This window comes from Pseudophryne corroboree, chromosome 4 (genome assembly GCF_028390025.1).
Source record: "Pseudophryne corroboree isolate aPseCor3 chromosome 4, aPseCor3.hap2, whole genome shotgun sequence".
NCBI lineage: Eukaryota > Metazoa > Chordata > Amphibia > Anura > Myobatrachidae > Pseudophryne > Pseudophryne corroboree.
In genome coordinates this window covers 351,283,258-351,427,436 of record NC_086447.1, presented here as the reverse complement: position 1 = coordinate 351,427,436, position 144,179 = coordinate 351,283,258, and the positions used below count along the sequence as shown (strand labels likewise).

At 45.0% G+C, this 144,179-nt stretch overlaps 1 long non-coding RNA gene across 2 annotated transcripts; it reads right to left on the bottom strand.

The window, feature by feature from the left end:
• Positions 1 to 36,213: 36,213 nt before the first annotated feature.
• On the bottom strand, positions 36,214 to 137,152 carry LOC134911420 (uncharacterized). 2 transcript variants are annotated; one of them, XR_010176553.1, is made up of 3 exons: positions 137,071 to 137,152; positions 63,138 to 63,306; positions 36,214 to 37,633 (listed from the first exon to the last, which is right to left on the bottom strand). It is a non-coding gene; the product is annotated as an uncharacterized LOC134911420 (long non-coding RNA). The 2 variants fall into 2 exon arrangements; XR_010176552.1 differs by lacking the exon at positions 137,071 to 137,152 and adding an exon at positions 65,772 to 65,913.
• Positions 137,153 to 144,179: the final 7,027 nt, after the last annotated feature.

Sequence of the window (144,179 nt, the reverse complement as noted above, 5' to 3'; positions counted from 1 at the left end):
TCTAGAACAACACAGAGTATCCCAGAATTTTCCTCGAACACCACGGGACAGAAATATAAAATCAGGGAAGAACTATCATGTCACACAAAAGGTGTTATATACCTCATCACATGCCCGTGTGGACTCCAATATGTTGGACGCACCATTAGAACACTAAAAATCAGGATTTCTGAACACATACAGAACATAAAGAAAGGATACGAGAAACACAGTGTATCACAGCATTTTAAGGAGAAACACATGCAGGACCCGTCCAAAATGCAATTTATGGCCATACAACAGGTAACCAGCAGTTGGCGAGGGGGAAACTACATGAAAAAAATTAACAGAGAAGAACTTAGATGGATCTTCAATTTGAAGACCCTCACACCAAGAGGACTCAATATAGATTACAATATTGTTGCAGCCATGTAATCAGATGCATCGCACAGAAATATGACACAATTTAAGGCATAACAGAAGGCAAACACCAATGTGTACATCTCAAGTAATGTTATTAATTAATTAATTAGACCTACATAGGTAATGTAGAACCTATATATGAACTGGAGAATCTGAATAGATAAGGGGGAATCCCATAATAGTTACGCTTTATCTGGAATCTCAGGTATCCTGAACACCTACAGATCACGGCATAGGGCAGGGCTGTTATCCCTAAGCATTTTAACAGATTTTCCCCTCCATTTTCCACCCTCTCCCTTACATGTTTTCCCCCCCTTTTTTTCTTGTTTGTCCCCCCCACCTCTCTTATGGTGAGGAACATTCATTACAATAGAGGCTCATGTGAACCGGAATTAAGCAGCAGACAATATATACAACCTACATGGGTTATTAACAACCATAAATTTATTATCTGCCTGATTTTCATTTTCACTCAGAAATTGCCCACTAGACTGCTGAATGATGGCATATGTAGCTGAGCTCATTTATCACTTTAGATATTCATACACCATTATCACATAATATCTAAAGTGGAATCTTTATTGCTGAGAACAGGATCACAATCCAATTAAAATGAGAGAACGAGAAAACTGAGCTTTGTAGCACAATCAAAAAAGAAAGCAACACATTTAAAGTGGACATGATTGACAAGTGAGTACTGATTATCCTCCAATCACACTGGAGAATAGTAACTAAGGACAATTAGGATTGACCAATCACCACAGCCATTAAAGCTTATAATGGGTGTAGGACATCAGGCATGTAATCCTTGACAAAGGCATCCGTGCTGAAACGTGTTGGGAACTTGCTAATTAACACCGCATTCATTCACAGATCCCCCTCCCCAGCCGGAGAAGGGGACGCAGCAGCATTCACTACAGACAGTCCGCTCACGTGATACCGCACGTGACGCGTGAACCAGGAAGTGGCAGACGGGACCCGTGGACGGAGGAGACCGGCGGCTGCTGGGGCCGTGCACAGACCAAAGGAGACGGAGGACACTGACGAAGAGGACCAAAGCCTGAGGTTGTGGAAGGAAGAGACGCGGTCACCGGCGGCAGGCAGAGACCTGCCCCCGGCGGTAAGTGTGAGACACACAGCCCACGACCCCACACCTCAGCGCTGCACATGAGAGGGGACTGACAGGCGGGATGCCGCACTGGTCATACCCCCCAAACATACAAGTAGGACACAGCTTCAGAGGGCACATAGGCACCCACCACACCTATGGCAAAGGTGACCCGCAGGGTACACCCGACATTTACCTGAGCTGGGGTTCCTTTTTTGGTATACCATTAGGAAGGTATACCTTGCAAAGGGTAGTCTGCAGGACACACCTGACAGTGGTGAAGGGACGGTGTGATAAGGAACCATTAATTCATTATAAGGAGGTTGCTGACAGAAGGGCAGCCGGCAAGATAAATCCAATTACTCAATACTATAATAAAGTGAATGATTAGAAACCATCATTAGATTGATCATTGTCGTAAACCAACATCCACACACAAACAGACTAACATATCTATATACCTATAGCTATATCCCATCCCTGCAACACCTTCTTTCCCCTCTCTCAATTTCCACTAATGAGCGCGCTGACCACTCCATGTTATAAGTTCTACATCTTTAGCAGTTTATGTGGGTTTTCACTAGAGATGTGCGCCAACCCCCATGTTTTGGTTTTGGATCTGTATTAACTTTGTGTTTTGGATTCTGTTTTGGTTTTTACAAAACCACTCCCTAGTGTTTTGGTTTTGAATCTGTTTTTTTTTTTTTTTATTGATAAAGACTACTAAAATCACGTAATTTGGGCCGTTTTTGTTCCTACAGTATCATTAACCTCAAAACATTAATTTCCAGTAATTTCCAGTCGAGTTTGACCACCTCACAGCTCACAATATTGTCTTCATCCAGTTTAAGCCAAAGTCTGCAGCTAGCTGGCTGGTTACTAAGAACTGAGCAGCAGCACAAACACACGGCAGGTTATAGCTCATCTATGAAACACTGCCACACAGCAGTGGCAGAAAAGAAAAGTGGTGCAAGATGGAATTGTTCCTGGGCCCTCCCACCCTTATGTTGGATATTTAACATTCACAGTTTAACAAACCAAGCACTTCAGCAACAGGGACTGCCACTTCTGTGGCTGAAGTGATAGTTTTGTTTGGGCCCCCACAAAACAAGCTACCAGTTGGCTTAATGCAGCTAACAGTGCTGTCAATGATCTCTCCCTAAAGTGGCAAGATGTCCTCGTTATCCTCATCCTTACCCTTATCAGTGTTTACATCCTCCTCACACGTTATTAATCCATCCCCACTGGAATCTACCATTACAGAAGTCTCAGTACTTTGATGCAATGTCCAATAAATGTCTTCCTTGTAGAATTTCCAGTTCATTTCGATAAATATAATCTTTTCCATATTTTGAGGAAGTAGCCTCCCAAGCCGATCGCTGACAAGGCTCTCGGCTGTGCTGAAAACTCTGAGTACTCACTGGAGGATAGGCAGCTTAAGTAATGCAAAGCAAGTTTGTACAAGGACCTCCAAGTTGCCTTTTTTCCCTCCAGGACTCAAAGGTACTCTATTTCTACGCTGTCATTTAAATAACCCTTCACCATTTTTTGGAAGGTGACTGTATTAGATGCAGTTACAGTAGAGGTGTCACAAATTTTAAACAATTATTCTAGACCCAACCAGATGTCAAAATGTTGTGTTGACTCTTCTTCATCACAACTGAGTCTCTTGGGACAGCTGAGTTTTTTCCTTGCAACAACAGTTGAAGGAGGAGACATCATCGTGTCATGTGCCACTTGAGCTGACAACTTGATCACCAGGAGCTCTTTGCATAGATTAAGATCTGGGGCAGTTGGAAAGTAAAATGATGTCCAAAAATTTTCAGGGCCACAGACAGCATCTCTTGCACACGCCTGTCATTTCTTAAAAAATTCTGTACCACCAGGATGATTATGTTAGCAAAACATGGGATGTGTTGCAATTCACCCAGCTGTAATGCTTTCACAATATTTGACCAAGCATGCTAAGCTATTTTGCTATGACATCCCTTAGTATTTCTAACAGGTTGTCACACTTGCGGCGCTGCGGCTGCCGCGCTTACCGCTCCGGGTGCGCTGGGTCTCTCGGTGGTCGCCGACCCCGGTGGGCACCGGGTTGTTGCGTCGTGCTGGCGCTGCCTCCGGCGGGTTCCCGGGGTGTGGGCGCCGCCATTGCGCCTGGCGTTCACGGGAGCGTGGTGGGCGAATGACGTCATCGGCCCCTTCCGCCAATTGGGAGAGAGTGGGAAGTTCAAAGGAAGACGCCGTACAGAGCTCCGGCGCCTGAGTATCGTCTCTTCTATGATCACCAGTGCTAGCAGCGTTCAGTGAGTTCTCTAACTGAACGTCTCCTGTGTACCAGCGTTTGCAGAGTATCACTCAGTGGAACATTACTTGTGCTTCCAGCATTTGCAGAGTATCACTCAGTGGAACATTCCTTGTGCTACCAGCGTTTGCAGAGTATCACTCAGTGGAACAATCACTGTGCTACCAGCGTTACAGTGTATCACCTAGTGGAACAATCACTGTGCTACCAGCGTTACAGTGTATGACCTAGTGGAACATTCACTATGCTACCAGCGTTACAGTGTATCACTCAGTGGAACAATCACTGTGCTACCTGCGTTACAGTGTATCACTCAGTGGAACATTCACTGTGCTACCAGCGTTACAGTGTATCACTCAGTGGAACATTCAATGTGCTACCAGCGTTACAGTGTATCACTCAGTGGGACATTCTCTGAGTTACAGTGTTTCTCTTAAGGGGACACCTCCTGTGTTTCCTGTATTACATGATATCTCCAAGTAGAACGCCTTCCATACTTCCAGAGTTACACTGAATCTTAAATCCTCATTCATTTCTTCAACATCGCTATCAAGCTTCTCATTTCTTCAACATCGCTCACAAGCTTCTCATTCTTCAAACATCGCTCACAAATTCTTCATTCTTCAGTGTGCTTCACCATCGTTCTCAAATCCTCATTCATTTCTTCAGCAACGCTCACAAGTTCTTCATTCTTCTGTGTGCTTCACCATCATTCTCAAATCCTCATTCATTTCTTCAGCAACGCTCACAAGTTCTTCAATCTGCTGTGTGCTTCACCATCGTTCTCAAATCCTCATTCATCTCTTCAGCATCACTCACAAGTTCTTCATTCTTCTGTGTGCTTCACCATCGTTCTCAAATCATCATTTAATTCTTCAGCATTATACGCCAGTTACTACGGCTAATTCTGCATGAGGAAAACCTACATCCGGCCATCCCTGCTCCGGCCCAGCTGTGGTTCCTCCTTCCGATCATCGGAAGAACCCCCGAGTTCTCAACACTCCGAACCCAGGTCAGTGACAGTATACTCAGGCCTCATGGACCCGAGGGATCGGAACCCAGAATCAAGTGCCATCCAAAACTTAGTTTCCCGAGTTCAGAGTCAGGAGGCGGCACAGGGCCAGGTGATGCACTATTTCCAGGAATTATCCGGCCGGCTGGATCAAATTCAGGCTTCCCTGGCTTCTGTAGTTCTGGCTCCAGTTCCAGTACCCGCTCCAGTGGTTGCCACCAGTAATGTTCAATCCTTGTCCGGAACCAGGTCATGCCTTCAGCTTACCACTCCCTCTCGCTATAATGGGAATCCAAAGAATTGCGGTGGTTTTCTCAATCAATGCGAGGTGCATTTTGAACTTCTCTCACACAACTTCCCCACGGATCGGGCCAAAGTGGCATACATTATTTCCTTGCTTGAAGGTTCAGCATTGGATTGGGTGTCTCCGTTGTGGAAGCGATCTGACCCTTTGGTTTCCAGTTACACCAATTTCATTGCGTCATTCCGAAGGATTTTTGACGAGCCCGGCAGAATGACCGCTGCTTCCTCGGACCTGCTCCGAGTCCATCAAGGCTCCCGTTCAGTGGGACAGTATGTGATTCACTTCCAGACCATAGCCTCGGAACTACGCTGGAATAATGATGCTCTCCGGGCCGCTTTCTGGAACGGGCTCTCCGACCGTCTAAAAGACGAGCTGATCACTAGGGATCTGCCAGATTCCTTAGAACAGTTGATCTCACTCTGCGTTAAGGTGGATCTCCGCATGCAGGAACGAGGTGGCAAACGTAGTCGGTCGGAACGATCCAGATTCCGGTCTCTCCCGTCTAAGCAAACAGTTACCCCAAGTTCGGATGAACTCATGCAAATCAATCGATCCCGGCTGTCCCCGGAAGAACGACAGAGCCGTCGTGAGGGTAAACTCTGCCTCTACTGTGGAGCCGCGGATCACTTTATCAAATACTGAAAGTCCAGTCCGGGAAACGGGCAGTCCTAGCTTGTTCTGGAGAAGTCGAGTTAGGGTTTACATCTAAATCTTCTCCGACAGTGGATTCTTTACTCTCCGTGTCCTTGTTTTCTGAGTCTATAGCTAAACCTGTTAAAGCCCTGCTGGACTCTGGGGTTGCAGGGAACTTTGTTTCTCTTTCTTGTGTTCAGAGTCTGGGTTTACAGTTACAGTCTGTCAATGACCTATTACGTTGACCGCCATCAATGGTACCAAAATATCTAATGGTCTTATTACAAGTCGCACAGAGCCAATCAAGCTGCAGGTCAGAGCTCTGCATCAAGAACATCTGGAGCTCCTAGTAATTCCGTGGATGCCTCACGATCTTGTTCTTGGTCTACCTTGGCTTAGAATTCACAATCCTTACGTCGACTGGAAGTCGTCACAAATAGTGTCCTGGAGTTCGTTTTGTCACTCTAATAGTCTCATTCCTGTTTACCCGCTTCGTGCATCTTCCAAGTCGGATGAGGAGCTTATTCCAGAGGCCTATCGGGAGTTCACAGACGTATTTTCAGAACAGGCGGACAATCAGTTACCACCGCATAGACCCTGGGACTGTCCCATTGAGCTTATCCCAGGGAGAATGCCACCTCGGGGACGCACATATCCCTTATCATTACCCGAGACCCAAGCTATGTTGGACTACATCAAGTCTAATCTGCTGAAAGGATTCATTCGCCCCTCTACCTCCCCGGCTGGAGCAGGTTTCTTTTTCGTGAAGAAGAAGGACGGAGGGTTAAGACCATGTATTGATTATCGTGTCTTAAACGATATCACCGTTAAGAACAAATACCCTCTACCGCTAATCACGGAGCTATTTGATAGGGTTCGTGGAGCCCACATTTTCACTAAGCTCGACTTAAGAGGAGCCTATAATTTGATACGTATCCGACAGGGGGACGAATGGAAGACGGCCTTTAATACCAGGGACGGGCATTACGAGTATCTGGTAATGCCGCTTGGCCTCAGCAATGCCCCTGCCGTTTTTCAGGGATTTGTAAATGAAATCTTCCGAGATATGTTATATCAAAGCGTAGTGGTCTACTTGGATGACATTCTGATATTTTCTTAGAATCTTGCAGAGCACAGAGTACAGGTCAAAGAAGTACTTCTTCGCCTACGAAGGAATCGTCTCTACGGCAAGATTTCCAAATGTGTCTTCAAGGTCCCTTCAATTCCATTCCTCGGATATGTCATCTCAGGTACGGAGCTTCGCATGGATCCGGAGAAACTCACTGCCATTCGGAACTGGACTCAGCCTCTCTCCTTGAAAGCGGTACAAAGATTTCTGGGCTTTGCATATTACTACCGGAAATTTATAAAGGGATTTTCTACCATTGTTGCACCTATTACTGCCCTAACCAAAAAGGGGTCTGACCCAAGTCACTGGTCTTCAGAAGCTGAAGTAGCGTTTGCCCGGTTGAAATTAGCCTTCATGTCTGCTCCGGTACTCCAACAACCAAATTTTTCTAAACCATTCTTCTTTGAAGTCAATGCTTCCTCAGTAGGCATCGGTGCCGTTCTTTCACAGTACTCCTCTGATGGGAAGTTCCATCCATGTGGTTTCCATTCTCATAAGTTCTCTCCTGCTGAACGAAACTACACCATTGGAAATCAGGAGCTTTTAGCAATAAAATCTGCCCTAGAAGAATGGAGGTACTTATTGGTAGGTGCTAAACATCTAATTACGATCTATACCGACCACAAGAACTTGTTGTATATCAAGACGGCCCAGTGCTTGAATTCCCGTCAAGCTAGATGGGCGCTCTTTTTCACTCGATTCTCGTTTGTTATTAAGTACCGGGCCGGGACTCTCAACGCTAAGGCTGATGCTCTGTCTCATTCTTTAACGGCCTCGGATGAGGAGAATTCCTTTGAAAAGAGTTTGATTCTCAGTCCAGACTCTATTTCAGCAGCTCCCACTACTCTGGGTCCTCCTCCTGGGAGAATGTCTGTACCAGTTGAATTTCGTCCAAAGTTGCTGCAGTGGGCTCATATCTCCAAGTTTTCCGGTCATCCTAGTGTTCAAAAAATGTGTGAATTTCTACGAAGGTCATATTGGTGGGACACCATGAAGAAGGATATAGAAGATTATGTCAACTCATGTCCTCAATGTGCTCAGCACAAAACTTTTCGTCTGCCTCCTGCGGGGTTGCTTTGTCCACTGTCCATTCCTAAGAAACCCTGGACCCATATTTCCATGGACTTTGTTACTGAATTACCCCTCTACCTTCTGGGTGATTATTGACCGCTTTTCTAAAATGGCACATTTTGTTCCGTTAGTCGGGTTACCAACGGCTCCCAAGTTGGCTTTACTATTTATTCGTGAACACTTCCGCCTGCACAGGTTACCTCGGGAGATAGTCTCTGATCGAGGGGTACAGTTCACTGCTAGATTCTGGAGGGCTTTCTGTTCAGCTTTATAAATAAAACTCAAGTTCTCATCTGCTTACCATCCACAAACCAATGGGCAGACTGAACGCGTCAATCAAGATTTAGAGACTTTTCTCCGTGTTTATCTTTCTCCTTCGCAGGACGATTGGGTGGAACTGTTACCCTGGGCCGAGTTTGCCCATAACCATCTGTATCACTCTTCCACTGGTGAGTCTCCATTCTTCATTAATTATGGATTCCATCCACGAGTTCCAGAATTACCCATCTCTCCTTCGGAGGATGTTCCTGCTGCAGCGTCTACTCTCCAGCACTTCAGTCAAATCTGGAGTAAGGTTCATGCTAATCTCAAAAAAATCTCTGGCCGCTACAAATTCTTTGCGGATAGGGGTGGTCATTCCGAGTTGATCGCTCGCAAGCTGCTTTTAGCAGCTTTGCACATGCTAAGCCGCCGCCTACTGGGAGTGAATCATAGCATAGTAGATTTGCGAACGAAAGATTAGCAGATTTGCGAATAGACAGTTCTTAGCAGTTTCTGAGTAGCTCGAGACTTACTCTGCCACTGCGATCAGTTCAGTCAGTTTCGTTCCTGGTTTGACGTCACAAACACACCCAGCGTTCGCCCAGACACTCCCCCATTTCTCCAGACACTCCCGTGTTTTTCCCAGAAACGGCAGCGTTTTTTCGCACACACCCATAAAACGGCCAGTTTCCGCCCAGAAACACCCACTTCCTGTCAATCACACTACGATCACCAGAACGAAGAAAAAACCTTGTAATGCCGTGAGTAAAATACCTAACTTAATAGCAAATTTACTTGGCGCAGTTGCACTGCGGCCATTGCGCATGCGCATTAGCGACTAATCGCTCCGTTACGAAAAAAAAATACAGAGCGATCAACTCGGAATGACCACCAGAAAACGGCGAGCAGCTCCTCAATACAAAGTTGGTGACAGGGTATGGCTCTCTACCCGCAATCTTCGTTTAAGAGTTCCCGCTATGAAGTTTGCTCAGAGGTTCATCGGTCCTTACCCTGTTTTGCAAGTCCTGAACCCAGTTGTCTGCAAATTGGGGTTGCCTTCCCACTTTCGGGTACCAAATTCGTTCCATGTTTCTCTACTTCATCCCCTCATCTTAAATCGGTTCCATTCAGAGTCTCCTAGGCCGACCTCGGTAGAGACTGAAGCTGGAACAGAATTTTAAATCAAAGCTATTCTTGACTCTCGTTATCTTCACAAGAATTTACAGTATCTGGTAGAATGGAAAGGTTATGGTCCTGAGGAGAGGAGCTGGGTCAAAGCTTCTGAAGTCACTGCTCCCCGACTAGTCCGGATCTTTCATTCTAAGCATCCCACGAAACCAGGAAAGTGTCCAGGGGCCACTCATAGAGAAGGGGGTACTGTCACACTCGCGGCGCTGCGGCTGCCGCGCTTACCGCTCTGGGTGCGCTGGGTCTCTCGGCGGTCGCCGCCCCCCGGTGGGCACCGGGTTGTTGCGTCTTGCTGGCGCTGCCTCCGGCGGGTTCCCGGGGTGTGGGTGCCGCCATTGCACCTGACGTTCACGGGAGCGTGGTGGGCGAATGAGGTCATCGGCCCCTTCCGCCAATTGGGAGAGAGCGGGAAGTTCAAAGGAAGACGCCGTGCAGAGCTCCGGCGCCTGAGTATCGTCTCTTCTATGATCACCAGTGCTAGCAGCGTTCAGTGAGTTCTCTAACTGAACGTCTCCTGTGTACCAGCGTTTGCAGAGTATCACTCAGTGGAACATTCCTTGTGCTTCCAGCGTTTGCAGAGTATCACTCAGTGGAACATTCCTTGTGCTACCAGCGTTTGCAGAGTATCACTCAGTGGAACAATCACTGTGCTACCAGCGTTACAGTGTATCACCTAGTGGAACAATCACTGTGCTACCAGCGTTACAGTGTATCACCTAGTGGAATATTCACTGTGCTACCAGCGATACAGTGTATCACTCAGTGGAACAATCACTGTGCTACCAGCGTTACAGTGTATCACTCAGTGGAACATTCACTGTGCTACCAGCGTTACAGTGTATCACTCAGTGGGACATTCTCTGAGTTACAGTGTTTCTCTTAAGGGGACACCTCCTGTGTTTCCTGTATTACATGATATCTCCAAGTAGAACGCCTTCCATACTTCCAGAGTTACACTGAATCTTAAATCCTCATTCATTTCTTCAACATCGCTCACAAGCTTCTTATTTCTTCAACATCGCTCACAAGCTTCTCATTCTTCAAACATCGCTCACAAATTCTTCATTCTTCAGTGTGCTTCACCATCGTTCTCAAATCCTCATTCATTTCTTCAGCAATGCTCACAAGTTCTTCAATCTGCTGTGTGCTTCACCATTGTTCTCAAATCCTCATTCATCTCTTCAGCATCGCTCACAAGTTCTTCATTCTTCTGTGTGCTTCACCATCGTTCTCAAATCATCATTTAATTCTTCAGCATTATACGCCAGTTACTACGGCTAGTTCTGCATGAGGAAAACCTACATCCGGCCATCCCTGCTCCGGCCCAGCTGTGGTTCCTCCTTCCGATCATTGGAAGAACCCCCGAGTTCTCAACACTCCGAACCCAGGTCAGTGACACAGGTAGTCAGCAGTATCCCTCTTATACCCCTTTCACACCAGATATGCTGGGGTCTTACCCGGGAATACGGTCCCTGGATCATGCAGGGACATTCCCGGGTAAGACCCCTTGCATACCGCAGTCAGTAGCCCTGCATATTGAAGGGTTGCTGACATCAGCGGTGACGCGGCGGGGGCGGCGCAAGAGATCACATGATCTCCAAGCGCCGCCTGCTACATAGAAAGTGAACAGGAGCCAGGGCGCATTGACCCAGCTCCCGTTCACACAGACCAGGTTCCCGGGAGGATCCCGGGACCAACCCTGGTCGATTGCAGGGTTGAAATGCCTGGGCAGGAATCCCGGGATTTTGACCCTGTACCCTTTCACACCGAGAAATTTCCTGGGTTGGTGCGCGTTCATGTGCAATAACCCGGGAAATTTTGGGCTCTGTGAAAGGGGTATCAGTGATGCCGGTGATACAGAGAGTTGCCTGTCAGTGAATGAGCTGGCATTGTTTGTTAGATGCTGCACCTGTTGCTGAAGGCAATTCACCCACTCAGTGGGTTGTCAGAGTCATGTAATCTTTAGTTTGCCCAGTTTAATTTGACCACATATTAGTGGTTAAGTGGACAGTGGGTACAATGGCATTTTGCAGGCCAATAATTAGTTGTTGTTTTTTTTAACATCCTAGTACAGCCGAGGAATTGCTTGTCTAGTAAAGTGGAAGAAAGATGGAATTTAGTAGCGGGGACACAAGGCTTCAATTAAATGTCTAAACCCCACACTTAACGAGTTCCTACCAATGCCAATATTGCCAGCGGTGGGGACCTGGTGGGGTGCTGGCATCAGCAAGTGCATACACCCTTGCCGATGCCAGCGGGTGGGGGGCCTAACGACGCCTATGCTGCATCTGCAGCATGGCTGTCGTTCTTGAGGACTTCCCTCATCTGTACATGTTCAGATGAGGTAGGGGTCATTAATGACATTGTGTGTCCACACTGGACAAGATTGTAAAAGTTCTCGCTCAGATTGGCCCTTCTGAGGGAGATCTTTTACTTTCTCGTCTAGTGTGTATTGGGCTTTAGACCCACTGCATTAATGGTGGATATTGGACACAGATCTAATACTAACATAGCCATCATAGCATTAGTGATCCACTGTGCAACTGGATGACAGCTGTCATACTTGCTTCCTCTCACAAAACATTGTTTAACAGTCAATTGTTGTTTGAAACTATTAGTAGTCTTCTTTGTCCTCTTCTGTGATGCCATTCCCCTCAATAGCAGCAGAGGTAGGCCTAGCACTGGAGGATTCTTCTGAGGAATCCTGGATAGCGGAGAAGTCATTTAGCCTTATCCTGGATGCAGGACTACCTCCGATAATTAATGAGGATATTGATGATGAAGGTGTTGGAGATGGAGACTGCAGGTGCTGTGATCAAGCTGAGAAAAGGGAGATAACTGATGCTGGACGGTTTTTTTTTTTTTTTTGCATAAGTATTTTATTTTCCCAAAAAGATTCCATGAAGTCGCTATAAATGACACCACAGGGAGGAAGTTCCTAGATGTGTGAGGACCCTACCTCTACTTACTGTGGTTTTACAAACACAATAGTTGGCTAGACAAGTGCTGTCAAGATTTGGATACAAATAATTCCACACAGATGTAGCCAAGCTATTTGGCTATAGTTGGCTCATATCGCAGCAATGATGAGTCTGGCTACATCTGTAAGAGGTGGATTTTTGTCTTATGCCCAGGCATAACAATGGCCTTCTTCATATCATGGGCAAGAACTGCTTCCACTAGTGCTTGAATTAAACATCATCCTCATCAACATCCTCATTAGTTCCAGAGTCAGTACCCAAATATCCCCTCATCCTCTTGCACTTCCATGGTAGTATCCTCAATTTGTATGTCAGTATGTGGATTTGTACTGCTCATCAACACAGAAAGAACAGAAATGGTGGAAGGAGGCTTCTCTGTGGGTACAGTATGAGACAGGTCAGGCTCACACATAGCACCTGTGGGTACACTTAGACTTGCACAGGAAGTTGTGACATTTATGAACACACAGTTTGTTCTACTGCCTTAGGGATGGTCATTTTCTTGACACCTCCTCTAGACTCTGAGGGGTATATTTACAAAGATTCGTGTTTTTGCCATTTTGAAGGGTGTTTGATCTCGAATGGTATCGGGTGCATTTTACTGCAACTTTTTGAATCCTGATACGGTCATTCACTAAGCTGCCGACTTTTCACAATTCGTATTTTCCGATGTCGATGTGATTCGTAATGTCAGGCAGTGTTTTACGGGAGTGATGAGTAAAACACTGTATGACAAAACACAAGGAATCCTGGCCGGATCTGTGAGATCCGTGCAGGGCTTCATTGTGTACCTTAAAAAGGTGTTTAAAGTCTTTAAAATTCTGAAAAAAAATTGCGTGGGGTCCCCCCTCCTAAGCACAACCAGCCTCGGGCTCTTTGAGCCGGTCCTGGTTGACAAAATATGGGGGAAAAAATGACAGGGGTTCCCCCATATTTCATCAACCAGCACCGGACTCTGCGCCTGGTCCTGGTTCCAAAACTACGGGGGACAAAAAGCGTAGGGGTCCCCCGTATTTTTAAAACCAGCACCGGGCTCCACTAGCCAGGTACATAATGCCACAGCCGGGGGACACTTTTATAGTGGTCCCTGCGGCCCAGGCATTACATACCCAACTAGTCACCCCTGGCCGGGGTACCCTGGAGGAGTGGGAACCCCTTAAATCAAGGGGTCCCCCCCCCTCCAGCCACCCAAGGGTCAGGGGTGAAGCCCAAGGCTGTCCCCCCCATCCAAGGGTGGCGGATGGGGGGCTGATAGCCAAGTGTAAAAAATGTGAATATTGTTTTTAGTAGCAGTACTACAAGTCCCAGCAAGCCTCCCCTGCAAGATGGTACTTGGAGAACCACAAGTACCAGCATGCGGTGGAAAACCTGGGCCGCTGGTACCTTAAGTACTACTACTAAATAAATACCCCCAAAAAAACAGGACACACACACCGTGAAAGTATAAGTTTATTACATACATGCACACCTCCATACATACATACTTACCTATGTTCCCACGAGGCTCTGTCCTCTTCTCCATGTAGAATCCTTGGGTGACCTGTGAAAAAAATTATACTCACATAATCCAGTGTAGATTCTGTCCTTTGTATAATCCACGTACTTGGCAAAACAAAAAAACGGAAACCCGACCACGCACTGTAAGGGCTCCCATGTTTACACATGGGACCCCTTTCCCCGACTGCCATGACCCCCCCTGACTCCTGTCAAAGAGGGTCCCTTCAGCCAATCAGGGAGCGCCACGTCGTGGCACTCTCCTGATTGGCTGTGTGCTCCTGTAGTGTCTGTGAGGCAGCACACGGCAGAGATACAATGTAGCGCCTATGCGCTCCATTGTATCCAATGGTGGGAACTTTGCGGTCAGCGGTGAGGCGCGTGAAAAATATATAGGGACGTGGATTCATGGGGAAGGGGCGTGGCCACAAAATAATAGCAATTCATACAACCGTGCACAGTAGTCTCCATTATTAAAATTACGCTGCACAGTAGCACCTCTACACCAGGTAGATTCCCTTTTATACATTACAGCAGACAGTCCCCTTTTTTACACATTACAGCAGACAGTCCCCTTTTTTACACATTACGGCAGACAGCATCCCCTTTTTACACATTACATCAGACAGCGTCCTCTTGTTTTTACACATTACGGCAGACAGCGTCCCCTTTTTTACACATTACGGCAGACAGCATCCCCCTTTTTACACATTACAGCAGACAGTCCCCCTTTTTACACATTACGGCAGACAGCATCCCCCTTTTTTACACATTACAGCAGATAGCGTCCCCTTTTTACACATTACGGCAGACAACGTCCCCTTTTTTACACATTACAGCAGACAGTGCCCCCTTTTTACACATTACAGCAGACAGCGTCCCCTTTTTACACATTACGGCAGACAGCGTCACCTTTTTTACACATTACAGCAGACAGCGTCCCCTTGTTTTTACACATTACGGCAGACAGTGTCCCCTTTTTTACACATTACGCAGACAGCATCCCCCTTTTTACAAATTACAGCAGACAGTCCCCCTTTTTACACATTACGGCAGACAGCATCCCCCTTTTTTACACATTACAGCAGATAGCGTCCCCTTTTTACACATTACGGCAGACAGCGTCCCCTTTTTTACACATTACAGCAGACAGTGCCCCCTTTTTACACATTACAGCAGACAGCGTCCCCTTTTTACACATTACAGCAGACAGCATCCCCTTTTTACACATTACGGCAGACAGCGTCCCCTTGTTTTTACACATTACGGCAGACAGCGTCCTCTTTTTTACACATTACAGCAGACAGCGTCCCCTTTTTTACACATTACAGCAGACAGCGTCCCCTTGTTTTTACACATTACGGCAGACAGTGTCCCCTTTTTTACACATTACGCAGACAGCATCCCCCTTTTTACAAATTACAGCAGACAGCGTCCCCTTTTTACACATTACGGCAGACAGCGTCCCCTTTTTTACACATTACAGCAGACAGCGTCCCCTTGTTTTTACACATTACGGCAGACAGCGTCCCCTTTTTTAAACATTACGCAGACAGCATCCCCCTTTTTATATATTACAGCAGACAGTCCCCCTTTTTACACATTACGGCAGACAGCATCCCCCTTTTTTACACATTACAGCAGATAGCGTCCCCTTTTTACACATTACGGCAGACAGCGTCCCCTTTTTTACACATTACAGCAGACAGTACCCCCTTTTTACACATTACAGCAGACAGCGTCCCCTTTTTACACATTACAGCAGACAGCATCCCCTTTTTACACATTACGGCAGACAGCGTCCCCTTGTTTTTACACATTACGGCAGACAGCGTCCCCTTTTTTACACATTACGGCAGACAGCATCCCCCTTTTTACACATTACAGCAGACAGTCCCCCTTTTTACACATTACGGCAGACAGTATCCCCCTTTTTTACACATTACAGCAGGTAGCGTCCCCTTTTTACACATTACGGCAGTGTCCACTTTTTTTCACATTACAGCAGACAGTGCCCCCTTTTTACACATTACAGCAGACAGCGCCCCCTTTTTACACATTACAGCAGACAGCGTCCCCTTTTTACACATTACGGCAGACAGCGTCCCTTTTTTACACATTACAGCAGACAGCGCCCCCTTTTTTTACACATTACGGCAGGCAGTGTCCCCTTTTTTACACTTTACGGCAGACAGCATATGCCCCAGTTTTCACAAACCGTTATACAGTATCTGGATCTCAATGAACCGGCCATTCCTGTGGGCAGCAAGGATCTGCACTGTGGGCCTGATCAGTGCTTAAAGTGGTCCTGGAGAGGTGGTGGAACTCACTCCCCCCCCCCCCCCCCGGTCTAAAGGCATTGTGTATGCCGTAGGCGCACGCTGCAAGAAAGGGGCGTGGTCTCAAAACAGTAAGGGGCATGGTCACCCAACATGACCACAACACTAGCACCCCTTATACAATGCCCTCAGTAGTAGTGCCCCTTATGCAATGTCCGCTGTAGTGGTAGTGCCCACAGTTGTAGTGACCCTTATGTAAAGCCCATAGTATTGGTGCCCCTTATACAGTGCCACCAGTAGTAGTGCCCCTTATGTCCCCAGGAGTGATGCACCTTAAGTGCCCCCTATGCAATGCCCTCATTAGTAGTGCCCCCAGTAGATATGCCCCCAGTGTTAATGCTCCCTGTAGTTATGTCCCAGTACAGATGCCCCCAGTAGAGATGCCCCACAGTAGAGATCAGTGCCATAACTAGGCATTTTAGCGCTTTGTGCAAGAAACAGCATTGGCGACCCCCGCCATGCAAGACAGGGGCTATATATAGGGGCGTGGCTTCATGGGGGCGTGGCTTCATATGAAAAATATATAGGGGCGTGGCTTCATGGGGAAGGGGCGTGGCCACAAAATAATAGCAATTCATACTACGGTGCACAGTAGTCTCCGTTATTAAAATTACGCTGCACAGTAGTGCCACTACACCAGGTAGATTCCCTTTTATACATTACAGCAGACAGTCCCCATTTTTACACATTACAGCAGACAGTCCCCCTTTTTACACATTACAGAAGAGAGTCCCCCTTTTTACACATTACGGCAGACAGCATCCCCTTTTCTCTGACGTCCTAGTGGATGCTGGGAACTCCGTAAGGACCATGGGGAATAGACGGGCTCCGCAGGAGACTGGGCACTCTAAAAGAAAGATTAGGTACTATCTGGTGTGCACTGGCTCCTCCCTCTATGCCCCTCCTCCAGACCTCAGTTAGAATCTGTGCCCGGCCAGAGCTGGGTGCTCCTAGTGGGCTTTCCTGAGCTTGCTAGAAAGAAAGTATTTGTTAGGTTTTTTATTTTCAGTGAGATCTGCTGGCAACAGACTCACTGCTACGTGGGACTGAGGGGAGAGAAGCAAACCTACCTGCTTGCAGCTAGCTTGTGCTTCTTAGGCTGCTGGACACCATTAGCTCCAGAGGGTTCGAACACAGGGCCTGACCTCGATCGTCCGTTCCCGGAGCCGCGCCGCTGTCCCCCTTGCAGAGCCAGAAGACAGAAGAGAAGCGATGAAATCGGCGGCAGAAGACTCCTGTCTTCATTAAGGTAGCGCACAGCACCACAGCTGTGCGCCATTGCTCCCACAGCACACCACACACTCCGGTCACTGTAGGGTGCAGGGCGCTGGGGGGGGGGGGGCGCCCTGGGCAGCAATAAAAATACCTTTGGCATAAAAATACACATAATACAGTCTGTGACTGTATATGTGTAAAACCCCCGCCATTTTTAGTCAGAAACAGGACAGAAGCCCGCCGCTAAGGGGGCGGGGCCTTCTTCCTCAGCACACCAGCGCCATTTTCTCTTCACAGCTCCGCTGGAAGGAAGCTTTCCCAGGATCTCCCCTGCAGTATCCTGGTACACAAAGGGTGAAAAGAGAGGGGGGGGGGGGGGGGGGGCACATAAATTTAGGCGCAAAATTTGTATATACAGCAGCTACTGGGTAAACACTGAGTTGTAGTGTAATCCCTGGGTTATATAGCGCTGGGGTGTGTGCTGGCATACTCTCTCTCTGTCTCTCCAAAGGGCCTTGTGGGGGAACTGTCCTCAAATAGAGCATCCCCTGTGTGTGTGGTGTGTCGGTACGCGTGTGTCGACATGTCTGAGGTAAAAGGCTCCTCTAAGGAGGTGATAGAGCGGATATGTGTGTGAGAGGGTGTCTCCGTCGACAATGCCGACACCTGTTTGGATATGTGTAAGTGCTAAGGTGAATTGATTGCACAAATGGTTAGGGAACAGACAGGAAATCTACCCATGTCTGTCCCTATGTCACAGAGACTTTCAGAGTCCCTCAATGCTCACTATCCAAAATAACAAACACTGGTATCGACATGGAGTTTAACTCCACTGTCGACTACGATAATGCAAAGTTACAGCCAAGATGGCTAGAAGGTATTCAATATATGATTATTGAAATAATAGATGATTTGCATATCACTGATGACTCATCTGTCCCTGACACGAGAGTACACATGTTTAAGGGGAAGAATGCGGAGGTAAATTTCCCTCCTCTCATGAGGAAAAAGAGCGGGAATCTCCAGACAAGAGACGGCAGCTTCCCACAAGAGAATTCTCAGACTGTATCCTTTCCCCACTAGGGCCAGGATATGTTGAGAATCTTCCCCTGGGGTGTCCTGTTTGCACAGACGGTAGCACTTGCTATTCTCAGGGATCCTGCAGATAGCGTGCACATTCTAGTATACTACCCAGACCGGCGATTGTGTCGGCATGGGTATATAGCGCTGTGGCAGCGTGGACAGGTACCTTATCAGCAGAGATGAGACCCTAGTATGCAATATAAATATATTAAAGATGCTGTCTTAAGTGATAGATATATAGTTATAATGCATGCCCAAAGAGACATGAGTATACTGGGTCCTAGAGTCAAAGCTATGTCGATCTCTGCTTGACGTGTCCTGTAGAATATGCATTGGACAGATGATGCCGACTTAAGAGGCATATGGAAGGCTGAGGATTGTGTGGAGAAGGGTTCTCGAGCCTGGTCTCCACAGCTATAGCTGGTAATTCTGCTAGTTTGCCTTATATTCCTGCACAGCCTAAGAAAGCACGACATTATTAAATGCAGCTTTTCGAATAAAGAAACAAGAAAGTCTGAGGTGCGTCCTTTTTTGTCAGAGCCGGGCAGCTAGTTCCCAGGAACAGAAGTCCTCCCCGGCCTCTACAAAAATCCACCAATGTCGCTGGGGCTCCACAGGCGGAGCTAGGCCCGGTGGGACACGCCTTCGTAAGTTCAGCCACAAGTGGGTTCACTCCCTGTTCGATCCCTGGGCAATAGATATTGTGTCTCAGGGATACAAGCTGGACTGTGAGAAGATGCCCCCTCACCGACGGCCCTGCGGGCTTCCCCCCAAGAGAGGGAGCCAGTGTTAACTGCAATTCACAAATTGTATCTTTAACAGGTGGTGGTCAAGGGTCAACAAGAGGGTGTTATTATTCAACCATGTTGTAATCCCGAAACCAGACGGTTCGGTCAGACCCATATTGAATTAAAAATCCCTGAACATATACCTGAGAAGGTTCAAGTTCAAGATGGAATCGCTAAGAGCGGTCAGTGCAAGCCTAAAAAGGGGGAGACTGTATTCTGAATCGGGACATAAGGGATGCATACCTTCATGTCCCCATTTATCCACCTCATTAGGCGTACTTCAGAATTGCGGTACGGGATTGTCATTACCAATTTCAGATGTTGCCGTTTGGTCTCTCCACGGCCCCGAGAATATTCACCATGGTAATGGCGGATATGATTGTGCTCCTGTGGAAGCAAGGTGTCACTATTATCACGTACTTGGACAATCTCCTCATAAAAGCGAGATCAAGAGAGCAGTTGCTGAACAGCGTATCACTTTCTCTGGAAGTGTAATGGCAACACGGCTGGATTCTATATATTCCAAAGTCGCAGTTGGTTCCTACAGCTCATCTGCCTCTCCTAGGCACGATCCTAGACACAGACCAGAAAAGGGTTTATCTCCCGATAGAGAGAGCTCAGGAGCTCATGACACTGGTCAGAATCTATTAAAACCAAAACAGGTGTCAGTGCATCACTGCACTCGAGTCCTGGGAAGGATGGTGGCATCATACGAGGCCATCCCCTTAGGCAGGTTCCATGCGAGGACCTTCCAATGGGACTTACTGGACAAGTGGTCCGGATCACCTCTTCAGATGCATCGGTTAATCACCCAATCCCCCAGGGCCAGGGTGTCTCTCCTGTGGTGGCTGCAGAGTGCTCACCTTCTCGAGGGCCGCAGATTCGGCATTCAGGACTTGATCCTGGTGACCACGGATGCAAACCTCCGAGGGTGGGGGGCAGTTACACAGGAAAGAAATTTCCAAGGTCTGTGGTCAAGTCAACAGACTTGCCTTCACATCAATATCCTGGAACTAAGGGCCATATACAACGCCCTAAGTCAAGCGGAGATCCTGCTTCGCGACCAACCGGTTCTGATCCAGTCAGACCGCAGGGGTTCATGTAAACCGCCAAGGCGGCACAAGGAGCAGGGTGGCGAGGGTAGAAGCCACCAAAATTCTTCGCTGGGCGGAGAATCAAGTAAGCGCACTGTCAGCAGTGTTCATTCCGGGAGTGGACAACTGGGAAGCAGACTTCCTCAGCAGGCACGACCTCCACCCGGAAAATGGGTACTTCATCAGGAAGTCTTCACGCAGTTTGCAAATTGATGGGAACTGCCTCAGGTGGACTAGATGGCGTCCCACCTCAATAAAAAGCTAAAAAAGGTTTTACGCCGGGTCAAGGGACCCTCAGGTGATAGCTGTGGTTGCACTAGTAACACAGTGGGTGTTCCAGTCGGTCTATGTATTCCCTCCTCTTCCTCTCATACCCAAGGGCTGAGAATTGTAATAAAAGGAGGAGTGAGAATAATATTCTTTGCTCCAAATTGGCCAAGAAGGACTCGGTACCCGGAGCTGCTCGATATGCTCTCAGAGGACCCATGGCTTCTGCCTCTCAGACAGGACATGTTGCAACAGGGGCCCTGTCTGTTCCAAGACTTACCGCGGCTGCATTTGACGGCATGGCGGTTGAACGCCGGATCCTAGCGGAAAAGGGCATTCCGGAGGCAGTTATTCCTACGCTGATAAAGGCTAGGAAAGACGTGACAGCAAGACTTTTTCACTATATATGGCGAAAATAGGTTGCTTGGTGTGAGGCCGGGAAGGCCCTACAGAGGAATTCCAGCGGGGTCGATTCCTGCACTTCCTACAGTCAGGAGTGACTATGGGCCTAAAATTAGGATCCATAAAGGTCAAGATTTCGTCCCTATACATTTTCTCTCAAAAAGTACTGGCTTCACTGCCTGAAGTTCAGACGTTGTTCCGGGGGTGCTGCATATTCAGCCTCCTTTTGTGCCACCGGTGGCACCTTGGGATCTTAATGTTGTGTTGGATTTCCTGAAATCCCACTGGTTTGAGCCACTTAAGACCGTGGAGCTAAAGTATCTCACGTGGAAAGTGGTCATGCTATTGGCCTTAGCTTCGGCTAGGCGTGTGTCAGAATTGGCGGTTTTGTCATGTAAAAACCCTTATTTGATCTTCCATATGGACAGGGCAGAATTGAGGACTCGTCCCCAATTTCTTCCTAGGGTGGTATCATCGTTTCATTTGAACCAGCCTATTGTGGTGCCTGCGGCTACTAGGGACTTGGAGGATTCCAAGTTGCTGGATGTAGTCCGGGCTTTGAAAATTTATGTTTCCAGAACGGCGGGAGTCAGAAAGTCTGACTCGGTGTTTATTCTGTATGCAGCCAACAAGGTTGGCGCGCCTACTTCAAAGCAGACTATTGTTCGCTGGATCTATAGCACGATTCAGCTGGTTCACTCTGCGGCTGGATTGCCGCATCAAAAATCGGTGAAAGCCCATTCCACAAGGAAGGTGGGCTCTTCTTGGGCGGCTGCCCGAGGGGTCTCGGCTTTACAGCTTTGCCGAGCTGCTACTTGGTCGGGGTCAAACACGTTTGCTAAGTTCTACAAGTTTGATACCCTGGCTGAGGAGGACCTTGAGTTTGCTCATGCGGTGCTGCAGAGTCATCCGCACTCTCCCACCCGTTTGGGAGCTTTGGTATAATCCCCATGGTCCTTACGGAGTTCCCAGCATCCACTAGGACGTCAGAGAAAATAAGAATTTACTCACCGGTAATTCTATTTCTCGTAGTCCGTAGTGGATGCTGGGCGCCCGTCCCAAGTGCGGATTCTCTGCAATACATGTATATAGTTATTGCTTAACTAAAGGGTTATTGTTATGAGCCATCCGTTGAATGAGGCTCAGTTTTTGTTCATACTGTTAACTGGGTATGGTTATCACAAGTTGTACAGTGTGATTGGTGTGGCTGGTATGAGTCTTACCCTGGATTCCAAATCCTTTCCTTGTTGTGTCAGCTCTTCCGGGCACAGTTTCCTTAACTGAGGTCTGGAGGAGGGGCATAGAGGGAGGAGCCAGTGCACACCAGATAGTACCTAATCTTTCTTTTAGAGTGCCCAGTCTCCTGCGGAGCCCGTCTATTCCCCATGGTCCTTACGGAGTTCCCAGCATCCACTACGGACTACGAGAAATAGAATTACCGGTGAGTAAATTCTTATTTTTACACATTACGGCAGACAGCGTCCCCTTGTTTTTACACATTACGGCAGACAGCGTCCCCTTTTTTAAACATTACGGCAGACAGCGTCCCTCTTTTTACACATTACAGCAGACAGTCCTCCTTTTTACACATTACGGCAGACAGTGTCCCCCTTTTTTACACATTACAGCAGACAGGGTCCCCTTTTTACACATTACGGCAGACAGCGTCCCCTTTTTTACACATTACAGCAGACAGCGTCCCTTTTTTTTACACATTACGGCAGACAGCATCCCCCTTTTTTACACATTACGGCAGACAGCGTCCCTTTTTTTTACACATTACGGCAGACAGCATCCCCCTTTTTTACACATTACGGCAGACAGCGTCCCCTTTTTTACACATTACGTGTATCCCAGCATTCACAGCAGCGCCGGGCAGCCTATATGGAAAGAGAAGGGACTGCTGCAGCGGTGCTTACTACCAATGACATAGCGCTGCTGCGGCTCCAGTCCCCCTCCCTCCTCCTCCGCTGCCTGGCGCAGCTGCTGCTCTCCTACACAGTGCGGCGCACGGCACACAGCAGAGGCGGCATGTAATGAGTCAATTTGACACACCTGGCACACACGTAGTTATGGCCCTGGTAGAGATGCCCCCTGTAGTTATGCCCCAGTACAGATGCCCCCAGTAGAGCTGCCCCTTGTAGAGCTGCCCTCAGTACAGATGCCTCCTGTAGTTATGCACCCAGTACAGTTGTCCCCTTTAGTTATGCCCCCAGTACAGATGCCCCATGTAGTTATGCCCCCAGTACAGATGCCCCCAGTACAGATGCCTCCTGTAGTTATGGCCCTTGTAGAGATAACCCCTGTAGTTATGCCCCCTGTAGAGCTGCCCCTGGTAGAGCTGCCCTCAGTACAGATGCCCCTGTAGTTATGCCCTTTATACAGATGCCCCCTGTAGTTATGTCCCCAATACAGATGCCCCCAGTAGAAGCTGCCCCAGTAGAAGCTGCCCCCTGTAGTTATGCCACCAGTAGTTATGCCCCAGTAGAGCTGCCCCCAGTACAGATGCCCCCTGTAGTTATGCCCCAGTACAGATGCCCCCAGTAGAAGCTGCCCCCAGTACAGTTGCCCCCAGTAGAAGCTGCGCCCAGTAGAAGCTGCCCCCAGTACAGTTGCCCTCAGTAGTTATGCCCCAGTATAGATGCCCCCGGTAGAAGCTGCCCCCTAGTAGCGCCACTTCACACAGAAAAAAACACACAAAACACAATACTCACCAGCCCTGCTCCTGCTTCTGGACTGCTGATCTCCGCCTGGTGCCCGCTCCTCGGTTCTATGGGAGAGACGTCATGATGTCTCTCCCATAGCGCCGCCCAGCCTCTCACAGCCAGAAGCTGAGGGGAAGGTGCTGGTGCCCGCTGGTAACAGAACCTCAGCGGGCGCCCCGGCATCCCCATGTGGCTCCGGGTTCACATTCTGGGTTAGGTGAGCCGGAGGAGGCGGAACTGCGTTCCGTCTCCAATTGGTACTGACGGAACGCAGTTCTGCCATGTTCTGGTTCACTTTAACTTCTGGACCTGATTCAGATGAGGTTGCAACTTGATGGTGTCACAACCAAGCAATTAGACTGCTGGTGCCCGCTGGTAACAGAACCTCAGCGGGCGCCCCGGCATCCCCATGTGGCTCCGGGTTCACATTCTGGGTTAGGTGAGCCGGAGGAGGCGGAACTGCGTTCCGTCTCCAATTGGTACTGACGGAACGCAGTTCTGCCATGTTCTGGTTCACTTTAACTTCTGGACCTGATTCAGATGAGGTTGCAACTTGATGGTGTCACAACCAAGCAATTAGACTGAGCATACGTCATGGCCACAGTGTGCGTGTGCCACGGAACCTTTGTGATGCCACTCACAGTGAGGAATCAGTTGCACAGTGCACAACAGGAAGAGACTGTTTGCGTGAGGTAACGGGGAGTGTGTATAAAAACATAGGCATATCATGACCATTTTTGGGGTGTGTCTTGGCGTATGACTGTGACCTCGTATACATAAAACATGGCACCAGTGTGACAGCTTCCAATCTGCATAGCCGTGGAGGCACTCAGGGAGTTGCACAGTTGCTGAGCATGTTGCGATTGCTCCGGTGGGCACTTCTGTTCACTTGTGGGCAGCTGCTACACTTGCCATGCCTCGCAGTCCCATAACTGAAAAGGATCACTGCTGCATCAGCACTGCGATCGCATCTGAATCAGATTAAAACACTGTTTTTCCAGTGTGGTACAATAATACAAATATACAGCGTCAGTACAAACACTATATAATTGGTAGCTTTCCCTCATGTACAGCTTAGATAAAGAACAAAAAGGAAACTAATTATGTTGAGGTTGTACACTCTCAGGGAAGCTGCCGCAGCAGCGACAGCCAATCAGGAGTGACTGCTGCGGCCGCTTCCCTGATTGGCTGCCGGTCCGCCAGCTCTGGTTGGCTGGCGGCCGGCGCTTCATTTGAAATGCCGCCGCGTACAGTGTGTCCATGGCTGCCACCCACCTAATAGTAAGTAGTGCTCTCTAACAGCCTCCCTCCCTGCGCAGCTACCAACCCTCTCTCCCACGCCGCTACCTACACCCTCCCTCCTGCATCACGACCTACACCCTCCCTCCCTCCCGCACCGCTACCTACACCCTCCCTCCGTGCAGTGCTCTCTAACAGCCTCCCTCCTGCACCGCTACCTACACCCTCCCGCACCGCTACCTACACCCTCCCTACCGAGTCCGCACCGCTACCTACACCCTCCCTCCCGCACTGCTACCTACACCCTCCCCCCAGCGCTGCTCCCTACATCCTTCACTGATCCCTACTGCAATCCCGGGATCCCGGGAATCCCGGGATTGAGCATTTTTCAATCTCGAATCCCGGGATTGAAAAAACGGCCCGGGATTGGCCTTCCTAACCGGGCTCCACTAGTCAAGGAGATAATGCCACAGCTGGGGGACATTACCAACTCAGGTAGTCACCCTGTGGGTGTGGGGACCCCCCCAAAAAGGGGCCTCTCCCCCTACCGGTCATCCAAGGGCCAGGGATGAATCCTGTGGCTGTCTTCACCATCCGTAAGCTGTGGATGGTGGGCTGATAGCCATTAAGTGTAAAAAGTAGTAAAAATATTGTATTTTGCTGTGAAACTACAGGTCCCAGCAAGCTTCCCCTGCATGCTGGTACTTGGAGAACCACAAGTACCAGCATGCAGGCAGGGCATTAAATGGTCTGCTGGTACTTGTAGTTCCAGAGCGAAATAAGTTTTTCCAATAAAGACAAGACACACACACAGTATAGCTTTAATAAAACATACATGCACACTCACACTCACTCATACTTACCTAAATCCCACATAAGGAATTGGTCCCCTTGTCCACATAGAATCCATAGGTGATCTGTAAGAAAAATATATCTATATCTATATATATATATATATATATATATATATTGTGGCAGGAGAGGTACTTTGCCAACCTGTAAGCTACACACAGGTTCCTGGGGGTGGATGGGAAGTGTTGATGGACCGGGTTCCCATCCATTTGGCCCAGACCAGGTCTTATAGGCTTCTTAGCCCAAGAAGCTGATTCATCAGCCAGCACCTGGGTGCTGGGTTTAAAGCAGAGTCTCTCCCATGAGTCAGGGCTCCTGAAGGCAGGTGATAGGCCTGTTAGGGACAGTGGGATGCGGAGGGCTGGGCACTAGCGTCAGGATGCCAGGACTTGGAGGGTTCCTTATTAAGTAAGTGGGAGTGAGGCAGGGCCTAACCTCCCTGTTAGTTTATACTAAAGACAGTGATCTTTGTTTTATGTATATCTTTGCTTTTGAACTACCTGAATAAAAGGTATTTGTTATTTTTGCACAAGCCTGGAGTCGGTCGTTCGTGGATTTTTGTAGCAGAGCACATTCTAGCAAGTCTTCTGTTACAATATATATATACTCACCTATATCCAGTATAGATCGGTCCTCTTCGTTCCATGTAGGTATCCCAGTGGTTAAAAATAACAAACCGAAGATAACCCGGACCAGATTGGACATGTAGAAGTGTATGTTTAGACCTACACTTCTACTTTGGTGTAACCTTGTAAACAAGATAATTAATTACTTCACAGAAAGGGTAGTGGACAAATGGAATACCCAGCCATCAGAAGTGGTAGAGGCTATAGGGGGTACACACAGAGAGATCCGTGCTTAAATTCTAAGCAATCTGACTAGATTGCTTAGAATTTAAGCACTGATCTCTCTGTGTGTATGCCTCACAGCGATAGCATTGCGTGACCCCAGGTGTTGCTATCGCAGATGCTAGATTGGCCGGTATGCAGGCTCAATCTAGCACATCGCTCACTTCACCGTTAAGTGAAATGAGCGCGCCCCCCCACCCCCGTCCCCTCCCCCCTCGCTCAGCACACATCATGCTCTGCTGAGCATGGGGGCGGGAGATGTTTGCTGAGCGGTCTGTGCTAGATCGCTCAGCACACATCTCCCCCCCACATCTCCCCCGTGTGTACGGCCCCAGTAAGACAGTAGAGCAATTTAAACATGAATGGGATAGACAAAAGGATATCCTTACAAAGAAATAAGGATCAAAGAGGGTTTGAGACAACAATATGGTTAAAAAAGAGAGAGACTAGATGGGTCAAGTGGTTCTTATCTGCCTTCAAATTCTATGTTTCTATGTTTAAATGAAGAGGATTGACTTTCTTTGAAACCTATGAGATGTTTGTAGACACTACCCTGGCACAGCCAATAACTGGCTAAGCATACAGTTCATTTTCAACAATGCATTCTATGAAGTGATGACATTAAACAAGCTACCAGCATAGTAACTGATGTGTTTTTAGTTACCAAGTGCAGGAAAAAAGCCAAATAATAATTACTGGATCACAGTAGCATGCTTTAATAGACAAATAGGAGAAGGAAAAGCTTCAAGCAACACAGATGGTCCCAGATCCCATAAATTTTGAATATGGAAAAAGTCCACTCATGGCACCAGGCATTGTTCTTTCCACAAAGTCTGTGCTTTTAATTATTATTATTTCTTTTTCTTTCTTTTTTTTCTTTTTTTTTTCCAGGTGCCACACAGATTTCACAACCCCATACAGGCAATTTACAGAACAGTGAAAACAGACATATCAATAGTACAGTAAATGTAAACTGACATAAGAACACAGAGTAGTTGACAGACAAACTAGGTAGGACAAGAGGGTGTGGTGACAATTCAGAAATTCATAATAAACCAATAGGCATGAGATGGATTCAAAGGGCATGGAAGTCAGTTCCATCAATGAGACTGTACCAAATGAAGGGCAAGCACACAGAGTCAGTCACTGAGGGAGACAAGAAGCACTGATAACTAGGATAGTTTGGGGGATGAACAAGGGGGGAACAGCCTGCCCATGAGAGCTTACATGATAAGGCAATTAACAAGTTTATATCTTGCACTGGGGAGAAGAACGGGTCAGGATATGATAGAAGCGTTCAGATTTAGGAGGGATGGCAGGCTTTGGTGAAAAGATACAGTATGTTTGGAGTGAACATTTGTAGTTGGGGACACTGACAGAAAGTCTCACATGGCATGGATATGATATCCAGGCATGAGAGGAGGTGACCATCAGGTGGTTGAGGTGACACTCAGAGGAAGAGTGAAGTTGACGGGTGAGAGTGTTGACAGATGAGGTTGGATATGTAGAAGGGTTCAAAGTTATTAAGAGCTTTGTATGTGAGGGTTAAGAGTTTGAACTGGATTCAGAGGGAGATGGGGAGCCAGTGAAGGAGGTTGAAGAAGGGGGAGTCCAACTCTGAAGGTTTAGAAAAGAAAATGAAATGCTCAGCAGTGTCTATGATGGATTGTAGTGGGGAAAAAGGAGTGAGAGGGAAACCAGAGAGAAGGAAGTTACAGTTGAGGCAGAAGATGATAAATTCATGGATTAGAGGTTTAATGGTATCATGGGTGAGAAAGGGCCTGATCTTAAGTGGAAGCGGTAATTGTGAAATATATGTTGAATGAATGTGCGGGATGATGGACAGGGAGGAGTCAAAAATAACACCTAGTCAGAAAACTTGGGGGACAACCAAGAGGGAGATGTTATAAACAGAAATAAAGAAAGAGAGGTAGAGGAGGTGACCTTAGTAGGAGGAAAGTGATAAATTAAGTTATGAACATGTTTAACTTGAGAAAGTGCAGAAACATCCAGGATCGGATAGTGGAGAGTCAAGAACATAACGAGCAATAACTTGGGGAGAGAGGTTGGGGAAAGATAGGCAAATTTGAGTATCATTAGCATAAAAATCATATTGGAGACCAAACAAAACTGATGAGATTACCAAGGAAGGTGATGTAAATTAAAAAGAGGATAGGACCAAAGACATAGGGGGTCATTCTGAGTTGATCGTAGCTGTGCTAAATGTAGCACAGCTACGCGGATGCCCAGCACAGGGCTATCCTGCCCCGCATGTCAGTGCCGGCCCCCGCAGAAGTGCAAAGGCATCGCACAGCAGCGATGCCTTTGCACTTCAAGAGCAGCTCCCGACCAGCTCAGCTTTAGTGTGCTGGCCGGGAGCTACTCATCGCTTCCTGGCCCACAGAGGCTGCGTGTGACGTCACGCTGCTGCCGCGGCCCGCCCCACCATCAGTCCGGCCAATCCTGTGTTGGCCGGACCGCTCCTCCTAAACGGTGGCTTAACGCCGCCATTCTGCCCCCTCCCGCACAGCGACCGACTCTACCTCAGAGGTGATCGCTAGGCAACGACGGCTTCCATGCGCCCGCTCACTGCGGCACTGGCGCATGCGCAGTTCCGACCCAATCGCTGCACTGTGACAAACTGCAGTGAGCGATCGCGTCGGAATGACCCCCATAGTCCAGGGGAATGCCAATAAGTAGTGAAAGTGGGTGACAGCTGGTGCTAGAGGTAGACTGAGCAAGATAGGATGTGAACCATGAAAGAACAGATTCACAGAGACCAATATAGTTAAGAGTTTGAAGGAGAAGTGGATGATAGTGTCAAAGGCAGCAGATAGATCAAGAAGAATGAGAAAAGAGATGTAACCATTCACTTTGTCAGTAAGGAGGTCATTGTTGACCTTAGTTAGGATAATTTGTGTACAGTTAGTGGGGTGGAAACCAGATAGAAGAGGGTCAAGAAGGGAATTGGAAGAGAGAACGCAGGTGAGTCTGAGATAAACAATTCTCTCCAGATGTTTGGAGTCAAAAGAGAGAGTTTGTTAAGAATGTGTGTGACAAGTGCATGTTTGTGGGAATACGTATGTGTTCCCAATGGACGAGATGCCGGCTGTCAAGATCCCAACAGCGGCATCCTGCCCACCAGAATGCCGACAGCAAGGCGAGCGCAAAGAGTCCCCTTGTGGACTTGCTGGCCCTGCCACACTGCGGGCTCGGTGGCTCGCTGCATTTGCCACAGGTTCTATTCCCACTCTATGGTTGTTGTGGACACCCACGAGTGGGAATAACCCTTGGGCGCTGGGATCCCTGCTGTCAGCATTGTTGGCTGTCGGGATTCAGACATCGGCCTCCTGACCGACGGGATCCTGAAAGCCAGCAAATTAACTGCATCCTTGTTTGAGGAAGGATGGGACAGAACCAGTTGAGAAAGACAAGTTGAAAAAATAGGAAAGGTTGGAGAAGGCAATAGAAGAGAGGGAGCAAATGATGTGAGAGGGAATAGAGTCCATAGGTCATGTGGATGTCATGATGTGAGAAAGATCACAACCTCCTCCCCAGTAATGGGCAAGAAGGAAGAAAAGATAAGAGGTGAGGAAAGGGACGGGAGTTGTAGGAGAAGAACCAAGAGATGAAATATATTTGCAGATAGTACCAATTTTGGCCTTGAAAAAGGTGGCAAAGTCAAGGGCTGAGAAGGCTTTAAACAGTTAAAACAGTTACAGGATGTAAAAAGATAATTATCTTAATAAAATATATTAGGAAAATAAAAGTTCACTGACACATAGAAGCATCTGTACTTTAAAATAAAATCTAGGTACAAGGAAAAGGCTTGTTCCTCAGCTTCCCCCAACACTTACAGCAGGACAGCTTGGAATTCTCCCACAGGGATGCTAGCTGTACAGTACTCCAGAGATCTTACTAGTTGCAGGAGGGGAGGAGGGGTGGGGTGTGCCTGGAGAGCATCATTTTAAAATAATATTATGCCTGGGATTCTCTCTTAACATTGCATTATACAGTATATCTAAAACTAAATGAATAACAAAAGCAAGCATAAACCGTAATGCCAGAGTCACATAGTGGAGTTGAAAAACACTGTATACAGAAGTTTACATTTCAAAATATGTTGTTGATCCACAAATAAAAATAAAACAAGTTAGCTCGCTAATAGAGATGAAAAGGGACTTTTTCATGATCACAAATGTAAATCATATTTACTTTCTTGACCTAAATTCTTTTTCTAGCGGTACTAAAGGGTATACAATACAGCCATTTGTTATGTCATTTTTAATTCTTAGAACTATTTCTAGAAACAGGAAGAATCAGAAAAAAAATAAGTGTATGAAGGCTTGTCCAGGGTATGGAATTTTATTAATCTATAAATCTTTTAACTATTAGGTCAGTTCCTACTGTACACCTTTTTTAGGAGCAAAGTTACCTTTTTTCTCTCTCTCTCTGTTTTTTTTTTTTAAAGAAATAAGCACTGCTGAATCCTAATGAATGTTACACCATACTTTATTGGAACATAACTTTTTTTATTACGTCAAATGCGTGCCATACAGTACATCTACGCCACAAATACCAGTTCTGCCAATCCAATTAGCGATCCAAACGACAAAGTCCATTGATCATCAATCAATGCTAATCCTGCATGTTAAAAATCCCAGACTTGCTGATTCAGATAGTTTTTGTAAAACAGAAAGACATTTACTATGACAGCTAACAATAATAGGATACGGTCAGGAGGGTTAGGGTTAGGCTCCCGGGTGGTTGGGTTAGGTTTAAACTGCGGGGAGGGGGATTAAGTTTAGGCACCCCCAGGGAGGGTTAGGGTTGGGCTGAGGGGAGGGTTAGGCTGTGGAATGGGTAGGGTTAGGTTTAGACTGTTACAAGGGAGGGTAAGGGCGCCATTGGGGTAAGGTGAGTATACTAACCTTTCCCCTATTGGGATTCTCAATAGCGGGATGCCGCTGTCAGCATTCTGACCGCCGGCATCCACCTGCTGGCATTTCAATCGCAATCCCCACTAATACACTGCAAATATATCTGTACCGTATGTAGCAAATAAAACAGGGGATCAGTCATATTTTGATCAAAACAGTTAAAGCTTGCAGATCATCGTCAAGGAACCGCATAGATCATTTTTGTGTCAGAATTGTCAAATCGAGGATTCTCAACATGTTGGATTTTGCCGATCCCCTGACCCAGGCCCGGCAGAGCAGAACAGAGATACTACCCTGATGTATGGGCCCCTTAAACCTTGCAAGGGTAACTTGTATATACTGTAATTTATAGCCAAACTGCCCTCAGTACAGATTAAATTGAGGATGAATCCTCATGAAAAGATGTTTATCTGGCTCTTTTATCTAGTACTTTCAGAACGTCCTTTCACTTTACAATATACCTAAAATTTATCCAGCTTTTAATACTTAGCAAATAACGAGCTGATAATACTTACTAGACTCAAGAATCTATTCTAGTATTTATGCAAATTTATTTTATTTTTTGTATAAATCAATCTGTTTAGAAAAGGATTTAAGTGACCATTCTACAATGCAGAGCCCTTTCTGATGTTTAGTATGCAAAGTATTTGATGAGCTGTTTCTGTCATCAGTGTGCAAGGCCACTGAGACATATGGTGGTACTGGGTTCCGTGGTACTGGGTGATATTGGGGAGCATGGCAAAATCCGCTGAGGCACATTGCAACAAAGAGGAGCATTGTCTCTCTCAACAGATGGCCCTGGCACCTTGAACACACCCAGGCCTGCATAACTGGTACCTGGCCCCACTCTCAGCACCCCTGCCACTGTGCATAGAACAGTGACATAGAGTCATTAGAAAAGCCAAAAATTGTGGCTGTATGTACAACATAAAACCTTACTGACAGCTAGGTGATACATCAGATTTCATTTCTGGTCCCTAGTGTACACTGCAGAGACTTGTACTAAAGGTAAGTATACACAAGCTATTTATGGTAAATTGCTCCAAAATGAAATTCTAATCGCTGGTTAAAAAGTGTTACACTATATGTTTAATTTATGTTGTATATGTTCCTAAATATGTTGGTTTTAGCTTAGTATAAATTTGCAACATCAAATGTGAAACTAATAAGCAGGTAGTTATTTTGGGAAGTGTGTTGACCTTATTAAAACTCTGATGTACTGTATCTTGCTGACACTTTGTTACAAAGCAACAACGATTGTCTAGAGAAATGATCAGGCAATTAAAAAACACAACAGATAATTCACTTACTCATTATCTCTAAAATAATACCTGATTGTGCCAAGACCTGTTTTGGAGGACCTCAGCACTTATGTTATGTATTCCTGCTCCTAAATACTGTATGTTATGAAAAGGCACAACCGTCATTTCCCTACTAAGTGGGAGCTGCCTGTATTTCTAAATCATTTATAGGTTTTCTTAATTTACTCAATATTCATAAATTTTCATCAATAAAGTAAAACTGATAAAATGTATAGAATAATATATATTGTACATCTTGTCAATGACTTACGGTCGTCCTAAGGGTATGGTCATGACACAGTGCAAAAGAGGACAGCTCACTGTGGAAAAGTTTCCAGTTTAAGAAATCATTTCAGCAACAACAAGCAAGGCAGGTTAGATTAACCGTAGCTGTCCCTGCAGATTTACATTGGAGGTTTGATATAGCTGAGATACGGAAAGTTTTCTTCTCTGCTTGCATCACATATAGCTGTTTGTCTCCACAACATCACAGTCCCAAATTTCTTATGGGAAATAACTATACTCGTCTTGTACACTTGTTTCATGCCTTAAGATGGATCAGGAGTAGTGTTTAGTGGCAGAACTATATTATCTCAGTAATACAAAACGTGTACATTTACTATACAGGACTCTCACAAGCAAGTACAGCACTAAAGTTTTGTCTTGAATAATGGACTACAGCAGGATCTGCTATGTATGATGTTACATTTCCATTTGATGTGTATTTTTGTATCATATTAGAAAAGGTGTACCAAAATGTACCACATTTTTATGATTGTTAACTATTGCAGCTACCGAGGAATATGCGTAGTAGAGTATTGGGAGATTGTTTGGGTCCTTACTCAATGCCAACCCATCCAGATTTCACTTTTATTTATTAAAGTGTGCACTAACGTTAATAACATTTGGCATCAACCTAGTGCTAAGTTAAATGAATGGTGAGAGAGAAAGTGACAGAGGAAGAGGCAGTAATCTTCTTGCTCTCACATATAAGTCCCCATACTCTACTAATGTTATGTACTACCTAGTGCAGGCATGTCCAAACTGCGGCCCTCCAGCTGTTGTGAAACTACATATCCCAGCATGCCCTGACACAGTTTTGCTGTCAGAGAATGCTAAAGCTGTGTCAAGGCATGCTGGGATGTGTAGTTTCTCAACAGCTGGAGGGCCGCAGTTTGGACATACCTGACCTAGTGGATCGGACCTTGCTAATTTAGTTGAAAGAGTACCGCTGTTTGTTGGTATCTGTCTCCTAGTTATTCAAGTTTTGTGTCATTTATTTGAGATGTTTGGTTTATGTGCATTCAATGCTGGAAGAGGTTCTTATAAGTGCTAAATCTAAGAGTCATTTGACACCCTTATCCAACTTGACCTATCAACTGCATTTAACACCTCTTCATTCAAACCTGACACTCCCTTGAGATACAAGACTCTGGGGGTTATTCGGAGTTGTTAGCAAACCAAAAAAGTTAGCAATTGGGCAAAACCATGTGCACTGCAGGTGGGGCATATGTAACATGTGCAGAGAGAGTTAGATTTGGGTGGAGTATGTTCAAACTGAAATCTAAATTGAAGTGTAAAAATTAAGCAGCCAGTAGTTACCCTGCACAGAGACAATATAACCCACCCAAATCTAAATCTCTCTTCACATGTTACATCTGCCCCACCTGCAGTGCAACATGGATTTGCCCAATTGCTAACTTTTTTTGGTTGCTAACAACTGTGCCCACTCTTGTATGTCCTGTATCTTTCTAACTATTCCTTTTCTGTCTCTTCTTCCAATTTTACCTCCCCCTCTCTTCCTCCTCCTGTTGGTGCCCCCAAGGTCATGCTCTATGATTACTTCCTCTCATTCAGTTTCATAGAGATCACAGTGGATGTGTTTGCCCTATACTGCTGTGTCTGTATGAACATATTTTATTATTATTTGTGTGTTCTACTGTAATTTTCCAATATGGCTATATGGCTTTTCCACCTTTAGATACCCTCTAAGTTGTTGTCTGGATTCCTCCAGAAAGTCCAAGGGAGGGGAAGGGGGGTAGCAAATCCTAGTGACTACTGTATTCCTATTTTGGCATTGTCACACCAGAAGCTGTTAAATATATGGGTACACTGTGTACAAGTAATGGCTGTAAGCTCTGGGCCTATACAATTCCAGACTGTGCTAGTAGCTGCATACTTTTACAAGCCTTTTAAACTACATTATGTAAATTCCAAGTAACATTTGGCTATATTTAAATGAAAAATCCTTTCATGCTCAGTCAGTCCTGTCCGAATTGGGACAGTCAGATATTATTTTGTTTATTTATTGACCCTTTTGGATGTGCAAAGAACAGCATGAATTCTGGCTTCCATGCTACAGCAATATAACAGATAACTAGTCAAAAGCTAAAAGCAAATTTGTATTGAACTGGATTCTACGGGACGATCATAAGCTGTTTTTAAAAGATTTTGGAAAAGAAACAGGACGCTATTTATTGCAAAGCAGAACTGTGCTAGCTGTGGAGTTGAGTCAGGTACGGTGAACACTGATCTATCTGTGCTGAGCTCACTGGATATATCTGGCATTTAGGAAGCAGTTTTTTGGGCCTTATTAGTTCCACCGGATCTGCGCATGACTCAGCAATGCCAGTACAGGAAATGTAACATTTTAACAATAACCACAAATTAAAGATATTTCTTCTTGTTTCTTATTGTAACCATGTACCCAACTGTTGTCATTTCCAGAAAACTAGGCATCTACAGTGACATCAAAGAGATTTCTGCCAGCTCTGCGTTATTTGAAAAAGAAAGCAATACATTAGAAAAGAGTAGAATTTATGATCAACATTACTGAACTGTGTATACGTATGTACAATATATTGGCATATATCACACAAAATCAGAAAAAAAAGTATTTAATGCAAACGGGGCTAAATGAAAATGAAAAACCAGGTACAGCATTATCATTTAGGGGCAGATCTAATTAGCCTTAAATCTTTAATGAGCCTTGAAGCAGTGCTCGCACCTATTCATTTGTAGCCCATGATAATCCTGCAGGCTGTACTTAATTCAGATTTTTTTCACCCCCTTCTGAGGCTCGAACGGAAATCCTCGGAAAGTAGGGCTTTCTGCACTTATTGTGACCACCTACGGGTTAACACATGTTAGCCATTGCTTTACCGCCTGAGAAAAAGAGCTTATTATTATTGAATAGGCCTGGGCATAAAAGTCAGAGGCTACAAGCCCTTTCCTTGCACAGTAAGTATCAAGCATAATTGAATATGACCCTGTTTCTAAGTACATACTTTGCCAGTGGATCCGCTGTCATAGCAGCCGATTTGGTACGCATACAGTTACCAGTCAGCCGGTCAATGTGCCTACCCCAACATCACAACTGGGGGAGCATTTAAATTTACCCACTCAGCTGTGATGTCAGGCCCTACAGTCAGCATGCGGGTGGTGAGCGGGTTGCCCATACACAGAGCCAGACATAACGATATACAGTATCTGCAAGGTATATCGGCACAGGCTGTGCTGTAGGGCTGAATTAATATATCTGTGAACGGCATTCAGACATATTGGGTGTACATTCCAGCAAATGTACTACAGAAATATATCCCCTGTTCAATGTAACGGGCAATATATTTATTAGTGTGTACCCAACTGAAGGCAACCACCTGAGGATCCAGTGGTTAAGGGTTACCTACTCAATGAAGAACATAATGTAACATTTTTAACATCCTGGCAGCATATGCACCTGGAGACCCTGCCACTGACAAGAAGAGAGGAAACATGTGAAGCTCTCATCTGCTGCTCCTCATTCTCATTACTTGTTATGTTGGGAGTGTGGTGCTAAGCTACGATGACATAGTCCTGCCCAATATTCCCGACGTGTAGGCTGGAGACCCTATCTGCTCGCTGCTAAGGAAAGAGGCAGCAGGTTGGGGGTGCAACACCTGTAGTAGGGATATGGGGGAGGGGGTGTGGGTACATGGGCATTAGCAGAGCTTTATTTATTTATTTATTTATTTATTTATTTTTATTGATTGATTTTTACATTTCCAACTTTTTTATATTAATTTTTCTTCATTTCAATAAAAACATCACATTCCATATAGAGACATCTTGTATGAAATTTACATAACAGTAGTTCACAAATAAAAGGAACTTTATAATGCAAAAGCCCCTTCATTTAACCACTTAACTGGCTTGGTCAGATCTCATGGGACCGCACAGCCCCAATGTGTCGCCCAGTTTTTGATGAGAAGATCCATTCTGCAGATGTGAATAATATAATATTTAAATATTTTTAAAAAATACCTTTTAATCTATATTAAATTAATAAAAAATAAATAAAAAAAACAATCTTATGAACTGTTTTGAAGGGAAAAATCATCAGTTAAGTGGTTTTAAAGCACAGCTCCAGATGGAACAGTGGAGTTTGTCTTATCTTGATGATAGTACAAATGCATTTCACTAAAGGCTCGAGACAAAACATCCTCCACTGATTAACCTTTTTATGGACATTCAGAACGATCATAGAGTACTGAAAAGTACAGTGGTGCGTTCACAGTTCATGTGCAGTAGTGAAGGTCCAGAAAATGTATGCCTTGGGCACTTCGTGTTTTTCATTGACCCTCTCTATCCTCTGGTGCTGGAATCCCCACAACGGAAGTCATGGCGGCACTTTCTGAAAAGTAAAACATAAAGTAGAAAGAATCATCTTCCACAATATAGTGCTCTCTGATTAAATAAAAATAAAGCAGATTTTAACAATGGCTAGTTAACTTTCAGGTATTTATTTGTATGATGCTATATTTACATGTTTAATCTTATATTTTTCAGATAGGTTATAAAGTGTAAAGCTGGGTACACACCGAGCAAAATGTCAGACCAATCCACCAGATCAGACAACATATTGCTCAATTTGGCACATATTGGGCAGTGTGTATGCCCGTTATGCTGGTGCCCGCGGACGCTAGCAATATCATTGGGCTTAATGTTCTGGCCACAGGATTGGCTCTAAAGCATTAAAATTGTTTTTCTATTTTCTCTGAAAATGTTGCAATTTTTATACTTTTCAGTATTTAGGGAGACATTGGGGCTGATAGTGCAGGGGGTGTACACACCCACATGGGATTGGCCACACCCACACAGGACTGGTCACAGCTTCTAAAATAGGCCCTAGAACATTTTTAGTCCCAGGCCCTTATGGTACTTCATTCACCCCTGACCCCTGGACTCTGGGTCCCATATGCACAGCACAGCCTCCACCCTTTATAGATGTGCCAAGGATTCAGCTGCATTTCATCTAAAAATTTGCAAAATTGCAATTTTTATTTTTGCTTGCATTTTTTAATTCACTTGTACGGTATTTGCTACAATTCTCCCAAGCCCAACCGCAAATTTCTTCCCTCACTTCCTATCCACCATATACATTGTTATTATTATACAACCTCTGCGCAAACAGGTTTTAATTATTTGTATATATATATTGGGTGCAGATATATTAGACTTCGTTCAATTTTCAAAATTATGCAGATTCAATAAACTGGAATTGTATCATTTATAAAGCTTTTCTTTTTCTTAGTGGAGAATGTATATTTTAAACTATTGATAACTCCACCCAAGTGCTTTTTAATTGCTGCAGCTGTGCCTCTCATACGAAGGTCAACTTTACGCTTCACCAATTTAGGTAAAATGCATGAAGAAAGTTTATACAGCACTGCAATTTGTGTACAAAATTCACTATAGCAAATCTCCAAATCAAAAAATTTCCGCCTTCACTGCTAATGCAATGGTCGGTTACTACAGTTCTGGGAATCCTATCTGATAAATCATCATTTCAGCTTGCTGCCCCTGGGGTAACGAGGCATCCAACCCTTTACACAGCTAAACCTGATTACTATGGGTGCAATATGTGCGATAATGAGGATCATTTTAGAAAGGAGATTGGGCGTGATATGTCATTTGAATACCGCCCACTGTTTCTCATAGGGAAATGTATCAAAAACCTAATTTGCAAAAATGTATCAAAAACTGCAATGCATAAAAGTAACTTTAAAATTACACTTCTCAGTAAGAATAGTCTCATCCATAGGCACTGATAAATGCCATCAAAAACTTTCAACTTGCAAGAAGTCAGTGGTGTTACTAGGGGTCCGCAGCCACTGCGCTCGCTGAGGGGCGCCCTAGCCGCCACTGATCTCTGCTGTGGAGGAGAGACACGGAGGGCACAGCGCGCGCCTCTCCTGCGTCCCTCCTGCGTCTCCGGCGTGTCTATTAAATGAAGTGCCCATTCGTGAGCTCTGATTTGCTCACGAACCGGCACTTCATTTAACAGACACGCCGGAGACGCAGGAGGGACACAGGAGAGGCGCGCGCTGTGCCCTCCGTGTCCCTCCTTCACAAAACAGCGGGGGAGAGGGGGTGAGTTGTACCTGGCACTGGGGGAGCATATTTGGCACTGGGGGAAGGGGAGCATATTTAGCACTTGGGGGGTATATGTGGCACTGAATGGGCATATGTGGCACTGGGGGAGCTTATTTGGCACTGGGGGGTATATGGGGTATATGTGTACCTGGCACTGTGGGGAGGGGCATATTTGGCATTGGGGGCATGTTTGTACCTGGCACTGTGGGCGAATATCTGGCACTGGGGACATATGTGGCATTGGGAGCACAGCCCTAGCAACAAGCATTACCCCCTAGCAACGAGCATGACACCCAGTGCATGAAACCCCTGGCAACGAGCATGACACCCTGAGCATGAAAACCTCTGGCACCGTGCATGGAACCAAGAGCATGAAACCCCTGGCAACGAGCAGGTAATTTAAAAGTAATTAGAAGCCTTACTGTAGGACTTAATGTGTAATGGGCATTGCGGTGTGTGGCATAATGTATCACGGACATTGCGGTGTGTGTCCTAATGTGTCACAGGCATTACGGTGTGCGGCATACTATATCACGGGCATTGTGGTATGTGGTATAATGTCTCAGGGGCATTGCAGTGTGGAATAATGTATAACGGGCATTGCGGTGTGTGGCATAGGGTATAACGGGCATTGTGGTATGTGTCACAGGCATTAAGGTGTATGGCATACTATATCACGGGCATTGTGGTATGTGGGACAATGTCTCAGGGTCATTGCAGTGTGTGGCATAATGTATCACGGACATTGCGGTGTGTGTCATAATGTGTCAGGCATTACGTGTGTGGCATACTATATCACGGGCATTTGTGGTATGTGGTATAATGTCTCAGGGGCATTGCAGTGTGTGGCATAATGTATAATGGGCATTGCGGTGTGTGGCATAGGGTATAACGGGCATTTCGGTATGTGTCACCGGCATTACGGTGTGTTGTATACTATATCACGGGCATTGTGGTATGTGGTATAATGTCTCAGGGTCATTGCGGTGTGTGTCATAATATATCACAGGCATTGTATGTGCTATAATGTATCAGGGGCATTGCAGTGTGTAGCATAATGTATAACGGGCATTGCGATTCCTGTCATAATGTGTCACAGGCATTACGGTGTGTGGCATAATGTGTCGGGGCATTATGGTGTGTGCATATTGTGTCATGTGCATTATTGTGTGTGGCATAATGTCTAAGGGCCATTGCAGTATGTGGCATAATGTATACTGGGCATTACTATAAGGAGGAAAAATGACAAATAATGTAAGGGGCATGAATCAGGATTATTTTTCTTTGCTGTGGTGGCCAACGTCTGGGCGTGCAGGTTGCAAAACTGGGGTATAAAGTAGTCTTTTCCTGCAATGCCACGTCCCTTTATAAAAAAAAAAACACGCCCATTCCAACAAAGCCACACCCCTTTTTGCAATGCGCACCTTTGGCGCGCGCAGATTCATCACTTTACTAGTGCCAATTATGGGGGAGGGGGGGCGCCAGAGAATTTTTTAGCTTGGGGGAGAAAAATTTCTAGTTACGCCATTGCAAGAAGTATATAAAAAAACACATAAAAGTCTCCACTAAAAGTGTATCAATTATTTCTTTATTAGCAGTTTTTATATCGCGCAGCATATTCCATCAATTACATCAATTACAGGGCGCACTTTTTTTGAGCCAGTGATTACAAGCCAACAGCTCTTCAAGGGGGAGCTCACCGGACCTGTGGAAGCCATATATTTGTGGTAATTCTCAGCTCTGCAGGAAGTTATAACACCAGGGACCCAGGGCCGGATTAACAATGGGGCGGATGAAGCTGCAGCTCCAGGCCACCCCATTAAAATAGGCCCACAAGAACTGCTGTGTGCTACTGCTGTACACAGGAAAACATTTTTTCCTGCTACAGCAGCACAGCCTGCCACATGACCAAGACCCCGCCAGCCGCCTCAGCCCTTGCTGTGACCCCGACCCCCGCTATGACCCCGACCCGTATGCGACTTCCTTTCACTGCACCGGCGGATCAGACTCTGCTGCGGCGCCGCCGCCACTGTGAACTTATTGCCGCACAATCAAAGGCTTCACTAGCCCTGGCCACGCTGCACCGCATATGCAGGCAAGGCAGCATGAGACATCACTGAGCCCTAAGAAGCACCAGCATAACAACTAGAGATGTGCAGTTGAAATTTTTCGGGTTTTGTGTTTTGGTTTTGGGTTCGGTTCCGCGGCCGTGTTTTGGGTTCGACCGCGTTTTGGCAAAACCTCACAGAATTTTTTTTGTCGGATTCGGGTGTGTTTTGGATTCGGGTGTTTTTTTCAAAAAACACTAAAAAACAGCTTAAATCATAGAATTTGGGGGTCATTTTGATCCCAAAGTATTATTAACCTCAAAAACCATAATTTCCACTCATTTTCAGTCTATTCTGAATACCTCACACCTCACAATATTATTTTTAGTCCTAAAATTTGCACCGAGGTCGCTGGATGACTAAGCTAAGCGGCCCTAGTGGCCGACACAAACACCGGGCCCATCTAGGAGTGGCACTGCAGTGTCACGCAGGATGGCCCTTCCAAAAAACACTCCCCAAACAGCACATGACGCAAAGAAAAAAAGAGGCGCAATGAGGTAGCTGTGTGAGTAAGATAAGCGACCCTAGTGGCCGACACAAACACCGGGCCCATCTAGGAGTGGCACTGCAGTGTCACGCAGGATGGCCCTTCCAAAAAACACTCCCCAAACAGCACATGACGCAAAGAAAAAAAGAGGCGCAATGAGGTAGCTGTGTGAGTAAGCTAAGCGACCCTAGTGGCCGACACAAACACCTGGCCCATCTAGGAGTGGCACTGCAGTGTCACGCAGGATGGCCCTTCCAAAAAACACTCCCCAAACAGCACATGACGCAAAGAAAAAAAGAGGCGCAATGAGGTAGCTGTGTGAGTAAGATAAGCGACCCTAGTGGCCGACACAAACACCGGGCCCATCTAGGAGTGGCACTGCAGTGTCACGCAGGATGGCCCTTCCAAAGAACACTCCCCAAACAGCACATGACGCAAAGAAAAAAAGAGGCGCAATGAGGTAGCTGTGTGAGTAAGATAAGCGACCCTAGTGGCCGACACAAACACCTGGCCCATCTAGGAGTGGCACTGCAGTGTCACGCAGGATGGCCCTTCCAAAAAACACTCCCCAAACAGCACATGACGCAAAGAAAAAAAGAGGCGCAATGAGGTAGCTGTGTGAGTAAGATAAGCGACCCTAGTGGCCGACACAAACACCGGGCCCATCTAGGAGTGGCACTGCAGTGTCACGCAGGATGGCCCTTCCAAAAAACACTCCCCAAACAGCACATGACGCAAAGAAAAAAAGAGGCGCAATGAGGTAGCTGTGTGAGTAAGATAAGCGACCCTAGTGGCCGACACAAACACCGGGCCCATCTAGGAGTGGCACTGCAGTGTCACGCAGGATGGCACTTCCAAAAAACACTCCCCAAACAGCACATGACGCAAAGAAAAAAAGAGGCGCAATAAGGTAGCTGTGTGAGTAAGATAAGCGACCCTAGTGGCCGACACAAACACCTGGCCCATCTAGGAGTGGCACTGCAGTGTCACGCAGGATGGCCCTTCCAAAAGACACTCCCCAAACAGCACATGACGCAAAGAAAAATTAAAGAAAAAAGAGGTGCAAGATGGAATTGTCCCTGGGCCCTCCCACCCACCCTTATGTTGTATAAACAGGACATGCACACTTTAACCAACCCATCATTTCAGTGACAGGGTCTGCCACACGACTGTGACTGAAATGACGGGTTGGTTTGGACCCCCACCAAAAAAGAAGCAATTAATCTCTCCTTGCACAAACTGGCTCTACGGAGGCAAGATGTCCACCTCATCATCATCCTCCGATATATCACCGTGTACATCCCCCTCCTCACAGATTATCAATTCGTCCCCACTGGAATCCACCATCTCAGCTCCCTGTGTACTTTGTGGAGGCAATTGCTGCTGGTCAATGTCTCCACAGAGGAATTGATTATAATTCATTTTAATGAACATCATCTTCTCCACATTTTCTGGAAGTAACCTCGTACGCCGATTGCTGACAAGGTGAGCGGCGGCACTAAACACTCTTTCGGAGTACACACTTGTGGGAGGGCAACTTAGGTAGAATAAAGCCAGTTTGTGCAAGGGCCTCCAAATTGCCTCTTTTTCCTGCCAGTATAAGTACGGACTATGTGACGTGCCTACTTGGATGCGGTCACTCATATAATCCTCCACCATTCTTTTAATGGGGAGAGAATCATATGCAGTGACAGTAGACGACATGTCCGTAATCGTTGACAGGTCCTTCAGTCCGGACCAGATGTCAGCATCAGCAGTCGCTCTAGACTGCCCTGCATCACCGCCAGCGGGTGGGCTCGGAATTCTGAGCCTTTTCCTCGCACCCCCAGTTGCGGGAGAATGTGAAGGAGGAGATGTTGACAGGTCGCGTTCCGCTTGACTTGACAATTTTCTCACCAGCAGGTCTTTGAATCCCAGCAGACTTGTGCCTGCCGGAAAGAGAGATCCAAGGTAGGTTTTAAATCTAGGATCGAGCACGGTGGCCAAAATGTAGTGCTCTGATTTCAACAGATTGACCACCCGTGAATCCTTGTTAAGCGAATTAAGGGCTCCATCCACAAGTCCCACATGCCTAGCGGAATCGCTCCGTGTTAGCTCCTCCTTCAATGTCTCCAGCTTCTTCTGCAAAAGCCTGATGAGGGGAATGACCTGACTCAGGCTGGCAGTGTCTGAACTGACTTCACGTGTGGCAAGTTCAAAGGGCAGCAGAACCTTGCACAACGTTGAAATCATTCTCCACTGCGCTTGAGACAGGTGCATTCCACCTCCTATATCGTGCTGAATTGTATAGGCTTGAATGGCCTTTTGCTGCTCCTCCAACCTCTGAAGCATATATAGGGTTGAATTCCACCTCGTTACCACTTCTTGCTTCAGATGATGGCAGGGCAGGTTCAGGCGTTTTTGGTGTTGCTCCAGTCTTCTGTACGTGGTGCCTGTACGCCGAAAGTGTCCCGCAATTCTTCTGGCCACCGACAGCATCTCTTGCACGCCCCTGTCGTTTTTTAAAAAAATTCTGCACCACCAAATTCAAGGTATGTGCAAAACATGGGACGTGCTGGAATTTGCCCAGATTTAATGCACACACAATATTGCTGGCGTTGTCCGATGCCACAAATCCACAGGAGAGTCCAATTGGGGTAAGCCATTCCGCGATGATCTTCCTCAGTTGCCGTAAGAGGTTTTCAGCTGTGTGCGTATTCTGGAAACCGGTGATACAAAGCGTAGCCTGCCTAGGAAAGAGTTGGCGTTTGCGAGATGCTGCTACTGGTGCCGCCGCTGCTGTTCTTGCGGCGGGAGTCCATACATCTACCCAGTGGGCTGTCACAGTCATATAGTCCTGACACTGCCCTGCTCCACTTGTCCACATGTCCGTGGTTAAGTGGACATTGGGTACAGCTGCATTTTTTAGGACACTGGTGACTCTTTTTCTGAGGTCTGTGTACATTTTCGGTATCGCCTGCCTAGAGAACTGGAACCTAGATGGTATTTGGTACCGGGGACACAGTACCTCCAACAAGTCTCTAGTTGGCTCTGCAGTAATGATGGATACCGGAACCACGTTTCTCACCACCCAGGATGCCAAGGCCTCAGTTATCCGCTTTGCAGCAGGATGACTGCTGTGATATTTCTTCTTCCTCGCAAAGGACTGTTGGACAGTCAATTGCTTGGTGGAAGTAGTAAAAGTGGTCTTACGATTTCCCCTCTGGGATGACCATCGACTCCCAGCAGCAACAACAGCAGCGCCAGCAGCAGTAGGCGTTACACGCAAGGATGCATCGGAGGAATCCCAGGCAGGAGAGGAATCGTCAGAATTGCCAGTGACATGGCCTGCAGGACTATTGGCATTCCTGGGGAAGGAGGAAATTGACACTGAGGGAGTTGGTGGGGTGGTTTGCGTGAGCTTGGTTACAAGAGGAAGGGATTTACTGGTCAGTGGACTGCTTCCGCTGTCGCCCAAAGTTTTTGAACTTGTCACTGACTTATTATGAATGCGCTGCAGGTGACGTATAAGGGAGGATGTTCCGAGGTGGTTAACGTCCTTACCCCTACTTATTACAGCTTGACAAAGGCAACACACGGCTTGACAAATGTTGTCCGCATTTCTGTTGAAATACTTCCACACCGAAGAGCTGATTTTTTTGGTATTTTCACCAGGTATGTCAACGGCCATATTCCTCCCACGGACAACAGGTGTCTCCCCGGGTGCCTGACTTAAACAAACCACCTCACCATCAGAATCCTCCTTGTCAATTTCCTCCCCAGCGCCAGGAACACCCATATCCTCCTCATCCTGGTGTACTTCAACACTGACATCTTCAATCTGACTATCAGGAACTGGACTGCGGGTGCTCCTTCCAGCACTTGCAGGGGGCGTGCAAATGGTGGAAGGCACATGCTCTTCACGTCCAGTGTTGGGAAGGTCAGGCATCGCAACCGACACAATTGGACTCTCCTTGTGGATTTGGGATTTCGAAGAACGCACAGTTCTTTGCGGTGCTTTTGCCAGCTTGAGTATTTTCATTTTTCTAGCGAGAGGCTGAGTGCTTCCATCCTCATGTGAAGATGAACCACTAGCCATGAACATAGGCCAGGGCCTCAGCCGTTCCTTGCCACTCCGTGTGGTAAATGGCATATTGGCAAGTTTACGCTTCTCTTCCGACAATTTTATTTTAGATTTTGGAGTCCTTTTTTTACTGATATTTGGTGTTTTGGATTTTACATGCTCTGTACTATGACATTGGGCATCGGCCTTGGCAGACGACGTTGCTGGCATTTTATCTTCTCAGCCATGACTAGTGGCAGCAGCTTCAGCACGAGGTGGAAGTGGATCTTGATCTTTCCCTAATTTTGGAACCTCAACATTTTTGTTCTCCATATTTTAATAGGCACAACTAAAAGGCACCTCAGGTAAACAATGGAGATGAATGAATACTAGTATACTTATGGATGGACGAGCGACTGCCGACACAGAGGTAGCTACAGCCGTGGACTACCGTACTGTGTCTGCTGCTAATATAGACTGGATGATAATGAGATGAAATCAATATATATATATATATAATATCACTAGTACTGCAGCCGGACAGGTATATATATTTATTATGTAATGACTGATGACGGACCTGCTGGACACTGTCAGCTCAGCAGCACCGCAGACTGCTACAGTAAGCTACTATAGTAGTATGTATAAAGAAGAAAGAAAAAAAAAAACCACGGGTAGGTGGTATACAATTATGGATGGACGAGCGACTGCCGACACAGAGGTAGCTACAGCCGTGGACTACCGTACTGTGTCTGCTGCTAATATAGACTGGATGATAATGAGATGAAATCAATATATATATATATAATATCACACTAGTACTGCAGCCGGACAGGTAGATATATTTATTATGTAATGACTGATGACGGACCTGCTGGACACTGTCAGCTCAGCAGCACCGCAGACTGCTACAGTAAGCTACTATAGTAGTATGTATAAAGAAGAAAGAAAAAAAAACCACGGGTAGGTGGTATACAATTATGGATGGACGAGCGACTGCCGACACAGAGGTAGCTACAGCCGTGGACTACCGTACTGTGTCTGCTGCTAATATAGACTGGATGATAATGAGATGAAATCAATATATATATATATATATATAATATCACACTAGTACTGCAGCCGGACAGGTAGATATATTTATTATGTAATGACTGATGACGGACCTGCTGGACACTGTCAGCTCAGCAGCACCGCAGACTGCTACAGTAAGCTACTATAGTAGTATGTATAAAGAAGAAAGAAAAAAAAAACCACGGGTAGGTGGTATACAATTATGGATGGACGAGCGACTGCCGACACAGAGGTAGCTACAGCCGTGGACTACCGTACTGTGTCTGCTGCTAATATAGACTGGATGATAATGAGATGAAATCAATATATATATATATAATATCACACTAGTACTGCAGCCGGACAGGTAGATATATTTATTATGTAATGACTGATGACGGACCTGCTGGACACTGTCAGCTCAGCAGCACCGCAGACTGCTACAGTAAGCTACTATAGTAGTATGTATAAAGAAGAAAGAAAAGAAAAAAACCACGGGTAGGTGGTATACAATTATGGATGGACGAGCGACTGCAGACATAGAGGTAGCTACAGCCGTGGACTACCGTACTGTGTCTGCTGCTAATATAGACTGGATGATAATGAGATGAAAACAATATATATATATATATAATATCACACTAGTACTGCAGCCGGACAGGTAGATATATTTATTATGTAATGACTGATGACGGACCTGCTGGACACTGTCAGCTCAGCAGCACCGCAGACTGCTACAGTAAGCTACTATAGTAGTATGTATAAAGAAGAAAGAAAAAGAAAAAAACACGGGTAGGTGGTATACAATTATGGATGGACGAGCGACTGCCGACACAGAGGTAGCTACAGCCGTGGACTACCGTACTGTGTCTGCTGCTAATATAGACTGGATGATAATGAGATGAAATCAATATATATATATATAATATCACTAGTACTGCAGCCGGACAGGTATATATATTTATTATATAATGACTGATGACGGACCTGCTGGACACTGTCAGCTCAGCAGCACCGCAGACTGCTACAGTAAGCTACTATAGTAGTATGTATAAAGAAGAAGAAAGAAAAGAAAAAACGGGTAGGTGGTATACAATATTATATATATATTATATACAATTATATATATATATATATATTAAACTGGTGGTGATTATTAAACTGGTGGTCAGGTCACTGGTCACACTATCAGCAACTTGCAAGTAGTACTCCTAAGCAGACAATCACAATATATATTATACTGGTGGTCAGTGTGGTCACAATGGCAGTGTGGCACTCTGGCAGCAAAAGTGTGCACTGTACGTTATATATACTCCTGAGTCCTGCTCTCAGACTCTAACTGCTCCCCACTGTCAGTGTCTCCCCCACAAGTCAGATATACATTATACAGTCACACTATCTATCTATCTATCACTTCAGCAAGTAGTAGTACTCCTCCTAATGCTCCCCAAAATTACTACTGTGTCTCTCTCTACTCTAGTCTCACTCTCTTCTCTATAAACGGAGAGGACGCCAGCCACGTCCTCTCCCTATGAATCTCAATGCACGTGTGAAAATGGCGGCGACGCGCGGCTCCTTATATAGAATCCGAGTCTCGCGATAGAATCCGAGCCTCGTGAGAATCCGACAGCGGGATGATGACGTTCGGGCGCGCTCGGGTTAACCAAGCAAGGCGGGAAGATCCGAGTCGCTCGGACCCGTGTAAAAAAACATGAAGTTCGGGCGGGTTCGGATTCAGAGGAACCGAACCCGCTCATCTCTAATAACAACTGAGAATGCAGCTCCCTGAAGGTGGCCTGAGCTCGGCAGAGTGAGTGATCTTCATGTGGTAAGGTGTCACTCCTGCTGACAGGCAGCCCGTAGCTGCTGATATAAAAAGCACTAACTAACATATGACTATACAAATTATATATATATATATATATATATATATGTTTGTATATATATGTATATATTTATATATATATATACATACATATATATCTCCTTACTGATAATGGCTCTCCTGGTTCATATAATCTTTCAGCAGCCACCGGGGTGTATACAACAGCAGGGATAAACATAAAAGGACGAGGCGGCAATCTTCCAGGCTTTAAATAATTATATATATATATATATATATATATATATACACACACATGTTAATACTAGTATCTATATCTATGTATGTGTGCACTGTAAACAATAAATTATATATATATATATATATATATATATATTTATGGGGCATACTGTAGGTGCGGCACAGTGTTTAAGAAAGCACTAAGACAGCATAATTGTGTCAACATTTCAGTGCCCGTTTATTAAGTCATTTTCATCATGATGAAAAGGTGGACTCTGCCATAATGTGTAAAAAGGGGGACGCTGTCTGCCATAATGTGTAAAAAGAGGACTCTGTCTGCCGTTATGTGTATAAAGGGGACTCTGTCTGCCGTAATATGTATAAAGGGGACTCTGTCTACCGTAATGTGTATAAAGGGGACTCTGTCTGCCGTAATGTGTATAAAGGGGACTCTGCCGTAATGTGTATAAAGGGGACTCTGTCTGCCGTAATATGTAAAAAGGGGACTCTGTCTGCCGTAATGTGTATAAAGGGGACTCTGTCTGCCGTAATGTGTATAAAGGGGACTCTGTCTGCCGTAATGTGTAAAAGGTTAACTCTGTCTGCCGTAATGTGTATAAAGGGGACTCTGTCTGACGTAAAGTGTAATAAGGGGACGCTGTCTGCCGTAATGTGTATAAAGGGGACTCTGTCTGTCGTAATGTGTATAAAGGGGACTCTGCCGTAATGTGTATAAAGGGGACTTTGTCTGCCGTAATGTGTAAAAGGTTAACTCTGTCTGCCGTAATGTGTATAAAGGGGACTCTGTCTGACGTAAAGTGTAAAAAGGGGACTATACCTGCCATAATGTGTAAAAAAGGGGACGCTGTCTGCCGTAATGTGTAAAAAGGTGACTCTGTCTGCCGTAATGTGTAAAAAGGTGACTCTGTCTGCCGTAATGTGTAAAAAGGGTACTTTGTCTGCTGTAATGTGTAAAAAGGGGAATCTGTCCGCTGTAATGTGTAAAAGGTGCTCTACCTAGTGTAATGGCACTACTGTGCGGCATAATTTGAATAATGGAGACTACTGTGCACCGTAATATGAATTGCTATTATTTTGTGGCCACACACCTTCCCCATGAAGCCATGCCTCTATGTTTTTGATGCACGCCTACGGCGCGCATTACCCCTGTTTTATATAAGCGGGGTGGGGGGCACCGATGCCGTTGCTTGCACACAGCGCTAAAATGTCTAGTTACGACACTGCTGATATAATGGTATAAGATGTAATTTACTAAAAACTGGTACAGCACGTGTATTACGCTGTTGTGGTTGACATGCACAGTATCAGAAATGACTTGGAAAAGTGATGGGCATTTCTGTGCAGTGATTGGGAGGTGGCTATTAATGCACAGAACAATGGTATCTTTCATGGGCATGTTATGGGCGTGTAGCGGGCGTGTTGATAAAGTGTTTTCCTACACAGGCACTTAATCATTTACATTGGAGGCCATACTCAGATGGGAAATCTGCACCTGCCATAGGGCTAGTGCATGTTTCAATGGTGTGACCAATGGTGGCTCTAAGTACTGTGTCTATAGATGATGAAAGTTGGCATCTCAGTCCTTGCATATCTGGACGTACACTTGTACACATGGGAAGGGCTTTGGAGCAGCATTTGCATAAAGCCGCAGATGCGTAACTGCCAAAAGAAGCAGACGTGACTACTTATGAATCAGCCCCTATGTGTGTTCTCCTGTTCTTTTTGTTGTACCAAGGAAATAAACACACACATATATAAAACAAAATATATAAAACAAAAGTGGACTACTATGTAAGAATGTACACAATATTTCAGTTATATACTGTACTTCACTATTTGGCATATTGTCCTCATTTGTTTTTTCTATATTTATATTCTGGACTATTAAGGATGACAGCCAACCTTTTTAAAGAAGGGAGTGTGTTCACATTTGTTTTATCCGATTTAAATTTTTGGAATTTTTATGTTATCTGTGTATGTCTTGTTTCAGTAATTGATTTGGTAGAGATATAATTGGGCATTTAAATGCCAAAGTATTTCTATTATTAAAACACACAAAAACACACACATAGACACATATATAAAATATATCAGTAGCCACAGCCCACCATTCTGGTCACACACCCTGCGGCGGCACACAATAGGCCCTACAGACATTTCAGCTCCAGGCTCATGAGGACCTTAATCTGTCACTGCAGGGACCTCAGCCACACCAAGCCCCTAACTTTTCTTTTTAATCTGGATCTCCCAGTGCAGCGCCTCTGGCTATTCTCACATCCACCTAGCGCTGAGCTGTGCTGCCGACTTCCCTCACTTTTCTCATAGGACTAAAAAGGCTCACTTTGCTCCTGTTGACCGCTACCACCATCTACCGACGTGTTTCAACCCTGACAAATGGTCTTTGGGGTCTATTCATGAAGCAGTGAAAAGAGTGGAGAAGTGAATTGCTCCGTATAATTGTATAGTATGCAAATTATAAATGTTACTTCAATGCTGATTGGTTGCCATAGGCAATTTCTCCACTGGCTCACTTCTCCACACGTTTCACTGCTTCATTAATAGACCCCTTAGTCAAGTCACAGGTGGATGCGATAAGATTACAAATATATACGGCTGCAAGGTTTCCGGTATGCTCGTCCCCAGCAATAATATATGTTACACAATATACACAGTCCATGGTACTGATAAATTATACAATGTAATCCTCAATGTATATAAAAAAAAAAATACGTAAAATATAAAAACATAAAAACGTACAAACTGGCAAGATATAGACATAAATATATAATTCAAATAAACCATTTTAATTTAAATTCACCATTTAAACCTTTCAACTGTAGGGTATTTATTTCATGTATCCAGCACATCTCAGCATGAGCTAATGTTGAATTGGTATCGTTCTGTCTCCAATTCCGCTCAATTTGATCAATAATTGTGCCAACATACAATTATTATCTACTCCATTCCGGATATTTTGCAAGTGCTCCCCCATGCACACTTTAAAGGGCCGGCTTGTCATTCCTACATACTGTTTCATACATTTACATTGTATTAAATACAAAACATTAAATCTATTGCATGTCATGAACTGATTTATCTTACACTCTTTTCTGTAGAAGTAGATAGACATTTTTTAATTTTATTCCATTCTAAATTCTTACAATTTCTACAACCAATACATAAACAACATCTGAAAAAACCCTTAGCTTTTACATTATGCGTGTTCATATGGATTGTGTTGGGGAAGCTGCACTTTTCACCAATATGCCTTAAGGGTTTGGGGCCCTTTATATATGACAGTATGTTTTTCTGACAGTACATTTTTTATCAACAGTTCTGTTTTTAACACCCCCAGGTGTCTTCTTAAAATGGTTTCTGTATTCTTATCATCTTTATTAAGTGGATACAAATGAAGTAGAAACATTTTTCCTTTGCTTTTTTCTGTTTTCTTGAGATTATCCCTGTCCATCATATCAAAATCTAACAAAGTTTGTTCTAAGTGTTTATCATTATACCCTTTATTTAGAAATTGATTCTTAATACCACATACTTGATCTTTATAAACCTTATGGACAGTACCGTTAATTTTAATATGATGAAACTGGCAAATAGGAACCTCCTTTAGCCAGCTGGGACTCCTATCCATACTAATGAAAAATTTGCTATCGGTGGGTTTATTAACTTTTTATATACATATTTTCTGATTTTCTATATGCACTTTGAGAGCTAAACAATTCACTATTAATCACTAATACAAAACGTAAGTACCAGACTGAAGTAGTTAAAAGCGTCCAGAAATTTAGAGTATCTTTGCCTCCCCACCACACAAAGTAGACATCATCTATATAACGATGATAAGACAGAAGGCCTGCCCAGTTCATGCCAGACACAGAGCTCCTCCCACATGCCCATGAAGATGTTTGAAAAACTAGGGGTGAACCTCGTGCCCATCGCCATCCCAGAATGATGCAGAAGATATGTGCCCTTAAAGGAAAAGTATTTGTTTTTAAGAATGAACTCAATTCCCTGTAAAATAAATTGTTGTAATGTATGGAAAATGTACTTATATGTGTACTACTGTTTTTATGTTTGGCAGTTATAGCCATGGCTGGTATTGAATTTTCTTGTGGAATTACTGCAAACATTAAGCAACAATTACATAGGATTTAAAGGTTTTATTCCAGAATTGTTCTGTACCTTCAATCCAAACGGACGTCACTCCACAGGAACCTCAAAAGTTTCCTGTGATTTGGATATACTTGTATTGTATGAAAGGTCTTCTTGAGGTCTATTTTGATACAAAAATCATTCTCAGTGAGCAGGAAAGGTACGTCTGCTAAGCCCTCCATATGCAAAGAATGACGTTTTAAATGTTGGTTTAGAGATTTGACATTTAAGACTGGTCTGTATGAACCGTCCTTTTTCTTGACAGGGAAAAGATGACTGACCCATCTCTTCTTTGAGGCGTCTGTCAACTCTATTTTGCCTTGCTGCAGGGAATGGATAGGACACAATCTAATAAATGACTGACGTTTTTTGAACATGGAGATTTCTGGCATGGAAAAGAAGGAGCGTCAGGCCTTTTTCCACGATATTTAGCAACCACCTGTCTGTGGTGATCTGCTTCCTGGAAGTTGTTGCATGGGAAAGTCAAGGAGGAGGCCGTAAAGATAAGTGACTTACCGCATCCTCTGACTTTCTTGGGGGCATATGTGCCGCTGGACACTGTGCCTCTTGTGATCTGTGTCTGGGATTGACAAAGATCTGGGCCCTGCTGGTCTCGGGTCAGGTTCAATATGATATACCGATGGATGGGATGCCAGCATTCAGTATACCGACAGTGGCATCCCGTCCATGCTAATCCCAACAGCCCCCCATTTAGCCCCCTAACCCTCATCTTTTCCCTTCCCTAACCCTCCCTTGTGGTTGCCTGACCCTAACCCTCCCTTCCCACTGTCTAAACTTAACCCACCTCACTAGGTGCCTAACACTAACCTTCCCTTCTATGTGAATAACCCTAACCCTCCCTCCCCGGTCCCTAACCCTAACGTTCCCGTGCCTGCACCCTAAGCCTATCCCCATTCGGCTGCCTAAACCTAACCTACTCCTGCATGTCCCGTGGTCTGGATGATCGGGATGCCAGCTGTCAGTATTTTGACGTTGGCATTCTGTTTATTGTCGATATATTGATGCCAGGATTGTGTCCTTCGTCGGGAAGCTAACATCTCGGGTCAAAATGCTGGCTACCACATGTCAACCTCCTGACAAAAGGGCCATTGGAGTGTTGCAGGCCCTTAAGGTCTGCAAAGGATTTTCACTTCATCTATAAAGTCAGGGTCAAAAAGGTCAGAATCTGTTAGTTTGGGAACATTTACTGGCCTGGGAGCTAGATTAGTCAGACCTGCACTAGCTAGCCAGCGAATTTCTACAGGAATTGCATATGAAATCAAATGTCGAGCCAATCATCAGGGTAGTCCTGCTAATAGCCTTTAAGTGGGCCACCTTGAAAGTTACCAGGGAATCTAGTAAGCTTGCCTTGTCTAGGACAAATAACAAAGGACCGCAGCATACAAAACTTTAAACTGAATTTTCCTCAGTAATTTATTGATAGTGAAGTGAGAGCTGGATCAAGGTCCAGGGCAAATAGAGCAGGAATGTCTGGAATGCCAGTATGATTACAGAGAACCATCTTACTTTTCTTAATAAGAGCAATTCTGAAGGCTAATTGGGCAAAAAGGTATACCTCATAGCGCTCATTCAGGGCCCAATGGGATGAGTATGTTTTAGATGAGGACATTCTGCCCGCTAAGGCTACTTGGGCCATTTGCAAATCATTATACTGTACTTGCCTCTGCTAGAGGACACACTAGTTCTAGTTACACACTCTGACTCTACTAGAGGGTACTAGCACCCTTAAATGAGTGAGATGGGGAGAGTATATGATGGTGACTAGTTCCCTTATGAGCGCTTTGTTGCGCAAATTGCTAGTCAGAGGCAAGGAATATGTGCCAGCCATAGGCAGGAGAAAGCAGTCTGCTGTGGACCTTAGAGGTATTCCAGCTACAAGCAATACCTGAGAAAGAGATGTTTTGTCCTTAACAGGCATCTCTAGAAGAAACACAGTCGATATGTTTCTTAATGGAAGTACATTTTCGCACCACTCTGTGAGAATATGCAGGAGGGGAAGGAGTCTCTGCAGCCTGACTGATTTCCCCCTCCACAGAGGTGTCCCTACTGTCCTTCGACCTGACAGGGTTCATTAACTTTCTTCTCTTAAATATAATTAAATCTGGGAAAGAATTATCAGCAGCCTCATCCCAGTTATTCCTGGAGGGCTGCCTACCTCTTTTGCTATGCATTGGGGACAGTAGCAGAGTGTTCTCCATTCTGCCAGTGCTGAGGTAAAATTTGAGTCAGGTGGGGCGGGGCTTAGCGCTTTATATAGGCACGTGCCCCACATGAGTGCGTGTGACCGGTGGACGCGTACGTGCATCCATGATGCGCTCAGTGCACACGCATTTGTACAGCTCGGCAACCCACACAGCACAGCCACACTCCCCTAGCTGTGGAGAAGGTAGGTGAAAGTTTTCTTCTCAGCAGTCATCGGGAGGCTTGCACCTAACCCACCAGCTGTTGCTAGGTGTCAAGCCTCCCGACGAACAAATATGCAGTTTCTGTGATAGTCACTGTACAATTTGCGTGCCTATAAGAATTACTTTCTAATTTAGAGCATTATGTGGCCTGATGTAACTATGACATGTTTATGTGAACTAGACTGAAATTATATTTTTAAAAGAAAGTGAATAATTCATGTGGTTAGTAAGTGTCTGTTTCTGGGAATGATAGACCTGTGTCACTTCTGTGTTCTCAGGGCACAGTCACATAGATCAAAAGTAGCCCCAAATATTTTACTGACTTATCCGCTGTGAAACTAGAACAGAAAATTTACTTCCTTTATTGCTTGAACCAGAATTTTCTGACTTTATTTGCAAGCCACAGAGAAAGTTCTCTCTCATAATGTGTTTGTGGGGTTTTGCTGTTTGCATTGTGACCCAAAATGTATTTAATAACTCTGTATGTGATGTAGCTGTTGAAGACGGGTGTGGTATGGTATGGTATGCCGGCGGCCGGGCTCCCAGCGACCAGCATACCGGCGCCGGAAGCCCGACCGCCGGCATACCGACAGCGTGGCGAGCGCAAATGAGCCCCTTGCGGCACGGTCCAGGGGGTCGTGGACCACTACGAGGGAGACAAACTGTCGGTATGATGGCTGTCGGGATTCCGGCGCCGGTATACTGTCCGCCGGGATCCGACAGTCGGCAAACTGAAGACCACCCGTTGAAGACAATAATTTAACTTTTAATGGCTATTTAATTTTTTGTTAACCTGTACATTTAAAAGTGAGGGTACTTTGTCACACAAACAGATCTGGGGCTAAATGTAATAGCTTCCGAGTTGCCAGAGGTGCTGGACTTTGTGTGAGTCTGCCCATTTATTTTAAAGCAGCAATCATTTACAAGACAAAACAAACCTGGGCCCTGTTCAGTATGGATCGCATCTGAGATTCGATCGCATACCTCCCAACTTTGATTCTGCAGGAAGCGGGACTCCTGCATGGGAAAAGAGTGTGTGGCTTCAGAGAAAAGGGTCATGGCTTTGCAGTAATGCTGCAATCATGCGCAATGCCCCCGTTTTCTGTCACTATGGGGCAGTGCCGTAACTAGGCATTTTAGCGCTGTGTGCAAGAAACGGCATTGACGTCCCCCACCCCCCCCCTGTGCAAGAGAGGGGCAGTGCGCGCCATAGGCGCGCAAAAAATATACAGGGGTGTGGCTTTATGGGGAAGGGGCGTGGACACAAAATAATACCAATTCATACTATGGTGCACAGCAGTCTCCATTATTCAAATTATGCCACACAGTAGCGCCACTACACCAGGTACAGCCCCTTTTACACATTACGGCAGCCAGCGCCCCCTTTTTACACATTACGGCAGACAGTGTCCCCCTTTTTACATATTGCGGCAGACAGCGTCCCCCTTTTTACACATTACGGCAGACAGCGTCCCCTTTTTTACACATTACGGCAGACAGTGGGGTATATTTACTAAGGTCCCGATTTTGACCGAGATGCCGTTTTTTCCTCAAAGTGTCATTTCGGTAATTTACTAAGCAAAAATCTCGGCAGTGATGAGGGCATTCGTAATATTTTGGAAGTCCTAGGAAAAAATCACGAATCAATACACCATCGGTCAAATACGCCTGCAATTTGGTAGAAATCGGTAATTTACTAAAAAGTGCAAATCACAAACACTGCCGACAATAGCCAAACACTGCCGTGCAGAAATACAATTCGTGAAAAAGTGCTAAAAAAAAACAGACCTGCTTTATTATCCCGTGTTTGGATAGGCATGCAGGGATCCATGAGATCCGTGCATGTTTATCAGTGGGAAGGGGATGGGAAAGTGTTTTTTTTTTTTTTTTAAATTGCGTGGGGTCCCCCCTCCTAAGCAAAACCAGCCTCGGGCTCTTTGAGCCGATCCTGGTTGCAAAAATATGGGGGGAAAAATGATAGAGGTTCCCCCATATTTAAACAACCAGCACCGGGCTCTGCGCCTGGTCCTGGTTCCAAAAATACGGGGGACAAAAAGCGTAGGGGTCCCCCGTATTTCTGAAACCAGCACCGGGCTCCACTAGCCAGATACATAATGCCACAGCCGGGGGACACTTTTATATAGGTCCCGGCGGCCCTGGCATTACATAACCAACTAGTCACCCCTGGCCGGGGTACCCTGGAGGAGTGGGGACCCCTTCAATCAAGGGGTCCCGCCTCCAGCCACCCAAGGACCAGGGGTGAAGCCCGAGGCTGTCCCCCCCATCCAAGGGCTGCGGATGGGAGGCTGATAGCCGTTGTGTAAAAAAATTAATATTGTTTTTAGTAGCAGTACTACAAGTCCCAGCAAGCCTCCCCCGCAAGCTGGTACTTGGAGAACCACAAGTACCAGCATGTGGAGGAAAACCGGGCCCGCTGGTACCTGTAGTACTACTACTAAAAAAATACCCCAATAAAAACATAAGACACACACCTTGAAAGTATAACTTTAATGCATACATCCACACCTCCATATACACATTCTTACCTTATGTTCACACGAGGGTCGGTCCTCTTCTCCATGTAGAATCCATGGTGTACCTGTGGAAAAAATTATACTCACAAAATCCAGGGTAGAAGCCTCTTCTTCTTGTAATCCATTTGTAATCTAGGTACTTGTCAAAATAAAAAAACGGACACCCGACCTCACACTGAAAGGGGCCCCATGTTTTCACATGGGACCCCTTTCCCCGAATGCCAGAAACCCCCTCTGACTTATGTCTAAGAGGGTTCCTTCAGCCAATCAGGGAGCGCCACATTGTGGCACCCTCCTGATTGGCTGTGTGCTCCTGTACTGTATGACAGGCGGCACACGGCAGTGTTACAATGTAGCGCCTATGCGCTCCATTGTAACTAATGGTGGGAACTTTGTGGTCAGTGGTGAGGTTACTTTCGGTCAACCGCTGACCACAAAGTTCCCACCATTGGTTACAATGGAGCGCATAGGCGCTACATTGTAACACTGCCGTGTGCCGCCTGTCATACAGTACAGGAGCACACAGCCAATCAGGAGGGTGCCACAATATGGCGCTCCCTGATTGGCTGAAGGAACCCTCTTAGACATAAGTCAGAGGGGGTTTCTGGCATTCGGGGAAAGGGGTCCCATGTGAAAACATGGGGCCCCTTTCAGTGCGAGGTCGGGTGTCCATTTTTTTATTTTGACAAGTACCTGGATTACAAATGGATTACAAGAAGAAGAGGCTTCTACCCTGGATTTTGTGAGTATAATTTTTTCCACAGGTACACCATGGATTCTACATGGAGAAGAGGACCGACCCTCGTGTGAACATAAGGTAAGAATGTGTATATGGAGGTGTGGATGTATGCATTAAAGTTATACTTTCAAGGTGTGTGTCTTATGTTTTTATTGGGGTATTTTTTTAGTAGTAGTACTACAGGTACCAGTGGGCCCGGTTTTCCTCCGCATGCTGGTACTTGTGGTTCTCCAAGTACCAGCTTGCGGGGGAGGCTTGCTGGGACTTGTAGTACTGCTACTAAAAACAATATTAATTTTTTTACACAACGGCTATCAGCCTCCCATCCGCAGCCCTTGGATGGGGGGGATAGCCTCGGGCTTCACCCCTGGTCCTTGGGTGGCTGGAGGGGGGGACCCCTTGATTGAAGGGGTCTCCACTCCTCCAGGGTACCCCGGCCAGGGGTGACTAGTTGGTTATGTAATGCCAGGGCCGCCGGGAGCTATATAAAAGTGTCCCCCGGCTGTGGCATTATGTATCTGGCTAGTGGAGCCCGGTGCTGGTTTCAGAAATACGGGGGACCCCTACGCTTTTTGTCCCCCGTATTTTTGGAACCAGGACCAGGCGCAGAGCCCGATGCTGGTTGTTTAAATATGGGGGAACCCCTATCATTTTTTCCCCATATTTTTGCAACCAGGATCGGCTCAAAGAGCCCGAGGCTGGTTTTGCTTAGGAGGGGGGACCCCACACAATTTTTTTTTTTTAATTTAACACTGTTTTTTTTTAAAATAAAGGTGCACAATGAAGCCCAGCATGGATCTCTCAGATCCGGCCGAGATTCATTGTATTAAAGTCGGCAGTGTTTTACAAGTCACTCACGTAAAACACTGCCTAAAAAAACGAATGACATCGACATCGGTAAAACCGAAAATGCAGAATTTGGCAGCTTAGTAAATTAGTCGTACTGAATTCAAAAAGTTGCATATTTACACTTTCGATGTCATTCGTGATTGAACTTTGACCTCAAACGGGAAAATACGATTTTTAGTAAATATACCCCAGTGTCCCCTTTTTTACACATTACGGCAGACAGCGTCCCGTTTTTTACACATTACGGCAGGCAGCGTCCCCCTTTTTACACATTACGGCAGACAGCGTCCCCTTTTTTACACATTACGGCAGACAACGTCCCCTTTTTTGCACATTACGGCAGACAACGTCCCCTTTTTACACATTATGGCAGACTGCGTCCCCTTTTTACACATTGCGGCAGGTCGCGTCCCTCTTTTTACACATTATGGCATACAGCGTCCCCCTTTTTACACATTGCGGCAGACAGTGTCCCCCTTTTTACACATTATGGCAGATTGCCTCCCCCTTTTTACACATTGCGGCAGACAGCATCCCTGTTTTTACACATTACGGCAGACTGCATCCCCTTTTTACACATTATGGCAGACTGCATCCCCCTTTTTACATATTGCGGCAGACAGTGTCTCCCTTTTTACACATTACGGCAAACAGCATCCCTCTTTTTACACATTACGGCAGGCAGCGTCCCCCTTTTTACACATTACGGCAGACAGCGTCCCCTTTTTACACATTACGGCAGACAGTGTCCACCTTTTAACACATTGCGGCAGACAGCGTTCCCTTTTTACACATTACGGCAGACAGTGTCCCCTTTTTACACATTACGGCAGACAGTGTCCCCCTTTTTACACTTTACGGCAGACAGTGTCCCCTTTTTTACACATTACGGCAGACAGCATCCGCCTTTTTACACATTACGGCAGACTGCGTCCCTTTTTACACATTATGGCAGAAAGCGTCCCCCTTTTTACACATTGCGGCAGACTGCGTCCCCCTTTTTACACATTACGGCAGACTGCATCCCCCTTTTTACACATTGCGGCAGACAGTGTCCGCCTTTTTACACATTTTGGCAGACAGCGTCCCCCTTTTTACACATTACGGCAGACAGTGTTCCCCTTTTTACACATTGCGGCAGACAGCGTCCTTCTTTTTACACATTACGGCAGACTGCATCCCTCTTTTTACACATTACGGCAGACTGCATCCCCCTTTTTACACATTGCGGCAGACAGCGTCCCCCTTTTTACACATTGCGGCAGACAGCGTCCCCCTTTTTACACATTACGGCAGACAGTGTTCCCCTTTTTACACATTACTGCAGACTGTGTCCCCCTTTTTACACATTGCGGTAGACAGAATAGACAGAATAGATAGAGAGAGAGAGAGAGAGAGAGAGATACTTGCCATTTCTCTGCGCTGGCAGTCAGGCTCCTCGGTGCTGGCAGATTATCAGCCGCAGGGGAGAAGGAGGCGGAGGGAGGGGGACTGGAGCCTCAGCAGCGCTATGTAATTGCCAGTGGTGCTGCTGCAGCCGTCCCCTCTAATTCCGCATTGGCTGCCCGGCGCCCCTGTGAATGCTGGGATGAAGGAAGCGCATCCCAGTATTCACAGCGGCGCCGGGCAGCCAATTTGGAAGGAGAGGGGACTGCTGCAGCAGTGCCACCACCAATTACATAGCGCTGCTGCGGCTCCAGTCCCCCTCCCTCCTCCTCCTTCTCCGCTGCCTCCGGGGCTGCTGCTCTCCTCCCCTGCCTCCGGACCGGCTTCTTCAGTGCGGCGCACACAGCAGAGGCGGCTTGTATGAGTCAGTTTGACTCATTACAAACCGCTGGCTGTTGCGCCCTCAGGGCAACTGCACTGTGTGCCAGGCACAACTGGCACACATGTAGTTACGGCGCTGCTATGCGGGCATGGCCAGTGCTCAGCTGTCGGCATGCCCCCAGTCTTTCTGTCTCCATGACGCACAGCGTCTATTCACCGCTGCTCTACAGCAGACCAGTGAGTGACAGGAGCCTTCCAACTGCCCCCCTCCCCCACCGCGGAGCACTGCGGCCTGGGGGTGGGACAGCTGGACAGTCCCAAAAAATGGGACTGTCCAGCAAAAATCGGGACAGTTGGGAGGTATGTAATCGCATTCTGTTGATTTTTGGGCCAGAACACATGCGCAGCTAACGTGGGCCAGGAGATGCATTTGCATCTCAGTGATTCTAAAGCCTCTGCCTGATTCACAGGAAGAGGCATCCGCGTTGGTGGTCGGGGGCGCAATGCGGCGCTGCAGGGATGGGATTCTAGAAAGCGGGTAGGTCTGGGCCATTTTCTGGGGTACCTGCATGGCGTCATACACGCTCGCTGCAACAGGGACAGTGATTTTGAATTAACATTTGCATACTGGATGGCCTTGCCCTATGCTGGGTGGCCACCAGCATGTGATCTTAAACAGTTGCAGTTTTGCTAATTTAGCAAAATTTCACTGATGCTGAATGATGGCACATATACGTACAAAGCCTTGGACAGAGATAAAGTGGAGAGATAAAGTACCAGTCAATCAGCTCCTAACTGTCATGTTAAAGGCTGTGTTTGAAAAATTTCAGGAGTCAGGAGCTGGTTGGTTGGTACTTTATATCTCTCCACTTTATCTCTGTCCAAGGCTTAGTACAAAGGGCCTAATTCAGAGCTGATCCTTACAATGGCAGAGGTCACACCCTGAAACCCATTGTGTTGTGCGCACGCGCAGCATCCGCACTGCGTGTGCGCACACGGTGACATGCGAAAGCATCTTACTGGTGTGATCGTCCCTGCCTGATTGACAGGCAGAGGCAGTCGCGGAGCGGGAGGCAGTGGCAAATGCAGGGTTTATTCAGGGGGGTTTCCGCGGGTGTATATGTGTGTATAATATATATATATATATATATATATATATATATATACACATATATATATTATATATATATATGATATATATATTACATATATACTATATTCATTATATATATATATATATATATATATATATATACACACATATACACACACATAAAAACACATACATACATAAATACACACACTATATATATATATATATATATATATATATATATATATATATATACTCCTCCAAAGAAAGCACAGCACTCGTAGGGACTCCTTTCTAACAGGTGTTTTAATTCAGGTGTACAAACGACATGTTTCGAGGCTACTGCCTCTTCATCAGGATACATCAACCCTCTATACAAACACACCACAAAGTGACATTTAAATACCTGCTTACCAAGCCGTCATGCCGCCGTCTCCGTCTTCCCCTGAGGCTGCTGCCGGATGTCCGCGGTCCCTCACTTCCGGATCCATGCCATCGGGTGTTGCTAAGCAACCTCCCGCTTGCGCTCCAGACCATGGAGACCCGCTCACATCTCCCCCACCCATGCTGTCAGCGGGCGGAGCTAAAACGACAATAACAGAATCATTATTACATATACCAATGCATCTTAAATACATAATAATGATGAGTTACTCACTCTATACACCGCATGTTATAAAACAACATCAATTCCTAAACATCCATGCTAATTCTATCTGTATCATCCGCATGATTCCCACCATATTCTCAGCACCAGACACCCAATCTATATTACAGCTATCATCACCCCAGCTATATTACCACATCACTAAACAGGTATATTACTGTATCCGATTATTCAAAACTTATTCATTATCTATATCTACATCAGGCTATTCCAATTGATCTTATCATTTAACCCATTAGGGCCAATAGTATTCAGGCGAAATATCCACCTGGATTCAGTCAACAATAAAGCTTTCACTCTGTCACCACCACAAGGAGAATCTGGAACATGATCTATCATAAAATGTTTAAGATCTGACAACGTATGACCCGCCATCCTAAAATGGCGTGCCACCGGTTGATCACAAGATCTACCCTCAGCTGACAACTGAATGGCCGACCTATGAAGAGCCATCCTCTCGAAATTTTCGAGAGGTCTGGCCAATATAATATAGGCCACAAGGACATGTGATCACGTATACCACAAATGATGAGGTATACGTAAGCACATGTCGAATCTCTTACGTTTTTTGACAATGGGGGTGCTGAAAGGTTTTACAGGTCACCATGAATTTACAAGTGGTGCAGTTATAACAACTGTAGCACCCTGGTGGTTTAACATATACATTCGATAATTTGGGGATACCTCTACCCGTAATATCCGTAACCATGAGTCTATCTTTGAGGTTGCGCCCTCTCTTAAACGCTGCAATTGGACGTACACTCCTAAGCGATGGCAAATCCGGATCTGAGGCCACAATTGGCCACAGAGCCTTGGTTGCATGCTTGATTACTGGGCTAGCAGAAGTAAAATTGCTTGCCCATGGTAACACTTTCTCAGGCCTTCTACTACAGGGCTGCAATAATTGGGAACGTGGCATTCTCAAAACCCGTTCCTTGTTCTCCTTTAACATCTGTAAATTATAGCCTCTTGCAAAAAATTTAGCTATAAGGCCATCTATAGCCACCGCCGATTTTTCTGGATCACTTGTGATCCTAGCTACCCGCATCATTTGAGATAACGGTAACCCCTGCTTCAATGATGTGGGGTGATGACTTGATGCTAACAGAAAAGTGTTCCTATCTATATCCTTACTGAATACTTCTGTTTCGATTTTACCATTTTAGATGGTTATCTGAACATCCAAGAAATTTGCCTGTACCTCACTGCAGACATAGGTAAATTTAATAGCAGAATCTCCCCCATTAATTTCCTCCATTACTGTCCTAAACATTTCCATGCTCCCTGTTCAGAGCAAGAAAATGTCATCAATGTATCTGGTGTATAATTTAATACACCGAGACACCTCTACATGGTTCAAAAACAGTAACTCTTCCTGTTCATACATATAAACGTTGGCGTACGATGGGGCCACTGGTGACCCCATCGCACACCCCCGTTGCTGAAGATAATAATGACCATCGTAAAGGAAATAATTTCTATAAAGGGTCAACTCCAATAACTTCAAAAACAGATCATGGTTGAATAACCCAGGGTCCAAGAATTGTGATAAGAAATTCCTCATTGATGACAGTCCTCCCTCATGAGGGATTAATGTATATAAACTACATACATCTAAACAGCACATTACTGTACCCTGAGGTAACTCTGGAATGTCTTTCAACAATTTTAAGAACTCTGTCGTATCTTTCAAGAACAAACTTTTTTGTAACAACAGGGTGTCTGAAGCAAATAATCCAGGAGCTCAGCCGTTGGATGATACAGGGACCCCCGTGCCGATATGATGGGACGACCTGGGGGCATCTTGCTATTTTTGTGGCGTTTGGGCAAACATGTCATTTGTACACCTGAATTAAAACACCTTTTAGAAAGGAGTCCCTACGAGTGCCGTGCTTTCTTTGGAGGAGTGTATGTTATTGCACCGGGCACCGGGACCAGTTGTTCTTAAGCATGGAGTGCCGGTTGATTTTGAAGTAAGTCTGATGAGACGAAATGCATTGGGTTTCCTGCACTAACCCCCTGCTGTTTTCTAAAGCTAAGTTGATCTCCTTATCCTTTTACGATTATCTTGGTCCATATTTTTATGTTTTTTATGTACTTTTGTGTAACTTTTTTTACTCTCATATATATTTTGGCTTTTTAACCATTTCTTAGCAACACTGAGCGCCGAACCCTATATACCCATTTTTACATATATATATATATATATATATATATATATATATATATATATAGACTGGAAGGTATAGGCGGCACTCAAAGTCTTGCACACTCAATTAAAGTGAAACAGCCATGTGCATTTATTGACGTTTCGGAGGGCGAACCTCCTTCCTCAGAACACTGCAAGCAAGTGATAACAAACAATAAAACAACTTAAATACCTGCTTCTCCTGGTCCCCGTCATCTCCCGCCATGTCTGCGTTGTACGATACACAGGGAACGCGCCTCCGGTCACGTGAGACGCCCGGCTGCCGGAAGTCGCGTAATCCCGCGATACAAACTCGCTTCTGACGCGGCTGTAGACAAAGGGGAACAGGTTGCCATGGAGACGGTACACAGTCTGCTGAAAGCGCCGTGTATCGTCTCACTAAAAGACAAACATAAATATGTGTAAATAAAGCCAACACCTAGTGTCTGCTGCATATAAAAAACATCAACATCTTGATGTGCATATGTGGTCATAAGACACACTGACCAGCAGTGTGAAAAATCAACATAATAAGTGAACTGGTGATGAGTGTAAACAAAATTGATAAATGGAATATCAAATGCATACAGTGAAAAACTTAAAAAGACATGGTAAGCTATGTGATGGAATAAATTAAGCAATCACTGCAGCCTGTGTACATGTATGTTGCCATCATTGATGGTTCAATATAAAAACAATAAATGGAATTAACAGTAAATTACATTTTCGTAGGGATGCCTGTTTTTTTTATATGGATAAACTATATTTTCAAAAAACAGTTATAAGAAACAATTTAAATTTAACTGATCGTTTAGACCTCTGGGGTGGATGGTGTCGAGTCTAAAAATCCACCTGGCTTCTAATTGTAATAGCTTGGTGGCCCTATTGCCCCCCCGAGGAGCATCTGGGATGTGATCCACAATCTTGTATCTTACTGATGCTAGACTATGTTTCATCTGGGCAAAGTGTCTGGCGACCGGTTGGTCGCTTTTGCCCGTCTGCAATGCTGCCCTAATTGCTGACCGATGTTGGGCCATTCTTTCTTTAAAAAGACACTGCGTCTTGCCTGTATAATATAAGCTACATGGACAAATTAGAACCTATATGACAAATGAAGAACTGCACGTCAGTGGCCATGCTATGTTAATTTTTTTGCCTGTATGCGGATGCGTGATAGAATCCCCCGTAAGCATGTAGCTACAGGTCGTGCATCCCAGGCATTTGAAACATCCTGGTTTACGGCTCAAAAAATGTGACACCAGTAGTGAAGTTTTAAAGCCAGTGACATCATTTTTGACAACCAAATCTTTAATATTAGAGCTGCGGGTGTAGCAAGGCATAATTTTACTCTGTTTGAGGGAAGATAAGTTAGGGTCAGTGGTAACTATTGGCCAGATTTGTTTAATACGTTTACTTGTTCTATCGCTGGCTGTATTATACTCATTGACCCAGGTAACTTTCTCTCTAGTGGATCTCGGTTTGGAGTTCAATAATAATTCAGTGCGGTCTAGGGAAAGCACCTTATCGCGTGCCTGTTGTAATATCTCCTTAGGATATCCCCTCTGGATGAACTTCTCTGTCATGATATTTAATTGACATTCCAAGTCTTTAGGGTCACAAGTGATCCTTCGAACTCGGAGAAATTGGGAATATGGGAGACCTCTCACCAAGGACCTGGGGTGAAAACTGTCATACCGCAATAAAGTATTGCGGTCTGTGGGCTTGCTGTATAACGAGGTCTGAATCAAACCATTGTGTACAGTGATTTTAATGTCCAAAAAACAAATTTCACTGGAATGTGTAGTAAGGGTCAATTTAACGGGACTGAATGAATTATTATGTTCTTCAATCATTGCAGACAACACCTGTGGATCGTGTGTCCAGAATAGAAGCAAATCGTCTATGTATCAAAAATATAATAAAATGTGATTTGAGATAGACACATTTTCAAAGAATAACTTGCGTTCAATTTCCCACATATACGCGTTCGCCAAAGATGGCGCTACCGCTGACCCCATGGCACATCCTGTTTTTTGATTAAAGAAATGACCATTAAACAAAAAATAGTTGTGGGTCAACGTGAATTCAAGTAATGTTATGAATAGATCAATATCCGGTCCAGTATATAGTATATTATGTGTAATAAGACGCCTAACTGCGCCCAGCCCCGCTTGGTGCGGAATGCATGTGTATAAACTCGCTACATCTAGTGTAGCGAGTGTGGTACCTTCTGGTACGGACTCAAGTGACATCAATTTTTTCAATAGCATATTTGAATCTTTAAGATGTGTGAATGTGGCTTGAACACTGGGTTGTAAATAAGAATCTAGAAAAATGGCAATGGCTTCACATAACGACCCCCTGACAGAGATGATTGGTCTGCCAGGGGGCTGTCTGGCATCTTTATGTAGTTTGGGTATGGCATAAAAGATGGGAATAACCGGATGCATGCATGTGAGTTTATTCAATACATCCTGTGAAATAAGTCCGTCCGCAGCTGCTGTTTCCAAAATCATATCTAGTTCTGCCTTATATTCCCTGGTGGGATCTGCCTGCAGCGGACTGTATGTGTTAATGGCGGCCAGTAAACGGTCACATTCTCTGATATATTGGTCAGTGTCCATGACCACGATTCCTCCCCCTTTATCAGCTCCTCTAATGATGATGTCCTGTCTGTCCTGTAAGGACTTGAGAGCCAGCTATTCATCGATTGTAAGATTTTTATAAACTTGTGAGGGAGGGTCGTCCAACAAATTCTCCATCATACGGGTGAAGGTTTTGATGGACGGATTTAAAGATATAGGGTCAAGCTTTGACGACGTCCCCAATCTACGGATCTGAGCTGGAAGACCCGATTTGGCAAAGGACTCTGTAGACTTATTGAAATGTTCTCTTAATTTCAATGTTCTGTTTAGCTTAAATGTCTCCACTTTCCATTTAAACTTATCCGGGGCTTTGGTGGGAACGTATGCTAGCCCCTTGGATAGAACAGAAACTTCAGCCGTGGATAGAGTGGTAGAAGACAAATTAAAAATTAAATTCGAGTCAATCTGGGGGGTCTGCCGCCCCGTCTGCCGCCTCGACTGGCCGCCCCTGCGGGTTGGTGTTTTTTTCTTCCGGACGTGACCGCCCGGGTTTTTACCCCTAAAGGGGCTCCTTGTGTGGAAAACGTATTCGCCTGAATTGTGGAATCTTCCGTCTCACTTGCTGATGTACTATACTGAGTCCGTTGCATCCGCTGTCTCCGTGGACCCATAGGCTTCCTTTGTACAGTATATGACACATGACTGGATAGCCATGTGTATACGCGGTGTTGTTCATAATCCGCTTGAACTTTTTTCAATTTATCTTTCTTAAACTTAACCAATTCCATTCTATATGAATCTGTTTTTTAATTTGTCAAGCCAATTTGTGGATGTGTCCCCGGTTAGGGAATTCAGATGTTGTTCTTCAAATAATTTGATTTTATCCCTCGTGATATTGACTTCACGAGTGGATTCCTCAATAACGAGTAACATCAAGTCCATCGCGCATTTATTAAGGACTGAAATCCATCGCTTACAAAAATTGATGTTATGACATCCGATGGTGGGAGAATTTTGTACTCGAAACCCCCGTGGGATTTGTTTATTTCTATAATAATCAGAAAGTGTCCGGCCATGATATGTAAAATCTATCTCTCTTTTTTTCAATTTGTAAAATTCCCTGTATAATTCTTCATTAGTAGATTCTGTGCTTTCTTCAAATGCCGGTTCCTTGAGCAATATGTGCTCTGCCTCTAGATCAGAGAAACTTAAAGTCTCATATGTATCACATTGCAAAATGTACGATAAGGCATCACCTGGGTCAGCTTCCGCTGCAGACATTCTGGTAAAACAATTCACTGTATGATGACACACACAGGCTTATGGTGATGTGAGTGTGCAGAAAACTTCCTAATGGTGCTGAATAAAGTGCCAGTGCTGTACCGTGCAATTGATTAAAGTGCTGGAGTGCTGTGATCCCCAATGTGCAAAAGAGCTGGCTGAGGTCCTGGGAAACAAGGTGCTTGAATAGCTGTGCAGGTGCCTTGGCTAAAGACGGGTCCCCCGGCTTCAATTTGGGGCCCACCAAATACAATCCATGCAGGTAGCCCGGCACTCCGCTGTTCCCCGCAGGGGATAAATGCTCCGGTGCCTTCCTAGGGGTGAAATGACCCCAATATAGACTGGAAGGTATAGGCGGCACTCAAAGTCTTGCACACTCAATTAAAGTGAAAAAGCCATGTGCATTTATTGACGTTTCGGAGGGCGAACCTCCTTCCTCAGAACACTGCAAACAAGTGATAACAAACAATAAAACAACTTAAATACCTGCTTCTCCTGGTCCCCGTCATCTCCCACCATGTCTGCGTTGTACGATACACAGGGAACGCGCCTCCGGTCACGTGAGACGCCCGGCTGCCGGAAGTCGCGTAATCCCGCAATACGAACTCGCTTCTGACGCGGCTGTAGACAAAGGGGAACAGGTTGCCATGGAGACGGTACACAGTCTGCTGAAAGCGCCGTGTATCGTCTCACTAAAACACAAACATAAATATGTGTAAATAAAGCCAACACCTAGTGTCTGCTGCATATAAAAAACATCAACATCTTGATGTGCATATGTGGTCATAAGACACACTGACCAGCAGTGTGAAAAATCAACATAATAAGTGAACTGGTGATGAGTGTAAACAAAATTGATAAATGGAATATCAAATACATACAGTGAAAAACTTAAAAAAACATGGTAAACTATGTGATGGAATAAATTAAGCAATCACTGCAGCCTGTGTACATGTATGTTGCCATCATTGATGGTTCTATATAAAAACAATAAATGGAATTAACAGTAAATTACATTTTCGTAGGGATGCCTGTTTTTTTTTTATGGATAAACTATATTTTCAAAAAACAGTTATAAGAAACAATTTAAATTTAACTGATCGTTTAGACCTCTGGGGTGGATGGTGTCGAGTCTAAAAATCCACCTGGCTTCTAATTGTAATAGCTTGGTGGCCCTATTGCCCCCCCGAGGAGCATCTGGGATGTGATCCACAATCTTGTATCTTACTGATGCTAGACTATGTTTCATCTGGGCAAAGTATCTGGCGACCGGTTGGTCGCTTTTGCCCGTCTGCAATGCTGCCCTAATTGCTGACCGATGTTGGGCCATTCTTTCTTTAAAAAGAAAAAAACACCAACCCGCAGGGGCGGCCAGTCGAGGCGGCAGACAGGGCGGCAGACCCCCCCAGATCAACTCGAATTTAATTTTTAATTTGTCTTCTACCACTCTATCCACAGCTGAAGTTTCTGTTCTATCCAAGGGGCTATCATACGTTCCCACCAAAGCCCCGGATAAGTTTAAATGGAAAGTGGAGATATTTAAGATAAACAGAACATTGAAATTAAGAGAACATTTCAATAAGTCTACAGAGTCCTTTGCCAAATCGGGTCTTCCAGCTCAGATCCGTAGATTGGGGACGTCGTCAAAGTTAGACCCTATATCTTTAAATCCGTCCATCAAAACCTTCACCCGTATGATGGAGAATTTGTTGGACGACCCTCCCCCACAAGTTTATAAAAATCTTACAATCGATGAACAGCTGGCTCTCAAGTCCTTACAGGACAGACAGGACATCATCATTAGAGGAGCTGATAAAGGGGGAGGAATCGTGGTCATAGACACTGACCAATATATCAGAGAATGTGACCGTTTACTGGCCGACATTAACACATACAGTCCGCTGCAAGCAGATCCCACCAGGGAATATAAGGCAGAACTAGATATGATTTTGGAAACAGCAGCTGCGGACGGACTTATTTCACAGGATGTATTGAATAAACTCACATGCATGCATCCGGTTATTCCCATCTTTTATGCCATACCCAAACTACATAAAGATGCCAGACAGCCCCCTGGCAGACCAATCATCTCTGCCAGGGGGTCGTTATGTGAAGCCATTGCCATTTTTCTAGATTCTTATTTACAACCCTGTGTTCAAGCCACATTCACACATCTTAAAGATTCAAATATGCTATTGAAAAAATTGATGTCACTTGAGTCCATACCAGAAGGTACCACACTCGCTACACTAGATTCCGCACCAAGCGGGGCTGGGCGCAGTTAGGCATCTTATTACACATAATATACTATATACTGGACCGGATATTGATCTATTCATAACATTACTTGAATTCACGTTGACCCACAACTATTTTTTGTTTAATGGTCATTTCTTTAATCAAAAAACAGGATGTGCCATGGGGTCAGCGGTAGCGCCATCTTTGGCGAACGCGTATATGTGGGAAATTGAACACAAGTTATTCTTTGAAAATGTGTCTATCTCAAATAACATTTTATTATATTTTCGATACATAGACGATTTGCTTCTATTCTGGACACACGATCCACAGGTGTTGTCTGCAATGATTGAAGAACATAATAATTCATTCAGTCCCGTTAAATTGACCCTTACTACACATTCCAGTGAAATTTGTTTTTTGGACATTAAAATCACTGTACACAATGGTTTGATTCAGACCTCGTTATACAGCAAGCCCACAGACCGCAATACTTTATTGCGGTATGACAGTTTTCACCCCAGGTCCTTGGTGAGAGGTCTCCCATATTCCCAATTTCTCCGAGTCCGAAGGATCACTAGTGACCCTAAAGACTTGGAATGTCAATTAAATATCATGACAGAGAATTTCATCCAGAGGGGATATCCTAAGGAGATATTACAACAGGCACGCGATAAGGTGCTTTCCCTAGACCGCGCTGAATTATTATTGAACTCCAAACCGAGATCCACTAGAGAGAAAGTTACCTGGGTCAATGAGTATAATACAGCCAGCGATAGAACAAGTAAACGTATTAAACAAATCTGGCCAATAGTTACCACTGACCCTAACTTATCTTCCCTCAAACAGAGTAAAATTATGTCTTGCTACACCCGCAGCTCTAATAGTAAAGATTTGGTTGTCAAAAATGACGTCACTGGCTTTAAAACTTCACCAGTGGTGTCACATTTTTTGAGCCGTAAACCAGGATGTTTCAAATGCCTGGGATGCACGACCTGTAGCTACATGCTTACGGGGGATTCTATCACGCATCCGCATACAGGCAAAAAAATTAACATAGCATGGCCACTGACGTGCAGTTCTTCATTTGTCATATAGGTTCTAATTTGTCCATGTAGCTTATATTATATAGGCAAGACGCAGTGTCTTTTTAAAGAAAGAATGGCCCAACATCGGTCAGCAATTAGGGCAGCATTGCAGACGGGCAAAAGCGACCAACCGGTCGCCAGACACTTTGCCCAGATGAAACATAGTCTAGCATCAGTAAGATACAAGATTGTGGATCACATCCCAGATGCTCCTCGGGGGGGCAATAGGGCCACCAAGCTATTACAATTAGAAGCCAGGTGGATTTTTAGACTCGACACCATCCACCCCAGAGGTCTAAACGATCAGTTAAATTTAAATTGTTTCTTATAACTGTTTTTTATAAATATAGTTTATCCATATAAAAAAAACAGGCATCCCTACGAAAATGTAATTTACTGTTAATTCCATTTATTGTTTTTATATAGAACCATCAATGATGGCAACATACATGTACACAAGCTGCAGTGATTGCTTAATTTATTCCATCACATAGCTTACCATGTTTTTTTAAGTTTTTCACTGTATGTATTTGATATTCCATTTATCAATTTTGTTTACACTCATCACCAGTTCACTTATTATGTTGATTTTTCACACTGCTGGTCAGTGTGTCTTATGACCACATATGCACATCAAGATGTTGATGTTTTTTATATGCAGCAGACACTAGGTGTTGGCTTTATTTACACATATTTATGTTTGTCGTTTAGTGAGACGATACACGGCGCTTTCAGCAGACTGTGTACCGTCTCCATGGCAACCTGTTCCCCTTTGTCTACAGCCGCGTCAGAAGCGAGTTCGTATCGCGGGATTACGCGACTTCCGGCAGCCGGGCGTCTCACGTGACCGGAGGCGCGTTCCCTGTGTATCGTACAACGCAGATATGGCGGGAGATGACGGGGACCAGGAGAAGCAGGTATTTAAGTTGTTTTATTGTTTGTTATCACTTGTTTGCAGTGTTCTGAGGAAGGAGGTTCGCCCTCCGAAACGTCAATAAATGCACATGGCTTTTTCACTTTAATTGAGTGTGCAAGACTTTGAGTGCCGCCTATACCTTCCAGTCTATATTGGGGTCATTTCACCCCTAGGAAGGCACCGGAGCATTTATCCCCTGCGGGGGACAGTGGAGTGCCGGGCTACCTGCATGGATTATATATATATATATATATATATATATATATGTATATATTATATATATATATATATATATAGCTTGTGAGGGGAAGCCGGCATTCCCTGTCCACAATTTTCATGTGCGTTGGTGCCTTCCCGTTAGACGGCCCCTGTAAGAAGACCGGATAACTAATATATTCACCAAAGGGCAGCACTCATCCGACTTTGCAAATAAAACACTGGAACCCGTGTCAGTTTCAACGTTTCAGAATTTTTACAGTAAACAAAAGGATTACAGTAAAATTTCTGAAACGTTGAAACTGCACGGGATCCAGTGTTTTATTTGCAAAGTCGGATGAGTGCCGCCCTTTTGGTGAAAATATATATATATATATATATATATATATATATATATATATATACATATACACATATAAACATATACACACATATATATATACACATATACACATATATATATATATATATATATATATGTATATACATAGATAGTACTTACATCACAGCTTTATAAATATATGGTGGTATGCATACCACCAGGGACTGGGAGCGGGAGTTCTGTGAAGAGGGAGGGAGGGACGGAGGGAGCTGCTGTGGTGCCAGCAGCTCCCCCCGGACTTTCACTATGCAGAGTGCTACGTACTGTAGCTCTCTGCTGGTGCTGCAGCAGCTAAGTGGTCGCGGTCGCGATCGCGGCTTTTGCTGAGATGGAGACAGTGCTGTCTCCGTCTCAACAATAAAACATTTGGCTCATCAGGGGGGGGGGGGGGATTTCCAGGTACTCGGAAACCCCCCCTGCGTGCGCTACTGGGAGGGGGCATGCCAGCTGCGTTTGAACACCATTGGGGTGGTGCGGTCCGGACAGTGCAGGCTTGTCCATCCGCTGTGACCCAAAACATGGTGGGTAGCCGCCTGCCTCCGCTTTCGCACCTCTGAGGGGGGGAGGGGGATGTAGGGCTTGACATGTGGGGCAGACTGTCAGAGATTGTGATCGTAGATGTGCTATTATTTTGAATCACTCCCATAGGTCCCTACATGCTTTTATCGTTACAAGCACTTCCCTTATGTACAGATGGAGCCCTGCTCATCTATCCCTTTAATAAGATTAACTGAGCCAGTGCTGTCAGACTTAGGGGGTAATTCAGACCTGATCACTCGCTAGCGTTTTTTGCAGTGCTGCGATCAGGTCAGAACTGCGCATGCGTATGCACCCCAATGCGCAGGCGCATCGCATGGTCACAAAGCAGATCATCGCAAGGAGATTGACAGGAAGAAGGCATTTGTGGGTGGCGACTGACCATTTTCAGGGAGTGGTTGGGAAAACGTAGACGTGTCCAAGTGTTTGCAGGGCGAGTGTCTGACGTCAATTCCGGCCCCGGACAGGCTGAACTGATTGTAGCGGCTGAGTAAGTCCTGGGCAACTCAGAAACTGCACAAATTTTTTTTTACCACTTGGCTGCACACGCAATCGCACACTTGCACAGCTAAAATACACTCCCTGGTGGGCGGCGACTATGTGAACGCAGGACTGCAAAAAACAGCTAGCGAGTGATCAGGTCTGAATTACCTCCTTAATCCCCTGCTGTAATGACTTAATCCCCTGCTGTATTGTTGTCTCTGTATTGTATTGCAGCTGAGAGCAATAGATGAAAGGCTTATGCTAATAAACCTTGGTGCACTATGGCGCACCAGAGAAGGCTAGATGAGCGAGGTTTCATCTGTACAACCATGGGGGTAATTCTGAGTTGATCGCAGCAGGAACTTTGTTAGCAGTTGGGCAAAACCATGTGCACTGCAGTGGAGGCAGATATAGCATGTGCAGAGAGAGTTAGATTTGGGTGGGTTATTTTGTTTATGTGCAGGGTAAATACTGGCTGCTTTATTTTTACACTGCAATTTAGATAGCAGATTGAACACACCACACCCAAATCTAACCTTCTCTGCACATGTTACATCTGCCCCCCCTGCAGTGCACATGGTTTTGCCTAACTGCTAAAAAAAGGCGGTCATTCCGAGTTGTTCGCTCGCTAGGTGCTTTTAGCAGCATTGCAAACGCTATGCCGCCGCCCTCTGGTGGTCATTCCGAGTTGTTCGCTTGTTGCTAAATGCGCATGCGCATGGTATGCAGCGCGCATGCACTAAGGCCCTCATTCCGAGTTGATCGCTCGCAAGGCGAATTTAGCAGAGTTGCTTACGCTAAGCCTACGCCTACTGGGAGTGTATCTTAGCTTCTTAAAATTGCGACCGATGTATTCGCAATATTGCGATTTCAAACTACTTAGCAGTTTCAGAGTAGCTTCAGACTTACTCGGCATCTGCGATCAGTTCAGTGCTTGTCGTTCCTGGTTTGACGTCACAAACACACCCAGCGTTCGCCCAGACACTCCCCCGTTTCTCCGGCCACTCCTGAGTTTTTTCCGGAAACGGTAGCGTTTTTATCCACACGCCCCTAAAACGCAGTGTTTCCGCCCAGTAACACCCATTTCCTGTCAATCACACTACGTTCGCCGGAGCGAAGAAAAAGCCGTGAGTAAAAATACTATCTTCATTGTAAAATTACTTGGCGCAGTCGCAGTGCGAATATTGCGCATGCGTACTAAGCGGAATTTCACTGCGATGCGATGAAAATTACCGAGCGAACGACTCGGAATGAGGGCCTTAGTTATTTAACTAAAAACTTAGCAGTTTTGCTGTTGTTTGTCCGGCGCTTTTCAGTCGCACTGCTGATCGGTGAGTGATTGACAGGAAAGGGGCGTTTCTGGGTGGTAACTGAGCGTTTTCCGGGAGTGTGCTAAAAAACGCAGGCGTGTCAGGCAAAAACGCAGGACTGTCTGGAGAAACGGGGGAGTGGCTGGCCGAACGCAGGGCGTGTTTGTGACGTCAAACCAGGAACTAAATGGACTGAGGTGATCGCAATCTAGGAGTAGGTCTGGAGCTACTCAGAAACTGCTTGAAAATTTTTAGTAGCAGTTCTGCTAATCTTTCGTTCGCAATTCTGCTAAGCTAAGATACGCTACCAGAGGGCGGTGGCCTAGCATGTGCAATGCTGCTAAAAGCAGCTAGCGAGCGAACAACTCGGAATGACCACCTCTGGGAGAATAGCAGAGGTGAGTGGTCAGGTGAGGAAGAGCCTCTCTTGTCATACTCCAATATACTCCAGAGTTTTGATTATAAAATTATAAGAAAAATACAAAGAAGATATAATAAATACCTTCATTGTATTATTCTAATCATTTTTATAGTCAAAACTCTGGAGTATACTGGTCTATGACAGGTAAAGCACTGCCTCCCCTGCCTACCCAGACTGCACATCTCAAAACTGACTCAATTTCCTGCAGTATATATTGCTGCCCCTTTGTATAATGTCCACATGAACCTCTGGTTCATATATGTGTGTGTGTAAATCTGGCTCTGGTACCAAATAGTGCCTTCCCAGCCATTTACCTCACCGCACGTCACTGCTGAATAGACACCATCTAGGAACACCCAGCACATTTTCAATACACTTTAGTTACCATGCGCCCCATGCACTACTGCACCTCTGTGCATATACAGTATGGGACGCACGTGCTTTGAGACTTGTCAGCAAATTAGACACATGCGGAGTAGAAAAAAATCACTCAACTGAATGATCATTGGCATTGCATCCTAGTAAGGCCTGTAATATAATTTCCACTGACAGAATAAAGTCTCTTAACATGTACTGTATTACTTCCACGTTTCATGTTTGAAAAAGAAAGGTGCTCCAGTAATGTTTCCCTTATAAAGAATGTATAACTTAGGACTCTTTACCTAAGAAAGATAGTTCACAAATGGTGTTTATAGAAATGATACAATCGGGCGTTTATAGAGAGGAGGGGGCCAGTGGGCAGACTCTGGGTGGATCCCCTCCTCTTCAAGACGCAGTAGCCTCCGACAATGTGCCGGAGTCTACTGCGCATGCACAAGTCTCTGGAAACATGGCGTGCGCCATGGTCCGGAGACAAATTTTCTACTGTGCATGCGCAGCGGCTATTTTTGGACAGATTTTTGCAGCAAGTGCTACGGCTTCAGCCCTGTCGTGGGACTCCGTAAGGTAAGTATTAACACAGCATGGGTGCATTGTGTGCGGTGTGGGCCCCATGAACCCAGCAGCCTGTGTGCACTGCACACATTGCACCCATGGTAGAAACCAGAGGCGTAACTAAGGGGGGTCGAGCAGGGCACGTGCCCTGGGCGCCTTGACAGGCCCAGCAGAGGGGGGCGCTGCTGCCAGCCAGGGCATCATGCCCACTCGCCCCCACTATTGCTCTGCCTGCCCCCGGGCCGTCCCCCATCCCGTGGCTATGAGAGGGGAGGAGAGCGCAGCGCCTCTCCTGCCCCTCAGTGTGCTGTGTCTGGTCTCCGTTTGGGTTGTTAGCCAATCAGAGCTCGCGGACCGGCTCCTGATTGGCCGCCTGTCTGCGACCGCTAATTGGCTAATGAACCGGCGCCAAGAGGATTCCTGCCGCTGGAGACCGGAGTCGGACTTCATGTAGCAGCATTGAGGCGCAGGAGAGGCGCAGGAGAGGCGCTGCGCTCTCCTCCAATCACACTACAGAGGCAGCGATGAGCAGCCAGCAGGGGAGCGGGGGGTGGGCGGGGGGTATTAATGTGTATCTTGGGGCTATGTGCATCTGTCACTGTGTGGGGCAATATGTACTAGTCAATGCGTGGGGCAATGTGTATCTAACTGTGTGGGTCGATATGCATCTGTCACTGTGTGGGGCAATGTGTATCTGTCACTGTGGGGCAATATGTATCTGGCACTGTGGGTCAATGTGTTTCTGTCACTGTATGGGGCAATGTGTATCTGTCATTGTGGGGTAATATGTATCTGGCAGTGTGGGGCAATGTGTATCTGGCACTGTGGGGCAATGCGTATCTGGCACTGTGGGGCAATTGTGTATCTGGCACTGTGGGGTAATATGTATCTGGCAATGTGTATCTGGCACTGTGTAAAAGGGGGATTCTGCTTGATTACTGTGTAAATAGGGGACTCTGCCTGCGTACTGTGTAAATAGGGGACTGCCTGGGGCTATGTGTATCTGTCACTGTGTGGGGAAATGTGTATCAGTCAATGTGTGGGGCAATGTGTATATAACTGAGTGGGTCAATATGTATCTGTCACTGTGTGGGGCAATGTGTATCTGTCACTGTGGGGCAATATGTATCTGGCACTGTGGGTCAATGTGTATCTGTCACTGTGTGGGGCAATGTGTATCTGTCATTGTGGGGTAATATGTATCTGGCACTCTGGGGCACTGTGTATCCGGTACTGTGGGGCAATTGTGCATCTGGCACTGTGGGGCAATGTGTATCTTGCTCTGTGGGGTAATATGTATCTGTCAATATGTATCTGGCACTGTGTGTACTGTGTAAAAAGGGGACTCTTCCTGCATACTGTATAAATAGGGGACTCTACTGCCGTAATGTGCAATAATTGAATGAAGGTGTGCTGAGAGACAACACAAGGGGTAGGTGATGGTGTGGTGAGAGGCGACACAGGGAGTAGGTGATAGTTATGTTGGCACACCCATTTTCAGTGGCCATGCCTCTTCTGGTATGTGGCCACGCCCCTTCTGGAGCGTGACATGCCCATTTTTTTGCGCACACATAGTTGAATTTATGCGGGGGGGAGGGTTGGGGCGCCACTCTTCATCTTGCCCTAGGCTCCGAAAACCCTAGTTATGCCTCTGGTAGAAACGCCAATGGATACAATCTATCGTAGGAGAAAACTGGACTACTGGGACTCCTAATTTATTTTAATTTCCATATCAGCAATGATGAGAGATTTGCCATACAACCCTCCTGCTGTCGCAGACCAATCTTGTAGTCAGATCATGGCTCTCCAGTGGCCTCTGTTGAGCTCCATAACGAGTATGTGAAGGAAGTGAACATGCTGACTTCTTCGGTGTGGACTGCTGCTTATATACAGCTCTGTGCCTTGACATTTTACAAGAATTTTACATTGTGTCTATTCTACCTATGCATTGCACATCCGGAAACTTATTGCACACTTATTGCAGCTGCCGGCCTATTGCTCCAGTGAAGAGTAAAGTCCCTATTTGAGTTTTCACCCTTAACTCCTCAGACCAGTAAATCCTGAGATCCTTAGGTGTAAACCACTGTCAATGTATAACAATGAGTGTGGTTTTAGAACTGGCCAAAACTCACAAAAGTACATTTCCCACCTGGCCTTTTTAGTTTTCTGCTATTCTGCAGTTTCTGTTGTCTGGTATGTTTTTTTTGTTTTTTTTTACTATTGCACTTGGATTACAATTAGACGACTTTCCCTTAGATGTGCCTGTATATTATAATTAGTATATTTCCCTTGAATTACAATTAGATGTTTCCCATGTTTTACAGATGATGAAGATCCCATAGGATTTATAATTAAGAAAAAATATTTAATGAATAAAGTAGTAAACAAGTAGTAAACAAGGGGATTTGGAAAACATCGAATTCAATCAAGACAATTTAACAGTCTTCTGCTTTTTTATTTTATGTTTTTACTGTTTCGGTGAAATGGAACAGTCTTAGGGACCACTTACAAATATAACAATCCCTTACTTTTTAATTTTTTTGAGAAGGGGTAAGGCTGACAGATCTTTACATATATTTATCTATAGCACCATTAATTTTCATTTCAATGGCACAGTTATTTCAATGGGGTTTCAACGCTGGGAATCCCCAAGTCATCAATAGTCTTTTTAAAGGAAGAGGCAAAATTTTGTTCCATTTGCAATCTGGATAAAAGCACATGCGATTGATGCACACACATGTCAAATGCATGTGGCCTGCATGCATAGTTAGCATTCATGTGACAGGTATCTGGATTCTGGACCATGTGATGTGTAAGTCTTAATCTGTTCTTTCAGACAGTGTGTCGATATTGGTATATTATAGCATTAAAGCATCATTTAAATAGAGTAGCTCTGTTTTGTTCCCTGATTGAATTGCAGCAAAGAACTCCTCCAGCTGTCATTCACCTTATATGGCTTATTCCTCATTAATTTACTGGATAACAGTAAGTGGGAGATCAAGAATTAATTGCATTTGGTCTACAGTATAAAGTAAATGTGAACCAGGAGAGATATAAATGGCACAGAGTTGGGTACAGTTTGGCTCCTTTCCTAGAGTTCTCTAGCGCATTTGCTGTAAAACACAAAAAAATCTACAGGAACACTGTCTGTGGATTCTTTATGAGCACATTTATTTCCCTCCCAGTTGTACAGCTTGTACAGAATAAATGCCTTGCATTTCCAGAAATTGCTATTGATCTGCCATCCAGTTTACAAGACCGATCAATATCAGTTTCCCCAAGCCATATATTTATTTGTGATCAACCTCTTTCTTGTACCTAAAGTCCTACACAGTGCTTTCTAGTGCTAGTTGTAACGTGTCCAGATTGAATGGATGATTTCAGCCTTTTCCTGGAAGAACTGACTACTAAAAATACACCCTCTGTAGAAAAATGCTGCAAGAATAACATTATCAGCATTAAGTCATTTCCCTAATTTGTACATATAAACTTCTGCTCTGCTGGAGCGGAGGGGGTGGAGGAATATAAAGTGTCAAAAGTTCTCTAGGGGCTGTCAGTGTATGGGAGGTGTAACCAAGCCCCCATAATGCCTCAACCACACTCATCTATGCATTATAATCCACTATGGGGCATAGCAGTGCTATTATGTGGTGGCCATGCCTTCCCAGTGCCTGTCTGTTGTCTTGGCGGCCCTGCTGTTCTGAAATTATTAGGTAGAGTGTACTGAAGGAGTAGATTTGCATTCTGGGTGTACCTGAAAAATCCATTACCTTGCTATTCCTGATACCAGGCTCTGGTTAATTGAGCCTTTGCAGTAATATGGGCCTGTACATAGGTTATGGGCAGCACCATAATAATTTATGGGTTAAATGTTGTAGCGATCGACAACATTTAACCCTTAACAGAAAACTGGCAGCTTAATTCTTCACGCAGCAGCTAGCAGGTCTATTCCTGTCTGGAGATGTTTCTGAGCCTAAATGTGAGGAGACTGCTTTCAGTGAACATCTTGGCCAAATAGACTGGATAGCAGTGAATAGGTGTTAGGAAGCAATTTAGAGCAAGGGTACCACTTAGAACTTCACAGCATTGAGGAATCCTGATACAACTTCATAGGGGTATCTTTAACGTGGTGTACTCTCCTTTCACATAAGTTTTCTGTATTTTCTGCATTTATTGTTATACTTTATGGCTAAATTCCTAGCTAGTGGCAAATGTGAAAAATGCACTCAGAAGTGCGGGGGAAAGATTCGCAGGGGCATAACTTTCTCACAAGCACTCTCCCCACATGTAATATTTGCTACATTCTTACGATATATTAAAATATATCGCAATGCAAATTTATCACATCCCACCTGCATCTGAGTTGCAGACTGGGATAAATATGCTCCCTAATAACAAAACTGAGATTTTTAACACTAGATAACTGTGATAGATTTATCTTTGGGTTTTATGTTCAGACTTAAATAACAGAAGATATTATCATTGTAAGTCTTTTACTAGTGTGAATAAAAAGTGAAATGCAGTGTGTATATATGTATGTATATATATATATATATATATATACATATCAGTGCATATGCAGCACATGTACATTAGGGAATATTAAGGATTTGGCTTTGGACATAGTCTGTCTATATTGGCTATCTCAAGTACACAGTTAATCTGGAGAAGCTTTAGAACATGAGGATGCTAATATGTTGGCTCAGTGCATATTTAATGCTATTAAATCCACCCTGTCTCTACTCTCATTAACATCTCTGATCTTAATACCCATTAACACGTCTCAGTGATAGCAAACTGTTCAGCTCCAGAGCTAGCCATACATTCAAATAGAAGATGCCCAATGCAAAAAAATTGTTATTGATTTAAGAAGCTTAAAATATTATTAAAATTTTGAATAAAACACAGATATGAATGCCAAAAAAGTGATTAATATTATTTTAATTAGATCGTTTTACATTTGGATGCAGCCACTAATTTAATTACCCTGTTGCCTCAAGAAAATTAGCCTTCTTTTCTTTTTTGTCCAAAGAAGCCAGTCTCCCTTTGCATGTTATGCACACACTCCACTCTGACTACAGGGAGTTCTTCATACCCTCTGAATAGTGTACACCACGCAGTCATATTCTTTTTACTCTCTTCTTGTGGTCAGAGTCTTATGTCAGGAATCATTTTTTTCTTGTCAGTTTATTTTTCAAAGAGTGAAACTATATTATATTAATAGTATCCTGCAAATAGTGTGACAGCAACGTCCTGTTTGGTGCGCAGCCAAGTGAGTGTCCTGCTCTTTAGATGAACTGGTACATCTATGTTATGAGAGAAAGCATAACCAGAAAGCAATTGTTTATTAACATTTACTTATAGGGTCAGTATTTACCATTGCACTTTACAATTTGGAATAAAATACTGTAGTAATAAAAAACGACTTGCTAATAATAACAACAGAGAAAGAGGCAAGAGAGCCCTGATTGCAAGTTTACAATCTATATACTGAAGTAGTAATTGTGTACATGAAGGTAAGTGCTAAATTTAGCAAAATGGTCCAACAAGAAAGCAAGATAAATGTTCTTGGTGGACTGAATGATCCAGTCACACAACAATGTTGGTCTGGAGGTCAGAGGGTTGTGATAGTGCAGAAATAAAACATATTTTGTGTAAACTGTGTAGACGGGACTAGTTGGGTAGAACAGCTTACGAAGGTTATATGGGGGGTTCAGGAATCTGATAAGCTTGACTACATAGGTATGTTTCCAGGAAACGTTTGAAGGTTTGGAGAATAGAGGTATGTCTTATTGTGAGAGGAAAGGCATTCTACAGCGTGGTCCAAGCATGAAAAAATAATTCTGTAACCACGTATTGAGAAGGTAGAGAGCTTGTATCAGATGTATGGATTTGGTGCAAGGCTGAGGGGTCGAGTCGGGAGATATTTTTAAATGCACCGAGAGATTTATGTTTTGTTTATAGCCTTATCTGTAAGAAGAAGAAAAATGTACTACCCAAGGGTACATGTGCCAGCAATGCTTGCTGCTAAGTAGTGAGAAAAATAATATTCTGGAATAAATGTATGTTGCATACATCATGTGTGTGGGAAAGGTTGAATCCCAAAGCAATAACCTGATTCAATTCCCAAAATATTTAGGCACACAAAATCAGGTTAAAATAAGCTTTAGCCCCAACTCACCCAAACAACCCCTGACATTGCCCAGAAACACTACTTATGGGTATATTCAATTAGGGTCGAAAGCTGCCATCTGTCGAAAAGACGTCAGTTTTCGACTTTTTAAGGTCAAATCATGATTTGACCTATTCAGTCCCCACTATTTTTATTTGACAAGTCAGGGAATTCGACTTATCGAATAGTACATGAATCGGTGGTATAGCTGCCGATTCACGTACTTTTGAGGGAAACGGGACCAAATTCGACAGGATTTGTCCCCGTTTCCGACCATCTCAGTCCAACATAAAAAACTGAGATGAGAAACCTTAGAGGAGGAGAGGGGGGAAGCCGCAGGAAGACGGAGGACAGCCACAGGGCATACAGAGGAGAGAAGCGCTACAGCACAGTGCTGCAGCAGGATGTCTCACAGCCGCGCCGCTCACGGCAGCGTCCACCCGGCTCCAGCAAGTGAGGTCACGCTTGCTGAAGCTGGCTGGACACTGCCGTAAGGTCTGGAGGCTGTGAGACATCCTTCTGCAACGCTGCTCTCCTCCGTCTGCCCGCAGCTCTCCCCGATGGTCTCCCCCCTCTCCTCCGCTCACAGGTCTCATCTCAATTCAACTTTTTTTAACGTCGAATTGAGATGGGATTGAATAGGGGTTGTCGGATCCATTCCGACAAATGCATGTCGGAATGGATCCGACCCTAATTGAATATACTCCTTAGTGATTTCAAACAAAATTTATGATTTTAAATCTAACAATTTACAGAAGTTCTTAGGTTCTCTCAGCCTTCTAACAATGACAATCAAAACTTAAATTACCAGCTGTTGTAAACCAGGCAATCCCCTATATTTATATTATGTAGCTATTTAATAGCTCAGCAGGAGATGTATGTAGAGGTGATAAATGTCACATGTGCTATAATCAGTTCTATTTTACACTTACCATGAACATCGGTATCAGAGGCAGAACTCTGGGAGGCAACGGAGTCAGCTGCCGCCGGGCTCCTGCTTTGAATGGGGGCACCTCTCCTTCTGTTCCATGTGTTCAGCCACATTAATCAATTAAGTTAAATGACAGCAGCCGGTATCTTTTCCGTAGTCGACTTCCCCTCTAGTCACTACACCTTACAAATCACACCCTCTTTATTATAAATATACTGGAAGCAAACACCTTACTGATGAAGCTATTTGCCCCTATAAAGGAAGCATGAGAATTCTAACTATATGAAGTTTTTTCTCTGACAATTACAAGTAACTTCATATACTGTAGTCAGAATTCTCCTATGCATGAGCAGATACAGATGGGTCCACGTTTATCTTGACCTTTAATAAGATTAACTGAGCCAGAGCAGTCGGACTTAATCCCCTGCTGTAATGACTTAATCCCCTGCTGTATTGTTCTCTGTATTGTATTGCAGCTGAGAACAATAGATGAAGGGTTTATGCTAATAAGTCATGTTGTGCCTAGGTGCAGAAAACTAGTCAAGATAACCATGGACCCATCTGTATGTCCATCAGTAAGGTGCATGTTTCCATTGTAATATGTTGTGGGTTCTAATCCTGGATATGACACTTGCAAATTAATTGTCAGAGAAATAATCAGCATTGTGAGTGACTGAGCAGATCTATGTAGTGTGTGGCTGGACCTCTACATAGTTCTGCCTAGTTGCAACAGTTTTATAGTAGCTTCATATAGTCAGAATCTGCAGGTTTGATATACAGGAGCAAATATGGGTGTATATATATATATATATATATATATATATATATATATATATGGGGCACCAATATTTTTCTTGCCTCCGGGCAACTGGGACAAATTTACGCCACTGATCGGTATATATGAAAGAAGAAAACAGAGGGGGGGAAAAAAATCACTTTTGTTTAAGTTAGCTGCAGTTTTTGCTATCTCGCTGCTATTCTAAGGCAATGAAAAATTATCAGATGTTATTAAAAAATGATAAACACTGGTATGTACAGATGGGTCAGAGGCTAAGACAGTAGAGCAATTTAAACATGCATGGGATAGACATAAGGATATCCTTACAAAGAAATAAGGATCAAATAAGGTTAGAGATAAAAATAATGTAAAAAAAAAAAAAAAGGGGGCAGACTAGATGGGCCAAGTGGTTCTTATCTGCCGACAAATTCTATGTTTCTATATTTCTATGTTTATGTTGACCTTTAATAGGATTAACTGAGACTGGCCAATCAGACTTAATCCCCTGCTGTAATGACTTAATCCCCTGCTGTATTGTTCTCTGTATTGTATTGCAGCTGAGAACAATAGATGAAGGGGTTATGCTAATAAATCATGTTGTGCCTAGGCACGGAAAACTAGACAAGATAACCGTGGACCCATCTGTATACTAAACTGCAGTGGCTGCTGGGGTGTCTGGGCTGCACACGAGGTCTTGCAATGTCTGCGAAATCCCGAGCATGTGCAATGGGGGTGGCTGAGGAGTAAGACATGGCACATCAGCACTAGGCTGATGTGCAGTGAGTCCGGCAGGAATCGCCGGTGGGGGGAGTTTTCACGCCCCCCACTGTGGTAGCTAAGATGTTATTACATCTCAGCTTTACTACATCGCCTTGATAAGAGGTGAAAGAGATAAACAATGCTTACACCCCCCTCCTCAAAAAAATCATATAACATAAAGTAATCAAATGCAAACATGTTTGTTTGAAAAAGACAACAAAAAAAACCAGAAAAAAACTTCACATATGTTCATGTAATTCTGTTGCTTTGTAAGTGGAAAGTGTGGACAGTATTACAACAACCACAGTACCAATTGATCACATTGGCCTGTCAATGTATAACAGTTTTTCATGTTTTTATAATGTGTCCTTTCCTACTCAAGCCCCTACCTTGTGCGTTCACTGGGAAATGGCTCTGTATATACTAATGGGGTTTACAACAGTAGTTGATTACTAATAATTAAGACTTAAATCTTTTTGCTCATACAGTGGTGCTTGAAAGTTTGTGAACCCTTCAGAATTTTCTAGATTTCTGCTGAAATTTGGCCTAATACTACCTCAGATTTTAGGACAAGTCCTAAAAGTAGATAAAGAGAGCCAAAGCAAACAAAAGAGACAAAAAAATTAGACATGCTCATTTTTTAATTGAGGAAAATGATCCAATAGCCAAATGGCTTATCGCGGCAATGAAAAAGAGGATTCCCTTGGCCATAAAGCACTTTTAGTGGACTACAGAAGGCAAGAAGAAGGTCTTATGGACTACTGAATCAAAATGTCAAATATTTGGTTCATCATTCAGGGCATTTTGTACGGGTGTGGATCATAGGGTCGACAGTAACTAGGTCGACAGTCATTAGGTTGACCACTATTGGTCGACAGTGACCAGGTCGACACCTGAAATAGGTTGACACATTTCATTTTCTTTGTAAACTGACCAGGAACCCTAATTAGAGCACCGCATCCCCTCGCATGGCTCGCCATACTTCGGGCAAGATTACTATTCCCAGTTGTAGTCCACGTGGATCGTAAAGTATGAAAAAGTTCAAAAAATTTTAAAAAAGTGAAATACTTATGTCGATCTTTTCCCATGTGACCCTGTCCATTTTGACCTAGTGACCATGTCGACTTGAGCATTCAGTGTGTGGTGTTTATTAAGCTGCAGCTTCTAAAAATCACTGCTTTGCGGCGTGTTTAAGCCCAAAATTTTAAAGGGCATTGCTTTCAATAGCAATGTCACTTAAGCTGGGCAGATGCTATACAATTATCTGGCAGATCATCTGCCAGATCTGGCTGGTTGGAATGAAAATCTGGTAATGCATGAGAGCAAATGGCAATTGACCATTTGCTCCCAAACACTGGAAAATGGTTTAAACCTGTAGTTCAGACAAATTTGTTAAATCTGTGATGTAGCCAATTAGTATGGACAAAAGTTTTTGTTAATTTTCTAGTGTTTGGGAGCAAATGATCGACTGTAATTTAGGACACCTGACAATGTGTTAAAGATATCCATGCTTGATGACAGGTGCATTGAGTATGGACTACATTAAATTAAGCAAAATACCACAAAGTAAGCATGGTTTTTAAAAGTTTGCTTTAAATGGCCTTTTTAAAAAAAGTGGCTGAATGGTTGTGTCATAATTGTATTATGTAATGGTTGTAGGTCCTAATATGTCACAATGCTAATGAAATTAATGTTATGTGACATTACACTTAACCACCCCTAGTCCTGTCCCTTGCTGCGCTCCTCTGACATCTTAGCTTTGAGAACCCTCTTTACATCCCCAAAGTGTTTCTTTACATTCTTCAAGTCCCACCGGCAGGAGCTCACTGCTTTGACAGTGTCCAGCACTGACTTCAATATCACCTTCTTTTTGGACATTGGTGCCTTGGGTGCCTGGGCACCATGGAGACATGGATACACCTGCACCATGGCATGGACCAGGGTGCAGTTATCATCATAAGTGAACATTGCGTCCTGTCCGTGTCTTGCCAGGTGCATGGTCAGCTGGCTCCTATTCCTCCTCTTCCTTTGCCTCCTCTTGGCTCGCCTCAATATTCCCTTCTTCCTCCTCATTCTCACCCTGGTTGAGGATCACCTCCTCTTCCTCTTCCTTGCTCTCCTTACCCCTGGTACTCAGTCTGAATGACATGATGCCAATCCAAAACTCTCTCGACAAAATAACAAGCAACTCTCTAGCACAAAACTCTGCTCTTCTTCGCAGTCTTCTTCACAAACCTATCAAAGGACAAAATGGGAAGCTGTGGCTTATATAGGGTGTGTGAGGTATAAATCAGGAGACTTTTGGTTGCAAGTGGGTGACTTTCTTTCAAACTGTGCAACTCTCATTTCAAAATTTGCATTTTGGTTGGTCTAAAACATTGCATGCTTGCTGGTGTGAACTTTTGCAAGAAGTCTCCTGCGAGTTATGTTTGTGCCTGAAAACTCATACCCTATTATATTTTCCAAGTTGTGGGACAAACTCATACCTTCAAATGTCCGAGAAGGTTCAAGTGTGTCCTGAACAATAAACTTTTTATATACTCTTTGGTATGGTTTTGGAAATAAAGAATAAAGTTCAACACAATTTACAAAATAGTAATGCGCTTTCTCCTCCTTCTAGCTAAAGATGAGCGGGTTTGGTTCCCTGAGAACCGAACCCTACCGGACTTCATGCTCTGAGCCCGGTTCCGAGTCAGGCTCGGGTTTTCCCACCTGACTCGGAAACCCGAACAAGGCAAAACATCATCTTCCCGCTGTCGGATTCTCGCGGGATTTGGATTCCATATAAGGAGCCGCGCGTCGCAGGCATTTTCACTCCAGTCTCGGAGAGTGTAGTGAGAGGACGCGTCTCTGTACTCAGTGTCTGTGTGGGGGTGGGAAAGTGGGGTGGCGAGTCTAGTGCTGTCTTGTGCTGCTCAGTCCAGTCCAGTGTAGTCAGTGTCTTATGCTGCATCAGTCCATCCAGTCACAGTGTTGATGTCCTCTGCTGCTATATGTCCCCAGTGCTGCTGGCTGCTGTATAAGTCCCTTGCATTTTTGCTGTGTTGTCTTGCATCAGACCGGGGGTAGTGTCTTTTGCAGCATCAGTCCAGTGACCAGTCACAGTGGTGGTGTCCTCTGCTGCCATATATCCAGTGTTACTGGCGTATAATTCCCATGATACTGGCATGTAATTCCCGTGATATTGCAGTATAATTCCCGTGATACTGGCGTATAATTCCTGTGATATTGCCGTATAATTCCAGTGATATTGCCAGATAATTCCCGTGATACTGGCGATTCCTGTGATATTGCCGTATAATTCTCGGAATACTGGCGTATAATTCCTATGATATTGCTGTATAATTCCTGTGATATTGCAGTATAATTCTCGGAATACGGGCATATAATTCCTGTGACATTGCCGTATAAATCTTGGAATACTGGTGTATAATTCCTATGATATTGCAGTATAATTCCAGTGATATTGCCAGATAATTCCCGTGATACTGGCGATTCCTGTGATATTGCCGTATAATTCTCAGAATACTGGCATATAATTCCTATGATATTGCTGTATAATTCCTGTGATATTGCAGTATAATTCTCGGAATACGGGCATATAATTCCTGTGACATTGCCGTATAAGTCTCGGAATACTGGCGGATAATTCCTGTGACATTGCCGTATAATTCTCGGAATACTGGCGTATAATTCCTATGATATTGCCGTAAAATTCCTGTGATATTGCCGTATAATTCTCAGAATACTGGCGTATAATTCCTGTGATACTGCCATATAATTCTTGTGATACTGGCATATAATTCCTGTGACATTGCCGTATTATTCCTGTGATATTGCCATATAATTCTCAGAATACTGGCGTATGATTCCCCTGATACTGGTATATAATTCCTGTGATATTGGCGTATAATTCCTGTGATATTGCCATATAATTCTCGGAATACTGGCGTATAATTCCTGTGATACTGCCATATAATTCCCGTGATACTGTCATATAATTCCTGTGACATTGCCGTATAATTCCTTTGGTATAATTCCTGTGATACTGCCATATAATTCCAGTGATACTGTCATATAATTCCTGTGACATTCCCGTATAATTCCTTTGATATTGCCATATAATTCTCGGAATACTGGCGTATAATTCCCGTGATATTGGTGTATAATTCCTGAGATATTGCCGTATAATTCCTGTGATATTGCGGTATAATTCTCTGAATACTGGTTTATAATTCCTGTGTTACTGCCATATAATTCCCGTGATACTGGCGTATAATTCCTGTGATATTGCCGTATAATTCTCGGAATACTGACGTATAATTTCTGTGACATTGCGTATAATTCTCAGAATACTGGCATATAATTCCTGTGACATTGCTGTATAATTCCTGTGATATTGCCATATAATTCTCGGAATTCTGTCATATAATTCCTGTGATACTACCATGTAATTCCCGTGAAACTGGAGTATAAATCCTGTGATATTGCCGTAAAATTCTCGGAATACTGGCATATAATTCCTGTGATACTGCCATATAATTCCCGTGATACTAGCATATAATTCCTGTGACATTGCCGTATAATTCCTGTGATATTGCCATATAATTCTCGGAATACTGGTGTATAATTCCTGTGATACTGGTGTATAATTCCTGTGATGCAGCCGTAGAATTCCTGTGATATTGCCATATAATTCTCGGAATACTGCCGTATAATTCCTGTGATACAGTCATATAATTCCCGTGATACTGGCGTATAATTCCTGTGACATTGCCGTATAATTCCTGTGATATTGCCATATAATTCTCAGAATACTGGCGTATAATTCATGTGATACTGGCGTATAATTCCTGTGCTATTGGCGTATAATTCCAGTTATCCTGCAGTATAATTACATATAAAACCATATAATTCCGTATAAATCCAGTCCAGTGGTGCTGCCATATAAGTTAAGTGGTGCTGTCCTGTGCTGTATATTATTTACTCCAACTAAAGGGGTTATTAATATTTAATCCAAATCATTTTTACAGGGTTTGCCCTATGAGGTGTAAGGGTACGCTCTCTTGTGCCGCATATTGTGTTACATAACTCCAGAAAAATAATGGAGAACAAACATTTGGAGGATAAAATAGGGAAAGATCAAGAACCACTTCCTCCTAGTGCTAAAGTTGCTGCCACTAGCCATGACATAGACAATGAAATGCCATCAACGTCTGCCAAGGCAGATGCCTATTGTGATAGTAGAGTGCATGTAAAATCCAAAAAGCCAAAGTTCAGTAAAAAGACCCAAAAAAATACATTTAAATGGTCTGACGAGAAACGTAAACTTGCCAATATGCCATTTATGACACAGAGTGGCAAGAAATGGTTGAGGCCCTGGCCTATGTTCATGACTAGTGGTTCAGCTTCAGATGACGATGGAAGCTCTCATCCTCCCACTAGACAAATTAGAAGAGTTAAGATGGAAAGCGCACAGAAAAGAATTGTGCGTTCTGAGATGGTGTCACAAATCCCCAAGAAGAGTCCAAGTGTGTCTGCGGTTGCGATGCCTGACCTTCCCAACACTGGACGGGAAGAGGTGGCTGCTTCCACCATTTGCATGTCCCTGCAAGTGCTGGAAGGCGCACCCACAGTCCAGTTTCTGATATTCAAATTGAAGATGTCACTGTTGAAGTACACCAGGATGAGGGTATGGGTGTTGCTGGCGCTGAGGTGGAAGTTGACGATGAGGATTCTGATGGTGAGGTGGTTTGTTTAAGTCAGGCACCCGGGGAAAACACCTGTTGTCCGTGGGATGAATAAGACCATTGTGATGCCTGGGCAAACTAACAAAAAAATCACCTCTTCGGTGTGGAATTATTTCAACAGAAATGCGGACAACTGATGTCAAGCCGTGTGTTGCCTTTGTCAAGCTGTAATAAGTAGGGGTAAGGACGTTAACCACTTAGGAACATCCTCCCTTATACGTCACCTGGAGCGCATTCATCAGAAGTCATTGACAAGTTCAAAAACTTTGGGTGACAGCAGAAGCAGTCCACTGACAGCTAAATCCCTTCTTCCTCTTGTACCCAAGCTCCTGCAAACCACACCACCAACGCCCTCAGTGTCAATTTCCTCCTTAAACAGGAACGCCAATAGTCCTGCAGGCCATGTCACTGGCAAGTCTGACGAGTCCTCTCCTGACTGGGATTCCTCCGATGGATCCTTGAGTGTAACGTCTACTGCTGCTGGCACTGCTGTTATTGCTCCTGGGAGTCCATCATCATCCCAGAGAGGAAGTCAGAAGACCACTTGTACTACTTCCAGTAAGCAATTGACTGTCCAACAGTCCTTTGCGAGGAAAATGAAATATCATAGCAGTCATCCTGTTGCAAAGTGGATAACTGAGGCCTTGGCAGCTGTGTTGGTGTTAGACGTGCGTCCGGTATCCGGCGTTAGTTCACAGGGACTTAGAGAATTTCTTGAGGTAGTGTGTCCCCAGTAACAAACACCATCTAGGTTCCACTTCTCTAGGCAGGCGATACCGAGAATGTACACAGACGTCAGAAAAAGACTCACCAGTGTCCTACAAAATGCAGTTGTACCCAATGTCCACTTAACCACGGACATGTGGACAAGTGGAGCAGGGCAGACTCCAGGACTATATGACTGTGACAGCCCACTGGGTAGATGTATTGCCTCCTGCAGCAAGAACAGCAGCGGCGGCACCAGTAGCAACATCTCGCAAACGCCAACTCATTCCTAGGCAGGCTACGCTTTGTATCATTGCTTTCCATAAGAGGCACACAGCTGACAACCTCTTACGGAAACTGAGGAACATCATCGCAGAATGGCTTACCCCAAATTGACTCTCCTGGGGATTTGTGCTATCGGACAACGCCACCAATATTGTGCGTGCATTACATGTGGCCAAATTCCAGCACGTCCCATGTTTTGCACATACATTGAATTTGGTGGTGCAGATTTTTTTTTTAAAACGACAGGGGCGTGCAAGAGATGTTGTCGGTGGCCCGAAGAATTGCGGGCCACTTTCGGCATTCAGCCACCGCGTGCCGAAGACTGGAGCACCAGCAAACACTCCTGAACCTGCCCCACCATCATCTGAAGCAAGAGGTGGTAACAACGTGGAATTCAACCCTCTATATGCTTCAAAGGATGGAGGAGCAGCAAAAGGCCATTCAAGCCTATACATCTGCCTACGATATAGGCAAAGGAGGGGGAATGCACCTGACTCAAGTGCAGTGGAGAATGATTTCAACGTTGTGCAAGGTTCTGCAACCCTTTGAACTTGCCACACGTGAAGTCAGTTCAGACACTGCCAGCCTGAGTCAGGTCATTCACTTCATCAGGCTTTTGCAGGAGCAGCTGGAGAGATTGAAGGAGGAGCAAAAATGGAGCGATTCCGCTAGGCATGTGGGACTTGTGGATGGAGCCTTTCATTCGCTTAACCAGGATTCACAGGTGGTCAATCTGTTGAAATCAGAGCACTACATTTTGGCAACCGTGCTCGATCCTAGGTTTAAAGCCTACGTTGCATCTCTCTTTCCGGCAGACACAAGTCTGCACATGTTCAAAGACCTGCTGGTGAGACACTTGTCAAATCAAGTGGAACGTGACCCGCCAACAGCTCCTCCTTCATTTTCTCCCGCCACTGGAGCTGCCAGGAAAAGGATCAGATTTCCAAAACCACCCGCTGGCAGTGATGCAGGGCAGTCAGGAGCGAAAACTGACATCTGGTCCGGACTGAAAAACTTGCCAATGATTACTGACATGTCGTCTACTGTCACTGCATATGATTCTGTCACCATTGAAAGAATGGTGGAGGATTATATGAGTGACAGCATCCAAGTAGGCACATCAGACAGTCCGTACGTATACTGGCAGGAAAAAGGGGCAATTTGGAGGCCCTTGCACAAACTGGCTTTATTTTACCTAAGTTGCCCCCCCTCCAGTGTGTACTCCGAAAGAGTGTTTAGTGCAGCCGGCCACCTTGTCAGCGATCGGCGTACGAGGTTACTTCCACAAAATGTGGAGAAGATGATGTTCATCAAAATTAATTATAATCAATTCCTCCGTGGAGACATTCACCAGCAATTGCCTCCAGAAAGTACACAGGGACCTGAGATGGTGGATTCCAGTGGGGACGAATTAATACTCTGTGAGGAGGGGGATGTACACAGTGAAAGGGGTGAGGAATCGGAGGATGATGATGAGGTCAACATCTTGCCTCTGTAGAGCCAGTTTGAGCAAGGAGAGATTGATTGCTTCTTTTTTTGGTGGGGGACCAAACCAACCAGTCATTTCAGCCACAGTCGTGTGGCAGACCCTGTCACTTAAATGATGGGTTTGTTAAAGTGTGCATGTCCTGTTTATACAACATAAGGGTGGGTGGGAGGGCCCAAGGGCAAATCCATCTTGCACCTCTTTTTTTTATTTATTTATCTTTGCATCATGTGATGTTTGGGGCCAATTTTTCTTAAGTGCCATCCTGTCTGAAACTGCAGTGCCACTCCTAGATGGGCCAGATGTTTGTGCCGCCCACTTGTGTCGCTTAGCTTAGCCATCCAGCGACCACAGTGCACCTCTTTTTCTCTTTTCTTTGCATCATGTGCTGTTTGGGGACTATTTTTTTAAGTGCCATTCTGTCTGCCATTGCAGTGCCACTCCTAGATGGGCCAGGTGTTTGTGCCGCCCACTTGGGTCGCTTAGCTTAGTCATCCAGCAACCTTGGTGCAAATTTTAGGACTAAAAATAATATTGTGAGGTGTGAGGTGTTCAGAATAGACTGGAAATTAGTGGAAATTATGGTTATTAAGGTTCATAATACTATAGGATCAAAATTACCCCCAAATTCTATGATTTAAGCTGTTTTTGAAGGGTTTTTGAAAAGAAAACACCCGAATCCAAAACACACCCGAATCCGACAAAATATTTTCAGAGAGGTTTTGCCAAAACGCGTCCGAATCCAAAACACGGCCGCGGAACCGAAACCAAAACACAAAACCCGAAAAATTTCCGGTGCACATCTCTGAAGTGTTTATTGGTTAAATCCTACATTTTATCCTTTTGTCTTGTGTGTATTACTTATTTATAACAGTGTCCTACTATGTACTATATTGGAGCGGATTTATTTAGCAACAGATTGACTTCCTGCTCTTCTTGCAGGTAAAGTGCTTGGAGCAATTCAATTATACCCCTTTTACACCGCACAAATAAACCGGTATCGACTCGGTATATTGCCGGGTTGAAACGGGTTGCTGTGCGGTACGAAAGGGGTCACTCCCAAATTCCCGGGTCCCCTTACCCAATATTTCCGCCTGGGAATGAAGAAGGGTTATTCCCGGATTATTAACAGGTCAGGAGCACTGTGACTGTGTTGCTGCGTCGATGCGTTCACAGTATAGGCAGAGGCGGCATGTAGACGATCTCATATCCCAGCACCGCCTCCGCACCCACCCACAATGCCGTCTCTGTCCCCACCCCCGAAGGCAACTCGACCTGGCATATTGCCGGGGGGCGGGAAGCTCTTCTGAAAGGGCCCAACACTGTGTCGCACTTGGGAAGGACCCGTTTCCAATACCAGGGTGCTCTCCGGCACTGCAATATGAAAGTGGTATTTCAGACCCGTGATACACCCACGAGCAACCCACAGGCAGCAGTTATTGCTTATTTCTGCTTGCACCATTTGGACAATGCAGGTTCTTGCAATTTCCCTCACATGTTACATTGTACCTCCTATTAAACACAATGCCATACCTATGGAAAGTTGGAGACACATGATTAGTTATAAATATGCAGAAACAATACCATTATCATAAGAGACCTATTGGGAAAGAATATTACCTAAATCAGTTTGCAGGAATTTTGTCTTGATATCCCTACATCTCGCAGCCCCCTCCTTACATCAAAATCCAGGTACCTCCAGGATAGAATATACTCTTATTTCTCTGACGTCCTAAGTGGATGCTGGGGACTCCGTCAGGACCATGGGGATCAGCGGCTCCGCAGGAGACAGGGCACAAAACTAAAGCTTTAGGAGCAGGTGGTGTGTACTGGCTCCTCCCCCTATGACCCTCCTCCAAGCCTCAGTTAGGTTTTTGTGCCCGTCCGAGCAGGGTGCAATCTAGGTGGCTCTCTTAAGGAGCTGCTTAGAAAAAGTTTTTAGGTTTCTTATTTTCAGTGAGTCCTGCTGGCAACAGGCTCACTGCATCGAGGGACTTAGGGGAGAGAAGTTCAACTCACCTGCGTGCAGGATGGATTGGCTTCTTAGGCTACTGGACACCATTAGCTCCAGAGGGAGTCGGAACACAGGTCTCACCCTGGGGTTCGTCCCGGAGCCGCGCCGCCGACCCCCCTTGCAGATGCTGAAGATTGAAGGTCCAGAAACCGGCGGCAGAAGGCTTTTCAGTCTTCATGAAGGTAGCGCACAGCACTGCAGCTGTGCGCCATTGTTGTCACACACTTCACACCAACGGTCACGGAGGGTGCAGGGCGTTGCTGGGGGCGCCCTGGGCAGCAATGTATAATACCTTATTCTGGCTAAAAATACATCACATATAGCCCCTGGAGGCTATATGGATGTATTTAACCCCTGCCAGGTCTCAGAAAAACGGGAGAAGAAGCCCGCCGAAAAGGGGGCGGGGCCTATTCTCGTCAGCACACAGCGCCATTTTCCCTCACAGAAAGGCTGGTGGGAAGGCTCCCAGGCTCTCCCCTGCACTGCACTACAGAAACAGGGTTAAAACAGAGAGGGGGGGCACTTATTTGGCGATATGTATATATATATTAAAATGCTATAAGGGAAAAACACTTATATAAAGGTTGTCCCTGTATAATATAGCGTTTTTGGTGTGTGCTGGCAAACTCTCCCTCTGTCTCCCCAAAGGGCTAGTGGGGTCCTGTCCTCTATCAGAGCATTCCCTGTGTGTGTGCTGTGTGTCGGTACTTGTGTGTCGACATGTATGAGGACGATGTTGGTGAGGAGGCGGAGCAATTGCCGGTAATGGTGATGTCACTCTCTAGGGAGTCGACACCGGAATGGATGGCTTATTTAAGGAATTACGTGATAATGTCAACACGCTGCAAGGTCGGTTGACGACATGAGACGGCCGGCAAACCAATTAGTACCTGTCCAGGCGTCTAAAACACCGTCAGGGGCGTTAAAACGTCCTTTTACCTCAGTCGGTCGACACAGACACGGACACTGACTCCAGTGTCGACGGTGAAGAAACAAACGTATTTTCCTTTAGGGCCACACGTTACTTGTTAAGGGCAATGAAGGAGATGTTACATATTTCTGATACTACAAGTACCACAAAAAAGGGTTCTATGTGGAGTGTGAAAAAACTACATGTGGTTTTTCCTGAATCAGATAAATTAAATGAAGTGTGTGATGATGCGTGGGTTTCCCCCGATAGAAAATTATTGGCGGTATACCCTTTCCCGCCAGAAGTTATGGCGCGTTGGGAAACACACCTTAGGGTGGATAAGGCGCTCACACGCTTATAAAAACAAGTGGCGTTACCGTCTCCAGATACGGACGCCCTCAAGGAGCCAACTGATAGGAGGTTGGAAAATATCCTAAAAAGTATATACACACATACTGGTGTTATACTGCGACCAGCGATCGCCTCAGCCTGGATGGGCAGCGCTGGGGTGGCTTGGTCGGATTCCCTGACTGGAAATATTGATACCCTTGACAGGGACAGTATTTTATTGACTATAGAGCATTTAAAAGATGCATTTCTATATATGCGAAACTCTGGCATCAAGAGTAAGTGCGATGTCCATATCTGCCAGACGATGTTTATGGACACGACAGTGGTCAGGTGATGCAGATTCCAAACGGCACATGGAAGTATTGCCGTATAAAGGGGAGGAGTTATTTGGGGTCGGTCCATCGGACCTGGTGGCCACGGCAACAGCTAGAAAATCCACCTTTTTTACCCCAAGTCACATCTCAGCAGAAAAAGACATAGTCTTTTCAGCCTCAGTCCTTTCGTCCCCATAATATCTGCCCAGGGATAGAGGTAAGGGAAGAAGACTGCAGCAGGCAGCCCATTCCCAGGAACAGAAGCCTTCCACCGCTTCTGCCAAGTCCTCAGCATGACGCTGGGGCCGTACAAACAGGTGCGGTGGGGGGTCGTCTCAAGAGTTTCAGCACGCAGTGGGCTCACTCGCAAGTGGACCCCTGGATCCTACAAGTAGTATCCCAGGGGTACAGATTGGAAATTCGAGACGTCTCCCCCTCGCAGGTTCCTGAAGTTTGCTTTACCAACGTCTACCTCCGACAGGGAGGCAGTATTGGAAACAATTCACAAGCTGTATTCCCAGCAGGTGATAATCAAAGTACCACTCCTACAACAAGTAAAGGGGTATTATTCCACACTATATTGTGGTACTGAAGCCAGACGGCTCGGTGAGACCTATTCTAAATGGAGTCACTCAGAGCAGTGATAGCGAACCAGGAAGAAGGGGACTATATGGTGTCCCTGGACATCAAGGATGCTTACCTCCATGTCCAAATTTGCCCTTCTCACAAAGGGTACCTCAGGTTCGTGGTACAAAACTGTCACTATCAGTTTCAGACGCTGCCGTTTGGATTGTCCACGGCACCCCGGGTCTTTACCAAGGTAATGGCAGAAATGATGATTCTTCTTCAAAGAAAAGGCATCTTAATTATCCCTTACTTGGACGATCTCCTGATAAGGGCAAGGTCCAGAGAACAGTTGGAGGTCTGAGTAGCACTATCTCAAGTAGTTCTACGACAGCACGGGTGGATTCTAAATATTCCAAAATCGCAGCTGTCTCCGACGACACGTCTGCTGTCCCTAGGGATGATTCTGGACACAGTCCAGAAAAAGGTGTTTCTCCCGGAGGAGAAAGCCAGGGAGTTATCCGAGCTAGTCAGGAACCTCCAAAAACCAGGAAAAGTGTCAGTGCATCATTGCACAAGGGTCCTGGGAAAAATGGTGGCTTCTTACGAAGCGATTCCATTCGGCAGATTTCACGCAAGAACTTTTCAGTGGGATCTGCTGGAAAAATGGTCCGGATCGCATCTTCAGATGCATCAGCGGATAACCCTGTCTTCAAGGACAAGGGTGTCTCTTCTGTGGTGGCTGCAGAGTGCTCATCTACTAAAGTGCCACAGTTATGCATTCAGGACTGGGTCCTGGTGACCACGGATTCCAGCTTGAAAGGCTGGGGAGCAGTCACACAGGGAAAAAATTTCCAGGGAGTGTGATCAAGTCTGGGGACTTCTCTCCGCATAAATATACTGGAGCTAAGAGCAATTTACAATGCTCTAAGCTTAGCAAGACCTCTGCTTCAAGGTCAGCCGGTATTGATCCAGTGGGACAACATCACGGCAGTCGCCCACGTAAACAGACAGGGCGGCACAAGAAGCAGGAGGACAATGGCAGAAACTGCAAGGATTCTTCGCTGGGCGGAAAATCATGTGATAGCACTGTCAGCAGTTTTCATTCCGGGAGTGGACAACTGGGAAGCAGACTTCCTCAGCACGACCTCCACCCGGGAGAGTGGGGACTTCATCGAGAAGTTGTTTCCACATGATTGTGCACCGTTGGGAAAGACCAAAGGTGGACATGATGGCGTCCCGCCTGAACAAAAAACTGGACAGGTATTGCGCCAGGTCAAGAGACCCTCAGGAAATAGCTGTGGACGTTCTGGTAACACCATGGGTGTACCAGTCGGTGTATGTGTTCCCTCCTCTGCTTCTCATACCAAAGGTACTGAGAATTATAAGACGTAGAGGAGTAAGAACTATACTCGTGGCTCCGGATGGGCCAAGAAGGACTTGGTACCCGGAACTTCATGAGATGCTCACAGAGGACTCAGGGCCTCTGCCGATAAGAAGGGACTTGCTTCAGCAAGTACCGTGTCTGTTCCAAGACTTACCGCGGGTGCGTTTGACGGCATGGCGGTTGAACGCCGGATCCTAAGGGAAAAAAGGCATTCCGGAAGAGGTCATTCCTACCCTGGTCAAAGCCAGGAAGGAGGTGACCGCACAACATTATCACCACATGTGGCGAAAATATGTTGCGTGGTGTGAGGCCAGGAAGGCCCCACGAAGAAATTTCAACTCGGTCGATTCCTGCATTTCCTGCAAACAGGAGTGTCTATGGGCCTCAAATTGGGGTCCATTAAGGTTCAAATTTCGGCCCTGTCGATTTTCTTCCAGAAAGAATTGGCTTCAGTTCCTGAAGTCCAGAAATTTGACAAGGGAGTACTGCATATACAACCCTCTTTTTGTGCCTCCAGTGGCACTGTGGGATCTCAACGTAGTCCTGGGATTCCTCAAATCACATTGGTTTAAACCGCTCAAATCTGCGGATTTGAAATATCTCACATGGAAAGTGACCATGATGTTGGCCCTGGCCTCGGCCAGGCGAGTGTCAGAATTGGCGGCTTTGTCTCACAAAAGCCCATATCTGATTGTCCATTCGGACAGGGCAGAGCTGCGGACTCGTCCCCAGTTTCTCCCTAAGGTGGTGTCAGCGTTTCATCTGAACCAGCTTATTGTGGTACCTGCGGCTACTAGAGACTTGGAGGACTCCAAGTTGCTAGATGTTGTCAGGGCCCTGAAAATATAGATTTCCAGGACGGCTGGAGTCAGGAAAACTGACTTGCTGTTATCCTGTATGCACCCAAAAAACTGGGTGCTCTTGCTTCTAAGCAGACGATTGCTAGTTGAATGTGTAGTACAATTCAGCTTGCACATTCTGTGGCAGGACTGCCACAGCCAAAATATATAAATGCCCATTCCACAAGGAAGGTGGGCTCATCTTGGGCGACTGCCCGAGGGGTCTCGGCTTTACAACTTTGCCGAGCTGCTACTTGGTCAGGGGCACACCCTGGCTGAGGAGGACCTGGAGTTCTCTCACTCAGTGCTGCAGAGTCATCCGCACTCTCCCGCCCGTTTGGGAGCTTTGGTATAATCCCCATGGTCCTGACGGAGTCCCCAGCATCCACTTAGGACGTCAGAGAAAATAAGATTTTACTTACCGATAAATCTATTTCTCGTAGTCCGTAGTGGATGCTGGGCGCCCATCCCAAGTGCGGATTGTCTGCAATACTTGTACATAGTTATTGTTACAAAAAAATCGGGTTGTTATTGTTGTGAGCCGTCTGTTCAGAGGCTCCTACGTTTGTCATACTGTTAACTGGGTTTAGATCACAAGTTATACGGTGTGATTGGTGTGGCTGGTATGAGTCTTACCCGGGATTCAATATCCTTCCTTATTGTGTACGCTCGTCCGGGCACAGTATCCTAACTGAGGCTTGGAGGAGGGTCATAGGGGGAGGAGCCAGTACACACCACCTGATCCTAAAGCTTTAGTTTTGTGCCCTGTCTCCTGCGGAGCCGCTGATCCCCATGGTCCTGACGGAGTCCCCAGCATCCACTACGGACTACGAGAAATAGATTTATCGGTAAGTAAAATCTTATTTTTTCGGCAGTGTTTGGAGGACTGCTACATCTTTTAGTATTGTGGCCATTTACCCAGGGGGTATCATAGCAGATATATGAGAGATCTTCAATGAGGAGTGCGTAAAAGCCCCATTTACCAAGCTCTGAAAAGCTTATCTGCTATTGTGCATGATAGATTGTCCCGAATTTACGGAAATATTAATATTCCCCAGTGGCCTAGTCACCCCAGTGACCGATTGCAGGTTGCCTCTCTGGCTGTCTAGCAATGTACAGGACAGCTGAGGAATATCCAGGGAAGGTAACACTTCCTCAGAGGATGCAAGGTGAATTCTTGTAACGTCCCTTTAAAATATTTAAAGCACCTGATTCTGACTTTAGTGGGTCAGTCTGTATTCCTTTTTCAATAATCATGCAGACAATTTATTTATGAAAGTTTACTATCCACTTTAGTTCGTAAGTAAAACTATATCCCACACGCTTGCCACCAATTTGTCACATCTGAGCAGGCGTGATGTGTGTGACAAAGGGTTAATCCCAGAAAAATACCTAGGTTTGTCTGAAAATTATTAGTATACCTCTTTAACTATATTTCACACTGCCAGCACCAAAATTTGATTTAAACGCTACCATGGGAGTTTTAAGTTCCCCACCCTTAGAACCCAAAATAATCAAAATTGTATGTAACAGTTATTGTAAACCAAACAGTGTAAGGTCCCATGTCAGGGATATTCAATCACTGGCCAAACAGCAAGCTCAGGGGCTGGTCCACCATTGTGAGAGATTGATAAGCAGCACGTCCATCTGTACTGTTTTTACGTTGACATAGGAATGCTTGTGAGAACTTTATGGTAGAGATGAGCGGGTTCGGTTCCCTGAGAACCGAACCCTACTGGACTTCACTACCTGAGCCCGAATCCGAGCCTGGCTCGAGTTTTCCCGCCTGACTTGGAAACCAGTATGAGGTAAAAAGTCATCATCTCACTGTCGGATTCTCGTGGGTTTTGGATTCGTTATAAGGAGCCGTGCGTCGCCGCAATTTTCACTCCAGCATTGGAGAGTGTAGCAAGAGGACGTGTCAGTGTCTGTGCGGGAGGAGAAGTGGGGTGGCGATTCCAGTGCTATCTTGTGCTGCTCAGTCCAGTGTAGTGTCTTATGCTGCATCAGTCATAGTGGTGGTGTCCTTTGCTGCCATATGTCCAGTGTACCTGTATAAATCCAGTGCGGTGGTGCTGTGTTGTCCTGCATCAGTACAGTGGTAGTGTCCTGTGCTGCATCAGTTCAGTCACAGTGGTGGTGTCCTCTGTTGCCATATGTCCAGTGCTGCTGTATAAGTCCAGTCCAGTGGTGCTGTGTTGTGCTGCATCAGTCCAGTGGTGGTGTCCTCTGCTGCCATATGTCCAGTGCTGCTGTATAAGTCCAGTGCAGTGGTGCTGTGTTGTGCTGCAGCAGTCCAGTGGTGGTGTCTTGTGCTGCATCAGTCGAGTCACAGTGGTGGTGTCCTCTGCTGCCATATGTCCAGTGCTGCTGTATAAGTCAAATCCAATGGTGCTGTGTTGTGCTTTATCAGTCCAGTCACAGTGGTGGCGTCCTCTGCTGCCATATGTCCAGTGCTGCTGTATAAGTCCAGTCCATTGCAGTCGTGCTGTGTTGTCCTGCATCAGTCCAGTGGTGGTGTCCCTGTGCTGCTGTATAAGTCCAGTAGTACTGCCGTATATGTCCAGTGATACTGCCGTATAAAACCAGTGGTACTGGTGTATAAGTCCAGTGATACTGCCGAATAAATCCAGTGGTACTGCCGTATAAGTCCAGTGGTACTGCTGTATAATTCCAGTGATACTGCCGAATAATTCCAGTGGTACTGGTGTATATGTCCAGTGATACTGCTGTATAATTCCAGTGGTACTGGTGTATATATCCAGTGGTACTGCCGTATAAAATCAGTCCAGTGGTACTGCCGTATAAGTCCAGTGATACTGCCGTATATGTCCAGTGGTACTACCGTATAAATCCAGTCCAGTGATACTGCCATATATGTCCAGTGATACTGCCATATATGTCTAGTTGTACTGCCATATAATTCCAGTGATACTGCCATATATGTCCAGTGGTACTGCGTTATAAATCCAGTGGTACTGGTGTATAAATTCAGTCCAGTGATACTGCAGTATATGTCTAGTAATACTGCCGCTTATGTCCAGTGGTACTGCCATATAATTCCAGTGATACTGCCGTATATATGTCCAGTAGTACTGCCGTATAAATCCAGTGGTACTGGCATATAAATCCAGTCCAGTGATACTGCCGTATAAATCCAGTGATTCTGCCGTATAATTCTTGTGGTACTGATGTATAAATCAAGTCCAGTGATACTGCCGTATAAATCCAGTCCAGTGGTACTGCCATATAATTCCAAAGATACTGCCGTATAAGTCCAGTGGTACTGGCGTATATGTCCTGTGGTACTGCTGTATAATTCCAGTGATACTACCATATAATTCCAGTGATACTGCCATAAAATTCCAGTGATAATGCCGTATAAATCCAGTGGTACTGTAGTATAAATCCAGTCCAGTGGTACTGTCATATAAATCCAGTGGTACTGACGTATAAGCGGAGCCGGCCCTAAGCAATATGATGCCCTAGGCAAGATTTTGGCTGGTGCCCCCCTAGCACCACCGCTGGTTCCGCCTCTGACCTTGCACCTCTTTCCCAGCACCATCACCCCTCACCCATAGCAGTCCTTATTTTGGTGTTTGTACCCCCCTATATTTTAAATAGGAACAGTTTGCACATTTGGCGCACAGCCCAAAAAGGGGTGTGTTTTTGCTGGCAAGGGGCACGGCCACACAATAGTAACCCCAATTCCAATTACGCCACACAGTACTGCAACTTTATTCACATTTGATCATGCGATAGTGTCCATAATTTATATTACATTCCACAGTAGTATCACTTTACCTTATAAACGTTACTCCTCACAGTAGAGCCCCTTATTCACAATACCTCACACTGTATTGCTCCTTATTCACATGACACAGTGCCTTTTCTATATGCAATGACACATAGTAGCGCACTTTATACACATAATGCCACACATTAGTAATGCATTTATACACATAATTCCACACAGTGATGCCCCTTACACATATGACACACATTATTAATGTCCTTATAAACATAATGCGCCTTACACATTATGACAAACTTTATTAATGCCCTTTTACACATAATGTCCCTTACACATATGCCACACATTATTAATGCCCTTATACACATAATGACACACATAGTGCACCCTACACATTTGCTGCACATTATTAGGGCCCCTATACACATAATGACACACATACAGTAGTACTCTTTTACACATATGCAGCACATTAGTAATGCCCTTATACACATAATGACACGCATAGTGCCCCTTACACATATTCCGAACACTACTGCACAACCAACCCACTCACATGCACACAGCACTCACACTGCCACTAACACTGTGACCTCTGCCTCTGCTTGGATACGGATGTGTCCTCATAAATCCTGCCTCAATGTTAACGTCGGGCACCTTTTTTTTAATCAAAATGCATCTTATTTGCATTGCTACGTGGCTAGGATGCACAAGCTGCTTCTGCTGATTAAAATGATATGCAGCATGCCTATATACTGTGTGAGACTGTGGCTGTATCTGCATATGAAATGCTATACAGAATATAGGCATGCTGCATATAATTTTAATCAGCAAAAGCGGCTGATGCCCCTAGGCATATCAAATGCCCTAGGCAATTGCCTAGTTTGCCTATAGCTTTGGCCGGCTCTGCGTATAAGTCCAGTGATACTACCGTATATATCCAGTCCCGTGGTACTGCCGTATAACTCCAGTGGTACTGTCCTGTGCTGTATATTATTTACTCCATTTAAAGGGGTTATTGATATTTAATCCAAATATTTTTTACAGGGTTTGCCCTGTGTAATGTAGAGGTACGCTCTCCTGTGTTATATAACTCCAGAAAAATAATGGAGAATAAAAATTTGGAGGATAAAATAGGAAAAGATCAAGAACCACTACCTACTAGTGCTGAATCTGCTGCCACTAGTCATGACATAGACAATGAAATGCCATCAACGTAGTCTGCCAAGGCCGATGGCCAATGTGATAGTAGAGGGCATGTAAAATCCAAAAAGCCAAAGTTCAGTAAAAAGACCCCAAAAAATAAATTTAAATGGTCTGAGGAGAAACGTAAACTTGCCAATATGCCATTTACGACACGGAGTGGCAAGGAACAGATAAGGCCCTGACCTATGTTAATTTTTAGTGGTTCAACTTCACATGACGATGGAAGCACTCATCCTCCCGTTAGAAAAATTATAAGAGTTAAGCTGGAAAAAGCACAGAAAAGAACTGTGCGTTCTAAGATGGTATCACAAATCCCCAAGGACAGTCCAAGTGTGTCGGCGGTTGCGATGCCTGACCTTCCCAACACTGGACGGGAAGAGGTGGCTCCTTTCACCATTTCCATGACCTCTGCAAGTGCTGGAAGTAGAACCCACAGTCAAGTTTCTGATATTCAAATTGAAGATGTCACTGCTGAAATACACCAGGATAAGGATATGGGTGTTGCTGGCGCTGAGGACGAAGTTGACGATGAGGATTCTGATGGTGATGTGGTTTGCTTAAATCAGGCACCGGGGGAGACAGTTGTTGTCCGTGGGATGAATAAGCCCATTGTCATGCCTGTACAAAATACCAAAAAAGCCACCTCTTCAGGGTGGAATTATTTCTCCACAAATCCGGTGTCAAGCCATCTGTTGCCTTTGTCAATCTGTAATAAGTAGGGGTAAGGATGTTAACCACCTAGGAACATCCTCCCTTATACGTCAGCTGCTGCGCATTCCTCAGAAGTCATTGTCAAGTTCAGAAACTTTGGGTAAGAGCTTAAGTAGTCCACTGACATCTAAATCCCTTCATCCTCTTGTACCCAAGGTCCTGCAAGCCACACCACCAACTCCCTCAACGTCAACTTCCTCCTCAGCCAGGAACGTCAGTAGTCCTGCAGGCCATGTCACTGGCAAGACTGAGGAGTCCTCTCCTAACCAGGATTTCTCCGGAGGATCCTTGAGTGGTACGCCAACTACTGCTATTGCTGCCACTGCTGCTGCTGCTGTTGTTGCTGCTGGGAGTCGATCATCCCAGAGGGGAAGTCGGAAGACCACTTGTACTACTTCAACTAAGCAATTGACTGTCCAACAGTCTTTTGCGAGGAAGATAAACTATGACAGCAGTCATCCTGTTGCAAAGCAGATAACTGAGGCCTTGACAGCTATGTTGGTGTTAGATGTGCATCCGGTATCCGCCATTAGTTCAGTGGGACTTAGAGAATTGATGGAGGTAGTGTCTCCCCGGTACCAAATCCCATCTAGATTCCACTTCACTAGGCAGGCGATACCGAGAATGTACAGAGACGTCAGAAAAACTGTCCTCAGTGTCCAAAAAAATGCAGTTGTACCCACTGTCCACTTAACCACAAACGTGTGGACAAGTGGAACAGGGCAGACTAAGGACTATATATCGGACAACCCCACCAATATTGTGCATACATTACATCTGGGCAAATTGTAGCACGTCCCATGTTTTGCAATTAATTTTGTGTTGCAGAATTTTTTAAAAAATTACAGGGGCATGCAGGAGATGCTGTCGGTGGCCCGAAAAATTGCGGGCCACTTTTGACACTCAGCCATTGCGTGCTGAAGATTGGAGCGCCAGCAAACACTCCTGAACCTGCCCTGCCATCACCTGAAGCAAGAGGTGGTAACAAGGTGGAATTCAACACTCTGTATGCTTCAGAGAATGGAGGAGCAACAAAAGGCCATTCAAGCCTATACATCCACTTACGATATGGGCAAAGAAGGGGGAATGCACCTGACTCAAGCGCAGTGGAGAATGATTTTCGTCTTGTGCAAGGTTCTCCAACCCTTCGAGCTTGCCACACGTGAAGTCATTCAGACACTGTTAGCTTGAGTCAGATCATTAACCTCATCAGGCTTTTGCAGACAGCACATCATGCAAAGAAGAAAAAGAATTGCAATGAGGTTGCTGTATGACTAAGCTAAGCGACACAAGTGAGTGTGCGGCACAAACACCTGGCCCATCTAGGAGTGGCACTGCAGTGGCAGACAGGATGGCAGATTTAAAAAATAGGCCCCAAACAGCACATCATGCAAAGAAGAAAAAGAATTGCAATGAGGTAGCTTTATGACTAAACAAAGCGACACAAGTGTGCGGCACAAACACCTGGCCCATCTAAGAGTGGCACTGCAGTGGAAGACAGGATGGCAGATATAAAAAAAGGCCCCAAACAGCACATCATGCAAAGATGTAAAAGAGGTGCAATGAGGTAGCTGTATGACTAAGCTAAGTGACACAAACAATTGGCCCATCTAGGAGTGGCACTGTAGTGTCAGACAGGATGGCACTTTAAAAAACTAGTCCCCAAACATCATATGATGCAAAGAAGAAAAAGAAGTGCACCAAGGTTGCTGTATGACTAAGCTAATCGACACAACCACCTGGCCCCTTTAGTAGTACCATGCAGTGGCTGAATGTCGAAAGCGGCCCGCAATTTTTCAGTCCACTGACAGTATCTCCTGCACACCCCTGTCATTTTTCAAAAATTCTGCAATTGGTGGACTTATACAACAGTAGCCCTGGACTAATACAGTAGTACCCCTGAAATTATACGGCAGTGTCAGACATGATGGCACTTTAAAAAACCATGCCCCAAACAACACATGATGCAAAGATGAAAAAGAGGTGCACCAAGGTTGCTGTATGACTAAGCTAAGTGACACAAGTGTGCGGCACAAACACCTGGCCCATCTAGGAGTGGCACTGCAATGGCAGACAGGATGGCACTAAAAAAAACTAGGCCGCAAACAGCACATCATGCAAAGAAGAAAAAACGGTGCAATGAAGTAGCTGTATGACTAAGCTAAGCAACACAAACAATTGGCCCATCTAGTAGTGGCACTGCAGTGTCAGACAGGAGGGCAGATATAAATAAAAAGCCCCAAACAGCACATCATGCAAAGATGAAAAATAGGTGCAATGAGGTAGCTGTATGACTAAGCTAAGCGACACAAACAATTGGCCCATCTAGGAGTGGCATTGCAGTGTCAGACAGGATGAAACGTTAAAAAAAAATAGTACCCAAACAGCACATAATGCCAAGAAGTAAAAGACGGCAATGAGGTAGCTGTATGACTAAGCTAAGCGACACAAGTGTGTGGCACAAACACCTGGCCCATCTAGGGTTGGCACTGTAGTCCCACTGCACTAATGGCGTATACCGAACGCACGTCTAACACCAGCATAGTTGTTATGGCCTCAGTAATCCGCTTTGCAACAGGGTGTATATATATATATATATATATACGGCAGTATCACTGGAATTATATGGCAGTACCACTGGACATATACGGCAGGATCACTGGACTGGACTTACACGCCAGTACCACTGGAATTATACGGCAGGATCACTGGATTTATACGGCATTACCGCTGGACATTTACGGCAGTACCGCTGGACATATACGGCAATATCAATGGACATATACGGCAGTATCACTGGACTGGACTTATACGCCAGTACCACTGGAATTATACAGCAGGATCACTGGAATTATACGGCAGAATCACTGGATTTATACGGCAGTACCGCTGGACATATACGGCAGTATCAATGGACATATACGGCAGTATCACTGGACATATACATACAGCAGCATAGGGACTACACCACTGGACTGATGCAGGACAACACAGCACCACTGCAATGGACTGGACTTATACAGCAGCACTGGACATATGGCAGCAAAGGACACCACCACTGTGACTGGACTGATGCAGCACAACACACACCACTGGATTGATGCCGCACAAAACAGCACCACTGGACTAGAGTTATACAGCAGCACTGGACATATGGCAGCAGAGGACACCACCACTGTGACTGGACTGATGCAGCACAACACACCACCACTGGATTGATGCAGCACAAAATGCACCACTGGACTGGACTTATACAGCAGCACTGGACATATGGCAGCAGAGGACACCACCACTGTGACAGGACAGATGCAGCACAAGACACTACCACTGAGGACACTGAGGACGGAGACACGTCCTCTCTCTACACTCTCCAATGCCGGAATGAAAATGGCGAGGATGCGCAGCTCCTTACATGGAATCCAAACCCCGCGAGAATCCAATAGCGGGATGATGACGTTTTTGCCTCGTTCTGGTATCCAAGTCAGGCGGGAAAACCCGAGCCTGACTCGGATCCGGGCTTGTGACGTGAAGTCCGAGGGGGTTTGGTTCTCTGAGAACCGAACCCGCTCATCTCTAATTGTAATGCATGCTTTTTATCTGACAGGTCCAATGTGTTTATTTTGATAGATCACTAAATCAGTGAGTTTAAGTATGGTTGACACTGATCCACTTTAGTATTTAAATATGGCACCAAAGATGTCACCAGATTGCGCACACTGGATCTGATTTTGAGTTGGGAGCAATGGGAAAAAGAGCAAGTAACTTTGCAACTTGACAAACTATGTTGCACCGCGGGTGGGGCAGATTTAAAATGTGCAGAGAGATTTAGGTTTGACAGGGCATGTTTATGATGGAGCAGAGTGGTAATGGTGGTGGAAATGGAGTGCAACAACAGGGTGGGTCGGGACAAGAAGCAGCCAGAATGAGGGGCAGAGCAGCAGAAAGATGGTGAGGGGACAGTCAACAAGGGAATGGATTGGGTAGGGAGCAGAGGTGACCCAGTATAGGCTCTTTACTAGTAGAGAATATTTACAAGGCTATTAACCAAACTGCACCAACATACATCTCTTCACTCATCTCAAAATATCTCCCTACCCGACCTCTCCGCTCTGAACAAGATCTGCATCTCTCATCCACACGCATTACTTGTTCACACTCAAAATTACAGGACTTTATCCGGGCTTCACCCACTCTATGGAATGCCCTCCCACGCACAGTAAGACTCGCCTCTAGTCTCCAAACCTTTAAACGTTCCCTGAAAACTCACCTCTTCAGACAAGCCTATCAAATTCCAGACCCACCCACATAACCTTCAGTGCTTCCCTAGCTAATTACATCCTCTCTGTACAGTATACATAACATCACATATTTTGTCTTTCTTTAGTCTCACACCCTCCTGACACTTGGCCAACTTTGCGGGGTATCATCATACAACCCATTAAGAACCTAGCAATCTGGTGGACCATTATGCAATAGATAGCATCTATCCTTGTGTATACATGCCTATTTCCCTATAGATTGTAATCTTGCGAGCAGGGCCTTCCTACCTCTATGTCTGTCTGTTTTTACCCAGTTTTGTTCTATTACTGTTGTTCTAATTGTAAAGTGCAACGGAATATGCTGCGCTATATAAGAAACTGTTAATAAACAAATAAAATATTTCTTTAAGGCACAAAAACACAGGTAAGTTGTTTATTTAGCATAATAATTGCCTCTATAGCATAGTTATAATTAGTGATGAGCGGGTTCGGTTGCTCGGAAACCGAACCCCCCCGAACTTCACCCATTTTACACGGGTCCGAGGCATACTCGGATTCTCCCGTATGGCTCGGTTAACCCGAGCGCACCCGAACGTCATCATCCCGCGGTCGGATTCTCGCGAGATTCGTATTCTATATAAGGAGCCGCGCGTCGCTGCCATTTTCACTCGTGCATTGGAAATGTTAGGGAGAGGACGTGGCTGGTGTCCTCTCCGTTTATTAACGTTGCTGCAAATATTTGTGCTTATTGCTTAATTGTGGGGACTGGGGAGCAGCTGTATTATATAGGAGGAGTACAGTGCAGAGTTTTGCTGATCAGTGACCACCAGTTTTATCCGTTCTCTGCCTGAAAAACGCTCCATATCTGTGCTCAGTATGCAGCATATATCTGTGCTCACACTGCTTTATTGTGGGGACTGGGGACCAGCAGTATTATATAGGAGGAGTACAGTGCAGAGTTTTGCTGACAGTGACCACCAGTATATATAGCAGTACGGTACGGAAGGCCACTGCTCTACCTACCTCTGTGTCGTCAAGTATACTATCCATCTAGATTCTATACCGTGGTGCATTTTAGTTTTGCAGTTTGCTGACAGTGACCACCAGTATATATAGCAGTACGGTACGGAAGGCCACTGCTCTACCTACCTCTGTGTTGTCAAGTATACTATCCATCTAGATTCTATACCTGTGGTGCATTTTAGTTTTGCAGTTTGCTGACAGTGACCACCAGTATATATAGCAGTACGGTACGGAAGGTCACTGCTCTACCTACCTCTGTGTCGTCAAGTATACTATCCATCTAGATTCTATACCTGTGGTGCATTTTAGTTATGCAGTTTGCTGACAGTGACCACCAGTATATATAGCAGTACAGTACGGAAGGCCACTGCTCTACCTACCTCTGTGTCGTCAAGTATACTATCCATCTAGATTCTATACCTGTGGTGCATTTTAGTTTTGCAGTTTGCTGACAGTGACTACCAGTATATATAGCAGTACGGTACGGAAGGCCACAGCTCTACCTACCTCTCTGTCGTCAAGTATACTATCCATCTAGATTCTATACCTGTGGTGCATTTAAGTTTTGCAGTTTGCTGACAGTGACCACCAGTATATATCGCAGTACGGTACGGAAGGCCACTGCTCTACCTACCTCTGTGTCGTCAAGTATACTATCCATCTAGATTCTATACCTGTGGTGCATTTTAGTTTTGCAGTTTGCTGACAGTGACCACCAGTATATATAGCAGTACGGTATGGAAGGCCACTGCTCTACCTACCTCTGTGTCGTCAAGTATACTATCCATCTAGATTCTATACCTGTGGTGCATTTTAGTTTTGCAGTTTGCTGACAGTGACCACCAGTATATATAGCAGTACGGTACGGAAGGCCACTGCTCTACCTACCTCTGTGTCGTCAAGTATACTATCCATCCATACCTGTGGTGCATTTCAGTTGTGTCCAGTATATATAGTAGTAGGCCATTGCTATTGATACTGGCATATAATTCCACACATTAAAAAATGGAGAACAAAAATGTGGAGGTTAAAATAGGGAAAGATCAAGATCCACTTCCACCTCGTGCTGAAGCTGCTGCAATTAGTCATGGCCGAGACAATGAAATGCCATCAACGTCGTCTGCCAAGGCCGATGCCCAATGTCATAGTAGAGAGCATGTAAAATCCAAAAAACAAAAGTTCAGTAAAATGACCCAAAAATCAAAATTGAAAGCGCCTGATGAGAAGCGTAAACTTGCCAATATGCCATTTATGACACGGAGTGGCAAGGAATGGCTGAGGCCCTGGCCTATGTTCATGGCTAGTGGTTCAGATTCACATGAGGATGGAAGCACTCATCCTCTCGCTAGAAAAATGAAAATACTTAAGCTGGCAAAAGCACAGCAAAGAATTGTGCGTTCTTCTAAATCACAAATCCCCAATGAGAGTCCAATTGTGTCGGTTGCGATGCCTGACCTTCCCAACACTGGACGGGAAGAGCTTGCGCCTTCCACCATTTGCACGCCCCCTGCAAGTGCTGGAAGGAGCACCCGCAGTCCAGTTCCTGATAGTCAAATTGAAGATGTCACTGTTGAAGTACACCAGGATGAGGATATGGGTGTTGCTGGCGCTGGGGAGGAAATTGACAAGGAGGATTCTGATGGTGAGGTGGTTTGTTTAAGTCAGGCACCCGGGGAGACACCTGTTGTCCATGGGACGAATATGGCCATTGACATGCCTGGTCAAAATAAAATAAAAATCACCTCTTCGGTGTGGAATTATTTCAACACAAATGCGGACAACAGGTGTCAAGCCGTGTGTTGCCTTTGTCAAGCTGTAATAAGTAGGGGTAAGGATGTTAACCACCTAAGAACATCCTCCCTTATACGTCACCTGGACCGCATTCATCAGAAGTCAGTGACAAGTTCAAAGCGGATAACTCAGGTCTTGTCAGCCTGGGTGGTGAGAAACGTGTGTCCGGTATCCACCGTTAATTCACAGGCAACTAGATACTTGATTGAGGTACTGTGTCCCCGGTACCAAATACCATCTAGGTTCCATTTCTCTAGGCAGGCGATACCGAAAATGTACACAGACGTCAGAAAAGGAGTCACCAGTGTCCTAAAAAATGCAGTTGTACCCAATGTCCACTTAACCACGGACATGTGGACAAGTTGAGCAGGGCAGACTCAGGACTATATGACTGTGACAGCCCACTGGGTATTGCCTCCCGCAGCAAGAACAGCAGCAGCGGCACCAGTAGCAGCATCTCGCAAACGCCAACTCGTTCCTAGGCAGGCTACGCTTTGTATCACCGCTTTCCATAAGAGGCACACAGCTGACAACCTCTTACGGAAACTGAGGAACATCATCGCAGAATGGCTTACCCCAATTGGACTCTCCTGGAGATTTGTGACATCGGACAATGCCACCAATATTGTGCGTGCATTACATCTGGGCAAATTCCAGCACTTCCCATGTTTTGCGCATACATTGAATTTGGTGGTGCAGAATTATTTAAAAAACGACAGGGGCGTGCAAGAGATGCTGTCGGCGGCCCGAAGAATTGCGGGCCACTTTCGGCATTCAGCCACCGCGTGCCGAAGACTGGAGCACCAGCAAACAGTCCTGAACCTGCCCTGCCATCATCTGAAGCAAGAGGTGGTAACGAGGTGGAATTCAACCCTCTATATGCTTCAGAGGATGGAGGAGCAGCAAAAGGCCATTCAAGCCTATACATCTGCCTACGATATAGGCAAAGGAGGGGAATGCACCTGACTCAAGCGCAGTGGAGAATGATTTCAACGTTGTGCAAGGTTCTGCAACCCTTTGAACTTGCCACACGTGAAGTCAGTTCAGACACTCAGAGCTGGCCATAGGCATAGGCAAACTAGGCAATTGCCTAGGGCATTTGATATGCCTAGGGGCATCAGCAGCTTCTGCTGATTAAAATGATATGCAGCATGCCTATATTCTGTGTGTAGCATTTCATATGCAGATACAGCAACAGTCACACACACGATATAGGCATGCTGCATATCATTTTAATCAGCAGAGGCTGCTTGTGCATCCTAGCCACATAGTAATGCAAGTAAACTGCATTTTCATTTAAAAAAAGCTGCCCGACGTTAGCATTGAGGCAAGATTTACGAGGACACATCTGTAACCAAGCAGAGGCAGAGGTAACAGTGTTAGTGGCAGTGTGAGTGCTGTGTGCATGTGAGTGGGTTGGTTGTGCAGTAGTGTTTGGAATATGTGTAAGGAGCATTATGTGTGTCATGTAAAAATGCATTAATAATGTGCAACATATGTGTAAGGGGCACTATGTGTGTCATTATGTGTATAAGGGCATTAATAATGTGCGGCATATGTGTAACAGGGTACTACTGTATGTGTGTCATTATGTGTATAGGGGCACTAATAATGTGCAGCAAATGTGTAGGGGGCACTATGTGTGTCATTATGTGTATAAGGGCATTAATAATGTGCGGCATATGTGTACGGGACATTGGGGGTAATTCTGAGTTGATCGCAGCAGAAAGTTTGTTAGCAGTTGGGCAAAACCATTGCACTGCAGGGGAGGCTGATATAACATGTGCAGAGAGAGTTAGATCTGGGTGTGGTGTGTTCAATCTGCAATCTAAATTGCAGTGTAAAAATAAAGCAGCCAGTATTTACCCTGCACAGAAACAAAATAACCCACCCAAATCTAAATCTCTCTGCACATGTTATATCTGCCTCCCCTGCAGTGCACATGGTTTTGCCCAACTGCTAACAAAGTTCCTGCTGCGATCAACTCGGAATTACCCCCCTTATGTGTAAAAGGGCATTAATAAAGGTTGTCATAATTTGTAAGATGCATTATGTTCATAAGGACATTAATAATGTGTATCATATGTGTAAGGGGCATTACTATGTGGCATTATGTGTATAAAGTGCTCTACTATGTGGCGTTGCGTATGGAAAGGGCACTACTGTGTCATCTAATGTGAATAAAGATCAATAGGGTGTGGTGTAATGTGAATACGGAGCAATTCAGTGTGATGTAATGTGAATAAGGGGCTCTACTGTGAGGAGTAACGTTTATAAGGTAGAGTGATACTACTGTGGGATGTAATATGAATTATGGACACTATCGCATGATCAAATGTGAATAAAGTTGCAGTACTGTGTGTCGTGATTGGAATTGGGGTTACTATTGAGCGGCCATGCCCCTTGCCAGTAAAAACACACCCCTTTTTGGGCTGTGCACCAAATGTGCGAACTGTTCCTATTTAAAATATAGGGGGTACAAACACCAAAATAAGGACTGCTATGGGTGAGGGGTGATGGTGCTGGGAAAGAGGTGCAAGGTCAGAGGTGGAACCAGTGGTGGTGCTAGGGGGCACCAGCCAAAATCTTGCCTAGGGCATCATATTGGTTAGGGCCGGCTCTGCAGACACTGCCAGCCTGAGTCAGGTCATTCCCCTCATCAGGCTTTTGCAGAAGAAGCTGGAGACATTGAAGGAGGAGCTAAAACAGAGCGATTCCACTAGGCCGCTAGGCATGTGGGACTTGTGGATGGAGCCCTTAATTCGCTTAACCAGGATTCACGGGTGGTCAATCTCTTGAAATCAGAGCACTACATTTTGGCCACCGGGCTCGATCCTAGATTTAAAACCTACGTTGTATTTCTCTTTCCAGCAGACACAAGTCTGCAGAGGTTCAAAGACCTGCTGGTGAGAAAATTGTCAAGTCAAGCGAAACGTGACCCGTCAACAGCTCCTCCTTCACATTCTCCCGCAACTAGGGGTGCGAGGCAAAGGCTAAGAATTCTGAGCCCACCTGCTGGCGGTGATGCAGAGCAGTCTGGAGCGAGTGCTGACATCTGGTCTGGACTGAAGGACCTGCCAACGATTACTGACATGTCGTCTACTGTCACTGCATATGATTCTGTCACCATTGAAAGAATGGTGGAGGATTATATAAGTGACCGCATCCAAGTAAGCACGTCAGACAGTCCGTACGTATACTGGCAGGAAAAAGAGGCAATTTGGAGGCCCTTGCACAAACCGGCTTTATTCTACCTAAGTTGCCCTCCCTCCAGTGTGTACTCCAAAAGAGTGTTTAGTGCAGCCGCTCACCTTGTCAGCAATCGGCGTACGAGGTTACTTCCAGAAAATGTGGAGAAGATGATGTTCATCAAAATGAATTATAATCAATTCCTCCGTGGAGACATTCACCAGCAATTGCCTCCAGAAAGTACACAGGGATCTGAGATGGTGGAGTCGAATTAATAATCTGTGAGGAGGGGGATGTACACAGTGAAAGGGGTGAGGAATCGGAGGATGATGATGAGGTGGACATCTTGCCTCTGTAGAGCCAGTTTGTGCAAGGAGAGATTGATTGCTTCTTTTTTGGTGGGGGCCCAAACCAACCAGTCATTTCAGTCACAGTCGTGTGGCAGACCCTGTCGCTGAAATGATGGGTTCGTTAAAGTGTGCATGTCCTGTTTGGGGACTATTTTTTTAAGTGCCATCCTGTCTGACACTGCAGTGCCACTCCTAGATGGGCCAGGTGTTTGTGTCGGCCACTTGTGTCTCTTAGCTTAGTCACACAGCGACGTTGGTGCGCCTCTTTTTTTCTTTGCATCATGTGCTGTTTGGGGACAATTTTTTTGAAGTGCCATCCTGTCTGACACTGCAGTGCCACTCCTAGATGGGCCAGGTGTTTGTGTCGGCCACTTGTGTCGCTTAGCTTAGTCACACAGCGACCTTGGTGCGCCTCTTTTTTTCTTTGCATCATGTGCTGTTTGGGGACTATTTTTTTGAAGTGCCATCCTGTCTGACACTGCAGTGCCACTCCTAGATGGGCCAGGTGTTTGTGTCGGCCACTTGTGTCGCTTAGCTTAGTCACACAGCGACCTTGGTGCGCCTCTTTTTTTCTTTGCATCATGTGCTGTTTGGGGACTATTTTTTTGAAGTGCCATCCTGTCTGACACTGCAGTGCCACTCCTAGATGGGCCAGGTGTTTGTGTCGGCCACTTGTGTCACTTAGCTTAGTCACACAGCGACCTTGGTGCGCCTCTTTTTTTCTTTGCATCATGTGCTGTTTGGGGACTATTTTTTTGAAGTGCCATCCTGTCTGACACTGCAGTGCCACTCCTAAATGGGCCAAGTGTTTGTGTCAGCCACTTGTGTCGCTTAGCTAGTCACACAGCGACCTTGGTGCGCCTCTTTTTTTCTTTGCATCATGTGCTGTTTGGGGACTATTTTTTTGAAGTGCCATCCTGCCTGACACTGCAGTGCCACTCCTAGATGGGCCAGGTGTTTGTGTAGGCCACTTGTGTCGCTTAGCTTAGTCACACGGCGACCTTGGTGCGCCTCTTTTTTTCTTTGCATCATGTGCTGTTTGGGGACTATTTTTTTGAAGTGCCATCCTGCCTGACACTGCAGTGCCACTCCTAGATGGGCCAGGTGTTTGTGTCGGCCACTTGGGTCACTTAGCTTAGTCACACAGCTAACTCATTGCGCCTCTTTTTTTCTTTGCATCATGTGCTGTTTGGGGACTATTTTTTTGAAGTGCCATCCTGCCTGACACTGCAGTGCCACTCCTAGATGGGCCAGGTGTTTGTGTCGGCCACTTGTGTCGCTTAGCTTAGTCACACAGCGACCTTGGTGCGCCTCTTTTTTTCTTTGCATCATGTGCTGTTTGGGGACTATTTTTTTGAAGTGCCATCCTGCCTGACACTGCAGTGCCACTCCTAGATGGGCCAGGTGTTTGTGTCGGCCACTTGTGTCGCTTAGCTTAGCTTAGTCAGAATAGACTGAAAATGAGTGTAAATTATGGTTATTGAGGTTAATAATACTAAGGGATCAAAATGACCCCCAAATTCTATGATTTAAGCTGTTTTTGAGGGTTTTTTGTAAAAAAAACACCCGAATCAAAACACACCCGAATCCGACAAAAAATTTTCAGGGAGGTTTTGGAAAAACGCGTCCGAATCCAAAACACGGCCGCGGAACCGAATCCAAAACCAAAACACAAAACCCGGAAAATTTCCGGTGCACATCTCTAGTTATAATAGACATAACATTTAAGCAAAAGTCCTTTAAAAATAAATCAGTGTTACTACCATGAGGAATGATTGTTAAGGGACGTAACGTAGAAAGAAAAAAAAAAAAGATGAACAGTATTTCCTCATTACCAGATTTGTCATATCATGTTGACTCAGTCTAGTCAGATAATAGAATCTACCAAACAACCCTACGTAAGCTTAGATAGGTCAAAGTATGATTGTTTCCTCGAGAACATTATGTCACTTCTTTATAAAGAGATTCTGTTTTTATCAACTTTTATGGGAGCCAAATGAGCCACTTGTGAAACACACCAGCTCTGAAATCATTACAATATAAGTCAATGCCTACCTGGTGTAATAGTGAGGAAGCTGACCTGTCACAAATAAGCATTGTCCTTGTGTGTGTGAAGGAAATGAGATAACATGTTTCTCTCCCATGAACAAGACATGCTGCTATTTAAGGATTCAGTCTACGGAAGCCCTTAATGAATGATAATGCAGGGGGTGTTCGACAAATCACTATTCTTAGTCTTTTTTCCACTGAAGTCTGGAAAATGCATTATGTTATACAAGTAAAGATGACAGTTTGGTATCTCTGGAGAACACTAATGTGTGAAATGAAATAGAGGTACATAACTAAGTACATGTTTCAGGGAGAGAAAATGAAGCCTGGAACTTTAATCCTTGCTTAGATAGTGTACAGATGTATAAGAAAGTAGAGGGCGACATGCCAGCACCTCTCTTTGGTCAACCAATAACTGAGAAAAGACAACTTTGTTTCTTGGGCAAATCAATTTATTGATTAAATACATAATCACAACCAAAACAACTGCAGGGCAAGGAAACAAGGGGAGCGGTGCGCCAGGTTCACACAACGTTGTACCACCTGAGGTGTGGCCGCCCCACCTTCGTGGTTATGCGGCCCTGCCCCCTACAATTTGGTACTACCCGGGGCATGCCCGACAGCACCATGTTTTTACGGGACAACGCCCCCTACCATTTTGGGACCAGCTACCATCAGCATAGCACTCAACCTTGGCGCACAACCCGTATGGCCCCTGCCGTATTAATGCTGAAACCAGGCGTGCGGCCACCTATTGGTGAATATGCGAGGCATTCTGTAAATCCCCTACTTTCATGCCTTGTGCACCGCTCCCACCCCGCCGACCAAACTGTGACAATAACATTCTCAACAACCTATACAGCAATGTAAGAACATGAACTTGAAAAATCACCAATGTTTCTTTTTTTTTATTTATACACTGCTCAAAAAAATAAAGGGAACACTAAAATAACACATCCTAGATCTGAGTGAATGATATATTATATTAAATACTTTATTCTTTACGTAGTTTAATGTGCTGACAACAAAATCACACAAAAATTATCAATGGAAATCAAATTTATTAACCCATGCAGGTCTGGATTTGGAGTCACACTCAAAATTAAAGTGGAAAAACACACTACAGACTGATCCAACTTTAATGTAATGTCCTTAAAACAAGTCAAAATGAGGCTCACTAGTGTGTGTGGCCTCCACGTGCCTGTATGACCTCCCTACAATGCCTGGCCATGCTCCTGATGAGGTGGCAGATGGTCTCCTGAGGTATCTCCTCCCAGACCTGGACTAAAGCATCCGCCATCTCCTGGACAATCTGTGGTGCAATGTGGCGTTGGTGGATGGAGCGAGACATGATGTCCCAGATGTGCTCAATTGGATTCAGGTCTGGAGAACGGGCGGGCCAGTCCATAGCATCAATGCCTTCGTCTTGCAGGAACTGCTGACACACTCCAGCCACATGAGGTCTAGCATTGTCTTGCATTAGGAGGAACCCAGGGCCAACCGCACCAGCATATGGTCTCACAAGGGGTCTGAGGATCTCATCTCGGTACCTAATGGCAGTCAGGCTACCCCTGGCGAGCACATGGAGGGCTGTGCGTCCCCCCAAAGAAATGTCACCCCACACCATTACTGACCCACTGCCAAACCGGTCATGCTGGAGGATGTTGCAGGCAGCAGAACGTTCTCCTTGGCGTCTCCAGACTCTGTCACGTCTATCACATGTGCTCAGTGAGAACCTGCTTTCATCTGTGAAGAGCACAGGGTGCCAGTGGCGAATTTGCCAATCTTGGTGTTCTCTGGCAAATGCCAAATGTCCTGCACGGTGTTGGGCTGTAAGCGCAACCCCCACCTGTGGACGTCGGGCCCTCATACCACCCTCATGGAGTCTGTTTCTGATCGTTTGAGTAGACACATGCACATTTGTGGCTTGCTGGAGGTCATGTTGCAGGGCTCTGGCAGTGCTCCTCCTGTTCCTCCTTGCACAAAGGCGGAGGTAGTGGTCCTGCTGCTGGGTTGTTGCCCTCCTACGGCCTCCTCCACGTCTCCTGATGTACTGGCCTGTCTCCTGGTAGCGCCTCCATGCTCTGGACACTACGCTGACAGACACAGCAAACCTTCTTGCCACAGCTCGCATTGATGTGCCATCCTGGATGAGCTGCACTACCTGAGCCACTTGTGTGGGTTGTAGACTCCATCTCATGCTACCACTAGAGTGAAAGCACTGCCAGCTTTCAAAAGTGACCAAAACATCAGCCAGAAAGCATAGGAGCTGAGAAGTGGTCTGTGGTCACCACCTGCAGAACAACTCCTTTATTGGGGGTGTCTTGCTAATTGCCTATAATTTCCACCTGTTGTCTATTCCATTTGCACAACAGCATGTGAAATTGATTGTCCATCAGTGATGCTTCCTAAATGGACAGTTTGATTTCACAGAAGTGTGATTGACTTGGAGTTACATTGTGTTGAGTGTTCCCTTTATTTTTTTGAGCAGTGTATATATATGTATATATTGTGACAAGGATCACACACACAGGGACTTAGATGAACACTTTCAGTGTTTATTTTGCACAGCAGGTCACCACATAGCAAGTTGATTCCATACAGTCGGTATTACAGGTAGTAGCATACAGGTACTCACAACATAGCAGACTCTTGATAGGCTCCAGTGGTCCCTAGTCTAACCCACACAACCCAGCATATCACTCGGGTAGCTATTCCACCGTCGAGAGCAAGGTGACTCTGCCCGGGAAACCTTTATATCAGAAAATCCCAGGTGCTGCTGATCACACACCTGGGATTCTGCTACTGCTTCCAAAACCTGTTCTGGATCCTCCACATTACTTTCACATGAAACAATGCTGTCTCTGCCACACTACCCCCCCCCCTAGCTTCAACCACCCTGTTGCTACTCTATTTTCAGACGAGCTCTCCGCCTCACCCAACCCCATCTGTATCGTCCACCCAGGGACACAGCCTTGCACAACCTTCCAGAGGTCACCCACCTCGCATTCTTCCTCCTCCCCTAGCTTCACCATAGGGTTGCTTGGAGGAACAGGATGTCAAAGTGGAAAAATATTGCAGTACACACATCATGTACAAACTATACACAGATGGCCTCCGTGCGCGTACTTGCTCTGCTGTGCGTGCGCATATTCGCAATTTGCGTATGGTCGCTCCCGTGGTCCTGAGTATTAGCGCGTGGTATGAGTATTTACGGTAGAGTTTGTGAGCGCATGGAAGGCTATCAAAACACATTACATATTTAATCCAAATAGTGCACAATGTACACATAGTCTTCCTGCACCACACCAGAAAGTAACAGCAGTTTAAATCGTAACAGAACAAAGGGATACACCTTTACAGGATAGGAGGGGACAGAACAAGGTTACAAGGTGGTGTTTGGTATCCAGCTGTAGGGTATTTTAAGGGTAACATTCCGGTGTTGGTTTGAGGAAGATCGTATGTTCCTGCGGACAGTTATGTGCAGGAGCAGAATATAGATATAAACTGTATTTACTGTACATTATGTATGCGGCGGGAATCCAGAGGAGACCACCCACAAGAGCAGTTGGGACAGACATCGCCCACCTATTAAAACCGACCTATGACCTCTCCAGTACTGTAAATGACCATCCCTGTGTCCAATGGACAAAGAGATTACAGTATCCATTGTGTTATGTTTTGGATGAATTGTGTAAAGAGAGCCTGCAGCAGGCCTGGTCAGACACAAGACTCACAACGTTATCTATCAGATGACGGAGGACCAGACTGGGTAGCGCGGCGAATCCACTCACGTATGTAACATTAATTGTAACTTTATTCTGTTGTATTGTATTGTTTATATTGTAACCCCCTTTCAGCAATAATACGCTGTGGTGTCGGAACCCAGTGGTTTAACTACAGACTGGTGTTGTGTCTTTCTTTCCCTGCTAAGGTTTAAAGTGTAATAGCATCGCACTGCATTGCTGCATAAGGTTTAAAGTGAATTCATTGGGTGTGTACGCGCTGTGTGTACTTTGTACTGTCAGCGCGGCGTTTGTACGCAAAGTCCGTACACGGTATGGGACTCTGTACGCTAACAGCGTAGAAGGTGCGTAGAGTGGGTATTAAGTTTAGTGGCCGCAGCGGCTCCATGGTAAAGTGTATTTAAAGTGTGTATAAGGTATAGCTTTTCATTCCTGTATATAAATCAGCATTCACAATTTGGGGCTCTCACAGGATATCACGTTCTTAATGATGCACTGTACATTACAAACGCGGCTGTAATTGACCGGCTCCAATGGACGCATTGAGAAGCTGATGAAAATAACATCCACGTTAATGTATTGTTGTGGTATCAGTAAGCCGCTGATATGAAATTCAAGGGACAATGCGTTTCTCATAATATTTAAGATGCTAAAATGTATTTTTATTGTTGCAAAACAAGGTTCAAATAAGTCATATTGTGTTTGATTCAGATTGGATTGTTTATCTGTTAAGTAGGTTTAAAAGTACATTTAAAAGTTGCTGCATAGCCTTGATATAGTTTTTATTTTTAACTCAGGCCTAAAATAACTTCTGGTGCTTGTATGATGTGTGATTTCTTTGTGACAAAGGAAGCCGCATGGTCTGTCCTTCATTTTGGACTAACCACATGGCCTGTCCACCATTTTTGTGTAACCCTCATGGATGTGGAAGGGGGAGGAGCAGGGGCCATTTTGGGAAGGTCAATTTTCTAAATGGCTGATTTTCAGCAGTCTGCTCAGAATAATCAGCTTTCCTTGGTCACATGAAACACGATTTATGAGTTACCAATGCATTTATTTAACCCATGCCATAGTCAATTACAAATAGTTTCAATGGGGCCTAGTGAAAGTTAATAGTGAGATGAATACTTGATGTAAGAATTACACACAGATATAAACAAAGTTTTTTTTTCTTTTACCTCTAGGATTTAGTTAACTCTGCTTGCTATAAGATAGCCATTGAAATGCAAATTAACCTGTGTAACTGCTTTTTCTTAGCAGTGAAAACCCACTTTTACAGGCAGCCAAAAGCGCATAGCATTGATATGCAAATTAGAAGCACTGAATGGGTAAATGAGTCTCATAGGAGACCAGTGAATGGTACATATATATAATATTATAATTATGTGTGTGTTTATATCAATGTATGTTCTGCAAGATGGCTATCCAATCTGAATCATATCATTTAAATTATTGATCATTGCTAGATTCATTTAGACCGGTGTGAAATCGGAGATATTTGTTGCTATATAGTTAAAAATAAAATAAGTATTTAAGGAAGTAAGAGTAAAATCACAAAACGCAGTTCTGGCCCAGTAGTAAGAGGGTTAAAACGGAACAAGTGTGGATTGTGTTTAGTGGGCAATAGTAGTTTTATTGCTCACATTTATAGAATTGTATGATTTGTGCTATTGCGGACGTACGGTTTTGTACACGTGTCTCGGACACAGTGCGGAACTGCACACGCGGCGTAAGAGACACGCATGGTCGCGTGATTACGCAAATTGCGTAAGAGTACGGGCGCTAAGTACAAATTACACAATAGTTCATTTAGTTTAATGGTGGGACAGTAGCCACGCTACAATAGTACAAAACTACCCGGTTTCTAAAAAAATTTAGTATAAAAACAAAATTTAGTATAAATAATTTTTATTTAAATTGCCTCCAGGGGTAAAGCTGACAACTTGAATGAATCCAAATTTTCTGTACAGAAAAACAAAGTGTATTTGAGTGAGCGAACGCAGGAGTGAGTGGATACTGAACCCAAGAACTGAAGTGGTCTGAAGTGATCTGAAGTGGTCTGAAGTGGTAACACTGGGTTAGTAGAGGCCCGGTGGTGTAGGGTTCGCTACCCTGCGTTATTAGGAACTGAAGGGGTCTGAAGTGGTCTGAAGTGATCCCATACAACTGAAGTGGTCTGGAGTGGTCTAGGCTAAGTGGTCTACAGCAATCGTAGGGCATATAGATAACTAGTATCTATAGGCTGTGCTATTGCATCACATGTCCGTTTGTTATGCACAGCGCCACGTGATATTATTGTGTTATATGTGCTGTGGAAGAGCATATGCAGACGTGATTGTATAGACAAAGGGGTTTTTCTTTGTCAACGTCGAGAAATCTCCCTGGTGGGCTTCACTGGAAAGGGTGAAGGATAGTTATCTAATTTCTCTGTTTTTCACCCTGCAAACAATTCCAGTTGAAAGATACCGAAAAGGAATTTTTCGCTGCCTCTCTCAGGAAAATATTCCAAACAGAACTTCCACCGAAAGAAATTACGGTGTTGTAAGGTCTGATAGGAGCCCTAAGTTGGGTACATTGCCTCCGCTATCAACAGTGTATGGTAGTACTGGCCAGTGTGGGCGAGAGCGGGTGGAAGCGCTCTGAGAACTTTCACCGTCGCCTTATATTGAGTATTTTGGTGTTTGTGGGAAAAGGCCCACAATTATGGGAGCCAGTTGCTCAAGTAAGGGACTTTTAACCAGGGTTCAGGTTGAAGAGCCGCGACCCAGGGGGTCAGCGAAGTTTAAAGGAAAAAGTATCATGTGTGAAAAATATGGTTCACACACAGAAGTTTTATGCAATGAGTGGGTACGTATGACTAACAAAGATAGGGTACCATTCCCTAAGGTGGGCAGCTTTGAACCAGAGGCACTGCAGAATGTAGGCAGTAAAATATATCTTCTTAAATCCAGAAAACAAAGGATTAGACATACAGATTGTTTAAATTTATTGCAACAGGAGGGGGATATACAAAGAGAATTGCTCGCGCAGCAGGTTCCAAACCTAGCGGGAAAATAATGGCGACCGCACCACCACCACTACCGTATATTGCGGGGGAGAAGATGGCTACAGTCAATGGTATAGCCATAAAATATAGTAGTACAGGTTGAGTATCCCTTATCCAAAATGCTTGGGACCAGAGGTATTTTGGATATGGGATTTTTCCGTATTTTGGAATAATTGCATACCATAATGAGATATCATGGTGATGGGACCCAAGTCTAAGCACAGAATGCATTTATGTGTCATATACACCTTATACACATAGCCTAAAGGTAATTTTAGCCAATATTTTTTATAACATTTTGCATTAAACAAAGTGTGTCTACATTCACACAATTCATTTATGTTTCATATACACCTTATATACACAGCCTGAAGGTCATTTAATACAGTATTATTAATAACTTTGTGTATTAAACAAAGTTTGTGTACATTGAGCCATCAAAAAACAAAGGTTTCACTATCTCACTCTCACTCAAAAAAGTCCGTATTTCGGAATATTCCGTATTTCGGAATATTTGGATATGGGATACTCAACCTGTATGTAAAAACAATGTATTAACCCTAATTATTTTTTGCAAGATGTATCCTGTTTTTGAAGTCTTTTCAAGGTTATAGGTCACAAGAGGATGATGGACTTGCTGGCAGATCAGTTCCTGTATTTATTTACAGAGAGAGAGAGACATAAGATGCATTGGAGGGAATGGTAATTGTATCGCTGGCCTGTAACTGTAATTGTATGTAACTGTATGTTTTAACTGCTTACTGTATGAGTTGTAACTATAGGTATACTGTACTTTGTAATATATATATTGAATCTATATCTTTTTTTTAATAACAAATATATCCAGCCAAATCGCAGCTCTCCTCCAAGCAGTCACCTTGCTGCAGGAAACTCAGGTGGGGCCTGTCCAACCAGGTAGAGCAGTAACAATATTCCCCAATGAAAGAACTGGTGAGGTCACAGCTACCGGTAAGTGTGAGACAGTTCATTGCACAGAGACAACACCTCACAGTAAACAGATTAGGAACGGAATGGTAGGATTACACTCTGTCTTGGAAATAGTAACCCCCAATGGGGGAACCGATAGTCAGGGAATAATCCTCACCAGGAATAATGCAATGTATTGCCCGTGGCCCAGAGATGAGCTGCGATCAATCATTTCAGAATTCCCCGACCCTCGGAAGCATTTAGCCAGATGTCAGAAATTTTTCAGAGATCTGGGTAATGCGTATGAACCGACAAACAAACACTGGCGGATATTTTTGAAAGTGTGCCTACCTCCTAATATTGACACCCAAAAATGTATCACTGATTGTAGATTAGAGTCGGATAGTCTTATGACTGACAAAACACAATCAGGAGAACTTAGAGCAAATTAACATGCAACTAGAGTTGTATTTCCCAACAACTGTTAAGTGGAGAAAAATTTTCTCCATAAAACAGAGGGAAAATGAAATGACATCTGAATATTTCCATCAGGACCTGCAAATAATAGATAGATACATGGGGGTATCAGATACAGGGAACGATGCGAATTACAGGGAGGTAGCTGATTCTGTATTAATGGACGGACTCAATCAGACAGTAAGGGACACGGTACAAACATTTTTTGCCTGATTGGAGAGGGGCCACAGTAGCTTGTCATAGAGAGTGCGCGATTGAACACCATAAGAATAGTGTTAAGCGCAGAGAACAACAGGTGGACAGGTGGAGGACGGTAAGTATACTGGCACATACAGGAAAGACCCATCAGTCCAAACCCCAGATCCCTAATGGTCAATAATATGTTACACTTGTAGGAAGGAAGGGCATTTTGCCAGAGATTGTAGGAGTAGTAGGACACATAGTCAATATAGATCCCCTAGACAGAAAACACAAGCCACATTATTAAACACAGACGGGACCAAGGGACATATAGTAAGGAATCATAAGCCATATAGAAAACACAGATTCGGCTAATGGGAAGAACAGAATAAATGCAACTTACTAATGTTACATTTCGCTGTTCTAGATGCATGTCCATCACAGGTAGAGAAAATTATCTCAAAGATACCGGGTTCCCTATGAACTTAGAATGGACAGGACACTGGATTGATGGCTGGGATAGTCCCAGTAGAGATATAACACACAGATTTTTTGGGGGGGAGCAGACCGAGTAGAGAATCATTCCCCGTAGTGCCCAATCCAGATGTCAAACTTTGTAAAATCTTCTTTGCCTCTACCAACTTATCTGTTACTAAACTCTATGTGATTTGTCTTCAAAGTTTCTCTTCATCTCTTACGTTCACCGACAGGGTTACAGTTCAGACGCCACAGGCCTACTCGGTCTTTCAGAGTTATGCCCAAATCCAGTATATCTCACCAGCATAGGGACACCAGTATCAGTGTGCCTGGTCATGCACAAAGGGTGGAGAATGGGAATACGGGTGAAGGGAGACTGTATATAGACACCGATATGCATGATGGCGTGACAGCCTGATGGTGAACGCAAATCTGAAAAATTTTCTTTTTTATTATTTCCCTTCTCTTTTCACTTTCCACAGATGGTTTACTTCACACAACTGATAATACACAACAGTTAAACACATTGAAATGCAAGATTTATGTTCCCTACAGAAAGGTCGCTGACCCGGAGAGAACTCGTGACAAAGAGCAGAGTGTAGAGAACCTCGTATCACTGGAGTGTCTGTTCCGGGAAGGTTGAGAGGCAGGACTGTTGAAGGGCATCCGAGCACAGATCTAGAACGGTTGTAGTATCATTCTTTTTTTTCACCTCCCCCTGCATTTTCCTGTCTTTTCCCCTTCTTATTTTCCTCCTTTCCCTAAACGAAATGGATTGATCACAAGAGACTGCGTTTAGGGTTCTATTAGTAATTCTGGTTTTGATCAAGGATAGTTTGTTTTGGTGAGGGTCCCAGAGAGGTCAAGCAGGGATCTGGAATGGGTTCTGATGGCAAGTATGAATTTGTAGGATCTCAGGATCAGCGCATCACTTTAGTAAAGGCTGGCAACAGTAAGTGCTCTGGTAGTCATGGAGCTCGGAGGCACTGTGAGGGGTTATTGTCTGATGAATATTGTATTTGTAGGAAATGTGAGAATATAGTTGAGGATGGGTGCATCCAGAGATGTCAGTCCAACCTTAATATCGACATGGACCGTCATCCGTTGAGTAATTACCACTCACTAGTGGGTAAGGTCTTAAACCAGACAGAATGCTGGGTGTGCTCACAGGTACCTCAAGGTCAGAGCAAGTCAGGATTAGTACCGTACCCTTTAGCAATAGATGAGGTACTCGAATTACGGGGTGGGAGGCCGGTGGACAAGAAATCCAATATTTCTAGGCCCCCTAGTTTGAAGCTCCACCAGTATCATGTAGACAGGTCCTTATTGTGTTTTAATATTTCCAATTACCGAAAACCGGGAAATTGGGAAGTGACGTGGAATAACCAGACAATGACCTTTTCACACAGAGCTGATAGGATACCCATAGACTCTGAACTTGTACGCCAAATAGCAAACAGTGGAAGGTATTTTCGGTATAGGTATACTCGTGGAAGCAAGACCATGTGGGTTGGAAAAGTATCGCCAGGGTATTGTGCTCATATCATCCAGCCCGATACTTGTACTGAGCAGATGGGAGAACTAGGGATTGGTTTCTTTAATTGGAAAATTTGCAATATGGTGATGTTATATTTTGTCCCCTATGTTCTCCCAGATGATGCCTATTTCATATGTGGGAGGAAGGCGTACAAGTGGCTTGCCCCGAGCTCAGATGGATTGTGTCATATTGGGAGAGTACTGCCAGAGATCATGACCATAACCCATGATAAGATGAAAGACGTTCACCGCAGTGCTCAGGCTCCTTACACCCATACTCACTATGAACACATCATCAAGAGACACCTCATAGATAGGACAGAGCACGCAGCCTCTGATTTGATCCACAAATCCACTGGGATTCAATTCCTTCTCGCATTAGACATCACCCGTACTGCCAGAGGAATTATAAATTATAGGTTTATCCATGCGCTAGCGAACTTGATAGATAATATCACTGAGATGTATGACGACACCTTCAGGTATAAGGGAAGGGAGTTACAAGCTTACAAGCAGGAACTAATTCAGCACAGGATGGTCCTTAATTATATCACAGCCGTGACAGGTGGGTACTGTGTTACTCTGGCAACTCAATATGGTGTGAAGTGCTGTAGGTATATTACGAACAGCACTGACGACCCCACGGAGATCATCGATCAAAAGATGGACGATATCTTGCAGTTGAAGTGGGAGTTCGGGAGGAAGCACAACCTTGCCTTAGCGACTGTGAGTAATGAACTGACCGGCTGGGTCTCATGGTTGAACCCACGCAATTGGTTCTCAGGTTTAGGAGAGTGGGCTCAAAATGTCATCATGAGTGTAGGGAAGTTTCTCCTTTGTATCCTGGGAGTCGTCATAATTATTGGTTTGATATTTAGGTGTGTTCGAATTCTGATGCGGCGCAAGCACGGCACAAAATTGATGAGTCTAAGGAGCAAGGGTACTGTTACAGCAGCAGATTTAATTTACGACCCATCCATAGAGACTGTGATATGATAAGGATTGCAAATGAATTTCATGGCCTGTTTCGTTCACCCGTTTTTTTTTGTCTCCCCCTCTGCCCAGATACATCCATCCGAAAAAAGACATCAACCCTACCAAAATGTTTATGTAAATGTTTTTTTATTTATATGTCTTATCTTCATCTCTGCAACCTTCAGTTAATGGCACACATAGTCGACAGGTGATATCCACATATACTAGTACTCACATATGTTTCCCCCTCCATGTATCATCGACTAAATGTGCACCCCATTTGTTGGAACAAGAAGCCGAAAAGAGCTCGGTAGTGTTTGTTGGCCCACTTACAGACCCTTAATACGGGATAAGAAGGATTTAATGCATACTTCGCAATACCTCGAAGCTTATTTAGAACATATACGGCACGATGATACATGCCCCTCAGACATGGATTCATACATACATGCTTTCTGCTATCCCACTAGGTCATACATTTCCCCCCTACAACTCTCCCCCGACCATCCAAAACTTCTGTAGATATTGTATAGATATTTTTCTGTTTAGTGATTAGATAGTGGCAGTTATTGGTGACTGCCAAAGGATGTACTGTCAAAGTCGAAAAATATTGCAGTACACACATCATGTACAAACTACACACAGAAGGCCTCCGTGCGCGTACTTGCTCTGCTGTGCGTGCGCATATTCGCAATTTGCGTATGGTCGCTCCCGCGGTCCTGCGTATTAGCGCGTGGTATAAGTATTTACGGTAGAGTTTGTGAGCGCATGGAAGGCTATCAAAACACATTACATATTTAATCCAAATAGTGCACAATGTACACATAGTCTCCTTGCACCACACCAGAAAGTAACAGCAGTTTAAATGGTAACAGAACAAAGGGATTCACCTTTACAGGATAGGAGGGGACAGAACAAGGTTACAAGGTGGTGTTTGGTATCCAGCTGTAGGGTATTTTAAGGGTAACATTCCAGTGTTGGTTTGAGGAAGATTGCATGTTCCTGCGGACAGTTATGTGCAGGAGCAGAATATAGATATAAACTGTATTTACTGTACATTATGTATGTGGCGGGAATCCAGAGGAGACCACCCACAAGAGCAGTTGGAACAGACATCGCCCACCTATTCAAACTGACCTATGACCTCTCCTATACTGTAAATGACCATCCCTGTGTCCAATGGACAAAGAGATTACAGTATCCATTGTGTTATGTTTTGGATGAATTGTATAAAGAGAGCCTGCAGCAGGCCTGGTCAGACACAAGACTCACAACGTTATCTATCAGATGACGGAGGACCAGACTGGGTAGCGCGGCGAATCCACTCACGTATGTAACATTGATTGTAGCCATTATTCTGTTGTATTGTATTGTTTATATTGTAACCCCCTTTCAGCAATAATACGCTGTGGTGTCGGAACCCAGTGGTTTAACTACAGACTGGTGTTGTGTCTTTCTTTCCCTGCTAAGGTTTAAAGTGTAATAGCATCACACTGCATTGCTGCATAAGGTTTAAAGTGTATTCATTGGGTGTGTACGTGCTGTGTGTACTTTGTACCGTCAGCGCGGCGTTTGTACGCAAAGTCCGTACACGGTAAGGGACTCTGTACGCTAACAGCGTAAAAGGTGCGTAGAGTGTGTATTAAGTTTAGCGGCCGCAGCGGCTCCATGGTAAAGTGTATTTAAAATATAAGGTAAAGCTTTTCATTCCTGTATATAAATCAGCATTCACATGGACCTATAAACCTCCTGGAAAGGGCATCGACATTGAGGTGCTGTTTCCCCGGACGATGCCTCACCTCAAACTTAAATGGATGCAAAGCCAAAAACCAACAGGTCACACGAGCATTCACCTCTTTCTTTGCATGCATCCACTGTTACCAACAAAATCTCTCGTCCCTATAAATAATAACTTAATGACTCAACTGCCCATTTAATGGCCAAGCACTCCTGATCTACAGTTGAGTACCTGCACTCCCTGGGCAATAATTTATGGCTAAGATAGAGGATGGGCTTCTCCTCTCCATCTACCTCTTGGGATAGGACTTCTCCTAATCCTGTCCCAGAGGCATCCGTTTGTAACACAAATTGCTTTTTAAAGTCAGGAGCTTGTAAGACAGGCTCAGTACACAAAGCTCATCTTAAATCTTGCCAAGCAGTTTCCACTGGTCCAGACCACGATATCTTGTCTGGGAATTGTTTTTTAAGACATTCGGTTAGTGGAGCCGCTCTAGCGGCGAAATCTCGAATGAACCTGCAATAATATCCGACCAAACTGAGAAATGTTCTAAGTTGTGATTTACATTTAGGGCTGGACCAGGTGAAGACTGCTTCTACCTTACTAGGCTGAGGTTTAACCTGTCCTCTGCCCACGATGTACCCCAAATACTTGGCCTCAATCATACCAATAGCACATTTCTCGGGGTTGGTGGTAAACCCGTGTGCCCGTAGAGACTGTAAAACGGCTTCTACCTTTGGTAGGTGTGACTCCCAATCAGAGCTGAAAATAACGATGTCATCTAAATATGCAGCCGCATATTCCCTGTGGAGCCACAGCAACTTATTCATAGCTCTCTGGAAGGTTGCTGGGACACCATGTAAACCAAATGGGAGCCTTTTATATTGGAATAAGCCTTCTGGGGGTAGAGAAGGCTGTTTTTGCCTTAGCAGCTTCTGTTAACGGAATCTGCCAATAACCTTTTGTCAAATCAAGTGTAGTGAGATATTGACTATTGGCTAAATTTTCTACAAACTCATCCACCCGGGGCATAGGGTAGGAATCAAACCAGGACACTTGATTTAATTTATGTAAGTCATTTCAGAACCGTAAGGCACCTGAAGGCTTCGGTACTAGGACAATTGGATTGTTCCACTCACTGGTGGATTCCTCGATAACCACTAGGCATAACATCTCTACCACCTCCTGCTTTACCACTGCCCGCTTCGCTTTGGGTATGCGATATGGCCTCTGTTTAATGACCACCCCGGGTGGAGTCACTGCATCATGTTGGATGATCTGTGTCTTTCCCGGAACGGTAGAAAAACACATCTTGGTAGCATTTCACCAAGTTCACTACTTCCCGTTTCTGTTCAGGAGTAAGCGTGACTTCAATGGGCACCTGGCATTGTGAAATCTTTTTAGCTACCAAAGTGGGCAGTTTCCTTCCAGGGTTTTTACAGGTTTACATGGTAGACTTGTACCTCCCTCCTTCTACCCTCCTGACGGACTCTGTAATTGACCGGTCCCACTGCCTCGATGATCACATAGGGGATCCGACATTGTGCGTACATCTTGCTTTCTGTGGTGGGCACCAGCACTAATACTTTATCTCCCGGATTAAAGGACCAGTTAACTGAGGTAACGTCATACCTCTGTTTCTGACGTTGTTGGGCCCTTCCCATGTGTTCATTCAGTAGTGGCGCAATCTGAATTAGATGGCCGTATAACTGGGCCACAAACTGAACAACGTTAGGTCCTGGCATGGTTGTTCTTCCCACCCTTCTTTTAAGAGATCTAGAATTCCTCTGATCTGTGTCCCATAGAGGAGCTCAAAGGGACTAAACCCTGTAGAGGATTGGGGTACCTCTCTGACCGCAGACATCAAGTAAGGTAGGAGCAGATCCCAATCTCATTTTTCTTGTGTCACTGCCCTTTTTATCATTTGCTTAAGGGTTTTATTAAATCTTTCTACCAGGCCATCTGTCTTCGGGTGGTACACAGAGGTGGTAATCCTGTCTACGTTTAGCAACCAACATAAATCTTTCATGAGTTTAGACACAAAAGGTGTACCTTGATCTGTTAAGACCTCTTTCGGTATTCCTAACCGGGTATACATGGTTAGTAGTTCTCTGTCAATAGTGCTAGATTTCATATTGCGCAGGGGTATAGCCACTGGGTACCTGGTGGCATAATCAATTACCACCAATATGTTTTGGTGCCCTTGAGCAGATTTTTCCACTGGCCCTATCAGATCCATACCAATCCCCTCAAAAGGTACGGAAATGATAGGGAGGGGTACCAGTGGAGCTCTAAACTCTGGCCAAGCGGCTGTCCTCTGGCAGACTGGGCATTACTGACAATGCCTCTTAACGGAAGCGCATAGATGCCGGGCCAAAAGAACCTTAACTGGATGCATTGGAGTGTTTTCTCCTCCCCTAGATGGCCACCCCACAAATGCATATGGGCAGCTTCTAACACCAACTGCTCCAGTTTTTGGGGAACCAAGAGCTGATCTACCTTTTTCCCTTGTAAAGTAGCAACACGATTACAGCAAATAATTTTTCAACACAGAATATGGTACACCCTCTGATGGTAAAGAATCAATTACCCTGCCATTAACTACTTTAACAGTCTCAAAGGCGTGTGCCAAATTGCTGTCATTGCGTTGATCTCTCCCAAAGTCCTGCAGTGATATCTTCTCACCAACTGGGTTCCAATGGGCCTCGGACTCAGTCTCTTGAGGAGGTCTGGGACCGGCAGCCTCTCTCCCAGATGCTAAACTTTGGTAGTCTCTGGTCTCTGGCATCTGAGTTGTTTTGGTGGTTAACAGTTTGTGGGTAACATGCCAGGTAACCAGCTCCTGCAACAATGGAAAGTCCCAGCCCAGGATCAGCGGATACGGGGGTCTGGAGATCACCGTCGCCACCACCTTTAATGATCGACCTTGAACAACCAGGGGTAAGTAGACACATGGGCACTCCTCCACATCACCATGGACGCACAACACCCTGACAGGAGGCTGGACCTTGTCAGCTCCCAGGGGAACCACGTTGGCCGCAACAATTGTGAGCTCACTGCCGGTATCCACCAGGGCCCAAATCTCCCGGTTTCCCACCTGTACCTGCACCCAAAACAGGGAGGACTCTGCTTGGGACACCACCCGCCGCTGACCAATGGCCAAGCCGTTTTCCCTGTACTGTAATCCATCGGCTCGCCCTGTTTCAGGCAGTCCTGCCGTACATGACCAGGCTTGCCGCACTCAAAGCACACCAAGGGAGGCGGAGCTTTTAGTTTAACTACTAAGACCTGAGTCCTGGGTTTAGGTGTTGGCCTGTATCCTGACCTGGCTTTATTCAGCTTTCCTATTGTCAGTTGCCGCTCAATCACCCCCGCCAACTCCTCAAATATCTGGGGGTCAGCCTGAAGGGCCCACTGCTGCACCGAGCGGTCTAACACTCGCATAGCCTGGTCCAGTGCGACTACTTCCGCAATCTGTACTGCAGAGTTTTTATACAGCTGCAACCAGCCCCTTCTCAGTCGGGCTAGTCTGGCCAGCTGAATCCTGTGAGGCTCAGAGCCCTCCAGCCGCCAGTCATGGAATTATTGGGCTTTGCTGGGCCCAGTCATTCCAATCCTATCCAGTATAGGCTTTTTCAGGCCAGCATAGGAGCATGCCTCAGCCACAGTCATGTCCACATACGCCCGCTGTGCCTCCCCTGTTAATCAGGGAGCCAGCCTGTCATACCATTCCTCCGCAGGCCATCCCAAGCGCGTGGCCGTGCACTCAAACGTGCAAAGGAATGTCTCTATATCATCTGCTGGGGTGAGCTTTGGTAGCCTTTCCCGCTCTGGCTCAGATTTTTTAAGCGCTTTTAACTCATCGCACAACATTTGTATTTGAGTTTACTATCTTTCAGCCTGGGTTCATTGCCCCTCATGTAACATCTGAATCTGGGATTGTTGCCCCTCATGTAACATTTGAATCTCGGTTTGTTGCCCTGCTGCAAGTTCAGCAAATTGTTTTAGTAACTCCTCCATATTGCCCTGCATGGCCCCTTTATGGACAAACCTTGGAGGTTTAATATAATGTGCCAGGCTTATCAAACAGTCCAAGCTGACACCCGCCTGTTTTGCTGGCTAATTAACACATAACAGCAGTCTGCCTATAATGCTATGGCCCTTTAAGGCCGCTACTTGCACTGCATAACCAGAGAGGAAGAAAAGAAAAAGGGAAAAACTTGCAGTTTAAACACCGGTATGCTTACCAACAGTTTCTGCTGTACACCGTGTCCTTACTTGCATTCTCCAACACTTGAGACAAGTATCACACACACGGGGACTTAGATGAACACTTTCGGTGTTTATTTTGCACAGCAGGCCACCACAAAGCAAGTTAATTCTATACAGTCGGTATTACAGGCAGTAGCATACAGGTACTCACAGCATAGCAGACTCTTGGTAGGCTCCAGTGGTCCCTAGTCTAACCCACACAATCCAGCCTATCACTCGGGTAGCTATTCCACTGTCAAGAGCAAGGTGACTCTGCCCTGGGAACCCTTATATCAGGAAATCACAGGTGCTGCTGATCACACACCTGGGATTCTGCTACTGCTTCCAAAACCTGGTCTGGATCCTCCACATTGCTTTCACATGGACCATGGCACTGTCTCTGCCACTATATATATATATATATATATAGGTAGCAAACTGTGTAACAAACAGCGGCACTCAGAGACTGACACAGCGTGAATAAAGTGCTGGTGCTTTTAATTCATGGCTGGTAACTCCAACGTTTCGGGGCACGCAAGCCCCTTTTTCAAGGTGAGCCAAATACAAAGTGTGAAAACAGTGCAAAACATTTACCTTTATGGTGAGGAGGACCCACGTGTGGGAAGGTGTGCAGCGTCCTGGGGAGCCTGGAGCTTCCGCCCTGGATGTGGTGACGTGTCAATGCCCCGGTCACGTGACCTCCAGCGTGTCCCGGGCCGTCACGTTGCCTTGGCAACCAGACGCTCCTTGGTTGCCATGGATGCCTACGGCAAGTGCGGGTGCTGGGGTTGCGGAGGAAGCGTGACTTCAGGCTGAGGGTGATTGAGAGTGAAATGACAATTACATAAGATAGGAAGAAACTGTTACAGTGTGCTGTCGTAACATACAGCATACCAAAAACAGACATGATAAACTGGATTAAAAGATCACCTGGTAGTCTAGCACTAGCAATCTCATAATGGATCAAAGAGTCATTAATGATAAACACCTAAATTATACAATACTATACCAGTGAGAGAAATACATATTAAGCGGCACGCATAAGTCATAAAGTGTGAGGGCTGATGGGTCTGGTACATGATCAGAAATGTCAACAATACAACCGTCCCCATAGTCAAATGGTGGAGACAAGTGCTAATAGATATTACTCAGAAGACACTCCATTGGATTCTGTCGTTAAGACCTTTCGGCCTCACAGTGTCCAATCTATACATCCACGTTGCTTCCCGTCTAAGTAGGGTGGCTGCTCTGTCTCCGCCTCTTGGATTAATGGGGATATGGTCAATAATTTGGAACTGTAAATCTTTCAACGTATGTTGCTTCTCGACATAGTGTCTGGCCACGGGTTGTTCCGATTTCTTGGATAAAAGTGCTGCTTTTAATGCGGACCTGTGCAGGGCAAATCGCTCCCTGGCATTGCGTATGGTCTTGCCTACGTACTGCTGTTTACATGGACACGTAATTAGGTAGACTACATGAGTTGTAGTACAGGTGAGTACGTGCTTGATACTGTAGGAAGTCCCTGTGGAGGTGGATTTGAACCTTGTGCCAGTGATCATAGTTTTACAGGTTTCACAGCCTAAGCATTTATAGCAGCCTGATGTTTTAGTTAGAAAATTAGTGGTAGGCGTGGAATCAAATCCTGTGATGTCTGGATGTACCACAAAATCTTTAATGCTTCTGCCTCTTCTGTAGCACATCATGGGTCTTTTCCTCCTTAGCCCAGTTAGGTTCTTATCGGTGGAAACTATGGGCCACAGTGCATTAAGGGCCCGTGGAATTACAGCACTGGATGTATTATACTGTGCCACGAATGGTACAATGTCATTACTCTTCTTGATGGTCGGAGTTAGAAGTTGTTCTCTGTTTGTCATCAAGACTTTTTGTTCGTTGGTGAGTAATAATTTGCTGTTGTAGCCTCTCTGTTTGAACCTTGTAGTGACATTATCCAGAGCAGATTCCAGTTGTGTCGGATCACTGGTAATTCTGGCTGCCCTCATGTATTGAGATTTAGGAAGCCCCTTTTTGAGGGCAGTGGGGTGATGGCTGTTGTATCGTAATAAGGTGTTTTTGTCGGTTGGCTTATAGTACACCTCAGTATGCAACATGCCGTCTTTGATGATGACGTTAACGTCCAAATAATTTAGTTTAATCGGGTCACACTGCGATGTGACTCTAATGGTGGACGGTCTGTTATTAATGACTCCGATGAACTTTTCAAACCTTTCTTTGCCTCCGGTCCAGAGCAAAAACACATCATCTATATATCTACAATAATGTAGTATATATTGTGAGTAAACATCATTATTGAAAAACATAGCCTGTTCTTCCTCTAACATAAAGACGTTAGCAAACGAGGGAGATACATTGCTTCCCATGGAGCAGCCGCTTACTTGCCGATAATACTTTCCATCGAATAAAAAATAATTGTGGGTTAGTATCAGTTCGAGTAATCGCAGGAACAAATCATGATCAAGATTGCTCATATTGGCTTTGGTTAAAAACGATCTCATTGCCGTTAGCCCTTGGTCGTGCGGAATGCAGGTGTATAAGCTACAGATGTCAACTGTGCAGATGATGGTTTCCGCGGGTATCGCATCGACTGTCTTGAGTAGATTTAAGAAGCTGGTAGTGTCCTTGAGGTAGTTTGGTTGCGCCAGGATGAGCGGCTGCAATATACTGTCCAGAAAAATGGAGATCGGCTGATAAAGTGCTTTGTGCGCAGAAATTATCGGCCTGCCGGGAGGATGATCTAAACTCTTATGTATTTTGGGGACCAGAAATAACAGGGGGACCACAGGGAAATCTTGTTTGAGCGCTTTGCATAGTTTGCTGGTTATTAACCCGGTATTGAATGCTGAATCAAGGATGTTATCCACTTCAATTTTGAATTGTTTGGTTGGATCCGCAGTCAGTGCTTCATAAACTGATGTATCACCCAGCTGGCGGTATGCTTCCTGTTTATAGTCGCTTAAATTCATAATGACTATACCACCCCCCTTGTCTGCGGGGCGGACCACTATATCCTTGTAGGTGGCAAGTTGCTTTAGGGCTTTGAATTCAGAGCGTGACATGTTGCGATGATGACTCTGATTAGCCTGGGTGTACTTCATCAAGGAATCGTCCAGTAACCGTGTAAAGGTTTTTATTGATGGATTGGACGATGGTGGATCAAACTTGGAGCTGCGGGTGGAGTTAATGAAGGACTGGTGCGGTTCTGAAGTGGTGACTGGAACTTGATCTTGAAAGTGCTCTTGTAAGCGGAGTTTGCGAGTGAATTTGTGTAGATCAATTTGCCAGGTCAGTTCATCAAATTCATTTGTAGGGACAAATGAGAGTCCACGATTTAATACTTTAATTTCCAATGGGGTGAGTTCTCGATCAGAAAGATTGTAGGTGGTATCTACTTCTTGTTTCTGGAGCCTTTTGTTTTGTTGTCCCCTGCGGGTGGGCGCCCTCTGGTTTTTGTGCCTGCTTCTGTGGCAGGCTTTGCCCCTAAAGGGGGATCCTGGGCTTCTGGGGGACCTTCTGAGTCGGCTAAGACGAAATCGCTGTCGCTATTGGAGGTGGCATTGCCTTTCTGCCTCTCCTCCCTTCTTCTACGCCAGCTGAATCTCGATCGGTGGTTATAAGGCTTATGTTCACCGGGTTCCCCCCCGGAAAGCCATCGATAAACTCGATTAGTTTCATAATCCTCCTGGACTGTCAATAATTTGACCCGTTTGAATTTGATCAATTCTTTTTTGTGATTGTCGCAGGCCATTTGTAGTTTCTTGATAGATGCTTGATTGCTATCAGAAGTGAGTAGTGTATGGTGTTCCTGTTCAAAAACCGGGGAACCCGGTGAACATAAGCCTTATAACCACCGATCGAGATTCAGCTGGCGTAGAAGAAGGGAGGAGAGGCAGAAAGGCAATGCCACCTCCAATAGCGACAGCGATTTCGTCTTAGCCGACTCAGAAGGTCCCCCAGAAGCCCAGGATCCCCCTTTAGGGGCAAAGCCTGCCACAGAAGCAGGCACAAAAACCAGAGGGCGCCCACCTGCAGGGGACAACAAAACAAAAGGCTCCAGAAACAAGAAGTAGATACCACCTACAATCTTTCTGATCGAGAACTCACCCCATTGGAAATTAAAGTATTAAATCGTGGACTCTCATTTGTCCCTACAAATGAATTTGATGAACTGACCTGGCAAATTGATCTACACAAATTCACTCGCAAACTCCGCTTACAAGAGCACTTTCAAGATCAAGTTCCAGTCACCACTTCAGAACCGCACCAGTCCTTCATTAACTCCACCCGCAGCTCCAAGTTTGATCCACCATCGTCCAATCCATCAATAAAAACCTTTACACGGTTACTGGACGATTCCTTGATGAAGTACACCCAGGCTAATCAGAGTCATCATCGCAACATGTCACGCTCTGAATTCAAAGCCCTAAAGCAACTTGCCACCTACAAGGATATAGTGGTCCGCCCCGCAGACAAGGGGGGTGGTATAGTCATTATGAATTTAAGCGACTATAAACAGGAAGCATACCGCCAGCTGGGTGATACATCAGTTTATGAAGCACTGACTGCGGATCCAACCAAACAATTCAAAATTGAAGTGGATAACATCCTTGATTCAGCATTCAATACCGGGTTAATAACCAGCAAACTATGCAAAGCGCTCAAACAAGATTTCCCTGTGGTCCCCCTGTTATTTCTGGTCCCCAAAATACATAAGAGTTTAGATCATCCTCCCGGCAGGCCGATAATTTCTGCGCACAAAGCACTTTATCAGCCGATCTCCATTTTTCTGGACAGTATATTGCAGCCGCTCATCCTGGCGCAACCAAACTACCTCAAGGACACTACCAGCTTCTTAAATCTACTCAAGACAGTCGATGCGATACCCGCGGAAACCATCATCTGCACAGTTGACATCTGTAGCTTATACACCTGCATTCCGCACGACCAAGGGCTAACGGCAATGAGATCGTTTTTAACCAAAGCCAATATGAGCAATCTTGATCATGATTTGTTCCTGCGATTACTCGAACTGATACTAACCCACAATTATTTTTTATTCGATGGAAAGTATTATCGGCAAGTAAGCGGCTGCTCCATGGGAAGCAATGTATCTCCCTCGTTTGCTAACGTCTTTATGTTAGAGGAAGAACAGGCTATGTTTTTCAATAATGATGTTTACTCACAATATATACTACATTATTGTAGATATATAGATGATGTGTTTTTGCTCTGGACCGGAGGCAAAGAAAGGTTTGAAAAGTTCATCGGAGTCATTAATAACAGACCGTCCACCATTAGAGTCACATCGCAGTGTGACCCGATTAAACTAAATTATTTGGACGTTAACGTCATCATCAAAGACGGCATGTTGCATACTGAGGTGTACTATAAGCCAACCGACAAAAACACCTTATTACGATACAACAGCCATCACCCCACTGCCCTCAAAAAGGGGCTTCCTAAATCTCAATACATGAGGGCAGCCAGAATTACCAGTGATCCGACACAACTGGAATCTGCTCTGGATAATGTCACTACAAGGTTCAAACAGAGAGGCTACAACAGCAAATTATTACTCACCAACGAACAAAAAGTCTTGATGACAAACAGAGAACAACTTCTAACTCCGACCATCAAGAAGAGTAATGACATTGTACCATTCGTGGCACAGTATAATACATCCAGTGCTGTAATTCCACGGGCCCTTAATGCACTGTGGCCCATAGTTTCCACCGATAAGAACCTAACTGGGCTAAGGAGGAAAAGACCCATGATGTGCTACAGAAGAGGCAGAAGCATTAAAGATTTTGTGGTACATCCAGACATCACAGGATTTGATTCCACGCCTACCACTAATTTTCTAACTAAAACATCAGGCTGCTATAAATGCTTAGGCTGTGAAACCTGTAAAACTATGATCACTGGCACAAGGTTCAAATCCACCTCCACAGGGACTTCCTACAGTATCAAGCACGTACTCACCTGTACTACAACTCATGTAGTCTACCTAATTACGTGTCCATGTAAACAGCAGTACGTAGGCAAGACCATACGCAATGCCAGGGAGCGATTTGCCCTGCACAGGTCCGCATTAAAAGCAGCACTTTTATCCAAGAAATCGGAACAACCCGTGGCCAGACACTATGTCGAGAAGCAACATACGTTGAAAGATTTACAGTTCCAAATTATTGACCATATCCCCATTAATCCAAGAGGCGGAGACAGAGCAGCCACCCTACTTAGACGGGAAGCAACGTGGATGTATAGATTGGACACTGTGAGGCCGAAAGGTCTTAACGACAGAATCCAATGGAGTGTCTTCTGAGTAATATCTATTAGCACTTGTCTCCACCATTTGACTATGGGGACGGTTGTATTGTTGACATTTCTGATCATGTACCAGACCCATCAGCCCTCACACTTTATGACTTATGCGTGCCGCTTAATATGTATTTCTCTCACTGGTATAGTATTGTATAATTTAGGTGTTTATCATTAATGACTCTTTGATCCATTATGAGATTGCTAGTGCTAGACTACCAGGTGATCTTTTAATCCAGTTTATCATGTCTGTTTTTGGTATGCTGTATGTTACGACAGCACACTGTAACAGTTTCTTCCTATCTTATGTAATTGTCATTTCACTCTCAATCACCCTCAGCCTGAAGTCACGCTTCCTCCGCAACCCCAGCACCCGCACTTGCCGTAGGCATCCATGGCAACCAAGGAGCGTCTGGTTGCCAAGGCAACGTGACGGCCCGGGACACGCTGGAGGTCACGTGACCGGGGCATTGACACGTCACCACATCCAGGGCGGAAGCTCCAGGCTCCCCAGGACGCTGCACACCTTCCCACACGTGGGTCCTCCTCACCATAAAGGTAAATGTTTTGCACTGTTTTCACACTTTGTATTTGGCTCACCTTGAAAAAGGGGCTTGCGTGCCCCGAAACGTTGGAGTTACCAGCCATGAATTAAAAGCACCAGCACTTTATTCACGCTGTGTCAGTCTCTGAGTGCCGCTGTTTGTTACACAGTTTGCTACCTGCATTAATTCCTCCAGATGGCACCTGAGCAACATATCCATCGCTAGGAGAGTGCCGATCCGACAATTGCAAGTATATATATATATATATATATATATATATATATATATACAGTATATATATATATTAGGGCTGGGCTAGTTAACGCGTTAATATCGCGTTAACGCATTAACTAATTAACGCCGACAATTATTTTAACGCTTGGCGGCCATCGGGGAAGAC